Source organism: Camelus ferus, chromosome 9 (genome assembly GCF_009834535.1).
Source record: "Camelus ferus isolate YT-003-E chromosome 9, BCGSAC_Cfer_1.0, whole genome shotgun sequence".
In the NCBI taxonomy this organism is placed as follows: domain Eukaryota; kingdom Metazoa; phylum Chordata; class Mammalia; order Artiodactyla; family Camelidae; genus Camelus; species Camelus ferus.
Genome location: NC_045704.1, coordinates 61,921,283 through 62,065,461, shown reverse-complemented (window position 1 = coordinate 62,065,461; position 144,179 = coordinate 61,921,283). Strand labels below are relative to the sequence as shown.

The window sequence follows — 144,179 nt, the reverse complement described above, 5'->3', positions numbered from 1 at the left end:
GACTTCTTTGAGCACCAGGAGCCTCCACAGGTCAAGATGGGCCAGGCCTTACCCCAAAGAGACCCCTCCCCTCCTGCACCCAGGGGATTCAGCTTGCAGGAGGGACTGCAGCTCTGCCTGCAGCTCAGAAGTCACCCATCCTGCAGGAGGGATGGGCGGCCACATCCTCCCTGTGATGGCCTCCCACCAGCGCCATAGCCCACCCTGGACATCGGGTGAGCAACCATAGGAGAGGAGGCCCCAGCGGGACATAGGACTTCCTGCCCACCCCACCCCACAACACTTTCTTCCCTCTCCTCTTGCTTCTTCCAAACTCCCTCTCAAGGCATACAGGGACTTTAAGAACAGACATCTGAGTGTGAAGGGATCATAGGTTTAATCTGTTTAGCAAACGCTTTTACTACTGCTGGAACAAAGAGAACTTATGCCTTGATAATCAGAGATTATTGCACGTTTTAAATTATTAGGACCGAACTAGTAAGTTCTCCCTGTATTTATAAACACAGGGCCCCATTATAAACACATCAACAGACAGAAACCTAACTGCCAGTTTATCTTGATGGAGAATCACGGTGGGAAAAGTTGGAAACGCAGATCTGTGCAGTTGTTCTGCATTCAGTGTGATTTCCATTGGTTCTGTAAACACAGACGTGCTCTTTCTCTTAAACCTCTTAATCATTTGAAGGATAGTATTAAAATGCTTTCTAGGTCTCAATGGTTCTGTCAGGAATTTTCATTTGGATATTTTGTCAACTTTCGTGTCTGTCCTGCATCCACTTTGTGTATTTCCTCTCAAAATACATTTTGCAGATAAATAGGCAGCCAGCTGAGTCAAGTTTTATGCCATATGAAAGTTTTATGCCATATTAAAGCCATTTTAGAAAACCTATCAATTCTATCCTAAAAATGACATCGTTCTAATAATAAAGCTCGGATCGCAACAACAAAATTGCCTAACTGCGTGTACCTGGTAACTGTCCTAACGTGTGCCCTCACTTGGCTCCCGCAGTCCGGCCCATCCGCAGCGCCCCTAGCGGCCTCCCAGCCGCTGCGCCTCGGGGCCCTGCACTGTTTCTCTCAGCAGTGTCCACCAGAGGGCGCCAGTGCTCTTCAGAAGAGGGACGCCGACGCCAGTCTTCGAGGAGACAGCCCGGGGTTGTAATGAGGATTGAAAAGGCCACGACAGCCACCTTGCTTCAAGATCATACACTTACCTGAACATGCAGCCCAGGGATTTTTAGATTGAAACCATTTTACATCCCTAGTGGCAGTTCCTCCCAGATAATAATGAAAATGGTGATGATAATAGTGGTGTTGTGATGATCCCTTGCCCAGACAACTTCCTGGCCCAGAAGAATCTTGGCTGCTCCTGATAAAGGATTACCTTGAGGGGGGGTCTAAACTATTACTTCTCCCTCAGCTATTTTCAAAATTTTAGTTAATAATATCTTGTATTTTCCTGTCTGACTAGGTTGTAAAGTATTCTTCAAAAACATCTCATTTTGACTTCACAAAAATCTTGTTTCCCTCTTTAAAGATGAGCAAACATTTGCAGAGGGCATCATTACTGCTGCTGGAAAGACACGCCCAGCTAGTGAACGGCACCTGAATTCGGGCTCTCTGTCTCCAATGCCTGGGCCTTTGCCTCCCTAAATCCTTTGCTTACCCACTTCTGTCCTTTTCAGCCCTTTCCTCAGACACTTTCAGTCACAGACATTGGCACCTGGGTGAGTGCGGGTGCGAGTACCAAACCCTTTCCCCGCAGCCGCTGGGGCGGAGCAGGTGCAGAGATGGGGCGGTGTAGTGACAAGCTCTGGAGACTGGTGGCTGGATATGCAGGTTCTGGTCCTCGTCCCGCCCCCACCTGGGTGACCTGGGCAGCACACCAACCCGGGTGCAGCTCCTGAGCTGTAAACCGGGGAGCTGGACTAGCTAATCTCCGAGGAGGCCGCATGAAGCTCTGTTGTTCTGGGTGGTGATTGTTAGGAAAGCAAGAGCCACTGCCCACTGTTTTTTGTTGTTGTTTTTTTTTATTCTTTTGGTGAGGGAAGGTAATTAGGTCTACTTATGTATTTACTCTTAGAGGAGGTACTGGGGGTTGAACCCAGGACCTCATGCATGCTAAACATGCACTCTACCACTTGAGCTATACCCTCCCCTCCACTGCCCACTGTTTTGGGATAAACAGTGAGTGTTTTTCTTACCAAGGCTGTCGCCCCAGAAATTGTACCCCTACCCCTCCCTCAAATAGCAAGGTGGTGGAAGATTTGACTTCCAGTGGACCTCGAGCCTCATTATATGCTCATTGTAATGCACTAGCTGCCAAGTGGCACACCCACAGAGGCCATGACAGTTGACAGTTGCCATGACAACAACCAGGCAAGCCCATACAAGGACTAAAAGGAGGGGTGCATCAGCTCCGGGCCCAAACCACACCCCTGATCTCCAATAACTCACAAATATTCCTTCCACTCTTTCCAATTCCCCCTTTTACCTTGACCCTCCTATGTATTTGGTGTCTCCGCCCAAAGTGGGCGGAGAAGTTGATTTCAGGAAGACCGAGTTCAGGTCCCTGCAGTTATCCATGTCTGCAGTGGCCACGGTGAACTGGTTTTCGGGGATAGAGACAGACAGAGATCTGGTCTTGGTCTATCTGCAAGAGTCCTCGTCGACCTTGTGTGACTCTGGCTGAGTTCTGATCGCAGTTCTGAGTACTCTGATTTGCGAGCTAGGTTCCCACTTTTCCGTTCTTTGGCCATTGAACAAAACTTGTGCTGGTCCAGTCTTAGCATGGGCTTCATTACTGGCTGCATGAATTCGATCAGGAAAAAACCCTCACTGGCCAAGACAAGGGGTCTCTGCCCTGGCCAGCTCTGAGCTCTGCCCCTCCCTCTCCTCATGAACAACTAACCCCTTCTCAGGAGCCAGATTTTCCATGCCCAAAACCGGGCAGTCTGACCTGAGAGTTACTTATGAGAACTAGTATTTGAGTGGTCAGACCTGCTGGAAGGCGTCCCTGGGCAGCATGAGTGGTGGCCATGGCTACACTCCGGGTGCTGCCCCATCTCTGCCACTTACGACATGAATCCCCACCTCCCGTCTCACAATCCTCATTTCCTGCGGGGGAGCCCCTAGATTCCTTTATTTTCTTTCCCCCAGGATGTCACACCTAGGGCTTTGAAATACAATAAATAAATCCACTGTAATGATCAGATTAATTACAAAAATTGTCATTTTATTTCAGGGAGTGGAAAGACTGGAGGTTCTGGGAAGCCTTACATAATAAGTCTCACAAGTACAGGGAAGCGCACAGATTCTAAGAACTGATGCTTTTTGCATTTTGCTGGTGCCTGTGAGTGGTTCAAAGACTTAAATCAGGTGGCTTTCAAAAACATTTTGCCCGTTTGTGTTTCTCTGACAAGTGTAATTGCTCTAATGTGCTGCATTTACATAACGCCTTGCATCAGGCACCGTCTCAGTTTTTCCCTCGGCTTCGGAAGTGCTCTTTGTCAAAGCTGCTTTGGTTCTTTCTGTCCTCAAGAGAGGGTTCCCCTGCACCTGTATCTGACTAGTGTCCTAAACTCTGGAAGGTGGGAGGCTTTGAGGAGGAAGCTGGGAGCCTAGGGGCCAGGGGCCAGTCCTCAAGGTGTCAGGCCCCCAGGCAAGGTTCCCAGGGGCTCTTGAGGGGCACCTTCTGTGTCCCCCCAGGCCATGCCTGACTGACTGCCCTGAGGGGGTGGCCCATCTCGTGGGCTGGGCACAGAGTGTCCCCTCCAGGCTGAGCCAGGACAGGCTGAGCAGGGATTTGTGATGGCCCCTTGCCTGGCTGCATTCCTGAGGTGCTCTGGACCACAGGGGCATCCCTGCTCTCAGCCCTGGGGCCCAGCTCTCCTGAAGCAGCCAGGTGCTAACTTGTTGCAGCACCCCTGGCCTCCCCTGGAGGAAGTCTTCCTCTGTGGGGCAGATGCTTTAGCCCCCAGGCTCATTCCACCTTTTCCAGGAAGCTATCTTGGGCTGGTCCTCCCAGCCCTCAGGAGTCCATGGTCTGCAGGAGCTCAGAGCATCCTCCCAGCCTCCCGCTTCATCCCGAGGTTTCTGCGCATCAGAGTCCCCGCTCACAGCCCGACCCCTCCTGGGAGCCCAGGCAGCCAGGGAAGCCAGCAGGGCTGCAAGGCCACAGCTGAGATTACACCACGCTGACCCTTTAATCTCTGGTCTCAGTGCTCATGTAGTTTTCCCTCTTTGTCCTCAGGACCTTCCTGTGAAGTAGGTAAGACTGCGTCCACTGTGTTCTTTACACAGAACGAACCTCCGGCTTGCGGGGTGACGCAGGTCTCACGTTACACAGATCTCCTTCCTCACTCGAACTTCAGGAAGCCTGTGGATGCTGCCTGTCTCCTCCCCTTGTAACCAAGCAGGACCCTAGGGGGCCTTCCTGTGACAGACCCCTCCCCAGATCCTGTGCTGTGGCTTCTCTTTGAAGGACCTGGATGACACTGACCGATGCACAGATGCTAAAGCTACTTGATGACCATGAGCACGTGGCCCCCAGACTAAGGCGCATGAGGATTGACCATGTTAAGCCCCGTGACACCACCCTGTTACCTCACCAACAACCAGTCAGAACTGTGAGCGGGCTGATCATACACCCCTCACCTTGCCTTTAGAAGTGCTTCCCTGAAACCCATCGGGGAGCTCAGGTGTTTTGAGCTCTAGCTGCCCTGCACTCCTTGCTGGGCGCCCTGCAATAAATGCTGCACTTTCCTTCACCACGACCCGGTGTCAATAGATGGGCTTCACTGCGTGCGGGCAAGCGGTCCCAAGTTCGGTTCGGTAACACTCTCCCAGGCCCGTCCCTCAGAGGGACCCTGAGTGCCACCCTCGGTCAGGATGGCCTGAGTGACCCACCGGGTGGGGCTGGCTGAGCCGGTTCAGTCTGGAGGGCGACCACAGCCCCAGGGCAGGTGGGGCTTACACATCGCTGAGAAACTCCCAACAGCACAATCCCTTAGCCCCCTGGTTATTATAATATGTGCTTTATTTAAAAAGAAGTAGCTTTTAGGACATCTCTATGACTGAGGGTACACAAAATGAGTACAATTTATCTAAGAATGGCACAAAACGTTTGCTGAGTGACTCCTATGTACCAGCCACTATTTTTACTCATGAAATTCTCATCTGGACCCTATGAAGCACGTACTATTACCATTATTCCTGTTTTACAGAGGGGGATGCTGAAGCATGAAACAGCAGGACCCTGTGGGACCCTCCTGGATACAAAAGCCCCTCCTTGGCCCCTGTTTCTCTTTTGTAGAAAAAGCCTTTAGTCTCCTAGGCCTGAGTTCCAAAGAGCAGACTTAAGCAGATACTAATTAGGAAAGTGAGGGAATGCAGAAACAAAAGAAAAGCAGTCAAACAATAGTTCAGTGATGAAAAACAGCCCTAGGGGTATACGTAACGATCAGATTCAGATCTTTGGGTTGTTCTGTAGGAACGTAGGCCCCCACCCGGTGGAGGTCAAACTGAGCATGAGCGTGTGGACCCCAGGTTGGAGTCAGAAGGCTGAGGCTGAGCTTTTTGGAACACCACCCTGTCACCTCACCTCCAGCTAATCCTGCATGCTCCTGCAACCCTCACCCCAGGTGTTGCCTTTAAATCCCTTCCCTGAAAACCATCAGGGAGCTTTGAGCACAAGCCACCCACTCTCCTTGCTCAGCCCTGAGAGAGACCTTCCTCTGCTCCAAACTCTGCTTTGGTTTGTTCAGCCTCACTGTGTGCCAGACACATGAACTTGGGTTCAGCAACAGGCAGAGAAATAAGTGACTTGCCGCATGCTCAACAGAGCTAGGCTTCAACCCCTGTCATCTGGCTCTGAGCCCACGCTCTTAATTACTAGGTTACACTTCTGAAGATGTGTCACCAAAAAAGGAAAATATGAGAGTCAGAATGAGTTAGGAGCTACATAGTGCCCAGAGAACCTATGTGTAGTGCTATTAAAAAAGAACCATTCACAGGGGAAAGGGACACAGGAGGGGGTGAGTGGGGCCCACGGGGAGTCCAGGCAGCCCCAGGGCATGTCCCCTACATCTGCTTGTGCTGACTCCCCAGAGCTGCCCGGGGACTTGCTCCTTTTCTCATCTCCTCCCTGTCTCTCCTGACTTCCTAGAGGCCATGATGCTCTCTGTGCAGGACCACAGGCCTCGGCACATTGTTTATGTTCAGTGTGCTGTGGATTGAGTGCAGGTAAAGGTCCCGTCACACTTGGGTCAAAACCAATGAGGTCACCTGCAAGCTGCCTGGGATGTTCCAAGTGAGCAATCAGTGCTCTTCCTGAGCCTTGAGGGTGACCTTGGGTTCACCTCTGGGTGGGGATTGAGCCAAAAGACACAACCAAGCCCAAGACGGGAAGAAGGAAGGATTTATCATTACTTGCAGCAAGGAAGCAGAACACCGGGGATCCTTCCCAAAGCAGTGTCTCCCCAGCAAATCTGGGCAAGTTTAAGCTAAGAGTACAAGCATTCTCATGAAGGTGCTGCCTGAAGATTGGCCCCCATTCCTGACAAGCCAAATTGAAACTCAGAGACATGGTCTTAGAGCTTAGAAGAAAAGAGACAGCTTTCTAACTTTGCCAGGCACAAGGGACTCTCAGCAAGCCAGTGGCTTCAAAACTGAACTCACCTTGGGGATGCGGCGGGGTGATATGTAGCCATAACTCAAACAATAAAACATCGATAACAATGAACAGAATCATTTTCTTGTCATAAGACTTAGAGTCGTGTCATGGTGTCTCCAGTTGACCAGTTCTACAGAGGCTAGTGGCTGTCACTTTTTCGATCTGATCTCTATCCCATGAGCGCCCATGGTGTGATCTTCTTGGTAATTCAGGATATTTTGTAAGGTTACAGTTCCATGACCTTCTCCCTGGAGAACAACTCAGAAACCAAGTATGATTATTATTTTTGATTATTGGAATAAAGCAGAAACAGTAAAATTAATAGCTTTATTTTAACAGTGGGCCTGGAGCTGTGAGAAGCAACCGGTCAGTCAGATCAGTTGACTGGTTTAAGGGCAGGCATTAAGAATAAGCAATCTGGGGGGTCGAGGTATAGCTTAGTGGTAGAGTGCTTGCCTCGCAAGCACGAGGTCCTGGGTTCAATCCCCATTACCTCCACTAGATAAATAAATAAACCTAATTACCTCTCCCCCAAAAAACAAAAAGCAAAAAAAAAAAAAAAAGAATAAGCAATCTGTTAGCCTAAACGCGACCATTTTATTAATTCTCCTTCAACGGGGCTTGAGCAGAGAGATTTAGCATAGAATTGGGGCAAAGGTTGAGAGTCCAAGCTTTAGTTGATTGATATCACAAGGGTCAGAAAAGGTCAAAATCGTCATCCTTAGGTTCTGACCAGTCTGGGGTCTCAGCACTAGTTACCATCCTCCGCCTGGCTGGGGGCCTGAGTTCCTGCAGAACAGCTCAAAGATCCGTATCCGAGTGTTAAATGTGTCCCTTGAGGAGGAACTGGGACTCTGTTTTGTCACTGAACTATTGTTTCTTAACTGCTTTCCTTTGTTCCTACTTTCCTTTGTTCCCTGAAGACGGTTCATCACTGAGCCCTGTTCAAGGGCAAGCACTGTGGCCAGGCTTAGATTACAAAACGACTTTTCCTGTGTCGAAAAAGCCATGCCTGGGTCTTTCTCCAGGGATGCCCTACCCTGTCTGCTGACACTGGGGCTTCCCTCCTTTCTACCTCCAGTTTCTACCTTCCTGGACACCTCACCTTGCTGGGCCTTCTCTTCCCTTTCCCTGAGTTCCTTAATTTAACGTCTGTGTCTGGTTTTCAGTAGAACCATTCCTGGCAGTGAAGGTACCGGCTGATAAACCAATTTTTCTCAAATGGTGCAAGTATTTTGAAATGTCTGTGCTAAGAAACCTTTTATCTAGGATACTATTTAATGCACAGATTGAATGAATGAATGGGGCCTTCCAGAAAGAGCTTTGGGCAAGATTGTGTGAGGACCCAGCCTTGCCCCTGTTTGGAATCTGGCCTGCCTCACATCTTGAGTTTTGCTAGCATGGGAGAGGTGACAGGCTTCAGCTAAGCTATTTGGGTCATAAGAGCCTCACAGACAACCTGGGTCCACAACACTGGGAGCCCTGGGCTGGACCAGGTTGAGCAGCACGCGGGGCCAGCCGAGCACCCACCTCTCCCGTGGGCGGGAGCGCATCTCTGCATGTCTGCTCTGTTCTTCAAACTCAGACTCACTGCTGCTACTGTTTCTCTCTTCTCTCTCCAGTAGCTCCTGCCTCTTTGTAGTTTGTTTCCTCATCACTTCAGCCTGGCAAGACTCCTCAAGGCCCTGACTCGACTTCTTGGTCTCGCCCCACCACATGAACCTTGATTCTACCCACATTCCCAAGGTCAGATGCCTGTCTTAGACCAACCAGCCTAAGACCACCAGGGACAAACCTGGGTCTGACCTGACAACGGCAGGTTTGTTGGCCTGTGGCAGCGAGAGAGCTCACACCAGAGGAGCTGGGAGGCACGTTACCAAATGCAGGAGAAATGAGTTATTAGAGAACGCCGGGGAAAGGTGGAGTGTAGGTGACACTCAAATGAGCAGTGTTCTCACAGCAAAGCCAAGCTGAGCAGGAAGGGATCAAATCAGGTCTGGGCTGCAAAGCGAACCAGGGCCTCTTTCCTCAGAATCAGCAAAGCCAGGACAGCTGTGGATGGTTGTGTCCAGAAAGCCCTTAACTGCAGCTCTGCACCTGGGCTGTAAAACCCAGGCTGCCTCCCTGTGTCAAAGTGACTTAGAACCTCCAGGCAAGAGGGGATGTTTCATTCACACTGATAGAATTTCAAACGGTGAAATTGCTGGTAATCTATGATTTTAGAGGAAAAGTTTCTCAGTGAGTGAAAGCGCAGTACTCAAGGAAGGGAGTTACGCTTTACAGCTGCAGCATGTCTTTGGGAGACACATTGTGTCGTGGCAACGTTGCAGCTTGCTTTATCTGTGTCTGCTCCAGCATAACTGGCCAGGCGGACTGTTACTTTGTCGGTCCAAGAGGGAGGATCAGATTGGCTTAGCCTAGCTCTGCAAGCTGGGTCCAGCTCAGGCACTGGACGTCAGGTGGGGACCCGAGTCCCCTGAGTTGGAGCCGGGAGGAGGGAGCTGCGGGCCCTCCTTCAGGCTGCCCTCCTGCAGGGGCCTTGAGCGCGGCCAACATCACGTTTGTATGCCTGGCGCAGGGCGAGTAAGTCTTGCCCGTGAAAATGAGGATTCCAGCTCCAGAGTTGAGGCAAGGCCCTCGTACAGACAGCCTGGCTCAGGTTCAAAGCATCAGACCGTCCCTACCAACTGCCCCTGCTCCACGCCCCCATTCCAAGAGGAAGACCACGTCTTAGGGTGTAGGGTAAACTGCTGTAACACAGATCTGAAAACCCGAGGGCTTAAACAAGACAGAAGTTTCTTGTCTCTCAGGTAACAGTCCAGAAGCAGACAGGTGACCCAGGTGGGCAGCTCTGCCATCCGCAGCACGTGGTTTCCACTTGGACATCCAGGTGGCGAATGTGGTTCTTGCCAATGTCCCAGCAAACAGGGAGGGGAGAAGCAGGGAGCACACACTTAGTCCTTTCAAGTGCAAGACTCGGAGACAGGGTAGGTTATTTCAGCTCACATCTTGTTTGCAGAACTTGGCTTCAAGTGAGGGAGTCTGGGGCCGTATGACCAGGTGAGCCTCTCTTACTGGGGAAAGCGGAGAGCAGACACGGAGGGACAGCTCCCAGCACGCAGAGACACAGACCTTGTCAGGCTAGCCTCTTCACCCCCAGGCAAGAGCTTCCTTCCCTCTTTGTCCTGTCTTGGTCTCTGAGGGAACCAGGGACTCAACACCAGAGCCTCCCGGCAGACCCTCCCCCGAGGATCCTGGCAGGGGTCTCGCTGCCAGTGGTGATGAGGGTTTGCTTCACCATATCCTCCTGCGGTGTCCTTCACCACTCAGCCCCCTTGCCCACCCCTATCCCTGTCACTCGGTCTCAGGTGCCTGCCCACCCCCTCTTCCCTCCCAAGGGCTTTGGTAGGCAAAGCAGGCATGGCCCCTGGGAGCACTGGAGCATCCTGAGACTGGGTGCTGCCTCCAGGGCTTTTCCCAGCCTTCTCCAAACAGCTTGTTCTCTTCTCCCTCCCACAGGCCCAAAAGGTGTGGGCTCAGGTGGGGACAGAAGGCACCAAGGTTATGCACAGCCCTGGGCAGCTCTCTTGGCCCAGGGACTGACCACACTGGGGAGGCAGCTTTCTTGAGTGTCCAGAGCAAGCAGCAGGAGACAGGTGGCATCCCAGGCACTGCAAGCGCACGCCCACGTCCCCGAGCCAACCCAGATGCAGTCCTCCACAGCTGGCACCCACACCGTCAGCCCTGGTAGACCTTTGGGCACTGACCCCAAGCCCAGGCAGATGCCGCATCCCTGATGTGGTGGATGCTGCTCTGACTCATGTCCGACCCAGAGGACACCAAGGACCACACACACGATTATTACAGACAGACCCCTCCCACCCCAACACTAGCTCTTAAGTTCACATGGAAGAATGCCCCAGAGAAACAAATTCATACTAAAGCGATAGTGACTTCAGGTGCTGAGGGGCATGGTGGCACCGCGGTTAAGTGCATAGACCTGAAGCCAGGTTAACTGAATTAAATCTAAGGTCTGCCACTGACTAGCTCTGGGGCCTTGAAAAACATTACTTAGCCCCTCTTAACCTCAGTTCCTTCATTTATAAAATAGGATTAATAATGGGAACCCAATTCACAGTCATCACACAAGATGAAAAGAATTGCCACATTAAAAGTGTCTAAAACAGTGCCTAGCTCAAAGCATTCAGTAAATGTTGGCTATCGTTACCTTTCTAGAGGCCTTTGGGTTTTAATAATGGATGATGATAATACATGACCCTGTGGAAAGACAGCCACACATTTCCATGAGGGGCTGAAACCCTGGCACTTTCTTCCTCTCCATTCCACTTCTGGCCACCATGATCCTGGGGGACTCCACTGTCCAGGTGGATGAGCCATCCAATCACTGACTTCCTGCCACCTTGACCTCTTCTCCCTTTCTACCTTCTCCTATGTTCATACTGGGGACATTATCATTCCCTGACTTACTTCACCTTGAAAAATAACTTGAGTGTCCTATTATCTACTGACTACAACTTTCTATCCTCCCACCTTGTCTATTCAACTACCCCAGCTATAACAGATCTTCAATGTCATTGCATATATGTGGAGGGAACTCTAATTTGAAAAGATACATGCACCCCAATGTTCATAGCAGCACTATTTACAATAGCCAAGACATGGAAACAAGCTAAATGTCCATTGACAGATGACTGGATAAAGAAGTTATGGTATATTTATACAATGGAATACTACTCAGTCATAAAAAAGAATAAAATGCCACTTGCAGCAACATAGATGGACCTGGAGAATGTCATCCTATGTGAAGTAAGCCAGAAAGAGATATAATATCACTTATATGTATAATCTAAAGAAAAAGGAAAAAAACACAAATGAACTTATTTACAAAACAGAGACAGACTCACAAATATAGAAAACAAACTTATGGTTACCAGACGGGGAAGGAGGTGGGAAGAAATATTTGGGATTTGCAGATACTATTATCTATAAAATAGATAAACAAGTTTCTACTGTATAGCACAGGAAACTATATATAATATCTTATAGTAACCTATAATGGAAAAGAATATGAAAAGGAATATATATATATGACTAAAACATTAGGCTGTATGCCAGAAACTGACACCACATTGTAAACTGACTATACTTCCATTTAAAAAATATTTTTAAAAATATCCTGCCCATCCAGGTAGTAGTCTCCTTATCCATCACCTCTTCCTCTCATTACTTCCCTCTGGATTTATGGTTCATCTTAATCTATGGTTCATCACATTCATTTCAGTCAATGTTCTAAACTCCTTTGCCTTCTGTCCTTTAATGCACCAGTCAGGCAAAATCCTAACCCTGGGTAATTCCCCTATCCCTCTGCCTGCCCTCAGCCAGTTGCACAATGTTGGAGAAAATAAAGACCTAAAACGAACATCTGTTAATGACTTACTACATATCAGGCACTTTTCTAAGTGCTTCTCATTCACTTCTTCCAATAGTCCTATGGGAAAAGGATGACTATTCTAATAGTCCAGGCGAGGCTCAGAGACTTTAAGTGACCTGCACAAATCACACAGTCTAGGTTTCTCTGGCTCAAAAGCCTGAACTCTAATCATTACATTAAATTACCTCTTACACAAAGTCTCACAGAAAGTCAGATTGCTACCAACTTACAAATTCACGGTCACCAAACTTCATTAGTGCCTCATCCATCCTATCTTTCTCAGATCAACTCACTTGTTCCTCTCACCACTATAGCTATTTCAAACTTTCATTTTTCTTGAATTTCTGATCTGCTGCCTCAACCCTCTCCATAACCCCTCACTCCCAGCTGATGGCCTCCAACACAACGCAGAGAAAAAGGGAAGCCAGCAAACATGATGCCCTCAGCTTCCCACCATCAAATCCACAAGCACCATGCTCTGCCGTCCTCTCCTAAGTCCATTCTGTGAGGAGAGGGGATGTCCTTCCTCTGAGTAATGGCCAATCCTACCATGCTCTCCGGATCACCTCCCAGCTCCTTTGCCTTGGGATGTGTTCTCTGTATTGATTATCCCAGTTCTCTTCAGTCTTGAACTTCTCCTGCACTGGGTTTTTCAGAGCAGCTTTGAACTTGCTCGCGTGTCTCTCATTAAAAAGCCAACCATCCCCATCTTTGCTTCCCTCTTCTGACTCTTCCTCATTGTGGCCAAATATCTCTAAAATATGGTCTACACTGTCTGCCTTGGAGTCAATTCTTCTCATGCTTCATTCATGCTGAAGAATGGGAGCATAAGATGCAGGTTCTGGATGACCACAAGGAAGAGGGGTTAATTACTGTGGCATCACCACAGAAAGCCTTGCCTTTCTCTGTACCTACCAGCCAGGGATCACAGAATTCAGTAGTACCAGTACCTTTAAGGTTTTATGCCAGAATAATTCCAATTTTTTAAGTCCCTGAAAGGATTATAAATTCTACACCATTAGCAGTGGGCTTGGTTAACCAGATTTGAGGACCAGTGTTGACTCACAACCAGGTGTTACCACTAAAGGCTTTTCTGATTGCCTAAGGATGCTGTCTTCACCTCTCAGATTTGGAGGAGGATGAAGAGTAGGGTACCATTTTTTTAGGTTCCTCTTCAGGTGGAACAGAACCCTTCAATATCAAAGCAGTACCCAGGATCCTGCTACTACCCATACTTCAGCATGTGGGCTGGCTACTGTTCAGCCTCAAACCCAGGAAAGTGCCTGCCATCCACAAACTGAATATTCACCCTCACTACCTATATAGGATATTGCACCTCTCTGAAATCACTCAGGCCCCCTTTAGAATTCCAGGAGAAGCGATGACAGTTCCCTGAGCACTATTATGGATTCTCCTGCCAGGTATAGATTCAGCCTTGGAGAATCCATCACCAACTAACCAGATTCTACGATAACCCTCAGTAGCATCATAGGGGTGGCCAAACTCCTACAATAGTGAGGCATCTTCTGTTCAGCACATCATGCCTGGTTTGGAGGACCCTCTCCTCTTGCCTCTACAAAGCCTCTGGCAATTACTTGTATCCCTGGCCCTCACCAAATCCAGCCCCTCACTCACCTTGCCTTCTCCTTTGCCCTGCAAGCCGCAAGCACATCTCTCTGAAAAAAAAAAAATTTGGCCTCCTGATCAACTGAAACATTTCTCCAGGAAATTTATGGCTTAAGATCTTCATGAAATCCTCCTGATGGGGGCCAGTTAAGAGTTTAGTGAACAGGCTGAAGAGATTAGATAGCCAGAGTAATAAAGACTACTGATGCTCGGGAATGGAAGATGCCAAGAGGCAGAAGTTCATCTTCAAAGAACAGACTCTGCTGTTTATTTAAATACAGGTAGTAGTTCATAGGGTTTAATGAAAAAGAATTAGTCATCCAGTCATGACAGGCAGTTTTGGAACTCCACTTTGTGCATCCCTGCCCCAAACGGGTAGCAAGTAGGACAACTGAGGCTCAGCAATTAGCTGACCTCTTACACAAATTAACATGGGAATGGTCACGAATGACCCAAGAAAGGGAATATACACATGGAAAGTAAAGGAGTGGAAACAGCTGCGATGAGGCACAGGATGAGGTCTGCTACATGGATAATGTTTATGAAATACGGAGACAACAAAGAAAGAAAATGTGTGTTGAAAGAAACGTGTTATGTTAACACACTCCTTCAGTTAGATCTTCTTCTCTTGGAAAAAGTGAATAGAAAATGTGTTGGTGATTAATCCGTTTCTTACTGTTCTTTGGAAGGAACTGGGTAAAATAAGCATTATTTCTTTCTCATACAATTAGAATTAGTTTACAAAGTAACTTGTCCTTAGAATTTTCTTTAATGAAAGATTTTAAATTGTAGACCCAATTTCTTTAAAACTTGTAAAAATTTCTTTAAAAGTTGTAAGAAAAAATGTTTTTTCAAAACATTAAAAAAATTTTTTATTGAAGTGTAGTTGATTTACAATGTTAGTTTCAGGTATACAGCAAAGCGATTCAGTTACACATAAACATACATAAGTATTTTCAGTTTCTTTTCCATTACAGCTCATTATAAGAAATTGAATATAGTTCCCTGTGCTATACAGTAGGTCCTTGTTGTTTATCTATTACATATAATAATGTGTATCTGTTAATACTAAGCTCCTAATCTATTCCTACCTCACCTTTACCCCCCGGTAACCATAGGTTTTCTATGTCCGTGAGTCTATTTCTGGTTTCTAAATAAAATTTTTATTTTTTTTAGATTCCACATATAAGCAACATCATATGATATTTGTCTGTCTGACTGACTTCACTTAATATGATAATCTCTAGGTCCATCCATGTTGCTGCTAATGGCATTATGTCATTCTTTTTTTATGGCTAATATTCCATTAGAAATATAAATATTTAACATAAATATACCACAACTTCTTTATCCAGTCATCTGTTGATGGACATTTAGGCTGTTTCCATGTCTTGGCTGTTGTGAATAGCGCTGCTGTGAACACTGGGGTGCATGTGTCTTTTCGAATTACAGTTTTCTCTGGGTATGTGCCCAGGAGTGGGACTGCTGGGTCATATGGTAAATCTTTTAGTTTTTAAAAGAACCTCCATACTGTCCTCCATAGTGCATCAGTTTTTATATTTCTAGAAATTTGTTAGTTTTATCTAACTTGTCTTATTGGCAGAAAATTGTCCATAATATCTATTTATAAAATTCTTTTTAACTTTCTAATTATAAAATAAAACACAGAAATAGAAAAACCACACAAAGGTATAGTTTAGTGCATTTTGATAAGGTCAGCACCCTTGTGACGACTACTTGGAACAATGAATAGAACTCTGGTAGCTTCCCTGGAAGTCCCTCCTCCTGCCTTGTTACTATCGCAGCCCACTTCCTCCCTCCAAAAGTAACCACCCTCCTAGGTTACAGGAATCATTTGAATTTTTAATGACCGAAGAATGCATCCCGAAAGAATGTAATTTAGCCTCACCATTTACAAAAAAAAAACTGGTATGTCTTTAACCCCCTTTTAATGCACAAGTTTCAGTTTCCAACCCTTTCTTTTCCTCACAACATACCTCTGAAGAGCAAGGGCATTTCAGCCAGAGAGTTCCACGCGATCTGGATTTCGCTGACTGCATAATCATGGTGCAGTTCAACACGTTATTCTGTGCTCTGCAATTTCTACAAACTGGCAGTTGGATGCAGAGGCCTTAGCATTTTCAGGTTAGACTCCTTTGGCACAACTGTAGGTTGGATTTTGTTCTTGCATCAGAGGGCATATTACTGCTTTTTCCCCCACCGTGGATTGCTCATTGCTTAGATTCATTAATTCACTGAGGACTGCAAAATGATATGTTGATTCTATAATTTGATTTTCACTCATTAGCTGAAATAATTTTATAAAGGAATGCTTCCCTCATCTGCTACTTGGTTACTCCGTGACAGTTCATATAGGAAAGACAGGATATAGGATTTGAGTCTTTTGATATATTTACCATTTTTCAAAGTAATGAATTGGTTTCCATCATCTTCTAAAGGTTCCCAATTTTTATATCATTATGAACTCACAGATGATATAGTTTATGGGCTTCAATCAACTGTGATTATTATCCTTTTTGAAATTCAAATTATACCATTTTGGAAAGTGGAACTCTTCCCTTTGGCTCCTGAGTCCTTACGATATGACAGTAGTAGTGGTTAGCTTCCTTTAGTCTCTTGTGTGACAAGATGCTCCAGGCTTATGTATTTCCTACACCAAAATTTGAATCAGTCATTTAACAGAAAATCTGATTAATTTTATTGTAGAATAGTATTTGAAGACCACATCATGAGCTAGCTTGGATATAATGACTTCTTCTGTGGAACACTTAGGAAAGCAAAATAAACTAAAAAATACTCTTTTAAAATGAGATATAATTTACATAAAATAAAAAGCATCTACTTAAAGTCTATAGTTAAATGAATTTTTACAAATGTATACATTTTTGTAACCACCACCCCAATCAAGATATAAAACATTTTCATTATCAAAAACGTTACAGCCTTTTTCAGTAAATCTACCTACCGAACCAGAGGCAACCACTAATCTAAGTTCCATTAACGTACATTAGTTTAACCTATTCAAAAGAGATGTATACTTTCCAATTATTAGATACTGTGTTCTATAAATCCCCATTGAACTTTATATTTCTGTATGCTTGTTTTAGGTATGCCCCTTGTAAAGAACAAGTATGTGAATTTTTAAAATTAAAGTATAGTTGATTTACAATGCGTTAGCTTCTGGTGTACAGCATAGTGATTCAGTTATACATATATACATATTCTTTGTCACATTCTTTATTATAGACTATTATAAGATATTGAATATAGTTCCCTGTGCTAAACAGTAAGACCTTGTTTTTTTATTTTATATAAGCAAGTGTGTAAATTTTTAAATGTAGTTTGACAAAGTCCCTTTTTACTAGGCAGTTTGGTTTGCTTATATTTACTGATTATTGATTTTTAAATTTCTGGAATATTTTGTGCTTTCTATTCATCCTATTTATTTCCTCCCTTTCTTCTTTTAGATTTCCCTTTTCTTTTTCCTTGTATGCATATTACACATTGTAGTTCTATTATTTTTAAAAGGTTATTAGTATGTATATTTAACTTGAGGTCTAACAGTGACCAATGTCTTGATCCTAGTGTCAAACAACTCAAGGCCCTTAAAATGCTTTGATTTTGAGTTTCCCTTTCCTGCTATTTTTGTTCAGTATTTCAGTGCTCTTGTTTACAAAGGGGCTTTTTATCTTTTCCAATATTAAGGTATTTCAAATACCACAAAATTCATCCATTTAAAGTATACAATTCAATGGTTTTTAGTATATTCCTGGATATGTATGATCATTACTACAATTTCAGATTTTCATCACCCTCCAAAAGAGACTCCAAACCCTTTAGCTATCAAGCCCTACCCCTAAGCAACCACTAATCTATTTTCTGTCTCTATAGGCTTCCCTGTATTCCACTTACTGTGTATACAGTAGTCATTGATGGACGTTTGGATTACTTCCACCTTTTGGCTACTAGGAATAATACTGCCATAAACATTTGTGCACAGGTTTTTGTGTGGGACTATGTTTCATTTCTGTTGGTTATACAGTAGGAGTGAAATTGGTGGGTCATACGGTAACTCAATGCTTAATAGTTTGAACAAGTGCTGTGCTGTTTTTGAAGGCAGCTGTCCCACGTTGCAGCCCCCCCTGGCAGTGTGTGAGGGTTCTGATTTCTCCACATGCTCACTCACATTTATCTGACTTTTTACTTCTACCCATCCCAGTGGGTATGAAGTGAGATCTTCTTAGGGGTTTTGCTCTGCACGTCCCTGGTGAATGACGATGATGGGCCTCTTTTCACGTGCTTATTGAACATTTGTGTATCTTCTTTGGAGAAATGTCTGTTCAGATCCTTTACCCATTTCTTAATTGGGTTATTTGTCTTTTTATTATTGAATTGTAAGAGCTTTTAATATATTCTGGGTACTAGTCGCTTATCAGATGTATGATGGCAAATATTTTCTCCCATTCTGTGGGTTTTTTTCATTTTCTTGATGGTGTCCATTGAACAAAAGTTTTGATTTTCAAATTAAAGTTAAGTCAAATGTATCTTTTTGTTGTTGTTGCCATGCTTTTGGTGTCACATCTATGAATTCCTTGCCAAACAGAAAGTAATGAAGATTTCCCCCATGTTTTCTAAAATTTTTATAGTTTAGCTTGTATATTTACCTCTTTGATATATTTTTTTGTATATATTACGAGACAAGGATCCAACTTCATTCTTTTGCATGTCCTGTATGGTTGACTCACTGACATTTTTTGAAAAGACTCTTCTTTATTCATCGAATGGTCTTGGCACTCTTGTTAACAAATCAGTACAAGAGATTTATGGGTTTATTTCTGGACTCTCAGTTCTGTTCTGTTGATCTAGTTCTGTCCTCGCGCCCATACTACAATATCTTGATTATCATTGCTTTGTAATAAGTTTTGAAACGGGAAAACTATTGCTTTATTCTTTTTCAAGATGGTTTTAGCCATTCTGGTCGGTCCCTTGCAATACCATATGAACTTTATAATCAGCTTGTCAACTTCCACAGAGAAGTCAGTTGGGATTTTGATTAGAGATTACACTAAATCTATATATCAGTTTGAGTATTGCCATATTAACAATGTTAAGTCTTTCTGATCCATGAACATTGATGATTTTCTAAGTACTTTGATCTTCTTTAGTTTCTTCCATGTTTTATAATCTTCAGAATATAAGTTTTACACTTACTTTGTTAAATTTAATTCCTAAGTATTTTATTTGTTTCCATGTTACCACAAATGGAACTGTTCTCTTAATTTAGTATTTTCAGATTGTTTATTGAAAGTGTGTAGAAACACAATGCATTTTTATATATTGATCTTTCATCCTACAACCTTGCTGAACATGATTTTTAGTTCTAATAGACTTTCAGTGGATTCCTTAAGATATTCTATATATAAAATCATGACATCTGTCAACGGAGATACTTTTACTTCAGCTTTTCCAATTTGGATGCCTTTTGTTTCTTTTCCTTGCGTAACTGCCCTGTTTGCCTCCAGTACAATGCTAGATAGTAATAAGGGCAGATGTCAGTCTTTTTTCCTAATGTTTGAGAGAAAGCATTTAGTTTTTTAGCATTATGATGTTAGGGGTGGATTTTTCATAGATGATGTTAATCCGACTGAGTAGTTTGTGTCTTTATTGGTTGGAATGTATCCTTTTCATCTAGGTTATCTAATTTGTCATATAATCATTTTTCGTATTCTTAATTCTTTTATTTCTATAAGATCATTGGTAATGTCCCATCTTTCATATGATTCTAGTAATTAGAATCTTCTCCTTCCTTTTCTTTTTTTGGTTACTCTAGCTAAAGATTTGTTAATTCTGCTGATCTTTCTAAAGAATCAGCTTTTGGTTTTCCTTGATTTTCTGTTTTTGTATCATGTATTTTATTAATTTCAGCTGTGATCTTTATTTCCTTCTGCTTTCTTTAGGTTTAGTTTGCTTTTTTCAGTGTCTTAAGGTGAAAAGTTAAGTTATTGATTTGAAAATTTTTTCTTAACATGCATTTATAACTATAAATTTCCCTCTAAGCAATGTTAGCTGAATTTCATGTTGTTTTATTGTGCCATTTTATTCATCTCAAATATTTCCTGATTTCCTTTGACTTCTTTGATCCACTGGTTATTTGGGAGTTTAATTAAATTAGGAGTGTAAGTAATCCCACTTATTTGTGATTTTCTTACTTTTTCTGCTATTGACCACTAATTTTATTCCCTTGTTGACAAAGAACATATTTTGCATTATTTCTATCCTCTTAAACCTACTGAGGTTTCTTTTATGGCTTAGCACATGATCTCTCCTGAGAATGTTCCATATACACTTGAGAAAAATGCATATCCTGTTTTCCGTAAAGAACAGTGTTTTACAGACGTCTGTTAGATCAGCTGGTTTATAATGCTGTTTGTCTTCTAGTTGCTCTACCCATTATTGAAAGCGGGATATTGAAATCCCCAACCATTATTGTATTGTCTATTTCTCTCTTCATGTTTCTCAGTTTTTTGCTTTCGTACGTTTTACTGCTGTTAGTAAGTGTGTATAAGTTTAGAATTGCTTAATCTCCCTGATGTGGATTGAAACTTTTATTATTTTATAAAATGTCCCTCATACTATTTTCTGTTTAAAAGCCTTTTTTCTCAAAGTATAGCTTTCATGTTGTTGCTGTTTGCAGGACACATTTTATTTCCTCCTCTTACTTATTTTATTTCCTCCTCTTACTTCAATCTGTTCTTATTTTTGAATCGAAAGTGTCCTCCAGTAACAATATATAGTTGAGTCAGGTCTTTTTTTCCAGCCTGACAATCTCTGCCACTTTATTGGATTGTTTAATCTAATTTAATGTTACTCAATGTTAATATTAACGTAATTGAATTAATCCCTGCAATTTTACTTTCTGCTTTCTAGATCTCAAGTCTTCTTTGTACTATTCCTCCTTTAATACTTTCTTTTGCTTTAAGTAAATATTTTCTAAAGTATTTTAATGTCTTTAATTAATTTTCATTGTATTTTTTGAGGATTTTTAAAGTTGTTCTAGCCTTTACCATATACACTTTATCAGAATCAGCTACAGATTCATACTAGGCTAACTCCATGTAGGAACATTTCTCTTATATAGCTCTATTTGTGTTTCCTTCTTGTAGTATTATTATATACAAAATCCCATTAATTCTACAATCCCCAACAATACACTATTATAATTATTACTTTAACCAAGTATAGTTGACTCTTGAACATGGGTTTGAACTGCATGGATCTACTTACAGTGGATTTTCTTTCAATACGTACATGATCGTGTGCTACAGTGCCACACGATCCACAGTTGGTTGAATCCTCAGATGCTGAACTGCAGATAAAGTGGGCTGACTATAAATTGTACATGGATTTTTCGAATGTGTAGAGAATCAGTGCCCCTAACCGTTGTTCAGGGGTCAACTGTATAGTAATTTCCTTATGCTAAAACAACTCCTCCCCACCTCCTTTACGCTGTAACTAGCAAATACAAAATACCTTACATTTCAGTATGGGCCCAATGATATATCCATATACATATTATTTTATATAGTTGCTTTTTACAGCAATTAAGAGAAGGGAAATACGCATTTATGCTGTCTTATATAATTACATAATTACCTTTACTGATGTGGATTCAAAGTATCAAAAGGTGTCATTTGCTTTCAGCCTTAAATCCTCTTTAGGTATTTCTTGTAAGGCAGGTCTGCTAGCGACAAAATTCTCCAATTTGTCTATCTGAGAAAGTTCTAATTTCACCTTCATTTTTGAAACACACGTTTGCTGGATATAGCATTCTTGGTTGACATCTTTTCCCTTTGAGCATTTTGAATGTTATCTATAAGCTTCTGGCCTCCACTGTTACTGCTGAGAAGTCAATTGTTAATCTCCTTCCCTTGAAAGGAGTTGTCTTCCTCTTGCTGCTTTCAAGATACTGTCTTTGAGCATTTTTTTACTTTGAGGTATATTTGAGGATTTCTTTATTTTTATCATACCTGGGGTTCGCTGAAGTCCCTGGATGTATAGTTATTGTTTTGCAATACTTAGGGAGAAATTTCAGCCATTATTTCCTTGAATATTTTTACTCCTTTCTCTCTTCTCCTTCTGGTGTTACCATTCTGCATATGTTGGTGTGCTTTAATGGTGTCCCACATTTCTCTGACGCTGTATTCATTTTTCTTCATTTTAATCCATTGATTCATCTTCAAGTTCCTTTATTCTTTCTCCCAGTTCAAGTACACTGTGAAGCCTCTCTAGTGAATTTTAAAATACTTGTTATGTACTTTTCAACTCCAGAATTCCTATTTGGTTCTTTTTAATATCTAGCTCTCTATTGATAGTCTCCATTTGATGTGACATGGTCATCACACTTTCATTTGCTTTTTAACTATGGTTTTCTTTAGTTCCACTTTCAAATTTTTCTTACGAATTGCAACATCTTGTCACTCTCATAGGCAGTTTCTGTTGCCTGCTTTGTTTCCAGTATATGAGTTGTATTTTCCTATTTCTTTGCGTGATTATTATGTGTCAGGGACTGGAGATTTTAGAGAATATGTTGTGGCAATGGGTCTTCCCCCTCCCCACTCTGAGCTTGTTATTTTGTTTAGTGACTGGCCGAATTAGTTCAGTGAAAAGTACTCCCTTGCCTCTCTCAGTATTAAGCTTCTGATGTAGCTCCTCAAGGCCCAGCTTTGGGTATAATCATATTTTCCTTGTGATGACTGAGTTTGGTAGGACTTCCTTACTTCTATGAAGATGCCCAGCTGTTAAACTCCCACAACTGCCAGCTGCTGTATTTCCAACAATGCTGTGGGGCGTAAGTTGCTCTACAAAGGAATCCAATCATATCCTGGCTTCCTTAAAGGCACCGATGACCATTTAGATTTGAAAACAATGAACATCTAGACATGAAAATGATAAAAACAAAAGGACCAAGACAAAATTATACAGAATGCAGTACATTGCAGAGATAGACTGTATGAAGAAGTTAAAGGACAGGATGGCTCCTTTGAGCTGTCTTAGTCCCTGGTTCTCTCCTGCAAACTAGTTAACCTACAGTTTAGACTGTATCTTAAATTTCTTCTCAGTTGTCTTTTGCCACAACATGCAGTGTTGTGCCGTCACGTTTGAAGTTATCCATGCCCTGTCGCAAGTGAAGTCGGTTCTTCAAGGGATTAGGCGCTATTGGTTTCATAAACTGCTTCTCCCTCAAGGCAAAATCACTATGCCTGGGCTTAGCTGGGACAATGTCAAACTTCTGAGTGACACCTCTAATCTACGAGCTCAGTGGAGGTGGGAAAGCAGCCCAAGGCCTTCTCTGCTCCTCTTCTAGCAGGGAACCACCACTTCATACCGATATCAGTGTCCCTGTATTCTGAACGAGCCACACCCAACGGGGAGCCTCTGCTCTGAGTGGGGGCTGAGTAGAAGTGAGCTCCCACTTCTCAGCCACGTCACTCAAGACTTAAACTCAGCAACAGGCAGCTGGGGGCAGGATGAGAAAGACTGATATTCTGCTTTTCCCAGGAGGAGAGCCTTCCAGCTGGGAACTGAGGAAGAGGAGGAGAGTCTTGGTTCAAATATTACACACTCTCACCATTCAGAATTTTCACAGGTTCTTTTGAAGAGATGTTTCATCATCTGTTTGCACAGAGAACCATGTTCAGAGACTTTATGTTTTGTTACTAACTTTCACCAGTTTCTGGGGAAGCAAGGAAGTGCAGCTCCTCATGCTATCATGCTGGAAAGCATTCAGTTTTCTTTTTAACTTGCAAAAATCGACATCATTATTGTTTTATAGTCTACTTATCCCCATTAACTATTTTCTTTGATCACCATTCCTTCTTAGATCTGTTTTTTCTTGGAGTAAACCTTCAGAAATTCAATTAGGATATAATAGTAGTAAGTTCTTTGTAGCCAAAATGTCCTTGCCTTTTTTCTTGATAGTTTTTGTTGGGTACAGAATTCTAGATTAACAGCTCCCTCTTGGTATCTAAAATATTACTCCACTATTTTCTGGTTTCCATTGTTCTTAAGCAGCTATAACACTAGTAACTGTTACTTATGGGGAAGGTCTTCTCTTGCTCTTTCAAAGACCCTCTGTTTTTAATTGCTTCATAAGGGTGTCACTAAGACTTCCCACTTTTGTAGGTCCTTCAGAACTTAGCTCAGTAGGCCTAGAATATTAACTTATTCCCCAGCCTTCATAAATGTCAGGATCTATGACTTTAATAAAATTTGGCAAATTCTCAGTCAAAATACCCTCAAATATTATCCCTAACTATTCTATCATCTCCTAGCACACTATTATGTTCATCAACCTTCTCCACATGTCCTTAATGTCCTTTAACTTCTTCTTCATACAGTCTATCTCTCTGTCATGTACTGCATTCTGTATAATTTCATCTTGGTCTTTTTGTTTTCATCATTTTCATGTCTAGATGTTCATTGTTTTCAAATCTAAACGGTCATTTTTCTCCCCATGCACTCTTGTTATCCCCACCTCCACCACCATTAAGCCTCTTGTTCCTTCTCAAATTTTTGATGTTTTCTTCTATTCTCTGTATTGTATGCCAGTGAATCATTAAGCCATTAAGTATAAAGGGCACACTTTTTTTTTTTTGTAGCCAACATACACAATACCATCCCAATTTTAGAGATGTCAATCTTTTAAAATGTCTTTGTACACAATCATCCAGTAATTTCAATATCTGCAGTCATTGCAGGTCAAAAATCTTTCTCCTGATTTTTAGAAAATGGTTTGTTTCTCATTTTTGTGACCTTGAATGAATCCAAGATTATTGGAACATTACCTATGAAAACTACTTGAGATTGAGTTTCAAGTGCTTTTCTTAAGAAATTAATATTCTGTTGAGTGCCTGGAATTACTTCTAACCTGAAACAACTTTGAATTCTTAAGTTTCCTGACTGCATAAATAGTATGAGTCTGTATCAGCTTATAGATACAAATTCTCGGATGATTTTTTTCCTTTCCTCCACCCAGTTTCCTTTCTCTGAGGCAGGCTATTCTGGTTCATTCTTTACTGAGTGTATCATATTTTGAGGTCCCAGGTTTTGGAGGAGTATCTCACTCTGACCTGATATTTATGTCAGTCCTATGCTTTGTTTTTAAAGTTTAGCAAATTCCATAGTCTTTAGAACACAAGGATTGTCAGAGTCCTCTTTAACAGTTACTTCCCTGGATTCATGCTTTTTGTCCCACAATCTCCTCTTCCCACTCCATTAAACTTTATTTTGAAATTTTTCAAGTCTGCAGAAGTTTGAAGGAACATTATCGCTGCACCCATATATCTTTTTCACTATTTGCTATTGTCACATTTGCATCATATACACACACACACACTTTACCTAAACATTTAAAATAAAATACTTCATCCTAGATATTTCAGTATGCCGTCTCCTAAGAAACAGATGTCCTGTATAAGCACGACCCATTATTACACCTAAGAAAATACACACTCCGGATCATTTAAGAGTTCATATACAAATTTCCACAGGTGTGCCTAAAATGTCCTTAATGGCTAGAATTGTTTAATTCAAGATCAAATGTAAACTCATACACTGCTTGCTGTTTCATCTAGGATAGTCTCCCCACAGTTACTTAAACAGTTAGTTTAAGAATTTATATCAGAAATCTCTGTAATGCCCTATATTCCACTTCTAATTATTCCACATAAGATTCAGGTCAAACACTTCTGGCAAAAATGCTACCAGTGATAGGGTGGAGCTCTGAGCATCCTTCTTCCTTCCTAGCTCAGCAACACATTTAAAGGGTTTGTTTGTTAGTCAATCTTATCCAGCATTTCAGATGTTTTATGTTATCAGCGTTCCTCAGGGCATGCAGTCTGCCATATTGTCAAAAACTGATGCCCCCTCTATGCTGCCTTTCCAAATCACCAACAGTAACATATTTATAAGTGAAAGAATAGTGATATATTTATCACTACCTGAGGCCAGGTAATAGGAAAAGAGGACACTTGAGACAAAACCTGGCATTAGGTATTGTAGCCTACTGGTTCATGTTTGCATTTATTATCTCCTAAAAATCTATAGCAAAATATGGGTATTTGCTGGAATCTTTAGAAGTCTATATATTTAAGAGTTGAGGATAGGTTTAAACATCTTGGGATCTTGTATTAAAGTCTCTTCTCATCCCATCAATAAAAAGGGAGAAATTACATTTCTAACCTCCCCCTTTTCATGGCAATAGCAGGAAGATATAGGAAAAAGGAAACTGAGAACTTACTATGGGCTGTATATGACTATCCTCGTTTCACAAATAATCAAAAGTAAAACTCAGAGTCCACATAACCAGTAAACCTAAGTTTGGTTTGAACCTTTTAGTCTGAAATGTTGAAGTCTGCCCAGTAGACAAAATTCATGCTTTTTTCCACTGTACAAAATGCATATAGAATGGTAACAATTTGGAACATTCATTCTGATGTTTTACTTTATTAACATAAGCTCTGTATAACCTAAAGAAAAAACAAAGTCAAATTTCTTGAAAGAACGGTCTACACTCAATCATCTAACCTACTGCACTCTTGCTGCTGCTCAAACTGGAACAGCTCTTACCAGCGTCATCTATGGCTTCTAAATAGTTAACTTCATCATTACTTCATCTCTTGTTCTAGGACTTGTTGTCACTGGTACTTCACACTGTGGCTCTCCTGGCTTTCCTCCATGACTAATCCATAGTGCCCTTGTGGAGTCTTTTCCCCTAGTTTCCTCTATTATTAAGTATTCTACTCTTATTCTATACATTTCCTAGGCAACATCATACTCTTACATTGTTTTAGTTATCAACTATTATGCAAGTGGCTCAGTGACAGTTGTTTACTGAACGCCTACCGTGTGCTAGGCATATTCATGATGAATAAAACATTTCTGTTGGATCTTACAGCCCAGGGATTTCTCATGAGCACCAGAACTATGGACCTGCACCTTAATTTTCCATAGGTACCTTCAACTCAGCAAATCCCCAAACTAAACTCATTCTCCTCTACTCGTAATCTTTTCTCCCCTGATTATTTTAGTAGATACCATATAAAATATACCTAAGGCAAGTACATGGCCCCAGTTATTGGTCTATTTTACTTTTTAAATCTAAAATTTGACTATTTTCCATTTCCACTGCTAGATAGCCTAGTTTAGGGCTAACCTGGATTACAGCCTACAACTGCCTCTCCACTTCCAGTCTTCTCCATAACTCATTCTTCATAATTAAAACGATCTTTCAAAAAGGCAAGTCTGATTATGTCAACTCTCCAAGCCCCATCCTGCTTAAAATTCTTTTCAGAGACTCCTTGTTGCCCGCAGTGTAAGGCCCAAGCCCTTTAATGTTGAGTTTCAAGACACCCTGCATGAAAAGGACTCTGCTCATTTCTTTAGGTTAGTATTTTAATACTCCAACTTACACTCTACTCCAGCCAAACTGAATTTTTGGGGTCCTGGAATACACAGATGTTCTTTTAATTTTCAGGCTTTTGTAATACTTCTTTTTCATTCTCTCTTTACCTGGTCCACTGTCCTATCTTTCATGAATGAAAGAGAATGCTTCCCTGACCAGCAAAATTGGGGGTCAGATCCTTCCCATGCGTTACTATCTACATTCTGTGTTAACCCTATCATAGCACTCATCATTCTCAAATACAGTCTAAAGACTTGTGAGGGCAGGAAGGTATTTTATCTTGTTCATGACTGTATCTCCAGTGCCTGGCACATAGTATATATTTTAAAAATAAGTTTAAATGATTAAGTCCCAACTCAAAAAGGAAGGAAAAAAAATTCATTTGAAAATGTTTTCAATTTTCTAATTTAATAGAAATAACCAAAACAATGTGGCTTTCAAACAAGGCTTTAAACTGATCTAATACAACTTCTACAACACGTTCCAGAGCATTGTAACAAGAAATATTTACAGGCAGCGAATGCATTAAATAACCAGGAAAGGAAAAGCTTGCTTTTATTACACACCAGCAAAAAACACAGGAAGGGAACAATTAGAAACTGTAACTTTGTTTAAAAAATTAAATATGATTATTTAGAGAATACAATACCACAGAAACAGCACTTTTTCTTTCAGAATCATACTGAAGGATAGTTAACTATGTGCAAAAATAATAGTATTTGTAGTAATGGTAATAATGAGGGGAGGAGACGAGCTGAAATACTGGAAGCAAGGAACTAGTAAGGCTGTGAATTTAACCCTTTCGTGTGTAGGTATGTCTACATAGAAAATTAACAGGCTTTCAGATTGCACAAAATTTTTTATAGGCGTATTTACATATTTCACTGTGATTTAAAACATAGTTAATGCCTACATCTCTCAAACCAGGAGCAGACATGCATTTCGTTCTTAAGACCGAAATTTAGGCCACACTTGAAAGGGAATATTGCAGTGGCACTTACAAAATCATTTCAGTGCCTTCCCACACACAAATTTGGTGAATTTAAAAGTCAAAATTAAAAATGCTGTTCTTTTAAGATCACTTGCTAGAAAAGGGCTAAATGTAATTTTGCACATTTTGTAGTTTGATTATAATAAATGTATCCAAATTGACTAATTTTTGAAGATAATTTTGTTTCTCAGACACAATAAAAAAATATATAAAAGACCACAAAGGCAAACACAAGAAACTAAGATGGAAGAAATGCTATACATGCATTTGACCAAGTAAAAGAAACCATTATATCCAAGAGTACGTGTTGAAATCTGAAATGTCTACATAAACTGTGGCATATAAATTTTTTCTTAAAAAAGTACCTTCAATTTTTTTTACTCAAATGCCTACTTTTAAAAAAATATGCAACTTTCCCCAATTTTTAAAATAAAATGCCACAATATAGTCATTAGCTCCAGCATACATTTAAATTTCTTAATTTTTAAAAGATAGACTGGGTGATATGCATACAAACTTTCCTATAAAATCACCATCCAGGAGGATTATGACATGCTATTAGGCAACAGACTTAAAGCAGTGTTATTGCTTTATCGAGGAGGAGATAACCATGGGAAATAAAGCATCCAGGTCTGGTATGTGATCACACTGTGATATACCTTAAGCTTTGGATCACCTCCAGCAGACTATTAATATAGACGGGATGAATTAAGAATTCATGGGATGAATTAAGAACTTGATTGTTTTAATCAGAGAAGTTGGGGTGGATGGATTTTATAAAACTACTCACTGATCCAATGTTAAATACACAAATAAGCAGTGCTGACTTCAAGAAATGAGATTTTTATACTTCATGTGTTGTATGTGAGTGGGTAAGGGACTTAAAAGGCCAAGGGAGAGCAGCTACTCCCATTTTGAATACTAAGAGACTGTTTAACATATGGTAGGCTACAGCCCAAGGGCTGAGTCAGAAACCCTAAATCTACTGGCTAATTAAAACTAATCACTAATAGTTACATGGCAGGATACCTGCTGAGGTAATTAATAAATCTATAATTTCCACACTATAAACCCTTTGCTTGTATTTAAAAGCATTATTTCTTTGGATTAACTGAAAATCTCAAAACTGTTACAACAAAAAATCAGAGTTTAAAATTCCCTTATAAGAAATGGAAGTCAGAAGGTACCTTGTTGATTCCAAAAAAGAATAACTTCAACAGTGGATACAATGCCTTAACCTTTCTCCGTGGTAATGAGTTGATGTTTCTATATAGAACATGACCTACAATTTAACCATACTTTGGAACACACACACTTCACCTTGCAAAGCAATCCGAAGCAATTCCTTCACTCAGTGAATCAGCTGAGCCAACTGCTAAAAAATAAAAATTTAGGCCAATGGAACACGCTGAGGGACACTTTGTTCTTAGTGTTCTGAGGGGAAATGAAAGCAATAAAGTATGGTGAAAACTTTGTAAGCCTTTAAGGAAATATTTAATATCTCCAAATCTAAAACACTGCCTTTAAACCAAACTGCTTTTCAGGGATTGATACTCGATTCTTGTCTTTTTTAAACAAATTAACAGGAAAACATGCTAAGATTATCTGAATATCAATTTAAGTTTTTGTATTTTTTTAGTTACTGCTAAACAAATTGGCTTATAAACACAATGATTAATGTGCAAGAAAAATCTTAATGAACTCTAAGGTGAACATCTTCATTTAATGGTGGTTTGTTGACAGTTATACAATTTAATAGTAATTCTTCAGCAGTATAAATTATCTTCTGTTAACAGAAATGGAGCCTAGTAAATGCTGACAATAAGTGGCTTTTAAAGAACCAATTTTAAATTAAAAGAAAAAACCCGAAAAACTCCATCTAACATGGAAATGTTTTGAAGGGAACATCTTACCTTTTAAGGCCTCAGATACCAAAGAAATAAATATTTACTTAGAATTTTGTTTTTCCAACCCTGTTGGTATTACTTATTATCTAAGAAGCATAAAAAGGATTCATATGAAGAGCAAACATGAAGTATTAGAACTTGATGGCTTGGCAAAGTGAAGTTATACTGTTACGCATCTCTTTCCAAAAATGTGCCCTTATGTAAGTCTCCTGATAAACTGAAATCATGATGTGCTGGGGAAGAGGAAACACGCTCTGATAAAAAAAAACGTTTTAAAACAATTTTCTCCTTCTTGTAAGAAAACTTAAGATTTTGAAATTTGAGAAAAATGATGAACTTTAAAACATATACCAAACTGTTTTAACTTATAACAAAACTAAAAAAGAAGCTAAAAGAGAGTCACAGAATGAAATAAGTCAACAGCAATAATAAAACCAACACACCATCAAAAGGCTTGACTCATATTCATGTTTACCCCCACCATTTGTTAAAAGAAAAACCCAAAGAAATTTGTATAATAATTTCTTTATAGCACTTTATTTGATTCAATACGCACTAAAAAATATTTACCTCTTAGACAATTATGTCAACTTTTTTCTGAGTAGTCTACTGTCTGAGCTGTTTATGCTGAATTTTTAAAAAGGCAAAAATGATTTGCCACAAATCTGCTGACATCTGAAAAATATCTAATGGCAAGTCTTCTATTTTGGTCACTTTACATTCTAACATGTCCATACAAAAGTAGGACTAAAATTTTTAACCCAACAAAAGAGAAGCCTGTACACAGTCTAGAACACACATCTTGGATCTGAGCATCACAAATGAAGAGAAGGAAAATGAAACAGAGCCAAGGTGGTTTATCTGCCTCGGGTGCTGAAATCAGAGTAGTAAAGGTGGGTTTACTCCAGTAACCATTCAAGTGGGGATTGATTGGCTCATTTTCAGGATATACTTACAGGTCTCTTCTAAGTCCTTTAAGCCCCTAGTCCATGCAAATGTCCCACTTGGTGGACGGATGAGTTATCTAACCCCACCGGGTTTATTTCAATATTTTGATATTTTAATATAAGCTGCTTCTTGAAGATTTTCTGAGAAGTCTGTTCTCTATTAAAATAAGATAGAACCTCAAAATATGAATGTGAACATTAGAAATAGACAGCATATATTACAAATCCATTCTTGATAGGAACATTAGTAAGAATACATATTAGCTTAAAAAACAGGCTCAGCAAATGTTGCTGATCTGCCAGAAGTTTTAGTTCACTATTTACAAATAAGACAAAGTGAAATACAGAAAATTTTACACATTTGGTAGTTGACAGATTACTGTTTGCCAATAGTGGTCTATCAGAAAACTGATATGAGGGAAGACTGGATAAGAGCCAGTTGTCACCTTCTCAAACAAATGTTAAATGTACAGAAAACTGCATTATTTTCAATTTTCAAACATTCTGCCTTTCATGGGAATAACTGTATGATCCGATGATTTGATTGCGAAGTGCAATTCTGTGAAGTGTCTTCTGGAAATGACTACTGTAATTACATGATCTGCTACTGAAAAGTTACTATATTTATTTCAGTGGACCATTAAAGGTGATTAAATGACGATCAATGGTTGTGTTTCCTAGACTCTTAACTATGAATAGAAAATTAAACTACTGTTGAGTTCTTTAAACCAATATAAAAACTAAGGCCCAACAGCATCAAAATCAGAAAAAAAAATATATAATGGCATGATGTAGGGCACATCTGCACTGACATCAAAGTGGAATCTGAACAACTTGATTTTTAAGTAGAAAATAAGCCAGTATGTGTGTGGAGGGGGAGGCATAAAGTTGTTTTAATAACTGCACTTTAGTCCAAAGAGATAATTTAATAAGCAACATGATCCTCAAGTACTCGAACACTCAGTATCCTACACCAGTCAACACCAAATGATCGTCAATGTCTGCCCATTCTAACAATGAGTCCTCTTTAGTAACAGAAATCTTCAAATCACTTCACTTTTGCTTTTGTTTTTACTTTTAAAGTTGCAAATAGAGTCCTCTCCCCTTTTCTTGACAAGAATGTGTTTTCTGTCCATTATTTCAATCTAACACTGTGTAAAAGCTATCAGTTTCTTCAAGGAGGTGCCCACTGTAGGCAGGATATTCCAGCAACACTTAAATAAAAGTTTTTCTTTTCTTTCTTTCTTTTTAAACAATTGATTTAAGTTCATATCATTTTACTTTATATGTACTGGTCTCTCATCTGACTTTAGGCGTTTTCTGCGGGGCTGTATAAAGTCTTCGTCAGAGTCCTCAGTTACCTCACCATCATCCTCTTCCTGCTCAAACTCTGGCAAAGGTGCGAAGGTCCTGTCTGAGTAGATCTCTGTGAGTTTATCTTCAAAGTACAATGCAACTGCTTTCCCTGCCTGAGCTACTTCTGAATCAGCCTGCAAGCAAAAGATAGGAATATTCACCTATTGGTAATGCATATTCCTTCACCAAGTTTGCATGGTCTGAAAAGCTTACCTTCAAATTAATCTCTTGTGTTTCTGCATAAACTTGAACAACTTTCATCATCTAAAAAGGATACCAGAGTCAAAAAAAAAAGGGAAATTATAATCCTTTCTAAAGTTATAAGACTGCATAGGATTGGTGACGAAAGTCAGCCATACTAGGAGGAACAAATTGCTATTACCAGATCAAGTGCTTTCTAAAATTATACAGAATACGGACCCACTTTCTTTACAAAGCTACTACTAAAGCTACTGTGAAATTCTCTCAAATTCTGAATTAGTGGCGTCAACCTGAATAGGAGTTGGTCTGACTACATCAATCTACTTAAGTGGTTGTTGAAAGTTTGGCCGTTTTTAAAAGAACACTTACATTTGTTTTACAAATTTTTCACTTAATCAGAATTCTATCTGTATGGCAACTGGTTAATCATAAATTATTTAACTACTATTAAAGCAGTTAAAAGGGGTCTTCTTCCCAGCAAGTGCTAACTATGGTTCATCAAAGCATATTTATTTGAAAATAATCTAACTGGATTGAAAAATAAGACAAAACTTGGGACTGTATTAATTTAACTTTGAGCGAGTGAGGTTTTACTATATTCTTTGTGGCATATTACTATAAAGGTGACTAAACTTTTCACCTAGTAAGAAACTTTTTGTTTAAATTTTTAAAAGTCACCTAGATGCTTCCAGAGGCAACTCTGAGTACATGTTAAATGATTCAATGTGATTTTTTTAGTTAATATTCACATGGCACCCAAATTTCATCAGTAATAAAGATTTTAGTTATTAATCTTTTTGAAGATTTTGTGGATCCTCATCCAATTCCATTTTTTTCTCCTATAATAATGAAAACATTCCTTAACAATAAGAGACTTGACCTTTCACAAAGAAAACAAAAATTTCCTTGAAGGAGGTATATATCTACCACATTTCTTCTGAAAGTATGGAGAGCTCATCTTTAGTCTCAAAAAAATACATAACCAAAGTTAATGAAAGTCACATTGCTGAGATCAGAACTCAGCATTATATACTCAGAGCTACTATTCAGGTGAGCCACCTGAGTTTATAATTTTAAGGCTCTATTATTTATATGGTCAATAATGAAATCAAAGGACACTAGTACAAATACCTTTCCTAAATGTACTCAAAATCATTTTAATCATTGTAATCATTTCCCACAAAATATACTTAACTACAGATTACTTTCTATACTTATCTGAAGCCTCAACATGTTCAGGAAGGGGTATTCAATAATATTCCTAATTTATTATATTATATTTAAGTATATACTTCAAAATACATGCAGTAAGCTTTCTTCTTTGGAGCTGTGGATGCAATCAAATTTCACTTCTGACAGAACTGAAGCAGAATAAATTTTTAAAATCAACTTTGAAAATTTCTTGGCAGAAAAAACAAAAAACAAAATAAGCAAACAAAAACTAGCAATCCAAGACTCTATAGTTTGGAAGCTAACATACTTCATTAAACCTTTCACAGTTCTTGAAGATCAAACGAACATCAGCCACAAAGTCATCTGGGATTTGGTAGTGTTGGGAATGTTTTTTTTGCAGCTTCTTTTTCACGGTGGATAAATCCATTGGTTTCTTTATAATTTTATAGTAGTTTGGTATCTAAAGAAACAAATAAGAATATATAAGGATTCTCCAAAAATGCCAAAGTGTTTAATTTGAATTTGGAAATGCATGGCACATTAATTTTAGAGAGAAACATGTGTTGATTATTGAGCCAGCTGCATGCAAATTCTGAGTAGAGAGAATTGTACTTTAAATCTTCTGCCTCAATCACATCATGAAAATCAAATCATATTCAGAATGTATGGCGGTCTATGGTTAGTGAGGGACCCACAGTTCTATCTTTAATAAGTAAATCTGGAAAGAAAGCAGTCAGCAAGGGCAGCCAGCCACTAGTGTTAAGGACACCAGCCCATCCAAATTGTATGACTCCTATTAAAAAAAGAAAAAAACAGATTCCAAAATGTATTATTATTATTATTATAATACGGTATCTTTTAAAAGAGAGAACCTTGTAACATAAAGAACTTCGGACACAGCAATAGAAGGAAAAAGACTGTAGTAACACAATTCAAGTTTTATTAACCATTTAGTGATCATGCCGGGGAGTTCTGACCCCAACTCTTGGCCAAAACTTTGTAACCTTGGGTAATAACTGAACACAGAGAAACTATTTAAACAGTTATGAAAATGAAATATTGAAAAGTCATTTTCTACTGAAAAGCCCCTTAACTTGAAGACCAGGCTTCCTGGTATCAGATGATTACTATTCAAACAAAACATCTTCCTTGTATCTTTTTGTACTTTAAAATCCATTTCTGAGCCTAGCTAGTAAACAGATTACTATTTCAATGCTCTGTAACAGGCCTGGTATTCAGTAACATCTTAATTCAACAAGTGATGGCAAGTAAATAAAATACATGCAGCATATTTTCATCCCATTTATGAGGCCCCGAGCATCCCTGATATTCCTTTTATTATGGGACTTTGAAGCCTTTATTCCTTACAAAAGGTTCATTTAAGATAAACAAAGGGTGTTGGCTTGCAAAATTTCCCCATAGTCTTTTCTTAATCTTGACTATTCATAAAAGAGGATTTATGAAGGCAGAACCAGTGTGAAAGAGTCAACTTTACACTTTTATTCAAATTAATACTTACATAGAAATTATTTTCTCCCCAAAGTACATATACTAGAATCTTAGAAATAATTTAGTCCAATATCCCCACTGTAAGTTTAAAAAGTAGAGGCAGAAAATTTTGTAATTTCCCCACAGTTATAAAGCTGGTTAATGGCAGAACTAGGAGAAGTAGTTAAGTCTTCTAATTCCTAGTTCAAGACTCTTTCCATTATATTTGTATCCTTTGTGTCCATCTTAAAAATAAAAGAGAACACTAAATTCATTGTCTTCATCATAGCAACAAAAATCTTTAAAAACAAACTCCAGTTTTAACAAGTGAATCTCCATTTAGTCCTAATAACATCAAAAGTACTTATTAATAAGAAATTTATCAGCTTTTATTATGCTAAAAAATTTTACATAGGCTACTGAATCCTAAAAATAATCCAACAAGGGAAGAAACAGTTAAAAAAAAAATTAAAAAAAAAAAAATTGTGGGGGGGGGGGATTAGGTTTATTATTATTAATTTAATGGAGGTACTGGGGATCGAACCCATGGCCTTGTGCTTGCCAAGCATGTGCTCTACCACTGAGCTACACCCTCCACCCAGTAGAAAAGAGAACTTGAGCACCTTGGTTGAGGTCAAGAAGCCTGAGTTTTAACAAAAGAGTTTGGGCTCTGGCCTTAGACTGTTTAAGTATTATACTCAACTTCTTTATCAGGAAGGTACTAAGGTAAACAACTCACCGAAGCAGGAACTGGTTCCTGGAATTCAATACTTAATTCATGGCAATAGAGGTAAAGCAGAAGACGTTCACATTTCTGGCCCAAGAAAAGAAAGGAAAACCCATGAAATGTTTCCTCCTCTAGTAAGATATTCTTGAGAATGAAAACTTTATCAGTACAAAGTATTATTACAACAAACTGAACATAAGCCTCCCACATTACTACCTATCCAAGTAAATATATACACCCAGAGAAAGATACCTTGCTTCCCGTTTAGTTTTGAGACTGTAAGTTCATTTAAAATAGGTCAGAAGATAGTCAACGATAGAGTGCCTTTGTTCTTATCTGATAACTCAAGTAATTCATCTACTATTACCTCAACTATTTATGCAAATGGATAGGAGTCATAAAAGCAACATACAGCATTTTGTACAACAATTTATCACTGTTGCTACTCATTATAATTCCCCAAGGAAGGCAAGATACATGCTACTCCCTTTCTTGAAGGGATTCTTCTGAGGTTCAAAATTAAATAAAACCTGTCCGTGTCTTCTTAATACATTTCTAGAATTTAAAAAATAAAACCAGAAGTAAATTGAAATGCATTTTACATTTATAGTTTCTATTTGCTTATACTTCTTTTAATATAAGTTTGTATACTCTAAACACATACCTTCTCCTCAAAGACAGTGGAGGGCAGATTTTGCAAGTTTATACATCAGATCAAAGCCAAACATAACTGTAATGACCACAGAATTATGTGAAAGATATTTTGTCATTAGAGATCAGACTACAGACCAGATCAGCAGAAATCTGAGTGAAATGAGGAGAGGAATTTGTATTTCATTCTTCATACGATGGGAAGCTATTAGAGGATTTTAAGTAAGGAAGTGATAGTTTTTAATATGTAAACAAGTCTATGCACTGCATAGAAAATGGACTGTAAGTGGGCAAAAGTACAAACAAGGAGTTCAGTGAAGAGATTATTACAATAGTAGTGCAGATGAAAAACTATGATGACTGCCTAAGAAGAATAGTCAGGGGGGAAAAAACAGTATTATAGTCATTCCTGATTCTTCTATTTCTAATACATTTCTGGCTTGAGCAACAGAGATGACTGGTGGTACCATATGATAATGGGGATTATTGAGGGAGGAATGCAAGTTTTTTATGTTGTTATTAGCTTGTTTTTACTGCCTTTGCTTTCTGAAGGAGAGGATTAAAAATCAAGATTTTGGTTAGGAAATGCTAAGTGTGACAAAGCCAGACATAAGAGCCTGGAGCTGAGGGCTAGAGATAAAGATTTCAGAAGTCATGAATACACCATCAGATGCTGAGCTTAAAAAGTGAAAATTTATCAGGTTACATGTATATTACACTGAAGGAAAAAAAAAAAGACATATAGCCAGACAACTACAGAATCCCTAATAATAATCAACTTTTTTGACACTTACCCTTTGGTCCACGGGACTTAACCCCTGTGCAGTTTTCCCCTTCTTAGTATGTTGCAAGTTATCACAATCATATTCAACTTCTGGTTTCCCAATATCCCTGCAAAATGTGCATATCCAGTCTCCACTAAAGAAGGAAATAGGCAATTAGTCCATGTAATCATGATAAAACCCTAGGGAAGCTGATTTCCTAAAGGTAAGTCTACAGTTTCTTTCCAGTTCTGTGGAAAAGAGAAGTTCTGTTTTTGCCAAATCTCATAAAGTGAAGTTGGATGATAAAAACCTCCCAAAACATTTCCATTCTTCAATTGATTACTTTCTGGAAAGCAATATAAAGCCAGTATCTCTGTATTCAAAGGGAGTCTCTTCATAGCACAAAGCTCAAGATCAGAACTTGCAGCACAGGATCAATTCTCAAGACCCTGGTTTTACCATCACAATGACTCCATATGCATGAAGAAGACAAGAGCACAGGATATGGAGTTCTTCAGGTACCTTGTACTGTTTTGGCATGTATTAAACATGCCAAAAAAACAATTCTTTTTTCATGACCAGTCTTTTAAATCTGCTCAGTCAATGGTTTTTTTATATCAGGATTTCTATTAAATCATAAATTCCAATATGATGACTTCAAAAGCATTCTCCCCTTTCCCTCCCCATATATATTTATGTGTGTGTCTAGGGATTATACTAAAACTATGTCAACCATTTCAGTTCCTTCCAAAGCACCTGCCTTTGAGAGAAAGCTTTCAGTGGCAAAATTCTAACATTCCAGATGTTACTATCCAAAGAAGCAAAAAATCTGAAGTCTTAGTTTCAAGACCAAAATGCCAGTGCTTTTCTTTTCTAGAAAAGTTAAAAAAAAAAAAGGCCCTTCTTACATCTATGGCAAATGACTGTATCTTCTAAGATTTAAGTAAGAATTGCTAATTCTTCAGAAAAAATATTCTGGCACTCTTCATACATTCACTACTTTTCTAATCCTAAAGGCTGAATTTTGAAAAAGGGGAGCATTATTCAACTAAAATTATTGCTCCTCAGGAATCTGAGAAGAAATGTGAATTTTCTATCTATAGGTAGAAAAGAAGCTGAGTTTTCCCAAGGACACTGGTTTACTTTCTTTCACGTAAAGAATTTGGGGTAAGGACTGGTGAAGAAGGAAGGCTAAAAGAAGTAAGTATGATTCTACTATTTTTGATCTCTGAAATCAACTGGAGATGAAATTGCAAGAACATAAAATATGTTAAATGTAAGAAAAGAAAGAGTCTTCTAATCCAAACTCTGCCACCTGAAGATGCAGAAATTAATGTCTGAAAATTAGTGAACTGTCCAAACTAATTAAGTTAGTTCACTACAGAATTACAACCAGACTACAGGTATCTAACCCAGATTTGTTCTACTCTATTAGCTAGTATCATCAGCTAGTCTTGGGTGCCCACCAATCAATGTTTTAATGCTTGAAATCAGACTTGGATGCCATGGGGTCATACAGCCTGAGGACAATGCTCATACTTTGCCCCAGTCTTTATCTTTACTCCAAGTTCTTCTCTTCTAACTAAGGAATTCAGTTAACTGTCCATTCCAAAGTTAATGTCTAAAAGACATTCCAACTAGAGGATCAAAGAAAAAGTCTGAGAAATCTACACACAGTGCTTCAGCCAGGAACTACCAATTAACTGCTCCCAGTGGTCAAGAGGAAGCTATTCCTAAAAGAACTCAAGACATTCAAGGTGTTTTTACAAAGTACTTGTTTTTTCTTTAAAATGCCTTTTGAGAGCTTTCAAACATGAGAAAAATAAGTCTTTGGCAAGATCCAAATAGAGTTGCCTCAAACTGAATAGCATTCACAAATAAAGCCATTATTATAGACCCTATGAAGATTGATGGCAATAAATAAAAAAATTATCTTCAAGAGGAAATCAACTAAGTTTCTCAACACCCTAATCCTTTGCCCCTCATAATTTAGTTTTATCTCATTTGCCCAAATTAAGTATAAACTGGAGGCCAGGAAATAGTCTATTTTTTATCATTAAAGCACAACTTAGACCTTGGACATTTCATCGTTCAGCTGCTTGTTTCTCTAGAAAGTAATGGAATAATAGGCTCCCTGTTTTATAGAAGTATTATGCACTGGCTAAGAAGACTATCTGTCCTGATTAACTTTGTTTGGGGGGGGGGTTGGCTTATAAAAATAAACAACAACGAAAAATCAGTTATTTCACTGGTACCTTGGAAAGCTAAGAAGTGTTGGAACATGACAAGTTAGATGAAAGACCTTTGGACACTTTTCACAGCACAAGAGATCCCCTCCATTTTGGCAGACAGCACACCAGTCTTCATTTGGGTCATCATCTTTGCTGTTGCCATCTCCTCCAATCCTTGTGGACCTGTGCATGAGGCTTCGAATTGGGGACTTTCCATTGACGAGGCTATTGAGCCCTGACTGTTTGCAGCTTTCATTCGTGTCTGTAGGTTCAGTTTTCACGTGGTTTTCCAGGCTTGCTAATGCATCCAACTCACTCTCCAGATGCAGGTTGGTAGAGAGAGGTGGTGTCAAGCTACTCTCAGGACTACTCAACTAAAACAAAGCAAGGACAAATTCTTGAAGAATCATTTAATCCTTATTGTAGGCAGTATGTGTTTAGTTTTGTCAACATGTATATACAACATGATATACTGACATGATTATTTTGAAATTTATTATTAATTATAAAATTTGACATCCTATTAGTAACGTAAAAGAATAAAAATAACCTCAAAATTATTTAGGCATGTTAATGTATGATTTCAGCAAGCAGTATAGTATTAGTTCACTTGAATAAAGGAATTAATTAAACTGTTAGACAGACTAACTGGGAATAAGTACAGGGTTATACTTTTCCTGCCAAGAGCTGACTGTGATGCACTATTTTTCACTCAATAATCTGTCGCATAGCTTTGTAGAATTTTGAAATATTCTTCTGCCCACTTATTTTAACATACTAAGATTACGACAGTGTAAACTCTTCCATCATCCTTTTGCATCCAGTTTTTTGGAGGTACTTTCCAAACCAAGTTCTGAATGAAGAGGTAACACTGCTCTCTAAATCTACATAAATTGCATTCAATATACTGATACCCTGAGCTGAAACTTCTATGTGCCAACCATGTGGGAAATGAGACATATGCCTGGGTAGGAAGGAAAAAACCAAGATTAAAATTTCTAAACAAAGAGACAAAGAGGGACTTGGGCCTTCTTTCATATAAATTTTATAAAATGTTCCATCTGAGGAACTCTAAAGTCATTAATAATTCATAAGCCAAAGGCAATCTTCCCATCACAAAACTCTTTGATCGTTAAACTTCTTTCATGTCAGCAGTCTTAATCCTGAGCTCATAGGTCTAGGAAAATAGCCAAGGATCTTTTTGTAGCCTGAGACTCAGTGTAACTACTGAAATGATTAATAAATTTAGAACAAGAACCCAAACTAAAAGATAATTTGAAATGAGTCCTTAATACAAGGACTTAAAACAAGTAAGTCTTTTCTGACCAATTACAGCTGACACTTAGATGAAAAAGATCAGTTAGAAAAAGAGAGATTTGGCTTGTACCAGGCATAAAAATAAAAAAAAAATGAATAAATGCCCAAACGACCACTATTCAGATTAATACACCCCAAAATGGAAGAACTAGTGAAATGATCTCCTTAAATCCCTGACAGACTCCAGGGGGAACTTACCATGCAGGCACTCCTCCTGCCATCCTCTGTCTTTTCTTGTTTCACGGCTCCTGAAAAGCTGCATATTTCATCTTCAGTGCCAGGTTCTTGCTTGACCTTCACTTGATCAGACTTGAAACTAAGACTTGTTTTTTCAGCAGTTCTTCCTGACGACCCACAGCTAATAAAAACAACAAATAAAGATCACATATTTGTAATTGTTTTTATATACACTATACAGTCAAACTTGATGAAATTCCTTAAGTTATATGAAATGTTCATTAAAGTGAAAACAATTTATTAGCTTTATAGCAGATAAGGATATTTCATAACACAGTTAAGAGGAGTATGGTATAAACATAGCTTCAAAATTTTAAAAACGTAGATCGAACTTTCAGAAGACCTTAGAAACACATTTTATGGTCTGAGGCACTTATTGTAACTCATTCACAGAATCTAGGAACAATCATTTTCCCAGGCTTAGTAGTACAGAATATCAGTAATTGCTCCTCTCTCTATGAAAGTTCAAATTCTTCTCTACCCTCAAATATCTGAAGGAAACAAAATCAAAAATGGTGATTCATGAAATGTTCTCAAAGGAATCACTGTTTTAGCCTCTGAGTCTTTACCTGAATTGATGTGATGATAAGCTAAGAAGACAGGTACATGACTAATCAGTTCTATCTAGACCACAAAGCAAAACAACCGGCAAGGGAAGTGAGTAACTAAGACTGCAATACTGCCGAGAACAAAAACATCTTTCACTCAATTTGTACTTTTAGAAGAAATGTACTGATTATTTAAAGTGTAATTCAAAGCCAAGAAAGTATATAATTTAGGACCAGTCTTCAAAATGCATATAACACATATATACAAATAAAAAATTCATGTATCTTAAATAAAGTCTTTATTACATTGCACTAAATTATTCAAACTAAAGAGTAAAAATCAGTCAACATTTATCTTTAACACAACACACACACACACACACACACACACACTCTCTCTCTCTCTCTCTCTCTCTCTCTCCCTACCCCACCATTTCTTAGCTCTCTGTCCACCAAAAAGACATAAGAAACCATGAATAACCAGTAGCAGTATGTGTCCCTAGTACCCAGGAGACTGTCTCAGAGCACCATTTCCCCATTAACATGACCAGGATTTTAGAGAAATGGCTTGATTTCAGGCCTATGGCAAGAAATGTACAAGATGAATCTGGAACATCTAAGAGAAAACAAGAATGCTTTCAAAGACTATTGGGGTTAGAGCAAAAGAACTAAGAAGCTAACTTGAAAAAGCTCTGACAGGCCAAATATGGAACAATTTAAGCACCAATAAAAATAACATCTATAATTTTAGAACATAAAATATGTTTAAATGTATGAGCTCATAAAGTTGATAATACTCATTGGTCACTGTTGGAGGGTACTGGGAATCAACTCATTATTATAAAAATAGGTAAATAAGGAGACAAAATCAATGTATTCTGCCTTTAAAATTTATTTATTTATTTATTTATTTATTTATTTATTTATTTATTTATTTATTTATATATTGGAGGGAGGAATTTATTTCATTCGTCTATTTAATGGAAGTACTGGGGATTGACCTCATGCATGCTAGGCATGCATACTACCACGGAGCTATACTCCCCCCATTCTGCCTTTTTTATAATCAAAGAGTTGACAGAAAAAAGTTTCTGCTTACAGAAGTATTCTAAACTAATAATTATTAAAGCATACCTTCTTTGTTTAGCATTTGTAAACCAGTAAAAAGAAAAGAGCTAAGGCAATGATCATTACTGGCTGTTACCACAAAAAACAAACAAAAAAACCAACCAGACATTTTGTGATCCTGATAGAAGCACACATCACTACAACAAAATATTCTTCCCACCTAGTTCCCTCGAATCAAACCTGAAACTAATCAACCTCCCTGATCTAAATACCAATACAGAGAAAAAAAGAACAGGCAAGTGTATTTAATGACAAGATGGGGAAATGAGGAAAACTCTGTAAGAGAAACAATACATTTCCTCAACAAATATATTGAGTTTGACCTCAACACATGTGTTGATGGTAATGATGGAGTTTACCTGAATCTGATTCAAAGAAACCATTAAAAAAAAAAAAAAAAAGCATTTGTGAGAAAAACTGGGAAATCTGAACATTAACTAGAGCTCTATTGATGTGAGAGAGCAAGCAATTAAATTTTTTTAGGTGTGATAATAGTTGCATGGTTATAAAATTTCTAAATCCTTATCTTTAAGTGATAAATACTAAAACAGTCACAAGTAAAATGATAAAATCCCTGAGATTTATTTCAGAATAATTCAGACCAGGGCGGAATGGGTGCGAGTATAGAAGAAATAAGACTGGTCATAACTTGATCATTGTTGAAGATAAGTGAAAAAGTATATGGGATTTCATTATAATAGTCTACTTTTTAAAATATGTATTTGAAATTTTTCTTAAGAAAAATAAAGCTATTAATAATTTAATACTCACCTGCCTCGACTACCAGTACTAGAAGTACTAGGGGGTCTCACAGGTGTGTGAGAATTGGATAAACCTGAAAAACAGAAAGTCAAATGGGTATGTATGAGGGTAAGAAAATTCAGAATTCTACCTACTAGTTACAGAATTCAACATTATTATAATGCAATTTAGCAATTCTTGGAAATCAGACCTAGTCTTAGTCTGTAAGTTAAGAATGTCATGTATAATTGTAGGCAGCGATCAATCCAGTTTCTCTCAGCTGAGCCCAGACACCATTCTCAGAATCCTCTCAGAGCAACACTATTTAATCCATGAGAACTACTAGATCAAGAGAAAGCTATTTGCCGTCTCACCCCGTCATTAGGTAAATATCCTACTTATATTCCTATTAATTATTCATTCCTTTAAAAACCCTGGCATACGTATACTAAACCTAAAATATAATGATTCCAAAAAATGTATTAATGATACATCTCATGAAAAACTCTTATTTTAAACCTGAACTGTTCTTACTCTAGAAATAATGAAGTGGTTATATTTCAGTAAGAAAGGAATAATCAATTGACACCAAAAAAATATATCCCATAACGACTTCTGCACTGTCAATTTGTTTAGAGTTGCTTTAATCATTCATTCATGTAAAAGGGTCAATAAAACTGGGATTCTGGAAGAGAGCAATATCTCATGGACTTGATTAACCACACTTTAATAGTTTTCAGTAAATTTTGATGGTTTTTTTTTAACTGCTAATTGAAAATTTACTTGCCCTTCCTCAGTTTTTGCCTTCTAAACAATTTTTCAATTTTTTTCATTATTTAACAACATGTTTTAAACTTGGGTTGAAACCAAAGAATTCTTCAACTGACAACCTGTACTGTAAAATATAAGACATGGAAAGTAAATGCATCTATAAATCCAGCAAAGAACAGGAAAACAGTTAAGGGTTGGGGGAGGGGTACATTAGAGTTCTGAATAGTATACACTACAGATATATATTAATATTATTATTTCAGTTCACTGAAGCCTGCCCACATTATTTGAAGAGAGATAATAGAGCAATTAGGGAAAAAAAAGTTACTATAATAGTTATGTCTCAACTTGGCAGCTGTTTGGTCAAACATCAGTCCAGATTCTGCTGTGAAGATATTTTTTAGATGTGACTAACATTTAAATCAGTAGAATTTGAGTAAAACATAATGACACAGGCCTCATCCAATCAGCTGAAGACTTTAAGAGAAAAGAATGAGGTCCCCAGAGCAAGAAGGAATTTTGCCTGGATTCAAGACTGTAACATCAACTTTCCCCTGGGTCTCCACCCCACCTATCTGCCCTGCAGATTTTGGACTTGTCAGCCCCAACAATCACATGAGCCAATTAATTCCTTAACTTCTCTCTCTACACACACACACTCCCACGTACACCCCCTTTCCTATTGATTCTGTTTCTCTGGAGAATCCTGACTAATACACATACTGAAAGATACTTTTTTAAGGTGTTGAAGAAATGAGGCAGTACCTCAGCTGACTTTACCTGATGATCCTGGAGACAGGGCAGAGGGTCCTGGGGAAGGATTCATGGTGCTTGTGGGCTGTGGGGGTAGGTGACTGCCTGAGATGTATCTACTTAGTAGATTATCTAAACTACTTGAACCAGCATCTTCCAACTAAAGAAAAAGAACAAAGATAAATTTGCTTTGATTGAAGCAGAGGAGAAGTTATTAATTTCATTATCATAATCAACTTATGCACACAGTTTACTAACATATTATCCTATATCAAGCTCAGCTTAATTGTTGTTTCCTTAGGCTTCCCTGAGGACCCACACAGTATAAAGGTGAATTAAGCTGTAATTAATATTATTCAATAAATACCTGGCTGCTCAAGACAAAACCCAATAATCCACCAAATCCTTTATGATTTACTATGAAAATAGTTCTTACACAAATTGACACTTTAGCCTTTTCTCAGAGTTGATGCAGGATCCTGTTTTCAACATCCTCATCCCCTAGCTCGCTACCTTTATTTCAATAACCATAGTCCTGCCAACATCACTCGACCAAGTATGTATCAACATGATTAAACATCTAACTTAAAAGCTTTAAAAAGTCTTTATACTCAACAAAAAATCCTTAGCCTGAGATACAAGGTCCTTTATTACACACACAAAAAGGGCGCAGTCAACAGAAGAACTAAGCCCTTTCCGCACTTATAGGCAGTAGGTTAAAACCAGAGGATCTGGCGTGGTGACTGCAGGCTGGTTCCCAATTTGAACCTCAGTTCCCTAGCTTTAAAACATCCCACCTACAATGAAGAACTGTGATGATGAAATAAAAAAAAATTTATTTAAGAAACAGTAAATAATATTTAATCATGAAAATTACCTTAAGAAAAATTTTACACTATTCCATTATAAGAGATGACCAAATTATTCTATCTTAAATAACTGCTAATCTTCTTGCTTACTGGTCTATTTTTACCCACAGTTGCCACTTTTAATCTTCTCTTCTACTAGAGGCCAGATTACTTTTAAGGCAAATCTAATTCTCATTCAAAACAGAAAACTGAACGTATTAATTTGCTTCTTGCTCTCCTTTCCTCTCAAAATCACTATTTTCAAGGTTATAAGAAAGGAAAGAATGCCTCAAAGTAGAAATTTTGAAGAAAACTATAAATATAAACCAAGATAGAACTGGATTAATAGAAAAAATGATCAGAATAAAGCAGCTCACAACATATTACAGGCAAGGGTGGACTCTGCTAAAGTAAACTGTTTTCATCATAAATGTATGTTGAACCTATCAACAATGTGGGTATAGAGGGAACATACCTCAATATAATGAGGGCCATTTATGATAAGCCAACAGCTAACATCATACCTAACAGTGAAAAGCTGAAGAAGTGAAATCCTCTCCTGTAAGATCAGGAACAAAACAAAGATGCCCACTCTCACCACTTTTATTCAACATAGCATTAGAAGTCTTGAAGCAATTTGGCAAAATAATAAAATAAAATAAAAAGGCATCCAAATTGGAATAGAAGAAGTAAAACTGTCACTATGTGCAGATGACATATTATATATAGAAAACCCTAAAGACTGCATCAAAAAAACTAAATAAATGAATTCAGTAAAGATGCAAGACACAAAATAAAAATACAAATATCTGTTGCATTTCTATACACTAACAATGGACTATAATAAGAAATAGAAATTAAGAAAACAATCCTACTTACAATCACATGAAAAAGAATAAATTTAAGCAAGGAGGTGAAAATATTTCTACACTGAAATCTGTAAGACACTGATGAAAGAAACTGAAGAATACATAAATGGAAAGATGCTCTGGGCTCGCAGACCGTAAGAGTTAATATTGTTAAAATGTCCATAATACCCAAAACAATCCATAGATTCAATGCAATCCCCATCAAAATTCCAATGGCATTTTTCACAGAAATAGAACAAACAACCCTACAATTTCTATGGAACCACAGAAAAACCCCAATTAGCCAAAGCAATCTGGAGAAAGAAGAAAGTTGGAGGCATCATGGGCCCTGATTTCAAACTACATTACAAAGCTATAGTAATCAAAACAGTATTGTATTAGCATAAAAAAAGACCTACAGATCAATGAAACAGAATAAAGAGTCCAGAAATAAACCCACATATATATGGTCAATTAATTTACAACAAAGGAGCCAATACACAAAAGAGAAAGAACAATCTCTTTAAGAAGCAGTGTTGGGAAAACTGGACAGCCACATGCAAAAGAATGAGACTAGACTATTATCTTGCATCACACAGAGCAATCAACTCAAAATGAATTAAAGACTTGAATGTAACACCTGAAACCATAAAACTCCCAGAAGAAAACATAGGCAGTAAACTCTCTGATGCTGGTCTTGGCAATGAATTTTTGCATCTGATTCCAAAAGCAAAGTAAACAAGTGGCACTACATCAAACTAAAAAGCTTCTGCACAGCTTCTGCACAGAAACCATAAAATGAAAAGGAAACCTAATGAATGAGAGAAAATATTCACAAATCATATATCTGGTAAAGGGTTAATATCCAAAATACATACAGAACTCATATAACTCAACAGCAAAAAAACCAAACAATCCAATTAAAAAATGGGCAGAGGATCTAAATAGAGATATTTTCCAAAGACATACAGATGGCCAATGGGTACATGGAAAGATGCTCAACATCACTAATCATCAGGGAAATGCAAATCAAAACCACAATGAGATGTCATCTCACCCCAGGTTAGAATGGCTATTATCAAAAAGAGAAGATATAACAAGTGTTGGAAATGATGTAAAGAAAAGGGAACCCTTGTACACTGTGCTGGGAATGTAAATTGGTGTATCCACTATGGAAAATAGTACAGAGGTTCCTTAAAACATTAAAAGTAGACTATCATATGATCCAGCAATTCCACTTCTAGGTGTTTATCTGAAAACAACTAAAATACTAATTTGAAAAGATATATGTTCACTGAAGCATTATTTATAATAACCAAGATACGGAAGCAACCTAAGTGTCCACTGATAAATGAATGGACAAAGCTATAGATGAATGAATGAAGAAGATGTAAAATATCCACATACACAATGTAATATTAGCCATAAAAAAGGAAATCTTGTCATTTGTGATAATGTGGATGGACCTGAAAGCATTATGCTAAGTGAAATAAGTCAGACAGAAAGACAAATGCCATATGATCTCAGTTATATGTGGAATTCGAAAACAAACCAACAGACAAAAACAGAATCAAACTCATAAACGCAGAGAATAGATTTGTGGTCACCAGAGGTGGTGGGTGGGTGAATGGGTGAAAGGGATCAAAAGGCACACACTTCCAGTTATAAAATAAATAAATCACAGGGAGGTCACATACAGCACGGTGACTATAATTAATACTCTACTGCATATCTGAAAGATATGCTAAGATATGCTAAGAGAGTAAATCTTCAAAGTCCTCATCTCAGACACAAATTTTTAAATTATGTATGGTGACTTATGGTAACTAGACTTATTGTGGTAATCATTTTGAAATGTATACAAACATTGAATTACTGTGTAGTACAACTGAAATGAATGTTATATGTCAATTAATTGAGGTAATTAAAAAAAGCAGGGTAGAGTGCATGTTTAGGATGCATGAGATCTTGGATTCAATCCCCAGTACCTCCAATTAAAAAAAAAAAAACTAAACTACACAGGTCTTTCCCATAAAAGCCCTTAAAAAACCCTCATGTCAGAGACATAAAGGGCTAAAGATGAGTGTGCTGTGGGCTAGCTAGAGGGATGATTAAGGGATATTAGTAGCTGTGCCTGCCCGGTGGTCATAGCTACTGGCTAAGGATTCACTGGTAAGCTATAACTAAAGCCAACTAGAGGATTTATGAAGAGGGGCAGTTCCTAATATGGGCCACAGGTAGAAACTGAGCTATGTCTCACCTAAACACAAAGGAGGAGGGGATGATTCAAAACGGATATGAAAGTCCCATGTTACCTACCTCTACTCCTACTCCTTTTATATTCTCCCACCTGCAATCTATATATCTGGCCAGAGGAAACCCTAAGGCTAAAAGAGTGGAAAGATTAGGAAGAGGCAAACCACACGTACATAAAAGGGCTTCCTTGATGCCACTACACCACCCATCAGGGAAATGCTAGCTGAAGTATTTACCTCAAGGTTTTACCAGATATGGATGAAGGGTCATTATAAATAAAGTTATACATCTAATTGAAAAAACATTCATTCATTTATTCATTAAACCAGTGTTTTTCGAGCACCACTGAATACCTGCATAGAATAGGTAAGTGTTACGTAATTTCTCCAAATTCAAAGGAAAAAGACAATCCACAAAGGAACTCAAATAATCAATGAAACTAAGGATACCTAACCACAGGAATAAAAGAAATCTAAATGAAATCAACAAATCATTTTTACCTACCATCCTGGTAAAGATGGAAGACAGCCAGTGTTGGGAACTACAGTACAAAAATGGGTATTCTATAACATTTAAATGTAAATGTGAGTGTCAGAAAGACACACATGGTTTTCCCAGGACTTCATAATATCCAGTATAGTATCCAGATAAATTAAATTACTAAGTATGCCAAATATGGAAAATTGATTACAAAGATTTTAATAAAATAAAAAATTAGAATACTATATTAAATATAACCTAATCTGAACAGAATCTAATATTCATTTAGCTATTCAAAAAGTATTGAGGTTCATCATGTACCCCTTCCAATCTGCTGGAGATGGATAGTAGAGTGAAGTAAAAAATAAGTCAGGTTGAGAGAATTCTATTTAAATCAACACCTACTCTATACTGGATGGCTGTAATGACCAGTATTAAGACTTATCAACAAACACCTGAAATAGCCTTGTATTTATTTCCTGTTGGCATTGCACAGTTAATGCTACCTTGTCTGCTTCCTGTGTAACCTCCCTCCACTATACCATGGAAACTACAGTATAGGAAGAAAAGTTACTGATTCTTCAAGAGATGATAGGTTTGCTTCCCCTTCTATTTTTGGTTCATATGGTTAACTACTTACTGTGGCTGTACGTTAGTGGTAACCACCTCTAATTGCTTTTAACAGTGGGTGACAATAACAAGTGTTAGCAAGGATGTGGAAAAACTGAAATCCTCACACACTAACACTGCTAGTGGGAATGTAAAATGGTGCAGCCACTGTGGAAAATAGTTCGGCAGTCCCTCAAAAAATTAAACACATTCACAACATGACCCTAAAATTCCACTCCTAGAAATTTACACAGAGAACTGATAACTTATGTTCACAAAAACCTGCTTACAAATGTTCACAGCAGCATTATTCCTAACAGCCAAGAAGCAGAAACCCAAATGTCCATCAACTGATGAATGGATGAACAAATGTGGTAATTCCATAGAATAGAATATTCAGCCATAAAAAGGAATTCGGTACTGGTATATGCTACAACGTGGATGGACCTGGTAAACATGCTAAGTGGAAGCCAGACACAAAAGGCCTGATATTGCATAATTCCATTCATACAAAATGTACAGGAAAGGCAAATCCATAAAAAAACAAAGTAAATTAGTGATTTCTAGGGGCTGCGAAAGAGAGAAATGGAGAGTGACTACTAATGAGGACATGAGTTTCTTTTGGGGTGATAAAGAGATTCTGAAAGTGGATAGTGGAGATGGTTGCATCATCTTGTGAATATACTACAGACCACTGAATTGTACATTTTTTAAAGTTAGAATTTAGGGTATGAATTATATCTCAATTTTTAAAAGTAGACAATACTTTAATAAATAAGTAAATAAAAATAAGGCCAGGCAGCTATCTGCAAGGAAGAGTAAGTTCATAAAAAGAGGCATGGAAAACTAAAGATGGGGGGGATACATTCCAGAGATTCTTGTTTTGATTTCAAAGCTCTTTTGAGCAAGATAACAAGGGAAGTCTAATAAAGACCCATTTCCTTTTGATGCTCAGCTTTTCAAAGATGTGGAACATCTACTCTTCCTCCATTTGCTCTCTATAAGAAAGAACTAAACCAAGGTCAGAGTGGCCCTAGCAAATTAGGTTAAGTTTGACATTAGCAACCTTCCTTCTCCCTTTGAAGGTTTCTCAAGAATTGGAACCAAGTCTTGTTTCTTTTTATTCTCAACACCCAAGCACTTTACATGCACTGAGTGCTTAGTAAAACTTGAATGACTCCTTTAACATCGTACCTATCTCTCTCTGGTTGCCCAAAGCCTCTCAGTACGCTCTCTGTCCATGCCCACAAACCCAAACTATCTCCCTGTTATTTCTACAAATAGTGGGGAGAGAACGAGATTTGTAATTAGAAGCTGGACTTTGAATTTCAAATTATCCATTTACTGGGTAACTCTGAGAAAATCACTAACCTCTCTTACTCTCATCCATAAAATAGGGGTATTATATATCATATGAGATGATTTCAAGCATTAAGCTGAAAGTTTGTAAATTATAAGCTTACATTTAAAAATTTTATTTTTTATTAATATATTTCAAATTTTTCCATTCTATATAGTCCAGTACTCTCAGCACCATTCACTTAACCAAAAAAAAAGAACTTTCCTATTACCAGGGAAGCAATCAAATTAAGAGAATTCACGAGTTAGTGATTTTGAAACAATTCTGAAGTTATAGAAACATCCTTTAAAACTAACTCTTTAAAAATCCACTAAATACATAAAAATATTAAATTGTAGCCACAAAGAGAGTCATAGGTCACAGTGTCTTAGTTTCACTGCTCGTTGCTCCCATGGTGACCCTTGACCCTAAGTAACTCATACAACGCATGAGATGACTCAGTATAACCTTCAAATTTTATATTTACATTTAGAAAAAAGATTATTTACATGAATTTATGAAATTTCAGAAGGCACTGAATGGTATTTTTCTTCAGGAAAATGCTACAGGTGAAAGGGACAGGACAACTCAGAGGTCCTTCACGCTCTATCTTCTAGTCCTCACAACTACCTTCTCTCTCAGTATACCCTACAACATGCCAGGTATCTAGACCTTCCAGCCTCTTCCTTTCTCAGTCCAACCTGTATGCACAAGGGTTGGCTATCCCTTCTGTACCTAACAAAAGACTGACAAAAATTTGACTGTATTTCAGCACTAGGCCTCCTTTATGGATCTAAATGTATACCAGAAGTGCTTCATTCAACACACAGTCTGCCTGTCGGCAGATAATACAAAGATCAGCAAAGCTGACACCTTGTAACTTTAAAATATTGAGGAGTGCTAGTTTTTAGCATGTGTAACTTTTAAAAATTTAAATATTCATATTCTACTCTTTGGAAATTTCCCAAAAAAATGTTGCTCCTGAATTTAAAAAGAAAAACCACCAAAAATATATACTCTAACTCCCTAATTAACACAAGTTTTTTAATCTTTCATTCAACTTAAATACAAACCTGTATGGGTGGAATATCTGGCAGCGATGGAAGGTTTTCTGGATTGGTAACTGAGGGAATTAGTTCTATTGCTGTAACAGATGGGCTGGTGGGACCTCGATTTGCATTTGCCATTGTAGCTGTAGTAGGGCTGGTTGGATTGACTGGGTTGTTGTGCACTGACACAACAGGAAAGGGTCCAGCATGCCCTGGGTTTGAGTGCTGTTAGGAAAGAAGATGTTATCATTACTTGATCTGCCAGGATATTCTAATATGAACTAAACCCTGACAACAATTTTTAGTTTTGGAAGGATACACAAGTTTAGTGTTTGATACCTATGGCTGAGACAAAGAAGTAAGCACTCTAAAACTTAGGCAAGGAAAAAAGAAGTCAAACTTAGCCTTTTCATTTTTCTACTCATTTTTGTGTAGCACTTAGGAAAAAAAATAGACTTGCTAAAAATTGTATCCTGTCAGCCTAGTGATACCATTTTACTTCAGAACAAAGATATATATAATAGATAGTCTGGAAGCCCCTAAAGTTTTCAGATGTCAGACCAGGAAAGCCACTGTTCTGTCTATATTTCACTTGGACTTTTTGTCTTTTTTAAAATAAAAATTAATTGTATAATTGTGTATTATGTAACTGATATAGCAGAAAGAACAACAAATTTACAAATAGAAACATGACATCAATTCCTGACTCAAATACTACGTGACTTCAGACCAAATCATAATCTCGGTAATTCAGAAATGTGGATAATGATTAATGAAAATGGATGTCTGTCTTTAAGAGGGCTGTTATGAGGGTCATTTAAGATACTATATAGATGAAAATCTTTGGGAAATAAATTACTATATACATAAATCATTCAAAATATTTAAAAGCTTAACATTCTAACGTTCAGTGATTTCTGTAGGGGCCCAAATGTCTAAGGACAATGTTCTGTGATAGTTGGTCAGTATGACTCTGTAGCTTCTGCACCCTTCCAAAGGGTTTACCTGCTCCCTCGTGATACTTGAAGGCTTTCCATGTACTAAGAGGTACGTGGGTATGTGGGTATGTGAACACTTTTAAGGAAATTAAAGTCCAGATAGTCAACCTTCCTATGTCTCTTTTCTGAAGAAAACTCAATTTGCCTAAGAATGGGCCATGGTCTGTAAGTTCTTTTTTTTCAACTACTTCTTTCACAACTACCCTTCTCCCAAAACAAAATACAAAACAGCACATCTCTAACCCACTCCTAATCTTATCCAGCATACTGCCCCAGGGTTTAAAAAAAAAAAATCCTCCTGGAGAGACAAGCAAAGGTACAGTTAGAAAGGAAGGTGTCAAGCTGTTGACAAAGTACCTGGCTCCAAAACCTGGGTAACAAATCTCTAAGTGGGTTCTGGTAATCAACAAAAATGAAGAAAGATCTGAAGATGCTGTTAACTGATAAAAAATATTTTTTAAATAGTTTTGAATTCCCAGATACATATTTCTGTGAACAAGATTCCCAAGTACCACATGAAAACAAAACAAAACAAAACAATAAAAACTGATGATGAATTCTGACTTACTCTAACAAGGTAACAGACATACAAACATGCATAAATGAATAGGAAGAGGCTCAATCTCTCTCTCATAAAGAAATGTGTATCTAAAAGAATTTTATTTTTTGTTTCCTAAAATTCTTAAACAAGGTAAATATATTTACCTTGTTTAAAAAACTGTATAGGAATAACTGTAATGAAAATGTGGTCTAAAGAAAAAGTTTTATTAAAGCTTAATAACAGCATTATCAACTGGAAATTTAAGAATTTTAAAGCTGAGAACATCTTTCCAGTGGAAATTGCAACAAACTGATTCATATATCAAACATAAACATACTAAGATGAAATTCTGTAAAAGCAGATGGGAAATTCAAGCCCAAGGAGAAAAGGGAGTATAAAATTTAGACTTTCAAAAAGAACTTGCTACAGTATTTGGGACAATAGTGGATCCATTTACAAGAATATTATAATGTCAATATTTACAATATGCTAGACAGAACGTCCTTTGCAACTATTTAAATTTAAAGTTGCAACGGAAGCTTTAAATGTCAACTTTCAAATATGACGGAATGTGTATTTTTCAAAAGTCTTTCCAGAGATAACTGGACCAAAAGTTGGACGACCACTGCTCTAGGACAGCACTTGTCCAACTTCAGTATGCAGATCGATCTGTCAGTAAAAGTTCACACATTTCTGAGTACTCCCCTCCTAGAAATTGATTCAGTGGTTATGACTTAGAATCTATATCTGACAAGGTCCCCCAGTCATTCTGATGGTCTTTAAAGCATGCTTTGAGAAACATCACTTGAACAATTATAAAATGACCTTTTTTTTATATATAACTAGAAATCCTATGTAAAAGTAGCCTCATTTTTATAATTATACCTCTTATACAAATATAATCTACTATTCAAGCAAAGATTAAAAAACAAGTCTCTAAACACACTTATTTTTAAGAGTAGGCATATCTATCCTAAAAGAAGCAATACTGAGTAAAGAGAAGAAAAAAATTACATATAACATAGCTCTACTGTTTTTAAAGTCCTTTTTATGTATTAGGTTCAAAATGTCACATTGAAAGATCAGAGGAACAATTTCAGGAAACAAATTCTAATCTAGATTTTACAATTCTCTCTTGTGACTACAGACAAAAAACAAGTTCCTTTGTTTCTCACTCTGTAAAATGAATTGGTTAGACTAGATCATGGGTTCTCACCCCAAAGTATACAATGGGTTTAATGATATCAAAGAAGTTCTTTAAAATTTAATACAAATGTTATGTGTATTTTTCTGGGACAAGAAGATACACAGCATTAATCAAATTCTCAAAGGTATCAAAGAGCCGTCCTCCCCAACCCACAACTGATTAAGAAAACTGTTGTCTTTTAGTTTTAAAATTATATGATTCTTACAAATGTAACTCTAGGCATACTTGTCTTTGGAGGTGTGGCTGCATCATGGAATACTGAGGGCCGCTGTGCCTGGGTATCCCTGGTATTCGGGCAGCATTCTGAGCCAATCTCATCTGATGGGCTTGGAAAGCTCCACAGTTCATGTTGCCTCTTTGCATTGCTTGCACACTGATCAATCTTGGAGGCTACAAGAGGTAGAAATTGCACTTATGTAATAATATTTATAAAACTATCTTTCAATTATAAAATGTTATTGTAAAAATAATTTAGTGAGGATAGAAGAGCATAAACTAAAAAATGTAAGTCATTCTCATCTCTAGCCTCAATCTCCTCTCAGTATAGGTATGTGTTTTAAAGCCTACCTGCATTAACTTAATCAACACTGCATTAATAATTTTAATGGGAGAGGGGAGAACAGGAGAGGTACAGGGATGGGAATAATTTGAACAAATGCCTAAAGAATCAGACCTTAGGCAGAAACAACATGGGTCTTTGGCCCAAAGCCACATGTGCAAAACAAAAAAGATGTGGCATGGAGGATAAAAATATATATATCTCCACAGTACTAGAGTTAATTTTGTTTCCTATCATACGTATTTACTTTTTGTCCTCCCTCATAACTCCCCACATCCCTGCCACACCCAAGGCAAATATTTAAACTGACCTCTGGGCGCTGTCCCTGCTAGTGACTCTGAAATGTGTAACTCCTCTATATGAGACCGAGTGTAGCCCTGAGGTCTTCATAATGGTATCAATAACGCAGTGACATAGCTCTCACCTGCTGCTGTAACATCTGAGGGGCGGCCTGCCTGGGGAGCTGCTGTGTGGCTGCTGTTGTCGTTGGAACAGGTGCAGGCGGCTGCTGCATCCTCATCTGCTGCAGCTGCTGGTGTTTCTGTGCGTACACTTGCTGTTGCATGTGCTGAAGTCGAAGCTGTGCTAAGTTAATCTGTCCAGGGGTTTTACTAATGTGGTTTGTCCCTGGAGGAACTTGCCCAACTACAACGTTAGGAGTATAACCAGGAGCTGGTTTACTCTCTATTACTAGATTACCTGAAGGATTTAAAAAATGAGAATAATTTGCATAGAATCAACTAACATCTACTTTGTGGATTAATCATTATATTTTCCTCTTTCCTTTGACAACTATCAGCACTCAAAGCTTCCAACAGCACAGAAAGGATGGGAGCTAGGTTTAAAGGTGATGAAAATCAGAAACCTAACATAGTCCAAAGCCAAATAACTGGCTTTTGATTTTTCAGAATATATTATCTATCCTTATTTTCTATTTGTACAGATGTACAGAAAATTAAAGAGACCTGAAAGACAGATATTACTAGAGGAGGCCCATCTAGTCAGTCTAAATCAATTCTCCGCTGACAAGATTTAAGGATACTCAAGATAACTAATACTGATTCCGTCTGCCTTTGGATTGTCAAAATGTGCAGGGCAGAGTACTAGACTGCTACAAAAAAACTTTTCTGGAAAAATATTGAATGTTTTAAAGCATTTATATCCTTGGAAGTAACAAATTTTCCTTGCTTCTTACAGAGTCAAGTGCTTTCTAGGAACAGAAGGCAAATTTTAGGAAGGTTTGATCTTAAATAGAGTTGGCAAACCTTTTTCCTGTAACAGGCCAGATCCTTTAGGCTTTGCAGGCAACAAAAGATCTGTTGTATACTCCTTGCTCTTTACTTGTTTTTACAAGTCTTTACAACGTAAAAACCAAACTTAGCTACCGTGTTGCACAAAAACAGTTTACCGATGCCTAATCTAAGGGTATAGCCAAACTTGAATATACACAAAGATTACTTTTCTTTTTTAAACAAAAGGCCATTCACCTCTGCTTTTACACTTTCAATGGTGAGGACTTGACTACTTTGAAAAATGAGTTTAACCAATCTGTAGACAGCTCTACTTGTTGGTTAGCTTGGGGGGTTTTGTTTTACTATATTGAGTTGTTTGTCTAGCTGCAACTTTCACCTATGGTCCTTAGGTCCACACTGTGGAGTAACAAAAGCAAAGTCCATTTCTTTTCCATGTGAAAAGAGCTACCCTTATCTTTCAAACATGCCTCAGAACAATGGCATGTGGACACATCAGCATCCTGGAGGTCCTCCTCAAGTGGGTAATTTGGTACAATTACTAAGCATCTAAAAAATTATTCCAGAAAACAAAGACTCATTTGCTAAGTTTTTGATACGAAACAGTCAATATCAATTTTAAGAAATGTGGGGGGAAAGTTAGAAATGAGATACACATTTTTAAAAACTACATAGGAGACTCTCAACATTCTTAATGATGTAATAAGCACTGCTGAAATGAGTTTCCAATGAAGAACATATTTTCCAAAAAGTTTACATGTTAGAATGAAGTTTAGAAACTTTAAGTATCTGTAATTTGTTTTAGATGCTTTCTCCTCCTAATCAGTGTTCCAAGTTATAGCCATAAAACTAATTATTTCTCACCTAAATTGACTACATTCTTTGCCCAGAAGGTGGGATCACAATGGAAACGTATTGCTCCATTAGCAGCAGGGACAGGATCACACCGTGCTTTCAAAATATGGCGCAATTGAAAAGTAATCTTAAAGGGAAAAAATTCACATTAGTTTTAAAATTAAATATCACTTAAGAAAACATACAAGATAAAGACATGAAAGCTCATGTAGCCCCACAGTGTCTGTCTCAGATGAGACAGTATCAGTGTTTAAAAGACTATCTATATGAACAATCAAATGCACATGCTTGAATTTCTGCCATTTCTGGCAATAAACTACATTATACTACTAGGTAACTTCAAAACCTATGATTGACTTAAAACCTACTGTATGATTCCGTTTATATGAAATTCTAGAAAATGATAGAAATCAGACTAATGGTTGCCTAGGACCAGGGATAGAGGGGAACAAGAAATCTTCTGTTAGTGATGGAAATTTTCTGTACTTTGATGTGACTGTGATTACATATGATTACACTTTAAATGGGTGCAGTTCACTGAATGTAAATAATATCTTAATAAAGGCAGTTTAAAGAAAATAAGATACTATGTATGTGTCTCACCAGTCGCTTGCTGTACAGCAGTGCTGTGCTGCTGCCACTCGCAATTGCCCAGTTTGTGAAGTTCATTACATGCTTCACCTGCCGGGAAAGGCCTGTGATGTCGTTCTGCTGCTGTAGCAACTTCATCTGTCTCTCTTTTGTAACATTCTGAAACAGAACAAGAGGTTCACTGAAGAATCCTATATGAAAAAAAATCAACTCATATTTTCTATTGCAAATGAAAACAATACCTGTATTTTTTTAAATGGGATCACTTAATAAGCTCCTCATTATTTAATGAGTCTATGATCAAGGAAAAAGTCACTAACAAAAGTGGGACTAAAAGAGTTCTCTAGGCTAAAACAGACATTCCACATATAGAAATTAATACTAATGATGTCTCCCTTTTCCTTCAGAAGATCAAAGTATCTGTTAAAAAGTGTCTACTAGGCTAATCCAACATACAGAGCCTTCACGCGACATCTGAGCTTACTTTTAGAAACAATTTTATATAATCAGTACACTTCTCAGGCCAAAGAAAATTCTGTGTTACCAGTGCCACCTACTGATGTGGAATGAGGCTGAAGTTAAAATCTTTTTTAAAATATTTAAGACAAAAGGAGAAAGATGAATTCCAGAGTTCTAAGAGGAGAGTTAGAGAAACTTCTCATTTGACAAAAATTCATAAAGAACAAGGGAATAAGTGAAGATTGAAGGAAAGACCAATTTGGCGAATTTGCTGCAAAGGAAAAACAAACTGCTTTCTGGGAATTAAAATTTCCAGAAGGGAGAGGTGATGCCCTATGTCCTTTGACAGTCAGCATGCTAAACTACTTGCCTCTTTGTTCTTAACCACTTTCTTACAAAAATGACTCAATTTGTTTACTTAACAATTTTTTCCCTAAGGAAACAAGTTGCTCATTTCAAAATGTAAATCAATGGATAAAAATATTCAACTGACAAAAATTTCATTTACAACTTTCCTGGAAATCATCCCTTAAAACTTAGGAAAACCTCTAGTTTACAAAGTTTAGAAACATATTACACTAGGAAACATCTATTGCTTAAATTATTAGCATGTTAGGAATATGTGGCAGATTTATCATTAGGTATTTGTGTATATATTAGCATTTATTTATTATTCATCTTTTTATTCAAAAGTTCTTGAAACGGTTTCAGAACATTACTTTGGACCTAGAGTTAAAATGTATTTACAGTAAATTAAAAGGTATCAAAAAAAATTGCTTGCTCATGTTCTCCATTTACAAGATTCTTTTGAAAACAAAAATCTTATATGGTGAAATGCAACTTGACTGGACATACAACAGTTGCAGGAGACCTCAAAATTTAATGGTATGTGTGAGAGTATTTTTAACCTCACAATTGTGTCTCAGTGACAAGATGTATTTCAAAAGACAGAAATTCAGAAATAGTACTCTGCTGCCATAATTTCTTTTATTTGTATGTGACTGTATCTAATATTTCCACAATATTTTATGATGGGGTGGAATAGAAAAAAATCTATGAAAAATGTGAGATTAATAAAGGGAAGGGTTATAGCTCAGTAGTAGAGCATATGCTTAGTATGGACGAGGTCCTGGGTTCAATCCCCAGTACCTCCATTAAATAAATACATACATACGTACATACATACATACATACCTAATTACATACTCCCCCCCAAATTGAGGTTAACAGTAATTAAAAGTTAAATAATCAAATATTCACATAATTTAAATTGTTACTATTCAATGTTGCTTTAAACATAACCCCGTATCATCTAAGCCTACTTAAAAGCACAAAATTTGAAAACTCATCAACTATGGTCAGTAAAGCCTTTGATTAAAACTTAATTTGCATTTCACAAATTGACTGGATTCTCATCTAGAAATTTACATCCACAAATTAATCTCGAAACACACAACACAAAGACTTAATACAACAAAACTATCAGTAAGTTTATAAATTTCAACATGAGCAGCATTTTTAGCAAACTATGGAACACCTAAAAAAATAAAGTGAAGCACACACATGAGTCAGTAAGACACCCAATTCACATGTAAAAGTTAAACCGAGGACCCAACTTGTGGGGAGAAGAGAGGATGTGGTGGGTCAGCTTTGTCTTCATTTACATCACATTTTTAGTAATAATTCTTTCACTCCTAAGAGGACAATACTATCTCCTAATTTATACAGCTAAAATCAGTGTTATTAATTAAATTGGGCTGCAAAGTAACTAACTTGAAAAAGGTCAATTTTCCAATAAAAAACAAACAAAAAAATTTTCAATTTACTTTATTTCCATACTCCCCCCAACCAATCGAAAAGAGCTTTCAATAAACATTAAAAACAGCTAAAGAGCAAGAGAAGCAAGTTTTTGTTTTATTTTGGCTTTGAACCATACCTCTAGCTGCTGTAAGAGAGATTTTCCTTTCTTATTAATTTCATTGATAAGGGTGAAAATGGCCACTTTAATTTCCTGTTCTACTCGTTTGTTAGTCTCATTTACTTCTTTTATCCTGAATAAGAGAAATGCATCATTAGGTTATCGACTTATCCTATGTCTCTGAATCATCAACTGTTACAGAAATTCATCCAACTGGGCACTTAACCGAATAATTAAAATTAAACCTTTGTCAAAATGTACAATTTATGTTTTGGCAGACCTAACCACTCAATTTGGTCCAAACAAGTTAAGTATGTAGATAAAGAATGGATTTAGTGACTTTAAATTAAGTTCATAAAGGACAGTTTATTAATCTGGATGGCAATCTCCTTTAGTTCCTATGAATGTGATATACAAACATCTGACATCAACGACTGCTGGTTAGTGCCAAGTGTGGCACATTGGTTCTATTTAATAGTAATGCTTTCTAAGAGCAATGTGCAAAAAACCAATGCTGTAACCGATACTATTATCTTTTGAAACAGTAGGAAGCTTAGAAGTATTTAGTCTCGCTTATAATTTAACCACTTCAAATGTGAATTCAGATACACCCCTTTCATAGGTTCTTCTCAAAATGGTTTCCTATTATATACAGTTAAGGGAATAAACATTTTCAATTCTTTTTTAAAAATACGTTAGATGTTTTAGAAATAGGTATAAGTTCCCATGAGGTTACAAAAGTTTCGGTTGCAAATATGAAATAGCTGCTATCTTGCTATTTATAAAGTAGGAAGAGAAGACTCTCACTGATAAATATATAAAATGTTAACAATCATGAGATGGCAATCTTCAACTTCTATACATTCTACTTCTGTACGAACTATAACCGACACTTTCAATTCCTAAAATTGCCTTTCATTTGCCAAATTCAAATTTGAATAACTTTAATACTCTGTCAAAAATGTAGTATTCCTTCCTTTGTACATCAGTGCTGTTGAGGCACTTTTTGAAAATTTTATTCAGTTGTGTCCTTATCTTAATTGAGTGAACACATTTTTTTAAATGAGAGTGCTGATAACTAGTGATGAGAAATATATGACTCAAACTTAAAATGATTCGGCCAAAAGTTGGAATCATTAAGCATGCTGAAAGCAGAGAATAGTTAGCCACAGTCAAACTCTCCTGGATTTAAGCACAGATACTGTATGTTCCATTGTGAAGGAAGGAAAAAAACAAATGTACATTACAAAGTGGAGAAAGGTCACTGAAGAATCTATCTAAAAAGAAGAAGTATCATTAGAGATTTTAATACTTTTTAAAAGCTTTCTGGAGATGAAATAATCTCCCCAACCCTTTGCAATCTTGTAACACATAAACCTCACGTCTCTACACAGCTTCAGGAACATATATACAAAATATGTACAAAATATATATATATAAAAATATGGGACTGCCATATGAATTGTCTCACTATCCTTTCTCTGAGAAGGACATGTATCTGTAATTTATGAGAAGACAGTTATCTTCTCCAATATCACCTACAATATATGAGCAATATGAAAAACCATTCTGAGATAGCCATAAGAACTAACCATGACTAGTGCATATGTGTGTATTTACACATTATCTACAGCCTCTGAGGAGCCTTTATTTTCCTTTGGTATCACTTTTTAAGATGAAAGTTGTAACACCTTACTAATGTCTAATGTACTATTTTCTAATATAATGTACTATTCATTCATTCATCTTCAATATTTTTGAGTTTTATGTGCCATTTTAAATAGTCATAAATTAATTTTAATATTCTAGAGAATCTAGAAGTCTCAATTTTTGTGAATCTAAAGAATAAACACATACCAACCTTATTCATACCTTTAGGAACATAAGAGTTTTAATTACGCCAGCTCCAAGTGCTTGTCTTTAAGGACTCCCTAAGAGTCTTAATCTTCTCATTTAAGGAACTTAGTCCCACTTGTTTTATCAATAAATTTAGTTTATTTAGAAATGAACCAAAATGGAATTTTCAAAAAACAGGTGGTATTACTGATAAAAATAATAACAACAGCCAAAATCTGAAGGTTTACTATGTGCCAGAAACCGTGCTATATATGCGTCTTATAATAATACCACTAAGTACGGTTTTACAGATGGAAAATTAATTTGTCCACTACTCTTCATACTCTCTCTTCTTCCACAGTCTCTAGTAAATTTTGTAAGTCAACTCTCTACATCTTAATTGTGTTTTCTACATTTAAGGCTTACAAACACTAGAGTCATATTAATTATAAAACAGTCAAAGATGTATCCTAAGACTATTCAAAATTTTAGTCAATTAAATTTTCCTTAATTAACAAATACTATAATTCAAAACTCAAGCATACCATTTACCCCTCCAAAAAGTTTTCTATATATGCTTAATATAATATAGAAGGAAAACAAATTTAAACTGGACGCACTGTGTTTAATGATCCTTTAAGTGATATTACAGTTTTAAGGAAACACACTTACCTATTCTGCACCTGAGTCGCTGCAAAATGAACGTAATTCTTCTTCTCAAGAAGCTTAGCCAGTAGATTCTCAATTGCACCTTTCTGGTTTTGAAAAGCTTCTTCCAAAAACTGATATCTTTAAAAACAAAACAAAAATTACATTTAAAACAAAATTTATGATTATGGTTTGGAAATAAAGAACTGCTGCATTGAGTCAATCTTGGAATCTTACTTAAATGACCAACATTCTGTGCTGGCCACACACCCCTTTGTCATCAGCAATTTTTAACCACCAATTCCTTCCCTCTTAATCCGACCCTGAGAAGCCACTGTAAGACAAAAAGAATCACTCAAAACTGAGTACTCTTACATTAGAGTTTTGATTCAGGATTACATTTTTTTTAACTCCAAATAGTGGCATAAGTTGTATACATTTTAAGTCATAAAATACAACCACATTATATAAAATACCTTTAAAGGTGAGAAAATCACCTACAGTTTCAACATCATAAAACCACTGCTACTACTGTAATATATAGTTCCTTAGTCTTTTTATTACGCATTTTTAAATGCAAGTGTAATCATAACATACATACAACTTTGCATGTGACTTTCATTTTTTAGCTTGTCTTTACAATCACCACCTGAAATAATTTTTTAGTTCTAGATTGTAAATACTGTCAAACTTTTCCAAAAGGGTTCTATCAATTAAAAATATGACCAATACCAGTTTTACTGTAACTTTGTCAACATAGTGGTGTATGTTAAGATTTTCTAATACTATAATAGAGAAAATTAGACTTAATAGTAAAGACTACAGTTCTTCGGTTGCTAGGAAGGCAAAATGGTTTTCTTTGCTAGTTTTATTATCTTTGTGTAAATTATTCATTAAGTCAATAAATACTTTTGGGCTTCTTCTATATGCTACGAATACACAGGTTAAAAAAAATCTATTATAAGGGGGCAGGGAATAGCTCAGAAGTAGACAGTATGCTTAGCATGCAGGAGGTCCTAGGTTCAATTCCTCAATACCTCCATTAAAAAAAAATCCATTATTGTACATATTTTTATAATAAATAGGAACAAATATGAAATGATACCACACTGTGAAAAGAGCTATACTGGAGGCATACACAGTCTGCACAACAACGCAGTATCTAAATCTGACTCAACACCAAGGAATGCTTCACAGAGAAGTCACAACAGTATTATCCTATGCTAAGTACAGAGGCATATCTGGGGAACTACACATATGTTAATATACCTAAAGAAAGCCAAGCAAAGGTCATAATATGAGACAATAACCAATAAAATCCAGAACCAGACTGTGAAGAGCAGGGTATACTATGCTAATTTTTGGATTTTAGTTTTTCAGTAATGGGAAACCCTTGACAAATTCCAAACAAGATGTAATAATCAGATTTACATCCTAGGAAAATTATCAAACAGAAATATAAAATATAGAACTGAAGAACAGAGAAAGGGAAGACCAGCTAGAATTCTAAGACAATAGCTCAGATGAGGTATCAGGGTATGGTACTAACTGGTATAGCTGAACAAACAAGTTTGAACAGTGGAGTCTGTCACAGAGATCGGCACTTTTGGTGACATGGGAGTTTAACTAGAACCATATAAAGTAAGGCCTGTGGTATGACCAAAAACTGAATGCCAAGCTAAGGTCGAGTCAAGAAAAGATCACTGGAAATGAGAAGTTCAAGGTACTACAAAGTTATAATTGTCCACATGGACACTAAAATCATTAAAGGCCAAAACTGAGACAAAGAGGAAGACTATGAGCATCTAGACGTTTGCGCCTTCAGTGAAGGTCTCAGTTAAGGTGAAAAGGCTATGTATTTGTTAACAAAAGGAAAGTTTGCTAAGTGGTGGGGTCCAAGAGGTCAAGAAAAAAATGGAGAGCATTAGATGAGAAAGTTTAGAGCAACAGGGGGATCGATCGGTGTTACTGAGAACAGCTGGCAAATGAGATTTTTATTTTGTGCATTAAGAAATTTTTATTGTATGCACAGGGAACTATATTCAACACTCTGTGGTAACCTATAATAAAAAAGAACATGAAAATGAATATATGTCTATTCATGTATGACTGAAACATTGTGCTGTACACCAGAAATCGACACATTGTAAAATGACTATACCTCAATTAAAAAAAATTTTTTTATTGTAGTAAAATACACACAACAAAAAGCACTGTTTTATGATTTTTAAGAATGTTTTTTCAAGCAAAAGAAACTCTGTCTAAAATTTAAAGTTTAGCACATTATAACACATAGATATCAAATAGCAGAAAAGCATGTGAGTTATTTTAATTTAAAAGGCTTTTAAAAGAGGCTCTACTCTTAACACAGGTGATCTAAAGATTGTTCCTTCATTGAAGGAACACTTTATTTCCTAAACCATAATCTCTGTGGTATGTCCAAAATAAAATTTTACTTTGTTTAATCTGTACAAATAGAACAGGAATATGAGATTATAATGCTAACCCTTTTGACTTAAGCTTTACATTGTGAGGAAGGATCTTTGGACCCAGAATTTAATTTATGTCAGCAAATGAGAAGGCATTTGGTAGAAAAGTCAACTAGTATCATAACACACAAAGTTTCAATTCATAAAATTTAACCCTGTATGTCTCTTCTCGGCCTTTTGGCTAGGATCAAATGTAAAATTTAACGCTGTACAAATTTATTTCTTTTCTCACTTCAAAATAAATGTTTTAGAATTCTGTTTCTAGAAACCTCTTGCTGCATTCATGTGAACATGCAGCAAGCAGACATACCATGACACACCGAGGTGAAAGTATGTGTCCTTCCCTTCCCTCATACAGAAGCTGACATCTGCGCCGGATGTTAAAGAGTGAGTAAGAGCTTTCTAGGTAAACAAACTTAGGAGGGAGGCAAGAGCTTTCACTGGGGGAAAAAAATCTCAACGTACAGAAAAGCACACAGTTCTAAAGCCTCTGTCATTTTCAGGGCTAAGGAAAAGAACACAAAGCTAGAAGCGTAGTGAGGTACCAGATGCTAAAGAGCACTGTACATTTGAAGTTGGATTCAGATAAATAATAGTGAACCATCAAGGGACTGACTGAACACTGATAATCAAAATTCTCTCTGTTCACCTGAGTCAATTTCAACTGTATTAGGAGAAAAATACTACTTGAAGCTTGGAAAACAAAGAAACAATATAGAAGTAGTTTTGGCTACAAGCTACTTCTGATTCTCTTAGCTAACAAAATTAACTAACACTGGATGTTCTTTTTGAACTTATTAAAAGTTACAGTTGAAATACTGCAGGAACGGGGGGAAAGATGAACAACCAATAAATGAACTAAGCATAATTTTGTTAATATGTAAATACATGACAGCAATTAGATTTTGTTTGTTTGTTTAGGGTCGGGGGGATTAGGTTTACTTACTTATTTTTTTAGAGGAGGTACTGGGGATTGAACCCAGGACCTTCTGCATGCTAAGCATGCACTCTATCACTTGAACTATACCCTCCCCCAGCAATTTCTTAGATTTTAACCTTGCATATGAAGCAGTGATTCTTAACATGGGATTCTTAGTCACAGTGAGCTAATTTCAGTATTTCAAAATGTCTTGGTAAAAATTATGCTTTTCTATGATTTAGGCCTTATAAGTAAGACCTTCTGTGATTTTGGCTAGAATTATAAAACTCAGTTTAACACGTATTACCCAATAATAATATTATGAACCATTGATTATTATGTTTTGGACAGAATTATCATGCTTATATATACTTTATTATTAAAAAATAAATTATTATTTAATGTAGTTTTCTAAGAAAAGAAGCTTTTGAAAATATGGTTCTCATAAGTAATGTGAGAATCACTTAGCTAGTAACTGCAAACTGTAACTTTTGAATGCACATGTAGAGTCTGATTAGGTCCTGAGTTATACAAGGATGCTACTCTATTTGCCAAATAATTACAGTATTATCCTTAGTAATTGTCAGAGTGTTTAACAATAAGATTTTACTCTGGCACTTCCAGAGAAACATATCATCTTAGTTTGTATCCAAACTGAAAATGAGGGAAACATTTTTAAAAATTGATATATGTAGTAATTCTGATTCTGTTTCTTTCTTAATTCAGCTACTCCGTAAAACTTAATAAATATGAATCACATAAAATTACATAAATTTCCATGCACATATTAAACTACAGGTTTAATCTCACTGAAACTACCATCCAATAGCAAAAAGTATCCATGTAGAGCCAATTTTGTTAATGTAGCACTCACTCTATCCTCAAGATTACTCTGAAAAAAATCCCAAGCATCTTATTTTATCCAGGCATTTATCAACCTAGATATAGAAAATTTTTAGGCACTGCTAAGTATCTTACATGGATTCTCTCACTTAATCTTAGAAAGACTTAATGACTAGATAATATTACTGTCTTCACAGTAATAGATGATTTGGACAATCTACTGTGTCTCAGTTCTTCAGAAAAATATGTAACAATCATCTTTATCTTACAGGACTATTCCAAGAATTGATCAAAACCACATAAAGCAATAAACATAATATTTTGTTTACTAAAGCACAGTAAGGGCTTAAAACTAGGTACCATTGCTACTTTAGCAGTTAAGAGACATGGAGAATGGTACAAAGGAGTCTAACATACAGATGTCAGAGTTTCAGAAGGAAAGACAAGAACGCAACAGGTGCATTATTTGGAGAGATTATTAATTGAAAGACATAATCCAAAGGTTAAGAAAATCAAATCAAAAGAGGTAATCCTAAAAGGCAATGAGAAAACAAAGACAAGTTACCTGAAAAGAATAACAGGTAGAAAAGTTTGCTGACCCCTTAAGGGCAAAAATGCAATGTACAGATATAACCAATGTGCTGACTACAAAAAAACCCTGAAACCTACATAAAATACTATGCCCAGCAAAAATATCTTTCAAAAATGAAAGCAAAATGCAGATATTTTTAGACAAACTAGAACAACATTCACTACAAGTGAACTTTCGGCAGAGTTGGTGGTTAATCAGCAAAGGGTGTCAGGACGCTTGGGGAAGGGTACAAAATGCAGAACACTTCATGAATTTGCGTGTCATCCTTGCACAGGCTCCATGCTAATCTCCTTTGTATAGTTCCAATCTTATTATGTGTGTTGCCAAAGTGAGCACTACCAGTGGACTTTTACTGAAAGATTCTAAAAATAATAAACTTCAGGCAAGGAAGATGAACCAAGGCAAAAGGTCTGGGAAGTAAGAAGGAAAAAAAAAAAAAAAAAAAGAAAGTGAGGTAAAGAAGTGAGAAAAATCTTAAACATTATATAAAAATCAATAATAGAATTTTCAGCAAGGGTTAGAAAACAGAAAGAATATAATACATGATAATTACAAGGAGAGCAAAGGAGAGAGAAGAATAAAGTTTTATTTTTAAATTAAGGTATAGTTGATGCACAGTATTATATGTTTCAGGTGTACAACATAGTGATTCACAATTTTCAAAGATCATATTCCATTTATAGTTATTATCAAATATTGGCTATATGCCCTGTGCTGAACATTATCTCCTTGAAGCTTATTTATTTTATATATAGCAGTTTGTACTTAATCCTCTGAGTCCAAAATGCCCCTCCTCCCTTCCCTCTCCTGACTAATAATGTAGTTTGTTCTCTATACCTGTGAGTCTGTTTCTTTTAATTCACTAGTTTGTTGTATTCTTTAGATTCCACATATAAGTGATATCATACAGTACTTGTCTTTCTGTTTGACCTATTTCACTTAGCATAATACCCTCCAAGTCTATCCATGTTGTTGCAAATAGCAAAATTTCATTTTTTATGGCTGATTAGTATTCCTCTATGTGTGTGTGCGTGCGTGTGTGTGTATATGTTTAGACACCCCACATCTTCTTTATCCATTCATCTGCTGATGAACATTTGGGCTGCTTCCATATCTTGGCAATTGTAAATAATGCTATTATAAACACTGGGATGAACGTGTATTTTCAAATTAATGTTTTTGGTTTTTATAGATATATGCCCAGGAGTGGAATTGCTGGGTCATATGGTAGCTCTGTTGTTGGTTTTTTGAGGAACCTCCATACTGTTTTCCACAGTGGCTATACCAATTAACACTCCCACTGACAGTGTATGAGGAGGGTCCCCTTTTCTCCACATCCTCGCCAGCATTTGTTTAATCTGTGGGTCTTTTTGTTTATAGTCATTCTGACAGGTGTGAGGTGGTATCTCACTGTGGTTTTGATTTGCATTTCTCTGATGATTAACAACAATGAGCATCTTTTTATGTGCCTGCTGGCCATCTGTATGTCCTCTTTAGAAAAATGTCTATTCAGGTCCTCTGCCCATTTCTAAATCAGATTGCTTGTTTTTCTGATGCTGAGTTGTATGAGCTGTTTATATATTTTGGACATTAACCTCTAATCAGTCCTAACATTTTTAAATATTTTCTCCCAGTCAGTAGGTTCCCTTTTTATTGATGGTTTCCTTTGCTGTGTGCAAAAGCTTTTAAGTTTAATTAGGTCCCATTTGTATATTTTTGCTTTGTTTCCTTTGCCTCAGGAGCAGGTTCAAAGAAATACTGCTACAATTTATGTCAAAGAGTGTCCTGCCTATGTTTTGTTCTAGGAGTTTTATGGTGTCCAGTCTTAAAGTTAGGTCTGTAACTCACTTTGAGTTTATTTTTGTATTATGGTGTTAGAGAATGTTCTAATTCCATTCTTTTACATGTAGCTGTCCAGTTTTCCCAGCACCATTTATTGAATAGACTGCCTTTTTCTCTGTTGCATATTCTTGCCTCCTTTGTCACAGATTAATTGACCATAACTCTGTGGGCTTATTTCTGGGCTTGCCATTCTGTTCTACTGATCTGTGTCTGTTTTTGTGACAGTACCACACTATTTTGATTATTGTAGCTTTGTAGTAGAGTCTGCAGTTAAGAAATGTGATGCCTCCAGCTCTGTTCTTTTTCAAGATTCTTTTGGCTATTTGGGGTCTTTTGTGTTTCCTACAATTTTTTAAATTATTTGAATTCTGTGAAAAATGCCTTTGATATTTTGCTAGGGGTTGCTCAGAATGTCTAGAGTACCCTGAGTAGGATGGTCATTTTAACAATATTAATTCTTCCAATACATGAACATGATATACCCTTCCAAGTACAGGTCTTTTACCTCCTTAGCAGGCTTATTTGTAGTATTTTATTCTTTTTGATGTGACTGTAAAAGCAATTATTTCCTTAATTTCTCTATGTGGTAGTTCATTGTTAGTGTATAGAAATGCAACAGATTTCTGTATCCTGCAACTTTGCCTAATACATCGATGAGCTCTAGAAGTTTTCTAGTAGGGAATGAAGTTTTAAAGTGGTCTAAAATTATTAGGCAGTGGGTGATCATATTAAGCTTATACTTTGATAAGTGTACATATTGTAGTTTCTAGAGTAACAACTAAGAGAAAAAACAGTACAAATAACTTTGAAACTAGTAAAATGTAAGAAATGGAATTATGAAAAATATTAGCCAATCCAAAAGAATAAAAAGGGGGAATGTAAACTAAAATGGGAAGGAAAATAAGAAATGATGAAATGAGATGGTAGATTTAAATGAAAGTAAGCAACTGGAACCTTGAATAATGCAAGAGTTAATCTGCATATAACTCACTGCTAACCCTCTGAATTCATGGTCCCTCTGCATCCAGGGATTCAACTAACCACAGACCACGTAGTACTGTAGTATTCACTACTGAAAATATCCACACGTAAGTGAACCCATGCACTTCAAACCTGTTATTCAAGTCAACTGTTGAACATTAAGTCAACTAAGGGCTCCACTAAAGGATAAAGATTCTTAGACTGAATTTTGAAATAATCCCACCGTATTTGTTCATAAGCAACAAAGAGATCATAAGGAAAACAGCAAAGTAGAAAGAAAAAATGAAATGAAAAAGGTATACCATGCAGTACTAGCCAAAAGAAAGCTGGCAACCAAAACAAAATTCAAGGCTAACATGACAAGAGATAGAGGTTGACTCAAACGGTTCAAGTCACCAGTGAGATCATTTTAAGTATGTATGTTACTGACAACATAGCTTGAATATATAGAAAGCAAACAGTGATAAAACAAGAAGAATTTAAGAAATTCAAAATCATAACTGGAGATTTTAACACATCTCTCTTAGTAAAAGAACAAACAGAAGACCTGAGGATACAGACAGAACACAACATACCTGAAGACTACTATACTTGAGTGTGGAACACTATAGCCTAAAGTGCAATATACATTTTTTTCAAATTCACACAGAACCTTTAAAGAAATTAATTTTATACTAGGCCAAAGGTCAGCAAACGTTTTGTGTAAAGGTCCAGACACAGTACATATTTTTAAGTTTATAGGTCCTAATGACTCCATCACAACTATTCAATTGTTCTTCTCCCTTCATAGTGAAGAGAGAGACCATGGTAGCATGGTTGGACTTGGCCTACAGGTCATAGTTTACCAATGAATACACTAGGCCATAGAGTGTTAACAAATTTCAAAGGACTGAAATCATGCAAGCCACACAGTCTAACCACAATGCAAATAAATTAAAACCCATCCCTCCTCCAAAAACAGGTAAGTTTTCCACGTGTTTGGAAGTTAAACAAAAAACAAAAAGCTAATCTATAACCTAATCATTGTTCAAGGAAAACATTATAGTAGAAATTAGAAAATATTTTGATTTGAACTGTTAAAATATCACATATCAAAATGTGAGATAGGGCTATGGCAGTACTTAATAGGAAATTAACATTTATTAGGGGAAAAAAAGATGAAATTTAATAAGCCAAGCATTCATCTCAAGAAGGCAGAAAAAAGAAAAGTAAAATAAACCCAAAGGAAGTAGAACAAATGAATCAGGATGAAAATTGAAAATAATGAGGAAGAAAATACAACTTACTAGAGATCAACAAGCCAAAAGTTGGTTCTTTGAAAAGACTAATAATATTGACAAACCAATGAAAAGACTGATCAAGAAAAACAGATAAGGCATAAATAATCTCAGGGGTTAAAAAAGGGGTCACTATCACTACAGATCTGGAGGCATTAAAAGGATAGTAATAAAACCTTTTATCAAGATATTTAAAATTTAAGATAAAATTTGGACAAATTTATAGAAATTTAGAAAAAAATGGACAAATTTATAGAAAAAATATAATTTTACAGAACCGATATAAGAAGAAATAGAAAACCTGAACCACAAAGAATCTAAATCTATATTAAAAAATAAATATAACCACAAAATTCCTATCCAAAATACAGATCCTAGAGAAACACATGAACCACATGCACATGTATCCCAGGAGACATGAAAGAATGTTCTTATTTTGTATACCAGTCAAAACTAGAAACAATCCAAATTACTATCAATAAAAGAATGGATTAACTATAGCCAAGAGGTTCTGAAACTTTCTCAGATCATGACGACTTTTAGCGTCTCAGCAATTTTTTTCAGAGAACTAAAAAGAAATACCTAGTAGTTTCCATTTATCAAGTAGTTAGGTAAAACAAAAAACAAAAGTCCAGATTTTTAAGGACACTTTATTTAATCCTTAAAATTGTTTTTTTTAAGAGAACTCTGGGACAACATGAAGCACACTAATACTCCCATAATAGGGGTCTCAGAAAGAGGAGAGAGAGATAAAGATCCTGAGAAAATTTTTGGAGAGATAATAACTGAAAACTTGCCCAACTTGGCAAAGGAGAGTCACCCAAGCCCAGGAAGTGCAGAGATTTTCACACAGGATCAACCCAAAGAGGAATACACCAAGGTACATAGTAATCAAATTGAAAAAAAAATTAAGGATAAGGAGAAAATATTTAAATCACCAAGAGAAAAGCAACAGATAACATGAAAGGGAATTCCCATAAGGTTATCAGCTGATTTTTCAGCAGCAACTCTACAAGTCAAAAGGGAATGGCACAATATATTTAAAGTGATGAAAGGGAAAAATTTACAACCAAGAATACTCTATCCAGCAAGGCTCTCGTTCAGATTTGATGGAGAAATCAAAAGCTTCACAGATAAACAAAAGCTAAAAGAGTTCAGCACACCCAAACGAGCTTTACAATATACATTAAAGGAACTTCTTTAGTCATCAAACCATAAGAGAACAAAAAGAAGAAAGGAAAAAAAAAAAAGACCTACAAAAGACTGCTTTGGCAATTCAGGTTCTTTTATGGTTCTCCTGAGTTAAGTTCAATAAACAAGCTTCTTATTCTCTAACAATAAATGTACCTCATGAAAACAGTATGTTTGGATAGGAAATCCTGATTTGTTGCCACAGCCATTCCTAAGAAGACTGATGGTAGATAGGAATTTATATGTCATTTCTACCAGCTATTTGGATCACATCTGAAAGGCTTTAGAAGAACTTACAGAAAAACTAAAAATCGAGTTTGGCAAAAGTTCTTCTAAAGTAGTTGTTCTCAATCTTCACTGAATAACAAAAACCACCTGAGGTGATTTATCAGTATTCTTAATATACTGTAAAAAATGTTTGATACCCAGGGTGCAATTTAAGATTCCTATTTAACAGTCTAGAGTAGGACTTAGGCATCAGTATTCTTTTTTAAAGCTCTCTAGGTAGTTCTAACATACATATAGGATTGAGAATATCAGCTCTAAATCTTACATATCCTTCTGTTTTTTTTAAATTTAAAAAAGCCTAATTCCTAGAAAAGCTATTTCTTTAGGAAAATATTTTAAGAGAAATTTCACTTATATAGTTCCACTCAAATGACCACCACTATACTATCTTACTCTTTAACAAAAATATCTGATATTAGATTTTAAGCAACTACTCTCTCATAAACTATACCGATCATCAAAAAAAAAAAAAAAATCCACAAACACCCTTCTCTATAGGAACCTGAAATCAGGGATAAAAAAATTTTAAGGTGGAACAAAGGTGACTTTCACTCAACCATGACAGAGTAACTGGTACCAGACTAGCTCTGCCACCAAGAACTATAAAATAAGACAGAAATACATGACACAACTGTATTCAATCATTGGACTATAGGCAGAGAAATCATGTAATTCTTTAGAGCATCTATCTGTCTGTAGACAATTACATGATGGCAGCAAGGAGGCTGGAGATCAAGCAGAGCACAGAAGTATCTCTGAACTGAGGAAGCAGAAATCAGGGTTAGAGACTACTTAAGCTGTCGGAATCCATGGAGCAAGGCACTGGAATGGAAGAAACTGTGCAGGGTGAGGCTGGGGAGTGGCGGTGAAGGGCGAAGAATAAGTGAATTCCTCAAGTCCTTAGCCAATGTCTGGGCTTTACATACAGAGGATGAGCTCATGCAAGGCTTAACAGAGAGCAGCTGCTATGAATTCCACGTTGTAACAGAGAAACTAGAGGTCAAGCAGTTTTGGAAGGCAGAATTCCAGCTGAGCCAGTGGGGGAAGAGATTTTGTTCACCTCCCCAGGCACCTGAGAAAAGCAGAAAGGCCACACCTTACACAAAAGGACTATACTTGGAATAATTTACTCCCTAGGCCTATGCGTCCTAACAAAGCCTAAAATCAAGCCTTGGTAAGATCTTACAAGAAATAGAGTTTAGAAGTTGAGAGAGGCTTGGGAAATACCTTGGCTTGCCACAGATCCTTCCTAACAAAGGGTAAAACCAAGCTTACACACAATCAGTGTGATCAGACAGTAATTTAAGTGTCTACTAGAACAACAATCAACAGTCTGCAGAGGAAGATAAAAGAATAGAGTTTCTATATCATCCACAATGTCCAAATCTCAATTAAAAATCACTAGGTATTCAAAGAAACAGTAAAGTATGACTCAAAGTAAAGACAATAATACTGAATAGGAAATGGCACTTAGATGGTCCAAGTGCTGTATTTAGCAAAGACTTCAAATGGAATACTACATATGCATTAAAAATTTAAATGAAAACAGGTTCTTAATGAGTGAACTGATAGGAAATCTCAACAGAGAAATGGAAACTATTTTTCAGAAAAAGGAAACTCTAGGAAAGTACAATAACTGAAATGAAATAATTCACTGAATGGGTCTGATAGCAAATGGGAGATGGCTGAAGAAAAGTTGAGTGAAAATGAACACATGAAAAGTTAGGAAGTCTGAAGAAGTGAGAGAAGAGACTGAAGGAAAATGAACAAAGCCTTAGGGACCTGTGTGACAAATCAAATGTCTAACACATGTGTAACTGGAGTCCCAGAAGACAGAATGCGGAGAGAAATTTTTTTTAAATGGCCAACTTTCCAAATTTGATGAAAACCGTAAACTTACAGATACAAGAAGTTCAGTGAACTACACACGGGATAAACAGAATGAAATAGATACCTTAAAACATCATGGTCAAATGGCGAAGACCAAAGAATCAGAGAAAATCCTGAAAGCAGCCAGAAAACTGCCAGACAACATTCAGGCAAAAACAGTATGAATGATGTAATTAAAAACAAAGGCAGCCAGAATACAAAGTAATGACAGCTTTTAAATGTTCAAAGAAGAAACTGTCAATCCAGAATTCTATAAATAGTGCAAACATCCCTCCAATGAACAGAAGCTGAGAGTATTCACTGCCAGCAGACCTGCAAAACAAGAAATGCTGAAAGAATATTCTTCAGGACAAAGGAACAGTAGAGATGTAGAGAGATGAAGAAAAACAGTAATGGTAATAAATGGGTAAATATGTAAGACTGAGCTTTTACTTTCTCTTCTCCAAATTTCCCTACAAGACTAAACACTAAAAAAAAATTATAAGGTAAGATTTACAATGCATTTATGAATAAATGATATGGCATTAGTGCAAAGGATGAAGACTTGATAAACCGAATTATTCTTTTGTAAGCTTACTATATTTGTGAAGTGCAAAATTGTACAATACTTTAAGTAGGCTTAAGTTAAAGCTGTGCATCATTAGCCCTAGAGCAATAATTGAAAATAACAGAGGTATACCAAAAAAGCCAAAAGTGGATATAAAATAAAATACCAAAAAACAGTTTTAACTTAAAAGATGGCAGGATATAAACAACAGAACAAGACATAAGAGAAAAAATAAAAACAAAGAGTAAATGGTAAACTTAAACCTATCAGTATCACTAAATACATTAAATGTAACAGGATTAAATATTCCAATTAAAAGAGGAAGAGCCTCCAATTAAGAGAAGGGGCCCTCAACTATTTATGCAATGAAAATATACACATATAATTGATAATTCTTATATTCAAGGAGCTCTACTAGCTTTTTTTCCAGTATCTAAATTAACAAATATTTGTTCAATAGAGGAAATGACTAAATTTGTGTCAAGTACTGTTCTAGGCTCTTGGGACTCAGTGAATAAAACAAAGACACCTACCCTTATGAAACTAATATCTAATGAGAATTACAAAAAAAAAAGCTGTAAATTACAGAATATGTTTAGAAGGTGATAAGCGCCACATAAAAAAGAAAAACAGCAGGAAATGGAGGATTAGGAGTAAAGGGGAAACCTCCAATTTTAAATACAGTGATCAGAGTTGGTCTCACTGGCAAAGGTACATTTAAACAGAGACTTGATGGATATATGAAAGTTAGCTATGCAAACAAGTGGAGCAAGAAAGGTCTAGTTAGAGAAAACAGGAAGGCAGCAGCACCCCTAGCACGTTTTAGAAACAGCAAGAAAGCTGGTGTAGCTGTAGCAGAGTGAGAAGAATAGTAATATGTGAAATGCATGTGTATAGGGCTCTGTAAGGAATCTGACTTTTAGTCTGATTGAACAGGAGAACCACTGCTAGGTTTTGAGCAGGGGAGTGACACAGTCTGAGTTGAGAGTCACTCAAGTCGTTTTGTTAAGAATAAACTGAAGGGCAATAGCAGAAGCATGGGGACGATTTAGGGGACTACTGTAGTAATCCACACAAGAACTGATGGTGGCTGAGACCATGAGGTAGTAGAATTTGCGGGATTTGGGGATATATTTTGAAGGTGGAGCCAAAAAGATGTTCTGATAAGTTTGGGTTTGGGTATGAGAAAACAGTGAGGTTGAGGATGATGCCAAGATTTCTGGCCCATGCAATGGAAATGCAAGTGCCACAAACTGAGATGGGGCAAGGCTAGCAGTAAAAAAGGTTTAAAGAAGTTATCAGTTCAACTTTGGATATACAGTTGACCGTTGAACAAACAGAAGTTAGGGATGTCAAATGACTCTGCAGTTAAAAATCCTAGTACAACTTTACAGTTGGCCTACTGCATACACGATTCCCCATCTGTGGATTCAACTCAGATCGTGTATACTACAATTACATATTTATTGAAAAAAATCAACATATCAATGGACCCATGCAGTTCAAACCTGTGTTGTTAAAGAGCTTCCTGCATTATAGTTGAGAAAGCAGACAATCAAGTAGAATAGACAAATCTGAATGAAAGCTCAGGAGAGTGCTGAGGTAGAAATAGAAATTTGGACATCACTGGCATATGGATGGTATTTAAACCCATAAGACTGTAGTTGCAGATCAGAGTAAAAGGCCTGGCACATCCTATATTAGGAATCCAGAAAAAGAGCAAATGAGACAGAGAAAAAATAATCAGTGTGGTAAAAGGAAAACTAAAAGAATGTGGTCTCCTGGTAGCCAAGTAAATAAAATGTATTAAGGGAGTGATCAACCACGTCAAATGTTGCTGATATACAAGGTATTAAGATGATGACCTGAAAAGTGATGTCTAAGTTTAGTAATGCAGTGGTTACTGGGTGACCTTAGAAAGAACAATGTTGGTAGAATGCTGACAGTCAAATGTGTAACATATTTAAGAGAGAATGGGACAGGAGAAAATGGAAGCTATGATTATAAGCAATCCTTTCAAAAATTCTTGCTGCACAGAAGGAACAGGGACAGTTGCTGGCAGGCAAAGTGGGTTAAACAGAAAGTTCTGCGTTTTCTTTCATTTTTAAAGTTGAAAGAAAAAAACAAATATTGAAAACTGATGGGAATAACTGCTAGAGATTGAAAAAACTGAAATCGGCAGAGTAGGCCAAACTGCTAAAGCAATATCCCTGACTAAATAAAATGTATATTCATTGGAGCAACTGGCTATAGAGTTCAATTAAGATAATAGAAATATGGAAACATTGGTGCAAGTACTTGGTAGATAAGTAGACATGGTAGAGGGACTGTAGAAGTGCTCTTTTGATTGCTTCATTTTTTTCAGTGAAGTAGGAAGCAATACAAATACCTGGGAGTGAAGATAGAGGATGAAATGTTGGACATTTAAGACAGAAAAGATATGAATGTACAGTATGATTGACAGGCAACATTAGGATCCACCTGAGGTTAAGTGATTGTGAATTAAGAATGAGACCAGTCAATCTTATCATCTGTTTTTTTCTCCTGTGATGTTCAGCTGCCATAAGCAAAGCATGATAGAAGGGAAGTAGCATTTAATCAGGATGGTGGTTTTGCCAAGGGAGTTTAACCAAGTGGAATATGAGACTCAAGGCTAAATGCAAGGGAGTGAAAATGATTAGCCACGAAATTAAACTGAAAACAGGTTAAGTGAGAACATAAAGAAATGAGGTAAAGTGAAAGGGTAGTACAATATCAAAATAAGTCACTGTATGTTGAGTAACTGTTGAAGTCTGGTACTAAGCAGAATAAGCCAGAATGATGGGAGATGTGCTCACGAAGAGGAATGCTTGAAATTGAACAAAATTACTGGAAATGCCAAAAGTCTAGTATATGAGCATGGGTGTGAATAGCAATGTAGAGGACATAAACCTTAGAAAGGAGTTCAAAAACACAAAGACCAGAGTGTCAGAAAGATCAAAATTATGTACATTAAAATTACCAGGAATTAAGACAATAGTAGCTTACCACTGAGTTTAGGAACTTAAATCTGTAAGAGATAAAAGAGGAATGACCCAAGAGTTTTTATGTGACAGTACCAATGAGGGATATGAATGATGACATGAGATTAAAATCTGGAGATTTTCAAAGAGGAAGAATAGTCTAAAAAATAAGCAAAGAGAAGACCTACCTCACACCTCAAGGCCCAGTCATACACGAGATATCAAAGAAAAAAACCACCATCCATTAAGGGAAAGCAGTGTCCTAGGGTCCTGTTTCCATTATAGCAAAGGAAGTACAGAAAGGGATCAAAGAGGCTGAGGATATAGATCTTGCTGATGACAAACCATGAATCTCATAGAATAAAGTGGCAGAGATACAGAACTATCACATGGAAAGCCTAGGGGAATTAAAGTATGGTAGATGAGGGGAAACCTGGGAGTGTGGGGCTTTTCTTGAGTGACAAATAGGAATAAAGAATATAATAACATTAGTCCTAGCAGATTTAAAGCATGTAATATCGCAGAGGGTGCAAATATTGGTGGTAAAGAGGGGTGGGGCCTGGGGCTTTCTCTTTTAATCTGTTAATGGAGAAGAGATTCTAGTTCCAGCAAGTCAACCAATTATCTTCACTCCAGATGAGGATAGAAGAGTCAGAATCATGTGGTCTTAGAATGTGAAGGTTTAGCCATGATTTTCATTTTAGGAGAAGCAAACTCACTCTAAATGTATATGTTACATCCTTCCTCATGCTGATAGAGTTAAGGCAACTGAGAAGTTCTGAGAAGATACACTGAATGTGAGTAAACTCTCCACCTGTGATGATGGGGGCAGAAGGTCTATAAGATGCCTTCCAAAATAATAGGTCTTCTTAGAGTTAAAATTCAACACTTAATAACACCATCCACCCTACTTCTATCGTGCTCAATCTAATTTTATCATAAAATAGTGTTTACATTATCACAAAATCTCAGATTTAATATGGTCAAAACTTAACTACCAACTCCCTAAATGCACCTACCAAACCATGTCTTCTCACAGTCTTCCCAACCTCTTTTAAGTTGAAAGCCCAAAGTCTTGGTGTTATTGATATCTATCTCATACAACCCATAGAGCAGCAAATCCACACACCCATTTCAGGCATCAAATCCAAATTCAAAAAATATATAGAATTTGATTACACTTTGCTAACTCCAATGTTAGTACTCTAGTCTAAACCACCATTATTTCTTGACTTAATTACTGAAAACCAGCCTCCTAATGAATCTGATTCTGTTCTTTCTCTTCCTTTAATCGTTCCTCACTACAGGTAGTGTGATCCTTTTAAGACAATAATCAGTCAAACCATTCCACTGCACAAAAGCTTGAGCATTTAACTCAGAGTAAAAGGCAACATTCTTACAACAACCTAGAAAGCACTAAATAATTTGGCCCTTTCTGCCCCTCTGACTTCATCTGATAGAAATCTTTCTCTTGTTCACTGCACTCAGACCATACAGTTCCTCAAAGATGTCAAGTAAGCTATCTCTGGCCCTCTGCACTTGCTTCCTCTCTACCTGAAACATGCTCTTCCTTGCCAAATTTAAGCAAGGCTGGCTCCCATTCTTCCTTCAGTGTCTACTCAAATCTCACCTCCCCCTTGAAGCCTTTTGAAATCACCCTATTTAAAATAAAAACTTACAAGCGCAGAGAGTTCCACAGAGGATGAACCCAAGAAGAACACACCAAGGTACACAGTAATCAAACTGATAAAAATAAAGATAGGGAGAAAATATTAAAGTCAGCAAGAGAAAAGCAACAAATAACATTCAAAGGAACTCTGATAAGCTTATCAGCTGATTCTTCAGCAGAAACTCTACAGGCCAGAAGGGAGTGGCACAATATGTTTTAAGTGATTAAAGGGAAAAACTTACAACCAAGAATACTCTATCCAGCAAGATGGCGCAATCAAAAGCTTCACAGATAAACAAAAGCTAAAATAATTCAGCACCACCAAACCAGCTTCACAACAAATGTTAAAGGAACTTTAGTCATCAAACCACAAGAAAAGAGAGAAAAAAAAACAGAGAGAGAGAAAGAGAAAAAAAAAGACCTACAAAACAAACCCAAAACAACTAACAAAATGGCAATAAGAACATATGCACCGATAATTACCTTAAATGTAAATGGATTAAAGCTCCAACCAAAAGACAGAGACTGGCTGAATGGATATGAAATCAAGACCTGTATATATGCTGTCTACAAGAGACCCACTCAAGAGCGAGAGACACATGTAGGCTGAAAGTGAGGGGATGAGAAAAAATATTCCATGCAAACAGAAACCAAAAGAAAACTGGAGTAACAAGACTTATATCAGACAAAATGGATGTTAAAATAAAGACTATTACAAGAGGCAAAGAAGGACACTACCTAATGCTCAAGGGATCAATCCAAGAATAAAATGTAACAGTTGTAAATATATATGCACCCAACACAGGAGCATCTCAATATTAAAGGCTATTGTTAAGAGACATAAAAGGAGAAATAAACAACAACACAATAATAGTGAGTGGGGGACCTTAACATCCCACTTATATCAATGGACAGATCATCCAGAAAGAAAATCAATAAAGAAATACAGGCACTAAATGACACATTAGACCAGATGGACTTAACTGATATCTATAGAAACCAACAGAATAAACATTGTTCTCAAGTGCACATGGAATATTCTTCAGAATCGATTACATGTTGGCCCACAAAGCAAGCCTGAATAAATTTAAGAAAACTGAAATCATATCAAGCATCTTTTCTACTCAAATGCTATGAGGTTAGAAATCAACTACAAGAAAAAAAACAAAAACTGCAAACATGTGGAGGCTGAACAATATGCTACTAAACAACCAATTGATCACTGAAGAAATCAAAGAGGAAATCAAAAGAATACTCTGAGACAAATGAAAATGAAAACACTACAATTCAAAACCTCTGGGACACAGCAAAAGCAGTTCAAAGACAGAAGTTTATAGAGATAAAAGCCTACCTCAGGAAACAAGAAAAATCTCAAGTAAACAACCTACCCTTACACATAAAGCAGCTAGAAAGTAGAACAAAGAAAACCCAAAGTTAGTACAGGAAAATAAATCATAAAGATTAGAGGAGAAATAAATGAAATTGGGGCCCCCCAAAACAATATTAAAGATCAATGAAACTAAAGGCTGGTTCTTTGAAAAGATAAACAAAATTGATAAACCTTTAGTAACATCCATCAAGAAAAAAAGGGAGAGGGTCCCAAAATAATAAAATCAGAAATGAAAAGGGAGAAGCTACAACTGACACCACAAGAAATACAAGGGATCATAAGAGGCTACTATGAGCAACTATACACCAACAAAAAGGACAACCTAGAAAAAAATGGACAATTTCTTAGAAAGGTACAATTTGCCAAGACTGAATCAGGAAGAAATAGAAAATATGAATAGGCCAATTACCAGTACTGAAATTGAATCAGTAATTAAAAAATTCCCAACAAAAAGTAGTCCAGGACCAGATGGCTTCACAGGTGCATTCTACCAAACACTTAGAGAAGAGTTAACATCTATCCTTCTGAAACTATTCCAAAAATTGCACAGACAGGAACACTTCCAAACTCATACTATGAGGCCACTATCACCCTGATACCAAAACCAAACATACCACAAAAAAAAAAAACAAAAAAAAAAAACAGGCCAGTATCACTTATAAATATAGATGCAAAACTCCTCAACAAAATACTAATAAGTCAACTCCAACAATGCATTAAAAAGATCATACATTATGATGAAGTGGGATTTATCCCAGGGATGCACATCAATATCCACAAATCAATCAATGTCAACACCACATTAACAAACTGAAGAATAAAAACCTGATCTGAATCTCAACAGATTCAGAAAAATTTTCGATAAAATTCAACATCCATTTATGATAAAAAAAAAAACTTTGCAGAAAGTGGGCATAGACAGAACATACCTCAAACTAACAAAGGCCATATATGACAAACCCACAACTAACATCATACTTACTGGGGAGAAGCTGAAAGTATTTCCTCTAAGATCAGGAATAAGACAAGGATGCCCACTCTTGCCACTTTTATTCAATATAGTTTTGGAAGTCCCAGCCATAGCAATCAGAGAAGATAAAGAAATAAAGGGAATCCAAAATTTTCCGAATTGGATAGAAAGGTATACTGTGCTCTTAGATTGAAAGAATCAATGTTGCTAAAATGGCCATACTACCCAAGGCAATATACAGATTCAATGCAACCCCTATCAAATTACCAACGACATTTTTCACAGAGCTGGAATAAAAAAATTGTTAAAATTTGTATGGAAACACAAAAGATCCTGAATAGCGAAAACAGTCTTGAAAAAGAACAGAGCTGGGGGGAATCATGCTCCCTGACTTCAGATTATACTACAAAGTTACAGTAATCAAAACAGTATGGTACTGGCACAAAAACAGACACATAGATCTATGCAACAGGATAGAAAGTCCAGAAATAAACCCAGGCACTTATGTATCAATTAATCTGTGGCAAAGGAGGCAAGAATATGCAATGAAGAAAAAGGCAGTCTATTCAATAAATGGTGCTGGGAAAACTGGACAGCTAACTGTGAAAGACTGAAATTAGAACATTCTCTAACACCACATACAAAAATAAATTCAAAATTGGGGGGAGGGTATAGCCCAGGGGTAGAGTGCATGCCTGGCATGCACAAGGTCCTGGGTTCAATCCCTAGTACCTCCACTGAAAAAACAAAAACAAAAAACTGTCAAAATGGCCAGATACTATAAAACTCTTAGAGGAAAACATAGGCAGAACACTCTTGGACATAAATTACAGCAATCTTTTTTGCAAATTAGCTCCTAGAGTAATGGACATAAAAGCAAAAATAAACAAATGGGATATAATAAAACTTAAAAGCTTTTGCATAGCTAAGGATACCATCAACAAAACAAAAAGACAACCTACAGAATAGGAGAAAATATTTGCAAATGATGCACCTGACAAGGGACTAATTTCCAAAATATATAAACAGCTCATATAGCTTAATAACAAAAAAAACAAGCAACGCAATCAAAAAATGGGCAGAAGACCTAAATCGACATCTCTCCAAAGAAGACATTCAGATAGCCAACAAGCACATGAAAAGATGCTCAATATCACTAATTGTTAGAGAAATGCAAATCAAAACTACAATGAGATATATCACTTCACACCAGTCAGAATGGCCATCATTAAAAAGTCCACAAATGATAAATGCTGGAGAGGATGCGGAGAAAAAGAAACCTTCCTACACTGTTGGTGGGAATGTAAATTGTTGCAGTCTCTACTGTTGTAGAGAACAGTACGTAGATTCCTCAAAAAAAAAAAAAAAATTTGACTTATCATATGATCCAGCAATCCCACTTCTGGGCATAAATCCAGAAGAGAACAGAATTTGAAAAGACGTGCACCCCAATGTTCACAGCAGCACTATTTACAATAGCCAAGACATGGAAACAACCTAAATGTGGACATCCACAGAGGATTAGATAAAGATCTGGAACACACATACAATGGAATACTTTTGTAGATTCTGTCTTTAATTTGTGACCAATAGCTTGTCATATTTTTTAGAACATCATAATTTTGACTTTATATTTCCTTTTGTTCCTATATAATCTTATGTCCTTTCATGCCCTTTCATATGGGTGGCTGTGTCAATCAGAAACATGCACAGCTGTAGTGACTAACAGTGGCTCTGTAGGCAGTTGATGGTGTTAGTTCAACAACATCAAATTAAGAGTACCTGAGATGATCTCAGCTTTACCCTCATGAGCAGATAATGGTGTCAGAGTTCTAGGCATCAAATACAAATTCAATGAAGGAAAAAAGGAAGAAAAAGGCTGACCTGAGCAACATTTGTCCTGTTTATCATGAACGTAAAAACTTTCTGAAAATCACCTACTAAGCAGAATTCTAACTTATATTTTTGGGGCATAAACTGTGGATCAAAGCTACCATAATGCCAGGAATGCTGAGAAAGGAAATAGCTTTTCTAGTTTCTATATTTGAAACTAGACAAGAGAGGTATAAGTTGAGTATTCTCAACTATCCCACAATGTATGGCATATGGCATATGGCATATGACAGTGGCTCTCCTCAGAATGTCAGATGATACTTCCATTCATTCATATTTCAATGTACTTTAAAACTGCTTAGAATCATGTGAGAGCGAGCAGAACTTATGAACTGATGGGCTTCACTGTAAGGCAATCTTTTTAAATCGAAATGAACCTCAAATGGCAACATTAAGAGGCCTCTTCTAATTATTCACTTTCTCTAGAGCATGAAAAGGCCTCTAATTCCAGGAAACAGGGTAGTGAAGAACAGTGAAACAGAAAAGTGTCATTACAGGCAATCTGGAAGCAAGCTGGGAGAAGTGAAGGTCCCACAGTTTAGAGTGTAGATTTACGTTTAATCTCCCTAATTTCAGTAAAGTACCTTATACTCACCCTCCATCTGGGCCTAATTTCTCCAAGAGTCTCTGATCTTACTTAGAGAATAAGCCCTACTTTTGTCATACTTATCACCTCTAGATCCTGAACCACATAGGTGTCTGGGAAATAAAGAAAATGGCTTCATTTACACCTCATTTGCATGCCCTTGGGTTGTAGCTCATTCAACTCTAGTAGGTCAATTATCAGGTCCAACAAATATTCAATCAATTTCCCTGGTTTTGAAAAACTAACAAATCTCTATTGACGTCTCTTCCTTAATTAAGTCTATACTTTTTAAATTTATTTACTAGAGGGAGGGGGGATAACCCTATGGTTTAGCTAGAAACTATGTAGTGTTCTGAGGTACAAAATTTTACAAAGTTCTATAGATGCTTTCCTTTTTTGAAAACTTCCAAGGCCATAAAGAAAACCAAGACCTCAATAAAGTTTTTTTTTTAAAAGAGAAAAATGTGTAAGTCACAATGTTAGTAACAACAGTTAGACTGTTACAGAGTACTTACTGTGCTAAGCATTTTATAGGGACAATTCTCCACTTAACCCTCACAGCCACCTTATAAGGTTGGTACTGCGTTTTCCCCATTTGTAAGATATACAAGCACGCTCACCACAGTTCATCATCTGTATCACTATACTATGCAGCAATCGTCTTAACAGGGGTGCAGGGGGATGCAAAACTATAATTATAGAGTGTATAAGTCAATAATAATTATGGAATAAGGTTACATTTTAACCAAAGGAAAATTCACATGTTTTTAATGAAATCAAGATTCAACATAAGAATCTTGAAAAAAAAAAAAAAAGATAAAAGAGAACTGTGAGAATTAGAATACTTCAAAAAAATAAACAACTTCAAAAACTAGATCACTAAAATGAAAGACAAAAGACTCAAATCTATGGCTTGGCTAATAAAGAATAAGGAAATAACTCAGCTATTCAACATTATAAACAAGACAGAGATATAACCACAAATTTTTATAAAATCTTAACAGTCTGCTTATTTCTAAGTAATATATTTTTAAAATCTCTATTAAATAGACGATTTTCTAAGAAAATATAAATTATCACAATTGCATGAGTAAGAAGTTTATACTGTATAGCACAGGGAACTATATTCAATATCTTGTAGTAACTTATGGTTAAAAAGAATATGTATGTTACTATATGACTGATATTGTGCTGTACACCTACAAATTGCTACAACATTGTAAACCGACTATACTTCAATTAAAAAAATTAAAATAAAAAAAAAAAAGAAAGACCTGCAGCTGCTGCAGAAATAACCAGAACCCAAAGTCAAATGCCTCCAGAAAAACAAACAAACAAAAAAAACAATTGCATGAGTGACTCAAGAGGTGGGAAATTCAACTTGATCAATAAGCATGTGAGAATCTGAGCCCCTTAAAGAACTAGCCCTAAAAAGCCATAAGTCCAGACAGGGAAATGGGATGGGTAAGATGGAACAAAGGTATTAGGAAAGAAAACACACAGAAATGAACTGGCTTTAAGGTTAAATAGTTCTCTTGACAGTGTTCCGTAAGTTAAGAAACAGCATTTGTAAAGGCAGAGAAGTTTAAAACAGAAGGTTTCCTACTGTAAGAGTGCAAATAGGAGATAACAGATTGTGTAGTTAAGAATTTAGCCTTGCCCAAAGAGAAGTGTGGCCTTTACCCTCAGCTGCTGGGAACGCATCTATAAGCCCTTGAAATGTTCTGCCTGATAAAAATGTTTTTGTTTCCTTGGGGCCTTAGGCCACAGGCTAATGATATGATTTACAGTAGGGTCTTTGGGTCACAGAGTATTAGCTCAACCTCAGGAGAGTCTGGAGACAGGTCAGTCAACTGGACAGTGAACTGTATCTACAATGCAGAGCTCCAATAAAAATTCTGGACACCAAGGCTCATGCAGGACGCCTTGGCTGGCAATATTCTGTTCATGCTGTCACACATCACTGCCAGGAGGATTCAGCTACATCCAGAATTACACTGAGAAAAGACAACTGGAAGCTCCACATTTAGAACTCTCCTAGACTCTGCCACATGCATTGTTCCCTTGGATGATTTTAATCCATATCCTTTCACTGTAATAAGCATTAACTGTCAGTATACAGCTTTCAGTGAGTTCTAGCAAATTACTGTATCTAAGGGTAGTCTTGGGAAATCCTGAACTTTCAAGTGAACTGTGAGAAGTGAGTATGGTTTTGGGGATCACCATATTCTGCAGTTGGTATCAGAAGTGAGAGGAGACCTGTGAATTGTTCCCTAACAAGCAGTTGGCATCAAAAATGGGATTCACTAAAATGACCCTGACTCACTGAAACATGTGGTTGAGAAGAGGAAGGAAAAAATGACAGAGGTTATGAATCTTTGATTCCTGGATGACTACCTATCTAGCCACTCATGGTATGTAACTGCAAATGCAATTACTAGAGGTAAAACTTACCAACAGAATTTAGAAATGGTAGACCCAACACCATAGGAGTTGAGTCATTGGATAAACAAGGAAATACAAACTAATTAAGAAACAAGTTCATTAAACAATTCCTTGGTTATTGTTATCTGTAGTAGCTAAAATGAAGAAGGTGTTGGGACAGATCCTGACACTGGGCAAAGCTCAGTTTCAGCCAGTCTGAGCTATGGCCACTAGCCTCAGGGCCATTCCAAGGCAGAAAACTGTGCTGAGATAGAAGACAGCACCTCAAAAACTTCCACTTACAATGTAGTTCAGGTTGAGGAAAGACAAAATCAAGAAACTGATAAAACCAGGAAGTACAATGCAAAGGAACTGTCTCACTGTATGGACTGACATTATATGCTTCCTGAAAAAAAAACCTCTACTAAAATACTGTGAGACTGACTAATTATGTAGAAGCAGTATCTTTTTAATATTATAACAGCTTTATTGAGGTATAATTTATGTACCCCACAATTCACCTATTAAAAATTACAATTCAGTGGTTTTGAGAATATTCCCAGTAGTATAACCATTACTACGATCAATTTTAGAACATTTTAATCCTCCGCAAGAGAAACCCTGTATACATTTGCAGTCATTCCTCATTTTCCCAACTCCACCCCAGGTCTAAGCAACCACTAATCTACTTTCTGTCTCTGTGGATTTGCCTATTCTGGAACCTGCATATGGAATCATACAATATATGGTCTTCGTTGACTGGCTTTTTTCACTTAGCATACAATGTTTTCCAGGTTTACTATGTTGTACCATGTATCAGTAATTACTCCTTTTTATTGCCAAATACTATTCTATTATATGTTTAGACCACTTTTATTTACCCAACAGTTGATGGACATTTGAATTGTTTCCACTTTTTGGATATTATATCATTGTGAATGCTGCAGAATAGAAGAGCAATGTTTGAGTTGATGCAGGATCCGCAGCTCACTACCACTGTACATAATCCATATATAATCTAGACACACAGCAGGTCATTCCCAAGGGGACAGCCAGCCTGGTGAACTAGATAAAAGCCCCTGTAAAGATTGTTTACCATCAGACAGGTGATTATCCATCTCATATAGGTGCTAAATGGAACTCCCCAGAAGAACTGGCTGATATACTTCTCACACAAGCCATGCCAGATTAGCATTATGAAGATCAGGATATTCATCTACTGAGCATGCCTTTTACCAAGGTCAAGGTAAACAGTATGATTAAGGAGAACCCTTTTACATGGGCACCTCCAAGTAATTTTACTTCTGCAAAATCTAGCAACAATCTGAGAAGCCTTATCAGATTTACTGTCTCAGCTTTATGGGCCTTACAGATGCTAAGAAAATTAGAGTAATTCATGAGAAAATAGGAAAAGATAAAGGGGAGAGTCAAAGGTTTTATACCAGCAGGAAGAGAATCTTTAGATGGCTGTTTTTTTAAAAAAAAAAAACAGAGAGGATGAATAAAGCAGACATTGATGGGGTTTAAACAAAGATCTTAATGCAGTGCTCCTGGAGGTTGGGTGGACCAAAGGAAGTCAATGTTGGTCCTCAACATTAAAGGGCACTAAACAACTCTGCTGTATTTACCCCTGGACCAAGAAGTTGTAAAAGCTGGAGGGCAAAGATGATAATGAGAAACCTGACCTTGTATTGCCTGGAGAGACTGTTTCATGGATTAATCAAACTGAAGACTGAAGGAGAGGCCAGGGTCTTCTGGCTCAAACCTCAGCTGAAGAAGCCAAGGCAATATGCACTTGTGTAGGTAAAACAGCCGGGGTGGTGGGGATGTGATAAGAGACACTTCCGGGACTCCTTGGCATGGGAGCCCAATACTCTAAGACCCTAAAACCTACTGAAGGTCTAATGGGGGCTAAGGTTAGACTGGGACGAGAGGGATAGTTGATAGGATTAAGGTTAAAGTTTGGATGAAAGTTGGAACAGCTCATACAACTTAATAACAAAAAAACAAACAAACAAGCCAAAAATAAGCAGCAGACCTAAACAAGCAATTTTCCAATGAAGGCATACAAATGGCCAATAGGCACATGAAAAAAATGCTCAATATCACTAATTCAGAGAAATGCAAATTAAAAACTACAATGAGGTATCATCTCACACCAGTCAGAAGGGCCATCATTAAAAAGTCCACAAATGATAAATGCTGGAGGTGTGGAGAAAAGGGAACACTCCTACTCTGCTGGTGGGAATGTAGTTTGGTGCAGCCATTATGGAAAACAGTATGGAGATTCCTCAAAAAACTAAAAGTAGACCACATGATCCAGCAATCCCACTCCGGGCCTAATTTCTGGAGGGAACCCTAATTTGAAAAGATATATAAACCCCAATGTTCATAGCAGCACTATTTACAATAGTCAGGACATGGAAACACGCTAAATGTCCACTGAGAGAAAACTGGATAAAGAAGTTGTGGTATATTTATACAATGGAATACTATTCAGCTATATATATATATACATAAAAGAATAATTCCATTTGCAGCAACAAAGATGAACCTGGAGACTGTCATTCTAAGTGAAGCAGGCCAGAAAGAGAAAGAAAAATACCATATGATATCGCTTATATGTGGAATCTAAAAAAAAAGACACAAATGAACTTACAAAACAGAAACAGATTCACAGAGAACAAATTTATGGTTACCACTGGGGGAAGCGGGGTGGGAAGGGAAAAAACCGGTAGTTTGAGATTTGCAGATACTAACTACTACATATAAAATCAATAAACAACAGATTTATACTGCATAGCACAGGGAACTATATTCAGTATCTTGTAGTAACTTATAATGAAAAAGAATACCAAAACGAATATATGTATATGTATGACTAAGACATGCTGTACACCAGAGATTGACACAACACTGTAAACTGACTATACTTCAGTAAAAAAAGAGGGGGGAGAAAGTTCAAATATATGAACAGACTTTATGAAATAGTTATATCTCTCCTTTATGTGAATATATTATTGAAATGGATATTAGGTCTGACTGGTATTATAAAAGAGAAGACATAAGTTCACCCTAAGGCTAGTCTTGATTAGACATGCTAAATAAGAACCACTAAAACTGTCCAAGTCCACTGAAGTTAATTTGAGACAGTATAGGATACCTGAATGACCAAGAGATTTTGACTTTAATGACGAATTAAAGCTGGAGTGCCAGCACCAATGAATTCTCTGTACAATAACCATGTGTACCCTGTGAAAAAAGTAAATGGCTCATTAAGAATAACTGCAGACTATTAAAGTTTGAATAAAGTTGTGCCACCATAGCATCAGCAGTCTTTGATATGCGTTCCACAGTACAAAAAATATATATACAGCAGGTTAAAAGAGTGGGACTCAGTGACTGAACCTGCAATTTTTTTTTCTTTAACACTGAAAAGGAGCCAACAATATTTTTCCTTCATGTGGAAGGATCCTAATTTATGTTTATTATACTGCCACAGGGTTATTTCAATTTACCAGCTTACTGGTATAATCTGGTTAGAAGGGATTCAGACTTAACGCAGGTCCTGAGTATAATCAAACACTATACTGATTTCATATCAATAGCAGAAACTAAAGACAAAGGTAGGACTGACTTAACTGCAATGGTGACACACGTGACCAACAGAGGCTATTGCTAAATACAGCAAAGGTTGAAGGACCTACCCAAACTGGTGAAATTCTTAGGAGTGATACAGGCAGGTGTTATCCTTGACATTCAACATGTGAAAAAAAAAAAAAAAAAAAAACTGCTTTTGCCACCTACCCCAAGAACTAAACCAGAAGCCTAACATTTGGTTGGTATATCTGAATTTTAAAGAACACATATTCCACATCTAGGAATATTACCAGCACCGATCAATACAACTACCCAAAAGAAGGTTGCATTTGAATGGGGGCCTGAACAAAACCAGGCCATGTTTGAAATGTAAAAAGCAGTATCTCTCTTGACGCTTTTGGGTCCCTGTGATCCACACTCAGACACGATTTTATAGTATTGGCAGCACATTCTTATGCAGACTGAAACTTACGGCAAAAACCTCTGAGTGTCACTTAGAAAAGACCCACCAGAATTTTGGACCAGAACATTTCTGGATGCCGCAATAAAATTTATATCATTTAAGAGAAAATTATTAACTTGCCACTGGGCATTAAGACAGACTCTGTAACTGAAGGACATAAAATAACCCTAAAACCTGGCTCGTAATGTTTTGGGTGATAGAGGAATACTCTAATAAGAAGAGTTATACAGCCATGTAAACAGAGATGGTTTGTACAGGAACATGCAACCAGGAAGATGCAAAGAGGTATCTATTTATTTTATGTATAAGCAAGTAGCTGGCCTCTTTTCTCCTAAATCTGACATTGAAACCACCTGAGGAGCTGCTGAATGCTATGATCACATAAGTGGTGCCCTATAAACAGCTTGGTTTACAGATGGTAGTTCTAAGGTGAACAGACAGCATTCTGTTTAGAAAACCATCACTCTAACGGAAGAAGGTAATAACAAATCGTATCAATGAGCTGGACTGTATGCTGTTATCCCCTATGTTCAGGTTTTTACTGAACTCTGCACTTGATGTTGAAGAGAGGGTAATCATATGGACTGTTTCTTAACTTCACACAGATGATAAAGAGAAAGAGTTTGGTAAGATTCAATAATGTATGCTATACTGAACACTTTAAACTCTGACTACAGGGTATCACTGAAGAGTGCTTTTAAAGGGGGTGAGGTAGGGCACAACTATACATTAGCCAAATGATACTGGCAGCAATGTAAACAGAATGAATTTGACAAGGGAAAACTCAAAGCACGGAGACTAGTTGTAAATGTGTTTTAGTAATAGGAACTTAGGCTTTTAGGTCCAATGACACTGGTTCTGCAGTAGCCTATTCAGAAAAAATTTAAAGTGTGAACTAAAGAAAAGGGAGGAACATTCAAGAGATAATTAGTACTTCAATATAAGTGGTAAAGGAAAGAGATGAAGGAAAGGGAAGGAATGAATCACGGCTAAACTTTGAGAGAGGGGTGGTTGAACCTATTCTTTCACAGGAAAGAGGATGCCATGTTCCTATTCTTTTTGCTTCACAACATCAATTTAAAGGGCCATAAGAAATCTAAATCCTCAAAGATCCAACTGCAGCTGTGAGAAAGTAATTTAATGTCTTACTGAGATTTATTACAACACAAGGGTAAGATCTGGCCCTGAGCTGAAGGCATCCACAAGATTAGTCACTTCAAGTAAAACATTAGCCAATTTGCAAGTAAGATGAACATTTTGTAACAAAGGTACAAAAGTTTAAAGTAGGACTTCTACACAAATGTTCTGTAAACAGTGAGAGGTGCCTAGAAAAAGAAAAAAGCATTAACTTTATGTGGTCAAGTGTGAGCAATTCCATACACCGTATTCTATATTCTGAATACCACATGGGAGAAAACAAGCACACGGGCGAAAACAGATCTGGAGTCCAACTGCCTATGTTCAAATCCTGGATCTACCACTTATGGTGACACCTTGTACAGCTTGCTAAAAAGCTTTCTGTGAGTAGGCTGGCTCACCTTTAAAACAGTCAGGATACCAGTACCAACACTTCATGGGTGGTTGGTGTGAATTAAATGAGCAAGCAGCATTCAGAAAAGTGCCTAACACAAACTACAGATGCAATAATTGTTAGCAGATAGGATTCATGTACCCTTTTCTTAAAGAGGATTCTAATGAATTCCAATGACTCTAACAAACTAAAAGCTCTAAGACATCCTTTAGTTAATAGGTTTAGGTGTGGTTAATCCAACTTAACACCTGACTAGAAATTTCAGTAGTTTTCAGAACAGTTCAGATGTAACAGGCTGGTGATAAGTGAATACTATTGCATTCTGAGGGTAAAGAGGGTTGAAATACAAAACTATGTAGCAATGAATTAGCAACTATGCTTATTCAGATGCTTATAAATCCTTAGTTTTTCTATAAACTGTGTATCTAACGTGATCGGTATATTTATGTTTTGATGTTAAAATGGGTATCAGTTAGCCATACCCATGGAAATACTACCTTTTAAGATGACAGCCCACAGTCTAAATCCCACAGTATACTTGAAAAAAGTGTATTTGAACCAGAGGCATTGAATACAAAGAAATAATACAATTCCATTCTTGCAACCCAAATCCATGTACTGATATATTTTCAAAAAATATTCATAAGACAATTAGACACAAATATAGAAACCATTAAATAACTTATCAAAAACATATCTTGCATTAGTAAATAAAATATACAAAACTGAAAATTTTTAAATGCTAAAAAAAATTATGAGATAAATATCTGCTTTAGGGAAAATACTTAATTTTACAAGAACTTTTAATAATACTTAATAAGCAATTATGATTTCTGTACCTATGTTCTTTGTGTTCCAACAGCTGACAGTCTCTACACGTCAGTCTATCACATGTTTCACAGAAAAGTTTCAACTGTTCTTGTTTGTGTACAGGGCAGAAAACAGGGCGCTGACCAGATGCTCCAACAGACTCTGCAGTAAAATAAAACATACATTTTTAAACCAAACCAAATTTCTGTCTAACCTTCTAAATTCTTACTGGTATCAAAAGCTTATAAAGATAAGTAGGAATGTTATACAGGCAAAAAGGGGAGATTAACAGTAATCATTAAAACTGCTTCTGTCTTACCTGAGACATCTTCTTTCTTCCTGATCAGGTGATCTTTAGTGAATTTTACTCTCTGATGTGCTTCAATACATGTCTTACATAGCCACTCTCCACATTCCACACAAAATCCAACTGCACTTGCATTGTCTTCACAACTAGTACATACCTAAAGGAGGAAATAAATACTAATCTACATTAAATTTACAAAATATAGATCCACAAAATTAAAAGGTGAAAATATCCCAAGTTGCTCTCAAATATACCAATGCCTTGTACCTAGAATAAAATTATTTTGTTATCCATTTATCTTCAACAAAATCCTTTCCCCTTCAGATCAAACATTCAGGTGGGCAAGAATCTAAGTCTCAGAACACAAAATCCACGTAAGATTTGAATTTTTAGGTAATGACTTTTTGTCTCATTTAACCAGGTCTGAGGGTGTAGAATAAAGATATCCTTCATTTTCAATTTGAAAGATGAAACTAAGGCAGAACTACCCTAAATTATGTAACAATCCAAACATATTTTTCTTCTAATTCACATTTTGATATCAAGATAGGAATATAAAGAAAAATTGAGAAACATACCTGTTCTGATTTCTCGTCAGAACTGCTAGGAGCTTCAGATGTATCTTTCACAAAATAATTATCCACAAGGTCTATCTGTCTGCATTCTTGGCGGCATACTGGGCACCGTATTACACCAACTACAACACAAAACAACATTAAGAAATATCCTTCAAGGAAAAATAAGGAAACTGTACATGATGCCTGTATGTAACCTATCCACTCAAATGTTATAGGCAAGAACAAAGAAATAAGCATTAAGAGCTGAGTAAAATAAGTTATTCCACTGAGGTATATTCCTTTGGGGAAAAATGATAGCCTATTTAGGAAAAGAAAACAGTATTAATATGCAAAAAATTTTTAAGGTGCTTCTTTATTACAATATGTAGTTGGTTGGCTGAATAATGGCCCCCAACGATATCCAGGTCCTAATCCTTAAAAAACCTGATTCACTCTATATGGCAAAGAGGATTCTGCAGATGTGATCAAATTAAGGATCCTGAGATGAGAATGCTGTCCTGGATTATTTCATAGGCCCTAAATGTCATCACAAGTGGTCCAGTAAGAGGGAGGGAAATGAAAATTTGACTACAGAAGAAGAGGCAATTGATAAGGAAAGACAAGGTTAGAGTAATATGCTCTGGAGACGGAGACAAGTCAAGGAATACAGGTGGCTGCAATAAGCTGAAAAAGACAAGAAAATGGATTTTCTCCTCAGAGCCTCCAGAAGGAACCAGACCTGCCAACACTTTGACTCTAGCCAGTAAAACTGGTTTCAGAAACCTGAACCTCCAAGAACAGCAAAAGAATAAAATGTGTGTTGTTTTAAGATTCTTAAATGTATGGCAATTTTGTTACAGCACCAAAAGAAAAACACAATCTCTCATCTTATAAATTCTAACTTGGTTTAGAACTGCTTAAATTTAAGTTAATGTGAGAAGAAAGAACATCTGTGACTTAACCTGCTAGTGTTCTACCATCTATCAGGACAGATAAACATGCTGAGGTAACATATGGAAGTTACAGTTAAGAACTAGAAAATAGCACCATAGTCGACACAACAAACTGACTACTATTGTCAACCATAAAGTTGAGGATATAACTTAAATGATACAGCTCTTGCTTTTAAGAAAGTGTTCAAGACTAGTATGTAATTTTTACAGTTATTCCATGCACAACGATAGGACGCACTATACAAAGACAAGGATATAAACAGAGTTCCAAAGAGTTGTACGTATACAAACTACAGAACCTTGTATAAAACTGTAATGGAAAAAAAAAAAAAAAGTCATGGCTAAAAGTAGGAATATCACTCAACAGACATATATACAATGTTAAAACAAATTCAAATTTACAATTATATATTTGAAAGCAAAATAGTTTTTATAATACAAAATGCATCTTGCTCAAAGGAAATGCACAAAAACAATTTTTCAAATTAAAGGAAGAAACAGTATGGTCAGGAGAAAGAGGAAAATGATTATATATATTTTTGTATCTGAGATGGCATGAGTTACACCTGTTCAAGAAACAAAAGTATAACTACAAAGGAGATAAGTAATTTAGGGGCAAAAATACATGAGTAACTAACTTCTTATCGTGAATAAGGTAAGTTTTCACTGAAGAGGTGGCACTTACACATGGTCTTGAAGAATCAACATGCATTTACTAGTGTACAAGAAAGAGTTTACTTGGTTGGCCTGGGTTCCCTAAACCCTACAAATTCCTAAAGAATGCCTGTCTTCAATATCGGCCCTTGACTGGCTCATGGGAGATGATCTCTGAACCCATGGAATATTATGCCTGATAAAAGTGTTTTTGTTTGCCTAAGGCCTTGGGTCATCTGTATTCAGTTTGACTTTTGGGGTCAGCTGGAGTCCAAGTAGGTGGTATCAGTTCTGTGGAGGCTGCATCCCTATGTGACTGATTCCCCAATAAAAACCCCAGACACAGAGGCTCAGGTACACGTCCCTGCTTGGCAATACTCCTGCATGTTGTCAGACACTGTAACTGGGAGACTGAAATATCTCCCTGTGCAACTCCACCGCAAGGAGATACCTGGGAGCTTGCATCTGCTTTCTCCTGGACTTTACACCATGCACTTTTTCTCTCTGCTAATTTTAATCTGCATCCTTTCACTGTAATAAAATGCAACTATGAGCATAACAGTTTTTCTTAATTCTGTGAGTCCTTCCAGCAAATCACTGAATCTGAGGGTGGTCATAGGGACCCCTCAACAAAACAAGGAAAGGAAGAAAGAGCATGCAAATGAAGAATAGCAGGTACAATGTTCAAAAATGGAAGAGAAGAAAAGTAGTCTACAGACAGAAAAATATCTGTATGCATACATAATTATATATATGTAAAATGTTGAAAAAGTTAATTTGCAACATCTAAATGAAGGAATATCTCTGAAGAGACATTCTGTTCTGAGCAAGAAACATTCAATATTATGAAAAATTACCATTATACCCGTGTAAATAAATGATTTGATTCAAGTCATACCAAGTGTTTTGTTTCTTTGAACTCAATAAGCTGATTCTCAGATTCTTAAAATTTCTACTTCAGTCTGGCAAGCTGACATCACTGTTCATAAAAACATAAATTCACCTTTTCCTCATTCCAAACTCCCCCTTAAAATAAAATTAAGGGATTTAAAAGATAAGTTACATAAGGAATGGGGGAATACATTTGAGAAAGACTCTTATTTGCCATAAGGATTTTCAGAGAAGCTTGGAATAAAGAAATTTGAAGCATGAAAGAATTCCCAATGAGACACAAGGAAAATTCAAGACTGCAGCTGTCAGCGAGTGTCATTCCTATGCTGACTACTTACTTCTGTCAGAATACCCAGAAGTCAAGGTGCCTTATCACCAAGACAAAAAGAGCTGAAGCTTCTTTAGAGAACTTTTTTTTCTATCTGCATCTATATTTATAAATAAATTTAAAAATTGTATAAATTTTTGTGTTGAAAATGAGAGTCATTCTCCACTTGAGTTTATGAGTAAGTATTCCCTTGTAATTAGTGTAGATCAGATGAGTGTGCTCCTGACTCAATCACTCAGTACTAGTTGTCATGGTGAGTTTTGATTATTATACAACTGAAACCCAAACTTCAAAGCCAAAGCTACTGACCAGTTTTATACATAATGTCCTTAGAACTGATTTCATTACCTCAAAGCTCAAGTTCTGAGAGTCTCATTCATACCTATTAATTTCTTTTAAATGCCAATTTACTAAAATGTGTAATTACTGACAGGGGGCTGGTGTTAAAGGCCCGAACAGACAAGCCTACGAACTAGTTTATCTCCACAGTGTTATTTTGTTAAGTGGAATTCAGTTTCAGTAAATTGGTGGACTTCCATTCAAGATGGATCACTAAACAGATGTGCAAAGACCACCTGACCCCGACCTGAAACACAGAAATGACTAACCTACAACAAGTTTATGTGTAGATCCAAAAATATACAACTGTGTCTACAACCAAGAAGGCAACGTTTTGAAGTGCCGGAAACAAAAAGGGCACTCAAAGCCCAAGTGGTAAGGCACTGATGCAAGTGGGCCACAGGGGTTATCGGTCCAGCCATTGGAAACATGAAGTGACGCAAAGGTTGAAGGTGAAACTGAGCTCCCTCCATAAAGCCGTGGGGCAGGCTCTAAGTACTCTATAACCTAAAATCCTTGCCAGCCCTGGAGTCAACCACAAGAAGTCAGAACACCAAATCAGCTTCACACACAGATGTGTAATCAAAGTGTGTACGGTCTGCACAGTACACAGAAAAGCCTAGTCAAGAAACTAAGAAGCTTGTCTAGTAGAGCTTTCCAGGTTGCTGAACTTGTGGAGATTCGGGGAGAATGACATATTCAACGAGCCTAGAAGTTCCACACCTCTTCCCACATACCTTGGCCCATGCATATCCTTTTTCTGGCTGTTCCTGAGTCATATTCTTTGATAATAAACTGGTAACCTATCCAATGTCAGAGGACTTAAGGGAAGTTCAGGTAGTGATGCAACGTCCAGCCCTGCACCTTCATGTCCTGGCACAAGTTTTCCTGGGACTTCAGAAATGCTGAGTGGAAAATTGGGAGTGAATCTATTATAAACCAGAGGAACCCAAGGAATCCAGTCCATCATACTAGTCATCTTCCCCAAGGCTGAAGTCAATGTTTCTCTTCTATTCTCTAACCTAAGTTCAATATCTTACTTAAAATCTCCTCTTCAATCAATCCAAACAAAATGTCCACAATGCAGAAGTCATTATTTTTGCCAAATATCCACTTCTCTTCCTGGGATTCCTATTTAGGTGAATTCACATATTCATTTAACAACAATAGCAAAAAGAAGCTTGTCTGGGACGCTTACAAACATGAAACCATCTCATTAGAACACCTCCCAACCCAAGGCACAAGAGGAACTTCCACTGAAGATAAGCTCATAAGTAAAACTACAGTACACATGAAGAAACCCAATACTATTAAAGTGAGTCAACAAACACAATAAACCAAGAAGTAAAAACCTAAACCACAGAAAACAAAACAGCCTGAAAAAGACTTCAAATATGTGTAAATTGTTCAGAGACATAAAGTGACAAACAGAATCTATGAAAATGGGCAGATCTGAAAAGAATCAAAGAAAATAAAATATTATTGAATAAACTCAAAACACAAGTAAGAGATAACTGTAAAGAAAATTATTAATGTATAAGATAAATATGAAGAAATCACATAGAATTCAACACAGGGATAAACAGAGACAAATTACAAAAGCAGTAAGCTAAAGAACTGAATGAGGAACTCCAGCATGTGCCAAAAGTTCTAAAAGTTCATGAAGGAAATGAGGTAGAGATACTACAGAGATAATGGCTGGAAATTTCAGAACTGAAGAAATGAGACCTCAGATTGCAATCCAAGTCTTGAGTAGGCTAAATAAAAAATAAATCTGCACCTAAACATAGCAAAGATGGAAAAAAAAAAAAAACACTCTTAACAACTACTAGTAACAGAAGAAAATCAGACTTAACAGATGACCTCATCAGTAAAAACAAACTGCCAAAAGAAACAGGAATATCTTCAAAGCTGTTAGAGAAAATAACAGTCAACCAGCAATCTGTATCCTGATAAAGATATTATTCAACAATAAGAGCTAATTAAATTATCGTACATATAACAATACTGCTATATGAACTGCTAATTCACTGCTATAAGAATAAAGCATTAAACTGAACCATGTAAAACTGCCAATAGTAGACCACTTATAACCTGCAAGTATAGCAATTTTACAAAGTTCACCCTGATATTTACTTTAGGAACATCAAAAAAATATTTAGAAGTGAGATATAAAAACTAATAAACAAAGGTATAAAACACATTGGGGGGAGGGTACAACTGAGCAGTACATGTCTAGCATGCACAAGGTCTTGGGTTCAATCCCCAGTATCTCCATTAAATAAATAAACAGACCTAATTACCACCCCTCCAAAAACATACTGATATCTACATATCCATGGGCTAAAAGTAAATATTATATAAATATTAGAGGTTACAAAATAAGAAATTAAAATATCAAAATACGGTAATCTGTTCTAATTAAACTACAGCTTTAAAAAAATCATCCTATATTGGTGTGATATGTATGTACACCCAGCCAAATTTAAAAAAATTAAAGAATGACATCTTAATGAAATTGAAAAAAAATCATTCTAATTACAGTATGAAGGGAAAACAGACATTAAAATTATGCCAATTAAAATAAGGTAAAGCCTTGCATTAACAAAATAAGCAAGGTCCTTAAAACTCAATCACACAAAATAGAGAGTCAAGTTTCAGAAATTCCAAGAATCTCTATTAGTTGGCACCTGTTTCTCAGTATGATTCACAAAAACTGGCTCATGAGACTACTAGGGACACAGGGGCTCTCTCCTAGTCCAACCACGCTCTACCTTGTTCTTCCCCCCTCATCCCACCAAGAATTTTAACCCTGCCCATTTGAAAATGAGAACTGTGCTGGGGACAGGGGATAATCATGATCAAATTATATCTATATTTGCATTAGTAGAAGGTTTCACTGTAGTATTTATTGAGAAATTTATATTAGTTCATTTAAACTCTGTAAAGTAGGTTCAATTACTATCTCTACTTCAAAGATGAGGAAATTAAGGTTCAGAGACATTAGACAATGTTCTCAAGTCATATGACAATGTAAATTGAGGGGAGGGAAGACCTAGACCTGAAACCACAATGTCTGAACCTATAGCTCATGCTCTTAAAGCCTATGCTAAACTAGCTTTCTAAATAAAAGGCTTGTCTATTAGTAAAAAAATGAGAGACTAAACCAAGGCAGTCACAATAGAAATGTAGAGGATAAATTATTACTAAGGCAGAATTGACTGACTTAATGAATAAATGTGTGATGATGGAGATGTAACAGTTACAGCAAGGGAAGAAATTAGACATTCTAGAATTGCAAGTTCCTGGTATAGATAATTCATGGATAATTACATAATTACTCAAAGTGAGGGGAAAGTAATTTTAGTCAGAATGTAATGAGTAAGTTTTGGACAGACTGTTTAGCAGAGTTCTAGAGCTAGAGTGAACTACCAGCATGTAAGTAGTAGTGCAAATGTGAAGCACAGTTATGATTAGTGAGGGAGAATAGGATCAAGGACAGTATCCCTTGGTATACTAATATTTGTAAGTCAAGCAAAAGAAAAGGAGTCTTGAGATTTAGGAGACAGATTTCAAACATTTTCAACTGCAAATCACAGTAAGTACATTTTACAGCAAAAGCCAGTGCACAAACACATATGTGTCAGAAATAAATGAGAACCAAAAAGGGGTCAACTACTTTTTCCATGAACAATTCATGATCTTGTCACCACTGTACCAATTTACTTTTAGAATTACGTACTATCCTTAAATGTCGACTGACTCTTGGTGTGACCTAACAATCTTTTTATTCAGCTCTAGCTTCTCTTTCCCATACCTTGGAGCAGTTAGTCCAAATCTTCAATCATCAACTCCCCTCCTTTCCCTTAGAAAATAATGCTGAATGAAAAAATATAAACAGGTTTCAGGTGGAGAAAGGGGTGGAAGGGAATTTACACCTATGGCCTCCAATTACTTAAGTGGGAGGCCAGATCAAGTGATGAGAGTGAGAGTCTTGTGAGCTGAGTGTTGAAAGTTTGAATTGAGTAATTCAGGGAACAAGAGACTGGAGAGAATAATGAGATTACCAGGTAGTACCAAGAGCCTCAAGTTTGAAAGGTACAACCATTCCCAACGCTAATTCCTCCCTCCACTTTGCACCTATCTCTTGTTCATCTCTGATTCTTTCCTGTGTGCACACGGTAACAGGCACTGATGAAGAAGTACGTATTTTCTCAGAGGGAGGAAGGCAAAAAATAACTAGATTCTGAAGCAACAAGTCACTGATCTTTTCTACAGAAATTTTAGAACAATGAAGGTAGCAGCAGAAAGATCTTAGTATGAGTATGGGGGAGTTGGAAATGTGGAATGTTAAGTATGTTACCCATTCTTACAAAAAAAAGTTGACAATCAAGAGGGAGAAAGAGACAACGTACTGAGAGGAGAGGCAAAATAAAAAATACTGCATTACAGGAAAACAATGGACATATAATATAGAAAATAACTAAAATAATTGATTTATAATCAAATTAGCTTATCTCTACAAAATAATACCATAAATTTTCACAAGTCAGTTTTACCACTGTGGTCATCATTTTGTAATGTATAAAAATACCAAATCACTATGTTGTACACCTGAAAATAATACTGTAAGTCAACTATACTTTAATTTTAAAAATCGAATATTTTATGTGTACATAATATTTATAACATATATGCAGCCTGAACATAATAAAACAAAAACTCAAAAAGCCAAAGACAAAAATTTTTTTTACCACTAAATATAAAATTGGCTTAAGCTGAAGTCACAGTTATATATGGCCACTTATGTGCACAAATGATCATATAAGACCTGACACTGACTATGAAACATAACAAAATACATTTAGGAAATACATTAATAATCATGGATGTTATCATAAAGCCTCTTGGTATTCTTTAAACTTCCTAATTCTTAAAGATGTATCAATCTTTAAATTAAAATTTAGAAACCTCACATACTCAGAAAATTATACGTTCATTACCAAATATAGCAATCTAATTCCAATACTCAGCATTATCTGAAATAGGGTTCCTGTAGTTTTTTCAATATTGACAGAAACTTGTGTAAAAATAACATACTTTTAAAATCGGTAATGTGGACAAGTTATCGTCTGCTATTTTTTAAATGCAGTTTAAAAAACAACAAACAGTTTAACCAATAATTTATTAAGAATGATTTTTATATTTTTATAAGAAAAGAAGGAAAAGGCTACAGGGATAGTATTTGGACTACACAGCATAAATTATTACTATTTGATCCTTTACAGAAAAAGTACTGAATATCTAATTTGAATGAATGATTTTTCACTAACTCAGAAACAATGCCATACAACCAAAAACTTCAAGATAGTTCTTGAATTCAAGTACTCAACTCCAAAACTATAGGAATTCTGTCTTCTTAGTGGGCACATCTCACAGAATAGAGGGCTTCAATTTGTGTATATGTGAGTATATGTGCTTATGTGAGTAAACTTCCATGCACTGAAGTTTTCTCTACTCCCTTTTTGTGGGGGAAGGAGGTATGGAACAGAAAAGGCCCAGTGGAACCTGGGGTCTTGACCATGAAGAGCCAGAATTCCATGGCTGCCTGGTCCACTACATCTGTTTATTCACTGCCTCCTTTAGAAGACCATCTGAATTCTGCACGGACAGGCTCAATTGTTCAGTTTCTGGATTGTGTGAGGACTGCTCCAACCCACGCTGTACAAACTGAGCAGGGTAATAGTAAGGCTCTGCTACTCTTGGGACAAGGTATTTAATTTGAAAATACATTCAGTACTGGGCAGCTGAAACAGTTTATCATGTCTTCCATGGTCTACTCATTCACCATGACCAATAAACACCACCTCCCATAAACTTGACCCTATAAAGAGAGCCATACTAATGAATAGGCAAAGAACAAGTATATTCCATTTGAGGAGGTTCAGTAACTTGAGGGAGACCGAGGTGAACAATCAGAACCAGCTGACTGGCTCCTACTGAGGCAAAACTAATGGAAGAAATAAGAGAACTTGAGTAGGGGGGAAAAAAGGTACTAAGAACTCTCAGAGAAATGCAGTTAAGAGTATACATCACAAGTATAAAGACAAGAGCTCTGCTGGAATTAAGTAAACATGATTATCACACTTCTTTTAAATTTTAAAGAGATTAATAAAAGGTAATTCCTAAAAAGCAAATTGATCAAATTAAAAAACACAGCTAACAAAAGAAAGGTTTAAAGAGAAAAGAATAAACAAATATATACTAGCAAATGAGGGTGGGTGGAAGGAGGTAGAACAAACAAAACAGGGAAAACAATAACAGCCTTAAATAAATGTAATTTGACTTCAAAAAGCATTAAATAGGACAAGGAGGAATTTTATTGAGCAATAAAGGAATAAAAAAGGATACAATTCATAAACTGTCATAAACTTTAATGCAACAAACACGATGGCAGCCACAAACAAAACGTAAAAATATACAAAAATGTACAAACATTAACAGTAAAAGATAAAATTTAGCAGCTCTTGAACTTATTATTTCCTTATCTAAATTCTAAAATCCAGAAAATTTTGATAAAAAGTTTAGCTTTAAAACAAACTTAGTGTGGGTGGGAAGAGACAGACTGGGAGTCTGAGATTGCTAAATACTGACAGGTATATATAGAACAGATAGACAAGTTTATATTGTATTGCACAGGGAAATATATACAAGATCTTGTGGTGGTAGCTCATGGGGAAAATGAATATGAAAGTGAATATATGTATATTCACGTATGACTGAAAAATTGTGCTGTACACCAGAAACTGACACAACATTGTAAACTGACTATAACTCAAAACACACACACACACATACATACACACACACTCTTAATGAAAAAGACCCGATCTGAACTGGCATGAAACTGTATCTGTAGTTACCCTACTTAATGCAAATATCACTGCAAAAATACTACAGTAATTGATTGCAAGGATCCTGCCACAGCCCAGCTGAGAGGTTAAGAACTGTCTTGCCTCTCTAAAATGTGAAAATTTGTGCATCCCAAAATGCATTTGACACCAATTTGAATCCTGAATAGAGTTGTTTAACTTAAAAATAATAAAATATTTTTGTTTTCCTATGTCTATAAAACTTTAATCATATAACTTGGTCATGACAGAAGAAAGTAGAAGGTTTTACTGACCACACGTATGGACATAATCCAATCCAATAACCCTAAAAATACACATTGTAATTGACTGTACTTCAACTAAAATAAAAAATAAATAAATAATGTAGACTCTGGAACCAGACTAATTAGGTTTAAATTCTAGCCCCATCCCCTTCTGTGTTGTGTGACTTTGGGTTAGTTCCTTAACCTTGGAGTCTTGTAAAATAGAGATGGTAATAGTACAAAAAAAAAGTACCTATCGCAAGAGGTGCTGGAAGATTGTATGTGCTAATAAACATAAAATCCAACACAGAGTTAAGTACTCAGAAAATGGCAGCTATTATAATTAGCTACTATTTGTCTCAAAGATTTTAGAACATCACTGTGTAACAGAATTTTCTGTAATAATGGAAATGTGCTATATCTGCACTGTCCAGTGCGGCAGCCAATACAACAGGTGGCCACCAAGCACTTTGAAAGAAGCTTGGTGCAACTGACAAAATGAAATTTTAAATTTAATTTTAGTTAACTAAAATTTAAACAGTCACAAATGACTAGTGGCAATGGTACAGGGCAAATCAGATCTAGAAAATATAACATATGAGATGTTACTTTTTAAAATACTAAACATTTTTTAATTTTTTGACAAAATGAAATTACAAAAGGAAAAATCAACAGCTAGCCAACTTCCACTAATGGAAGAATAAAAAGCAAATCCTCCCCTCAAAATACAGGTATAAAACACAGAAAAAATTGTCACACATAAGCACAAAACCCCCATCTACTTCAAATCACTGGGAAATAACTATTAGACAAAATGAGAAGTGCTTATTCTACAAAAAATGCTAGAGTTTCTGGTAAAACCAGTGGAAGGCACTGGCCTTCTTGCCTGAGGATGATTCTATTCTATGATCCCCACTTCAACTCCAAGTCTGGTCTGCAAGATCAGTAGTTTAACTAGAGTGACATTGGTCATAAAAACAGCAGCTTTGTTCTCATACATACCATATATAAAAATAAATTCAAAATGAATTTTAGACCTAAATGTAAGCCCAGAAACCATAAAACTCCTAGAAGAAAACATAGGCAGAACACTATTTGACATAAATGGTAGCAATGTTTTTTTGGATCGGTCTCCTAAGGCAAAGGAAACAAAAGCAAAAATAAACAAATGGGGCCTAATTAAACGTAAAGGTTTTGTACAGCAAAAGAGACCATTAACAAAATGAAAAAACAACTTACTGAATGGGAGAAAATATTTGCAAATGGTATGACTGAGAAAGGGTTAATATTCAAAATATATAACAGCTCATATAACTCAGTATCAAAAAAAAAAACCAATTAAAAAATGGGCAGAAGACCTGAACAGACATTTTTCCAAAGAAGATACAGATGACCAACAAGCACATAAAAAGATGCTCAACATCGCTAATCATAAGAGAAAGGCTTATCAAAACCACAATGAGGTATCACCTTAAACCTGTCAGAATGACTATTATCAAAAAGACCACACGTAACAAACGTTAGCGAGGATGTGGAGAAAAGAGAACCCTTGTACACTGTTGGTGGGAATGTAAATTGATGCAGACACTTTGGAGAGCAGTACTGGAGGTTCCTCAAAAAACTAAAAATATAACTACCATATATGATCTAGCAATTCTACTCCTGGGTATATAGCTGGAAAAAATGAAAGAACTAATTTGAAAAGACACATGCACCCCAATGTCTGTAGCAGCATTATTTACAATTGCCAAGATATGGAAGCAACGTTAAGTGTCCATCAACAGATCAATGGGTAAAGAAGTGTTTGTGTGTGTGTGTGTGTAAACCATGGAATACAACTCATTAAAAAATGAAATTTTGCCAAGAACATGTGTGGACCTGGAATGTATTATGCTTAGTGAAATAAGTTAGACAGAGATAGACAAATACTGTATGTTGCCACTTACATGCAGAATCTAAAAAATAAAAGAAATGAATGGATATAACAAAACAAACAGACTCACAGATATAGAAAACAGAATAGTGCTTACCACTAGGGAGAGGGAAGGGGGAGGGACAAGACAAAGGTAGAGGATTAGGAGGCACAAACTACTATGTATAAAATAAATAAGCTACTAGGATATATTACACAGCACAGAGAATACAGACAATATTTCATAATAACTTTAAATGAAGTATAATCTATAAAAATACTGAATCACTATGTTGTACAGCTGAAACCAACGTAACTCTGTAAATCAACTATAATTTTTAAAAATAAAATTAAAAAATTAAAAAAACAGCAGCTTTGCTGCTATATGAGGCTGGGGCAGGAGGGCAAGTGTGAAAACAGAATTGTCAGCTAAAAATAGGTATCCAAATTAGGAAAGAACAGTTTTGCTATACTGAGGTTAGGATCACAGCTAAAGCAAGCAGTGACCCAAACACAAATTAATGTAAGATACTTAAAATGAGAGAGTCACGGAACAACTGAAATAAATTCTCACACATACCTGGCTAACTAAAAGGGAGACCCAAGAAAAGCCCAGTAAAAACAAAAGGTGAAGTGAGACTAAAAACTGGCTGCAATTTTTAATGTGTTTCCCAAACCACAGAGATGAATCACTAGTGGTGTGAGGCTGATAGGCTCAAGGTATTTGATCACAACTTCCACCCAAAGCACTGGCTGACCACCAAGCTTTGTAGATACAGGAGCAAACCACAGGAAGCCAGGCTAAACAATAAAAATAAAAATACTGAAAAGAGGTATCAGTGGCTACACTGTACAGTTTCCATTACTTTAAAACCAAGTAAGTTATTGAAAAATGCTAACAACCCACAGAAAAATAAAGAGAATTTAGAGTTGCTAAAATATATATTATAATCTAATTGAAGAAACATTTAAAGAAACAGAAAAGTGTGACAATCTCAGTGGGGAGGAAAGTCAGTCACCTAATCAACTGAGTCCAGACATTGAAGTTAGCAGACAAAGATTTCAAAGCAGCTATTATAAACATTTCCAAGAATAAAGTAAAATATGACAGTCGTGCCTCAACATACAGGAAGTCTCAAGAGAGAATTACATATTATAATGACAATCCATAAGATGAAAAGCAAAATATCCAAAATAAAAATTTCATTATATATCTTGGCTCAATAGCAGACTTGAGTGAAACTGTAGATAGATAAGAGGGGAAAAGATCAAAAGGAAACAGGTTCTCAGAGACTAGGAAGACAACATCAAGAATCCCAACATAAATGTAATGAGAAGTTCCAGAAGATCAGAGTAAAGAATAGGAAAAATGCTTGAGGAAATAATGACCAAAAATGTCCCAAACTCAAAATACATTAATCTGCAGGTCCAAAAAGTTGGAAGAACTCTAAATATAATAAAACGAAGAGAATCAAACCTTGATTTACCATACTCCAACCGTTGAAGGGCAAAGATTTTCTAAGAAAATTTTCAAAGCAGGAAAAGAAAATTCATCCCACATAGGGGAACAACAGTAACATTAACATCTGACTTTTCATCAGAAACAATGGAGGCCAGAAAGCAATGAAATGGCATACTTAAAGTAACTAAAAGACTATAAAACAAAGAATTATATATAAAGCGAAAATATTCTTCAATATGAAAGCAAACTAAAGAAATTCCCAGATAAAATTAAAACTTAGGAGAATGTCACTGGCATATGTATATCACAAAAAAATAATAAAGTCCATTCAGGCTGATAAGAACTGAAATCAGACTGTAACTTGGATCGACACATGGAAATGAGAAGCACTAGAAATGGTAAACATGGAAAACATAAAAGACTATTTTTCCATCTTGATTTCTTTTTTAAAAAACCCACAAGCTTGTTTAAACCAATAATCATAATAATGTGCTGATGGTTTTTAAACATATAAATTGAATAATATGACAACAGTTACAAAAGAGAGGAATGGATCTATAGTAGAACAAAATTGCTACATTTTAACAAAATTAATACAGTTGTACCTTGAAGGGGCTTGTACTAAATTAGACATATAACTGCTAGAGCAACAACTAAAACAAAAACAAAGTAAAAATTCAATGAGAAAATTTTAAAGAACGTTAAAAATACTGGTGAACACAAAAGGTTTAGTAAAGGAAAGGAACCAAGAAATGACATGACAAAGATAGAAAATAAACACCCTAAATCCAACCATATCATTACTTAAATATGAATGCACTTGGCATACCAATGAAAAGGCAGAGATTAAGCACAAAATCCAACTACGTGGTATCTAAAATAAACAATTTTTGACTCAAAGACACAACAGACTGAAAGTAAAAGAAGGGGAAAAGATACACCATGAAAATACTAACCAGAAGAGAGATGGAGTGGTTAACATTAGGAAAAAGAGTCTCAGCTAAAAAGTATTACTAGACACAAAAATACACATTTTATATGCCAAAGGGCCAATACATCAGAAATATATAAAAATTATAAATGCATATGCACCTAAAAAATACCCAAAGCAAAACTAACTGAATGAAAGGAGAAATAGACAACTCAACAATTTCAGCTGGAGATTTCAATACTCATTTTTTCAGGAATTGATAAAACAATTACGTTAATAAAATATAAAAGCCTTGAACATAGTAACCAACTTGATGTAACTGATATGCATAGAACACTCTATGCAAAGATAGTACAATACAAATTCTACCACAGCACAAATGAAACATTCTCAAGGACAGATCATGTATTAGTCCAAAGATGGGCACTAGTACTAAGGCCCATGGGCCAAATCAAGCCTGGTCTGTTTCTGTATGACTCACAACCTAAGAAATGGTTTACATTTTTCAAAGAGTTCTGAAAGGTTTTTTCCTCCTGACACCAAATACCTGTTGTCTTTTCTAACACCACTTCTCCAACTCTCTGACATCAAGTGAGTGTCTTACAATTCAATTCAGTTCTGATCCTACCTACCCAGAGTTAGCATTATACTCTATCTCAGTCTCTCCACTCTCCCCAGAGGTCCAGGAACATTCAAGCCCCACCCTCTTATCACACGGTTGGTTTCTCCTAACAGCACACATCCTGAAGCTATCTAGTAGACCCACTAAGTCACTTATTTAGCATAACCTCAGGTATGGTTAAAAGGGAACTTTCATGAATAATGAAAGATGCACCTACCACCCCTATCATTCAGTCTTATAAGTTTGTTTCAGGAACAAGGGACAAAGACCAAACACGTAACTCAAATTGTATGGGGGGAAGAGGAAGTGGGACACAACAGAGATCTTGTGTGGTGTATAAAGCCTAAAATATATATTATCCGGCCCTTTAAAGAAATAATTTGCCAAGCCTTTGCTAGTTAATAAGAGAAATCTCAATAAGCTGAAAAAGTCTGAAATCATACATAGTATGTTCTCCTACCACAACTGAATTTAATTAGAAAGTAACAACAGAAAGAAATACTGAAAGCCCAGATTTTTGAAAGTTTAAAAACTAAATTCTAAATAACCCATGGGTAAAAGAAGAAATCACAAGGACAATTAGAAAATATCTTGAACTGAAAAATGAAAACTAATATATATAAATTCACAGAATGCAGCCGAAGTAATACTTAAGAGTCCAACAGAAATTCTGCCATAAAATGTTCTGTATCTGCAACATCCAATGGGGTAACCACTAGACACATGAGGTAAGTAAACACATACTAGAGTGACTGAGGAACTCAATCTTCAATTTTATTTAATATTTACTAATAGCCATATATCAGAATTAGCTAACACATTTGACAGCACAGGCTTAGAGAAATTTATAGTTTAAAAACATGCTAAAAAGGAAAAAAAATTTTTTTAAATTGAGGCATAGTTTACAATGTGTCAATTTCTGATGTATAGCACAATTCTTCAGTCATACATGGACATACATACATTCATTTTCATATTCTTTTTCACTGTAAGCTACTACAAGATATTGAATATATTTCCCTGTGCTGAAAAAAATTTCTAATCAATAATCTGAACATGTCCCTCAAGAAGATCAAATCAAACCCAAACTAAACAGAATGAAATAAAGGTGAGTAGGTATCAGTGGAAGGAGAGGGGATGAAACTCAAAGATGGTTCTTTGAAAAGACCAACAAAACTGATGAACAATTAGCTGGATGGGGGACAAGGTGCAGGTAAGGAAGGGAAGGGGGAAAAAGAAGAGGGGTAGATGGGGGACAGAGACACACACTGAGATAGACTGATATAGAGGTTAAAAAAAAAAAAAAAGAACAAAGATTACCAAACTTAAGAGTGAAATAGAGGACTTCAGAACAAACTCTACAGAAATCAAAAGAATTAAGGGAATATTATGAAAGTTTTTATACCAACAAGTTAGACAATTTAAATGAGCCAAATTCCTAGACAAATACAAAGTACCAAAACTGGCTTAAGGAAACAGAGAAACTGAATATACTTATATCAAGTAAAGAAACTGGATTAAGTAATTAAAGCTTGCAAAATATAAAGTCCAGGCCCAGTTGGTTGTTTCAATGGTAAATTCTCAAGGAAGAAATAATATGAACTTTATACAAACTCTTTAAACTTCTAAAGATGTGTCTTTAAAAAATACAAAAGGAAAGAAAAATTCACAAGTCATTTTAAGAGGCCAATATTACCCACAGACAAAATATCACCAGAAAATTACAGAGTGGGAACAAAGATATAATCTATCAGAAGAGGAGACAAGGATCATTCCCAAGTTTCTTGCTTAGGGAAGTGGAGTGATTACTCAATAAGAAAGGGCTTACAAGAGGAGATTTGGAAAATTCTGAGACAAGTTCATTTTAAGACATCTGAGATGCATCTGGGTCATTCAAGAAGAGACATTAAAGAGGCAGCTGTGTTAAACAAAACTGTACTTAAGTGAGATTGCATAAGGATAATATAATGTTTTATTCTGAAGTAATGGCCTACCTGACAAGATTGCATGTACTCTCAATAGCTTTCTAGCTGAAATGTTGTTTTAAAATTTCTGGTAAAAAACAATACAATCAGCATTTCATACCTTACAGATTTGTAGGTTTAAATGAGTGATCATTATATAACCATTTATATTGTTCAAAATTTCAACCTCCATGTTTTTATACTTTCAAAATAATTACAAAAGTTGAAATGGTGAAAAAGCATCTTAGCTAAATAATCTTGATCAAGACTCTCTGACTTGCAAATTTTCTCACTTGAAAAAATAAATTATATTGATCATTCCTTCAATTGTTAAAATTAAGTGCTTATTTAAGTCTCTCAAACTCCAACATGATATCCTGAGAACCAAAATCATCTAACACTGCCCTATACAAAATGGGAATTTAAGAATTCAATGAGTCATGATTCTATAATTTCACACCTATAAACTGTAAAATGTCAGAAATCCTCAATATATCCACTTCAATAAATGGTGTTGGGAAAACTGGATAGCCACATGCACCCTAAAAAGAATGAAAAGAATGAAAGAATAAAAGAAGGAAACTGGCACCCTATCTTACACCATACACAAAAATCAACCCAAAGTGGATTAAAGATTCAAATTTAAGACTAGAAACTATAAAACTCCTAGAAGAAAACACGATTGGTAAGCTACTTGACATCAGTCTTGGCAAAAGTTTTTTTTTAATTTGATTCCAAAAGTAAAAGCAACTAAACAAAAATGAAAAAGTGGGACTACATCAAACTAAAAATCTTCTGCACAGTAAAGGAAAATATCAACAAAATGAAAAGGTAACCTACAAAATAGGAGAAAGTATTTGCAAATTATATCTGATAAGAGGTTAATGTCCAAAATATATTTAAAAAAATTCACAAAACTCAATAGCAAAACACAAGAATCCAATTTAAAAATGAGCAAAGTAACTTGAATAGATATTTTTCAAGAAAGACATACAAATGGCCAACAGGTACCTAGCAAAGATACTCAACATCACTAACCATCAAGCAAATGGAAGTCAAAACCACAATGAGATATCACCTCAAATCTGTAAGAATGGCTTTCATCAAAAAAACAAGAGAGAACAAGAGTTGGTGAGGTTGTGAAGAAAAGGGAAACCTTGTACACTAATGGTTGGAATGTAAATGATATAGCCATTGTGGAAAACAATATGCAGGTTTTTCAAGAAATTAAAAACAGAACTACAATACAATCCAGCAATTCCATTTCTGGGTATATATCCAAAAACAATGAAAAGAGGGTATCAAAGAGATGCCTGTACTCCCATGTTCATGACAGCATTACAATAGTCAAGATACGGAAACCACCTAAGTGTCCACCTAAGAAGATGTGGTGTGTATGTGTATACATATATACATACACATTCACACACACACAAAGTGGAATAGTATTCAGCCATGAGAAAAAAGGAAGGGAAATTCTGTCATTTGTGAGAACACAGGTGGACCTAAGTAAAATAAGCCAAAGACAAATATCACATAGTATCACTTATATGTGGAAGCTTAAAAAAAATGTTTGTTTTAAGGTCAAACTCATAGAAACAGTAGAAAAGTGGCTGGGGAGACTAGGGGGAGGAATAGAGGGATAGAGAGAGTTTAGTGAAAGGATACAAATTTTCTGCTATGAGATGAATAAGGACTGAGGATCTAATGTATAAGATGGTGACTAATGTTGATAACACTGTATTATATAACCGAAATTTACTCAGGGAGTAGAACTTAAATGTTCTTACCTATATAAATATAACGTGATAGATGTGTTAACTGAATAGACGGTGAGGAACCATTTCACGAGGTGTATGCATATCACATTACAATGTACATTCTAAATATCTCACAATTCTGTCAACTATTCCCCAATAAAGATGGAAAAAAAAATCCTCAGTATTTCTACTATCATCATCTTTTGGGGGGGTGGATTAATTTATTTTTTAATGGAGGTATCAGGAATTGAACCCAGGATTTCATGCATGCTAAGCACATGCCTTACCACTGAGCTATATACTCCCCCCTCCATGGTCATGATCTTAAATAAAGGACCTTTTAATTGAAGCCAACAATTTTTTCTTACCTAACCTACTGAGAAAAATCTCCATGTCAGAGGGTAGTAACAGGGAGCTGAACTTCTATCTCTACCTGGCAATAACAAGAAAGAATAAGGTGGTGTAAAGTAAGGCAAGTCATCACTCTATTTCCTCTCTCTGGTATGCTAAGGTCCCAGGAGTAACTAAAATTCTACTTTTTACCTTGCAGCAAAAAGGTAATGTGAGTTAGCCCTACGCTTCCTCCTTCTCTAGCATCACTGAGGCTCAGCGGAATTGAGTATACATGGCAATAAAGTTGTATGAGTTGGTATCCCACTTTTGTTAGGAAGAAGCAAGTGGGAACTGAAATTCCAAGTCATCAATTTGCAACAAGGCAGTGAGAGTCAGCACTCCACTTTTGCTAGCACAGTGACAATGGGGCCCAGCAAAGAGCGAACATACACACCCACGTGGCCATCACGTCTTCCACAGGAAGACTGCTTGCTAAAAAGATTAAATATGAACTCAAGTATCAGAATATGATATCCAAAATATCGCAACACACTCAAAAATAAGTCAAACTAAAAAAAAGACAACTAATATATGGTCAACAGAATCAGATGTTAGAACTATCTGACAAAGTATTTAAAGGAATCAGCATATAAGTGCTTCAACAAGCAATTACAAATTCTCTTGAAACAAATTTTAAAATAGATCAAAGAGAAATTACAACCAATACCATAGAAATACAAAATTTCATATGAGAATACCATGAACAACTATATGGAAACAAAATGGATAACCTAGAAGAAATGGACAAGTTTCTGGAAACATACAGTCCACCAAGACTGAATCAATAAGAAACTGGCCACTTGAGCAAACCGATTACTAGGAATGAAATTGAATTAGCAATTTAAAAACCTCCCTACAAACAAAAGTCCAGGACCAGATGGCTTCACTGGGGAATTCTACCAAACACACAAAGAAGAACTCACACCAGTCTTTCTCAAACTCTTCCAGAAGACTGAAAAGGAGGAAGTACTCCCAAACTCATTCTATGAAGCCACCATCACCTTGACACCAAAACCAGACAAAGACACTACCAAAAGGAAAATTACAAATCAGTATCACTGATGAACACAGATGCAAAAATCCTCAAAAAATATTAGCAAACAGAATCCAACAGCACATAAAAAAGATCACACACCATGATCAAGCCGGGTTCATCCCAGGAACACAAGGATGGTTCAACATACGCAAATCAATGTGATACACCACATCAACAAGAGAAAGGACAAAAACCACATGATCATCTCAATAGATGCAGAAAAAGCATTTGATAAAATTCAACACCCATTTATGATAAAAACCTTTACCAAAGTGGGTATACAGAGAACATATTTCAACATAATAAAAGCTATTTATGACAAACCTACAGCCAGCATAGTACTCAATGGTGAAAAACTGAAAATCTTCCCACTAAAATCTGGGACAAGAGAAGGTTGTCCATTCTCACTACTTCTATTCAATATAGTCTTGGAAGTCCTAGCCACAGCAATCAGGCAAGAAAAAGAAATAAAAGGGATCCAAATTGGAAAAGAAGAGGTAAAACTGTTACTATATGCAGACAACATGATACTATATACAGAAAACCCTAAAAACTCCACACAAAAACTACTAGAACTAATAAAAGAATTCAGCAAGATAGCAGGATACAAGATTAATGTACAAAAGTCAGTTGCATTTCTTTATACTAACAAAGAATCAACAAGAAAAGAAAGTAAAACAAACAATCCCTTTTAAAATAGCACCCAAAGTAATAAAATACCTAGGAATAAATTTAACCAAAGAGATGAAGACTTATACATGGAGAACTACAAAACACTGTTTAAGGAAATTAAAGACTTAAAAAAATGGAAAGATATCCCATGCTCCTGGATTGGAAGAATCAATATTGTTAAAATGGCCATAATGCCCAAGGCAATCTACAGATTTAATGAAATCCCTATCAAATTACCCAGGACATATTTCACAGAACTAGAACAAATCATATTAAAATTTATATGGAACCACAAAAGACCCAGAACTGTCGAAGCATTACTGAAAAAGAAGAATGAGGCTGGAGGAATAACCCTCCCAGACTTCAGACAATACTACAGAGCTACAGTAATCAAAACAGCATGGTATTGGTAGTAGAACAGACATACGGATCAATGGAACAGAACAGAGTGCCCAGAAATGAACCCACAAGTTTTTGTCAATTAATCTTCAACAAAGGAGGCAAGAACATACAATGGAATAAAGACAGTCTTTTAATCAAATGATGTTGGGAAACCTGGACAGCAGCATGTAAATGAATGAAGTTAGAATACTTCCTTACACCATACACAAAAATATACTCAAATGGATTAAAGACTAAAACATAAGATAAGACAAGACACAGTAAGTCTCCTAGAAAACATAGGCAAAACATCTCACATAGATCTCAGCAATGTTCTCCTAGAGCAGTCTACCCAAGTAATAGAAATAAAAGCAAAAATAAACAAATGGGACCTAATTAAATTTACAAGCTTTTGCCCAGTGAAGGAAACCATAAGCAAAACAAAACAACCACCTAACTGAATGGGAGAAAATATTTGCAAAAGATGAAACTGACAAGGGCTTGATTTCCAGAATATGTAAACAGTTCATATGACTTAAGAAAAAAACAAACAACCCAATCCAAAAATGGGCAGAAGACCTAGACAAGCAATTCTCCGATGAAGACATATGAATGACAAATAGGCACATGAAATAATGCTCAATATCACTAATTATCAGAGAAATGCAAATCAAAACTACAATGAGGTTATCACCTCACACCAGTCAAAACAGCCATGATTCAAAAGTCCACAAATGATAAATGCTGGAGGTGTGGAGAAAAGGGACCCTCCTACACTGTTGGTGGGAATGGAGTTTGGTGCAGCCATTGTGGAAAAACAGTATGGAGATTCCTCAAAAGACTAAAAACAGACATACCATATGACCCAGCAATCTCACTCCTGGGCATATATCCAGAGGGAACCCTAATTCAAAAAGACACCTGCACCCCAATGTTAATAGCAGCACTATTTACAATAGCCAAGACATGGAAACAACCTAAATGTCCATTGACAGATGACTGGATAAATAAGCAGTTGTATATTTATACAATGGAATACCACTCAGCCATACAAATGATAAAGAAATGCCATTTGCAGCAACATGGACGGCCTTAGAGAATGTCATTCTAAGTGAAGTAAGCCAGAAAGAGAAAAAAAAATACCATATGATATCACTCATATGTGGAATCCAAAAGAATAAAAAGACAAATGAACTTACATATAAAACAGAAGGAGACTCACAGACATAAAATACAGACCTGTGGTTGCCAGGGAAGAGGGGGGGTGGGAAGGGATAAACTGGGAGTATGAGACCTGCAGATACTGACTGGTATATATAAAATAGATAAACAAGTTTATACTGTATAGCACAGGGAAATATATTTAATATCTTGTAGTAGCTTACAGTGAAAAAGAATATGAAAATGAATATATGTATATTCATGCATGACTGAAGAATTATGCTGTATACCAGAAATTGACACAACATTGAACTGACTAAATCTCAATTAAAAAAAAAAATCAAAGAAACAGAAGTTACAGAAATTCCAAATGGAAATGATGGACCTAAAAAAATGTAACAATCAAACTAAAAATCTTGATAAATGGCCTCAACAGTAAAGTGAAAATGACAGAGAAGAGAAGTCATTAACTTCAGAACAAATCAACAGAACTTACCCAAAATTTTTTCGGTGGGGAAAAAAAAAACAGTCTCAAGGACCTGTGAGACAATAGGAAAACAGCTAAAATTCATATCATTGGCATCCCAGGAGAGAAATGAGTGGAACTTAAAAAGTATTTCAACAAATAATGGATAAAAAAATATCCCAAATTTGCCAAGACACAGACCTGCAGAGATCCTTAAAAATTCAAAATAAGATAAATCCAAAGAAATCCACACCAAGAATCATTAAGTTCTGAAAGCTTGCAGGCAAAGAAAAAATCTTGAAAACAGCCAATAACTGCATTACAAGGGAATATCAATTCAAATGACAGTGGATTTCTCAAGCAAACCAAAGGCTAAAAGAAAAGAACTCAAACACAAATCTTATATGCAACAAGAAATATCCTTCAGGAATGGAGAACTAAAAAGATATTCTCATGAAGCAAACTACAAAAATTTGTCACTGGCAAACCTACCCTTAGTGTATGATTAAAAGAAGTCTGCTAAACAGAAAAGGCTTATTAAAAGAAGGAACATCAACTTTCAGAAAAGAACACTGAAAAGGCTAAGAATGAGGGTAAACATACTTCTTCTCACAGGTCCCTTTCTCCACACAGCCCCAATATATAAGGCACAACTCTATTCCAGGCACAGTAGGATAAAAATACTGGGGCAATTTGCTCACTTGCTTGTAGCGCAGAGGTTCCATGCCAAAGAAGAGGCAAGCCAATAAGACCAGAGGCAACTGTACTCCATCTAGCACCCTGCTCATACAGCAGAGAAGTCACTCCAAGAAGTGAGCCACTAGACCCACCTACAACTCCAGAGTAGTGGCTCAGAGAATTTACCCAGGGAGGCAGACTATATAAGAAGAGAAAGGTCTGAAGTCCTCCCCAAAAGAACAGACTTAACCTGGAACAGAGTATGCAAAAGTTGAACTCTAAGAGCACTTGGAAACAAATTTTTGATGGCAAACAATTAAGAGAAAGCTGATACTTTCATGAGAACAATAAGCTAAACCACAAGCCAGCTGGTTTATCAGAGACCCAGGGAACCTAAAATGGAGCTCGCCTGGAGTCATAAAAAACCTCAAAGACAAACCTCAAAAACTACCTTGAAAAGGGATCTGAATTTCATTACAAGAGACCATCATAAAAGTTATGTCTCAGGGCATTGTCAAAAACAACAGAGCAACTAGACCACAATTAGTGGAGTCTAACAGCTTAGTGTAATACCAAAAGAGGTAGAGAGCTTAAAAGATCAAGAAAATTAAGAGTCCTCCTAATATCATGACATCCCAGGGTGACTACACATGCCCAAGATGATGCCCTCTGAGAAGAGATCTCAGAGGCTTCATATTGTAGTGAAAAATAAACTTGACTTAACTAAAATGACCTAGTCAAGTCATCAAACAAACAACTGGCAGCCCTGGGGCAGGGGTGGGGGAAGTGGGGAGGTACAGTACCGCAAAAGAAGGCAACAACAGAAAAGTGGAACAAAGGATATAAGACAAACAGAAAGGAAAATGCAAAATGGCAGGCAAAAATCCAACTATATCAACAGTAACATTAAGTGTAAATAGATTAAACAATCAACCAAAAGACAGAGATTGTTAGGCTGTATTAAAACCAAAACCAAAACCAAAACTAAAACCCAACTACACACTGTCTACAAAAGATACAATTTAGATTCAAATACACAAATAGGTTCAAATTAGAAGGGTGGGAAAAGATATCACCCAAACAGCAGACATAAGGAAGGTAGTGGCTATACTAATTACAGTACTTCTAATCCCCAGAATCTATTGAAGAATGAAAGATCAATGTACAAAACTCAATTGTATTTTTATGCAGTGAGTGAAAAATGAATATGAACTAACAATCTCCAAGAAATGAAATTAAGAAGACAATTTCAATTACAATAGCATTAGAAAGAACACAATACAGTTGACCTTGAACAGCATAGGTTTGAACTGCACGGGTCTACTTACACGCAGATTTTTTTCAATACTAAATACTACAGTACCACACAATTCACAGTTGGTTGAATCTGCAGATGTGGAACCATGGATATGGAGGAAATAAACCATGTATACAGAGGGTGCACTATTAAGTTATGCACTTTCACCTGCATGGAGGATTGGCACTCAACCCTCACATTGTTTAAGGGTCAGCTGTACTTAGACACAAATTTCTTAAAGCATAAAACCTATACTCTGAAAACTATAAAATACTGTTGAAGGAAATTATAGAAGATCTAAATACAGGTATACCTTGAAGACACTGTGGGTTTGGTTCCAGACCATCACAATAAGCAAGTATCACAATAAAGCAAGTCACATAAATTTTTTGGTTTCACACTACATATAAAAGTTACGTTTATGCTGTACTGTAGTCTATTAAGTGTATAACAGCATTATATGTTAAAAAAAAAGTACATACCTTAATTTAAAAATACTTTATTGCTAAAAAATACTAACCACCATCTGAGCCTTCAGCAAGTCATAATCTTACTGCTGGTGAAGGGTTTGAAATATTGTGAAAATTACCAAAATGTGACACAGAGACATGAAGTGAGCAAATGCTGTTGGAAAAATGGTGCTTACTGTCTTGCTTGATGCAGAGTTACCACAAACTTCAATTTGCAAAAACCACAGTATCTGCAAAGCACAACAAAGCAAAGTGTGCTGGTAAATGTAAAGATCTCCTAGGTTCATGGATCAGAAGACTTAATATTGTTAAGATGGCAATACTTATCAAAACTGACTTACAACTTCAACATATAATCTCTATCAAAATCTTGGTTGGCTTCTTTGCAGAAATTGACAGGTCAATGCTAAAATTTATATGGAAAGTCAAGGGACCTAGAATAGCTACAATAAACTTCAAAAAGAACGAAGTTGGGGATTTACTACCAAATTCAAATCTTACTACAAACCTACAGTAGGCAAGACAATTTGCTACAAGTACAAGGATGCACATAAATAGTTGTACCCTGCTATTCATGGGAGGATTGGTTCCAGGACCCCCATGGATATCAAAATCTGTAGATGCTCAAGTCCCTTACATAAAATGAAATAGTATTTGTATATAACCTACACACATCATTCTATATACTTTAAATCATCTTTAGATTACTTATAATACCTAATACAACATATATGCTACGTACATAGGTGCAAATACAACACAAATGCTATATGTAAATAGTTGCCCGGGTGTTTTTGCTCTTCATAACTTTCTGAAAATTTTTTTCTGAATATTATCATCTACAGTTCGTTGAATCCACAAATGTGAAACCTGTGGATATGGAGGGCCAACTGTAGATGAATGGAATGGAAAAGTCCAGAAATAAAAATTCACTTTTATGGATGTTAAGACAATTCAATACAGAAAGAAGAATCTTTTCAATAAATGGTGCTAGGACAATAAATATCCATATGCAAAATACTGAAGCTGGATCTTTACCTCACATACAAATTTTACATACGAAAATTATTTCAACTGCATCATGGATCCAAATGTAAGAGCTAAAACTGTAAACCTCTTAGAAAACATAAGTGTGCATCTTTATGACCTTGGGTTAAGAAATGCTATTTTAGATATGACATCAAACACAAGAGCACAGAAGAAAAAAATTAATTGGACTTCATCAAAGTTCGGTATTAGCATAAAACCTTTTGTGCTGCCAACACTGAATGTAACTCACGTCGATGAGTTGTATGTTTAATAATGGGTAAAGTGGCAAAAATTTTGTTACATATTTTTCCACAAAAAAGTTTTTTAAAAAATCAAATGTTTAAAAATACTTATGTGTAGCAAATGATATCATCAAAAAAATGAATGACAGAAGATACATGCAAATCAGATCTAAGTTTACTATCCGGAATATACAAAGTAATATGACAACTTGATGTCAAATAATCCAACTAAAAAATGGGCAAAAATTTGAACAGACATTTCCTCAAAGAAGATATAAAAATACAATAAGCACTTGAGGAGATGCTCAACATCATCAGCCATTAGGAAAATGCAAATCAAAACCACAATGAAATACTACTTCACAACCACCCGGAGAGCTCTAATAAAAAAGACATAATAACAACTGTTAGCAAGATTATGAAAAAAATGGACCCTCATACACAGTGCTGATGGAATGTATAATATTATAGCCACACTGGAAAACATTCTGGCAGTTCCTCAAAAGATTAAATATAGAGTTATAATACAATCCAAAGATTCTACTCCTAAATACATATACAAGAAAAATTAAAACATACGTTCATGCAAAAACTTGAACAAAAATTGTTCACAGCAACATGATGCATAACAGTCCAAAAAGGGAAAGCAAATCAAATGTTCGTTAACTGATGAATAAACAAAAAGAGGAATAGCCATAAAATGGAGTATTATTTAAAAAGAATAATGTACTGACACTGCTACAGCATGTATGAACCATGAAAGTTTTGTGCTAAGTAAGACAGTCACAAGAGACCACATACTCCATAATCCCATTTACATGAAATGTACAGAACAGGCAATCTACAGAGACAAAAAGGTAAATCAGTGGTTGTCTAGATCTGGGAGTGGGTACTGTGGGTTAATGGGGAGTGACCATTAATGGGTATAGTGTTTCTTTTTGGGGTGATGAAAATGTTCTAAAATTGACTGAGGTGATAGTTACACAATTCTGTGAATACACTAAAAATCACACTTTAAATGCATGAATTACAATGGGCACTCTGTATCAGTGGGTTCCACATCTCCAGATTCAACCAACCACAGATTAAAAAACATTCAAAAAAGAAAACACCTCCAGAAAATTCCAGAAAGCAAAATTTTAATTTGCCACATGTTGGCAACTATTTACATAGCATTTACATTGTGTTAGATTTTATAAGTAATCTAGAGATGATTTAAAGTATAGATTATATGCAAATACTACACCATTTTATAAGGACTTGAGCATCCTCGGATTTTGGTCTGGGGTCCTGGAACCAATATCCTGAGGATACTGAGGAGTAATGTATATGGTTTGTACATTTTATCTCAATGAAGCCCTTATATATATTTTGATACATTTTTAAAGCCTTATCTTAATATCAGATCAAATAGATTCCAGGTCAAAAAATATCTCCGAGATATATTTTTAAGTGAAAAAATTAAATAATGTTATTTATATAAAAGAGAAAAATGGTTTTTATTTGTATTTACATAGTGTCAAGTCTTTAAAAAAAAAAAGGCATAAAAATGAGGAAAACATGTCACAAAATAAACCACAAGGACAGCAGTCTCCAGCATGAAAGTTGAAAAAAGGCAGACAACTACCTTATTCTCCCTGAGCAGGGAACACATGCATTGGACAACTTGAATTTTCTGCCATTTTGCACAATGTCACAAATGAGAAAGTGCCGCAATGATTGACTTTGGGGTTACAGATAAATTTCAGTGAGTAGGAAAATTCTAAAACCCAGAATTCACAAATACTGAGAACTGATTCTAAATAGTTTTATAATCTCTGGAAGGAAAACCAAGTATTTTTTAAACTTCTTTTTTTTTTGTTTGTGGTAAGATATATATACACAAAATTCACTATTTTAACCATTTTTGTGTATCCAATTCTGTAGCATTAATTACATTCACAATGTTATGCAACCATCCAACCATCACCAGCTATCTGTTTTCCACAGTGGCAACACCATCTTACATCCCTACCAGCAACGTACAGGGTTCTAATTTCTCCATATCTTTGCCAACACTTTCTGATTTCTTTATTAGAAACATCCTAGTAGATGTGAAGCAGCATCTCATGGTTTTGATTTACATCTTTAATGACTAATGACCTTGAGAATCTTTTCACGTACTTATTCACCACATGTATATCTTCTTTGGAGAATTGTCTGTTCAGATCTTTTGCTCATTATTTAATTGGATTCTGTATTTATTCTTATGTTGTAAGCATTCTTTATATATTCCAGGTACTAGATTCTTATCTGAGTCTCTCATTCTGTAGGTTGTTTTTTTACCTCCTTGACAATATCCTTTGGTGTACAAAATTTTTAATTTTTGATAAAGTCCAGTTTATTGATTTTTTTCTTTTGTTGCTCACACTTCCGGTGTCATATCAAGAATCCATTACCAAATCCAAAGTCATGAAGATTTACCCCATGTTTTCTTTTAAAATTTTTATGGGTTTACATGTCCTTGGATTGGAAGAATTAATATTGTTAAAATGGGCCATACTACCCAAAGTAATCTACAAATTTAATGCGATCCCTATCAAATTACCCAGGATATTTTTCACAGAACTAGAACAAATAATCCTAAAATTTATATGGAAATCACAAAAGACCCAGAATTGCTGAAGCAATACTGAAGAAAAAGTATGAAGCTGGAGGAATAACACTTTCAGACTTCAGACAATACTGCAGAGCTACAGTAATCAAAACAACATGGTATTGGTACAAAAACAGACATATGGATCAATGGAACATAACAGAAAGCCTAGAAATAAACCCACAGACCTTGAGTCAATTAATCTCTGACAAAGGAGGCAAGAATATACAATGGAGTAAAGAGAGTCTCTTCAGCAAATCGTGTTGGGAAAACTGGACAGTTGCATATAAGTCAATGAAGTTAGAATACTTCCTCACACCATACAGAAAAATAAACTCAAAACAGCTTAAAGACTTAAACATAAGGCAAGACACTATAAATCTCTCAGAAGAAAACATAAGTAAAACATTCTCTTGACATAAATCTTAGCAATGTTCTCCTAGGGCAGTCTACCCAGGCAATAAAAATAAAAGCAAAAAGAAAACCAAATGGGACCTAATTAAACTTATTATAACTTATAGCTTATTTTGCCCAGTGAAGGAAACCATAAGCAAAACAAAACCACCACCTACAGAATGGGAGAAAACATTTGCAAAAGATGAGACTGACAAGGGCTTAATTTCCAGAATACATAAACAGCTCATACAACTCAATAAAAAAATTTTTAAAAACCCCAATCCAAAAATTGGCAGAAGACCTAAACAAGCAATTCTCCAATGAAGGCATACAAATGGCCAATAGGCACATGAAAAAATGCTCATTATCATTAATTTTATGAGAAATGCAAATCAAACTACAATGAGGTATCAATCACCTCAAAACAGTCAGAATGGCCATCATTCAGAAGTCCACAAATGATAAATACTGCAGGAAGTGTGGAGCAAAGGAGACCCTCCTACAGGAGGGTAGTTTGGTATAGCCATTATGGAAAACAGTATGGACAGTCCTCAAAAAACTAAAAGTAGACTTACCATATGATACAGAAATCCTACTCCTGGATATATCAAGAGGGAACTTTAATTCGAAAAGATAAATTTACCCCAAGGTTCACAGCAGCACCATTTACAATAGTCAAGACATGGAAACAAGCTAAATGTCCATCAACAGATGACTGGATAAATAAGTTTTCGTATATTTATACAATTCAGCCATAAAAAATAAAATAATGCCATTTGCAGCAACATGGATGAACCTAGAGATTGTCATTCTAAGTGAAATAAGCCAGAAAGAGAAAGAAAAATACCACATGGTATCACTTATATGTGAATCTAAAAAAAAGACAAACTTATTTACGAAACAGAAACAGACTCATATAGAAAACAAATTTATGGTTATCGGTGGAGGAAAGTAGGAAGTGATAAATTGGGAGTTTGAGATTTGCAGATACTAACTACTATACATAAAATAAACAAGTTTATACTGTATAGCACAGGGAACTATATTCAATATCTTGTAGTAATAATCTATAGTGAAAAAGAATATGAAAATAAATGTATGTACGTATGTATATAAACGACTGAACTATTATGCTGTACACCTGAAATTGACACAACACTGTAAACTGACTATACTTCAATTTTAAAAAATGGGGCAGAGAAATAGAACAGGCAAAATGGAATTTAAAGTCAAAAGCATTAATAAAGACAAAGAGATGCATTACTTAATGAACAACAAATAGCCATTCACTAAAAGGACTCTATGTATCTAAAAATACAGCTCCAAATATATAAACTGAATGTTGACAGAATTAAAATGAGAACCTAATCCATAATCATAGTGAGAGATTTTAACACATCTCATTCAGGAACTGATAAAGTAGACAAATTGACTAGGGATACAAAAGATTTGTATCAAATGAATAAAATAATAAAATTGAGCTAATATATACATATATAAAAAACACAAACCAATTTGATAAGGCTAAATACTGTATGAATCCAACTATATGACATTCTGGAAAAGGCAAAACTATGGAAACAATAAAGGGATCAGTAGTTGCCAGTGGCTGAAGAAAGGGAGGGATGAATCAATGGAATGCAATATTTTTAATGCAGTGAAACTAGTCTGTAAAATACTATAATGGTAAGTCCATGTCATTATACATTTGTCCAAACCTATAGAACATAAAATACAAAGCAAACCTTAATGTAAACTATGGACTTTGGGTGATAATGAAGTTTCAGTTTAGGGTCACTGCTTGTAATAAATGTATCATCATGGTGGAAGATGTTGATAGTGGGAGAGGCTCGGTATGTGGGGGGGAAGGGGGTGTATGGGAACTCTCTGTAATTTAACTTTGCTGTGACCTAAAACTAGTCTAAAAAATAAAGCCTACTTGTGAATTTTTTTAAAAAGTTTCATAGGTTTAGCTCTTATATTTAGGTTGTTGATCCATTTTGAGTTAATTTTTTTTAATATGTTGGGAGGTAGGGGTCCAAATTCATTCTTCTGCTTGTGGAATCCAGTTGTCCCAACATTATTTGCTGAAGAAATGATTCTTACCCCGACTAAATGGATTTGGCATCCTTGCCGAAAACCATCTAAGTGCACTGAGAGGATAAATAAACTATTAATACATGCTATACGTTAGAGAAGATAGGAACTGAATGAGGACAAGGGGTGGGAAGAAGACTTTTCACTATTTAGCTTTGTATAATTTTAAAACTTTTGAGCCCAAGTGAAAGTACTACTTATTCAAAAGCTAAAAAAAAATTCAACTTTTTAAAATACAATTAAATAGGCTAGCCAAAGAATAGGATGTATATCTGACAAAAGACTCATGCTTGGAATATATAAAGAATTCCACAAAAGCATTTGGGAAAACACAAACAATCCATAGGAAAAATATATGGGCACCACTTGAACAGGCATATCACAATAAAAGATATCCAAAGGCCAATAAACATACAAAAAGGTACTCAATTTTACAATTTATCAGGGAAACACAAGTTGAACTACAGAGTTATACTACTACATATCCATCAGAATAGCTAAAATGCCAAAAAGACAAAAAATATCAAGTATTAGCAAGAATATGAAGCAATTAAAAATCACAAACATTACTAGCAGTATTATAAATTGATACAACTTGACACAACATTGTAAAATGATTATAAATCAATAAAAAATGTTAAAAAAAATAAATTGATATAACCACTTAAGAAAACTGGCAATATCCAGTAAAGCTGAATGCACGTGCAACTAATGACTCGGAAAGTCCACCCTAAGATACATCATCAACAGAATGTGTGCATATGTTCCCCAAGAGACATGTTAAACATATTCATAATAGGAAAAAAAAATGAGTAGTAAATAGTAAAAAAAAAAAAAACAACAAAAAATAATATCCACCAACATTTGAATGGATGAATAAATTTTAGTATATTTATAAAACGAATGCTGTGAAGACAATGAACAAACTACAATCATAAGCAATGTGAATAATCTTACAATGCTGAGCAGAAGCAGTCAGTCAAACGAGTACACATTGTTTTGTTCTATTTTTAAAAGTTTTAAAACCAGCAAATTAACCCATGTTGTTAGAAGTCAGGATCATAGGTAGTAACTGGAAGGGGACACAAAGGGCATAGACTTATAGGGTGCTAATAGTGTACTTTCTCACTGTGGTTGCTGGATTTACAAATGTTCTTACTTTACGTATATTTACTGGACTACATATTTAAGATTTTTACACTTTTATTTATGTATATTTCAATAGGATATTTACTTTAAAAATTATACATATCATTAAAAATAAACCAATACTTTAGACTCCCATCACAAAACTATTCTGTATGAGTAAATCTGTTTACTACCATGCTCTCTACTATAAAAGGAAAGTTTTCATACAACTTTTCTTTGGCATAAGAATTGCCTTTTTCCAAGCTTCTGCAAAGATAAGCAAGTTCCATTATGTCTTATGCCATATTAAATGATCCACTGGACTCAGCAGTGTATCAAACAGACATCAAATGTGCAATTGTAACAAAAATTAATTTCACACTGTTCAAAATTTGGCAGTAGACCCATAGGTCTACTTATGAAATGCTCAAGTGTAACATGCTGCTATGACATACCACTGAGAACCTCTGATCTAACTCCATTTTGAACATGTAAAAACCCGAGTGTTTCTAAAAGTGAAACACGTAGTTAAATTTCAGAAGTATATCATAACATGGTTTGGTACAGAATTAGTAAAATTATGAAGGCACCTATATTATAGGTTAAATAGGCTTTTGTGATCTTGCTAATCACCATTTTCTAGCATTTCAATCCACTTACCAAATTTGAGTACACAATTCATACTTTGAAAATTCTCTGCGTTTTTTTCTTCTCTAACTAGATGGTAAAAACAATACTGATCATTCTAATGATGCTTAATTCTTATTAACAAAATACTACAATAGCATTTACTGAAATACTCTAAAGGAAAAGTCTACATAAGTACTTCAACTTTTAAAACTACGGTATCAGTCAAACTAATTATAAATTAATTATATTCAACTCAAATAAAAGTGACTAACCAGATTCTGAATAAGGACAAAGGTAGAAAAGTGGTAGTCTGCCTGGTATTATCTGGCCAGGAAAGAGCCTTTTTTTTTTTTTTTTTTTTTTTTTTTTTTATAAAGCTCAAATTTTACTGCTCTTAGGCTACGCAAGCTTTTATACTCTGTAAGCCTTATACTAGTTAACCTGCCTGGCCCCTGAAGGTATCTATCTGAAGCTGGTCTATTATCTCCACATGGGAAAGCCACGTTTAGGTAAAATTCTACCTCTGCCTCAGTGGGTTCGTTTGTTTAAAAAAAAATTTTTTTTTGAGGATACCATAACCTGAAAGAATTTTTATAAGTAAATACAATAACATGAAAAAATTTTAACTTGGAGCCGATCTTATTTTACAGATAAGGAAAGAGAAGTCTAGTCAGATTCAAACAAACCTGCCCATATCTAATTCTGTCCTGCTGGTACTAATTCAGATATCCTACCTTGAAACCATACAACAAAACTGGGGGTGGAAAACAGAGAAAGAGAAAACTGGATCAATGTTAAAACAGCCTGGATTGCAGCCAAAAGCATGAGCCAAAATCAGTCACATATCATGCACATGAGATCCTCAGCTCCCAGGCATCTTTAAGAGTAAAAGCAATGAATTTCAGCCACGACAAATTTCTACTTCTGAACCATATTTCAAAGTAAAAAATCTTGGTTTCATTTTTTAAGAAATCCTGCTATGATGAGATATTCCATTTTAAATTTTCTGATTTCTCTGTCCATTGCTTTCCTGTGAATTGGGAATACTATGTCTGGTACTTAGTCTGGAATTGTCCACATATGTTGTACTCTTTCAGCAAAGCTATAGTAAAAGTGTATAATAGACACTTTGCCATGTAATTCAAAACAAAATAACCCACATTCCACTGTGCTTTAAAAGTGTGACGTTTGAAATCCACTTTTCTCTTCTCTCATTTGAAAAGATAGGTATGCACCAGTAATAGAAGTATTTTTGTAAATGTTCTGCTACAGCCATACATATACCTATCGAGTTATAATTGCATCACTGCAATTTGTAGTGCCCCAAAAGCAGTACAAAGCAATGAGTACCAGATAGTCTGTCACAACTACTCATGCTGCCATCGTAGTATGAAAGCAATCATATACAATACATAAATAAATGGGTATAACTGTGTTCCAAAATTTTACTTTATGAACACAAACATGAATTTCATAACATTTTCACATAGGACAAAAGACTCTTGATTTTTTTCAACAATTTGAAATGTAAAAATCATCGTTAGCTCACAAGTCATATAAAACCAGGCAGCAAGCTAGATTTGACCCATGGGTCATATTTTGCCAACCCCTGATCTAAAGTAAGGTCCAACAATTAACAAGTACAGAACTTCCAATTAGAATTTTAGTGCCTTACTCAAATAGGAGAATGAAGGATTATCCACTGCTTGAGGAAGTCTCAAGACAAAAAGAGATCAAGATAAAAAGAAAAAAAAGATTAGAAAATAAAGTTAAGGAGATCTTTCAGAACATCAGTTGAACAAGAAAACAAAGAGAAGGAAAGCATAAGAGAAAAAGTAAGAGAGAGCATGAACCTAGAAGTGCTATCATTCAAACAGTAGCAGTTCCAAAAAGAACGGGGGTGTGGGGATCGAGCGGGAAGAGTATGAAGGGAGGGGGTCCAAATGAAAAAAATTTTAAGTTTAAATTTTTTTTTACCATAAATGAAAATGATAAGACTAAGTGAAAAAGCACAGTGCATTTTTAAAAATGATGAAAGGAAAAAAAAAAAAAAACAAACAGACACATCACTGTATTTCAGAACAAGGATAGATATTAAAAGGTTCCAAGAGGTAAATTAAACAAACAAAACCCAACTGGGGTTGTACAAAGGAGCAAAAATCAGACTAGCATCAGCCATCCTGATTACTTTAAGACACTGAAAGAGATATTTTCAAAGTTCTGAGGGAAAAAAAAATTTAACCTAGAATTTCATATCCAGTCAAACTACCATTTAAATGCAAGAATAAAATAAAGAGAAGATCAAAAATGCAAAGGCTCAGAAATTTTACTCTTAGCAATTCTTTTTTAGGATGTACAAACATGGGAGTAAACAAAGAATGGAGAAGCCTGTGTAAAGTAATTAGAACCAAGAGTCTCTTCAGAAAGTGGGCTTGAAAGATTATACTCTCAGTTATAAGGGTGCATAAGCAAATAATGATCGTAAAACTTAAAAAAAATTAATAAATCTGACCAATAGCATAGGAAAAAAATGTTACTGTCTGGTTTCAGAGTGAAACAAAAAATTTCTCCTGAGAAGTTCCAAATTCAAGTTAGCCTATAAAGTAAACTCCAAACCAACATCTGCCAGTTCCAAGCAACACCAAACTAAAAACTTCAGTGATTTTGCACTGGTGGCACCTGAAAGAAGCAAAAACTCTTTGGAGGCTCGCTCCCAAACACCAGGTCAAGCAGGATTTATAGTTAAACCCCTAGTAAACATGCTCACAATCCAAAACTATAAAAACACTGGAAGACACCATCTACTATAATCAGAAGCAAGTAGACAGAAGCAAGTAATAGTAAAATGAGATCTCAAGAACTTCAGATAATGGAATTATAAAATATAAATATGAAATCAGTATACTTCAGATATTTAAAAATAAAAAGGAAAAGGAAAAACAAGAAAACAAAGCAAACACAGCTAAATGTAATTTAAGGGAAACCATTTATAGTAAAAATAAAATATAAAGTATATAGGAATAACTCATAAAAGATATGCAAGATTTTTCTAGAGAAAAAAACTGTATGATATTCAAAACTAAAAGATTTAACCAAATGGAAAGGCATACAATATTTATGAACAGGCAGTCACCGTATTGTAAAGATAGCACTTTCTCCCAAATTAATCTATATATTTAAAATACTAACAAGTTTTTCTAAGTGAACTTTTCACAAAATGATTCTAAAATGTATAAAAGCAAAAAAAATCAAGATCTGTCAAGATAATCTTTAAGATGAACAAAGTATATGTGAAGGGGAATTAAATTACCTTAATGAATAACAAAAGTTTATGATAGCTTTACAATAAGAAATAAAGGCAGAAAAATGAGGGAAAAACTGATTTTTAAAAAAACTCTCCTACATCAAAATACAGCATTCTAAAGAGTAAAAGAAAAAGTCAGGTGTATTAGTTACCTATTGCTGTGGAACAAATTACCCAAAAACTTAATGGGGTAAAACATTACAATAAATCATTATCTCTCACAGTTTCTTTGAGTCAGGAATTTGGGAATGATATGGCAAGTGGTTCTGGCTCTGAGCCTCTAATGAGGTTCAGTCAGATGTCAGCCAGGACTGCAGACATCTGAAAGACGACTGACCATGCTGGAAGATCTACCTCCAAAGAGGCTCATTCACATGGCTGGCAAGTTGGTGCTGGATGTTGGCAGAAGGCCTCAGCTCTTTACAGAACTGCTAGAGAGGCAGCTCTTTTCACCCAGAATGAGGAACCTAGAAAGTAAGGAAAAAGCTGTATACCTTTAGTGAAGCCTCAGAGATAACAGTTAATTTTGCCATATTCTCCTGGTCACTCAAAGAAGGCCTGAGTCACTGAGCAGAGACTATAGGAGGGTGTGAATACCAGGAGAGAAGAACACAGAGGCCATCTTAGAGGCTGGCTACCACGCCAAGCCACAGTGAGTTCGGAATAAATTTTCAACTTAAACAGCCAACCAAGGATCAGTATACAGAACATACCAAGAATTCTTGCAAATCAAAACCAAAAAAAGTAAGCAAACTAAAGAAAAACAGAAGACATGTGGACAAGTAAGTCAGAGGCAGCAACATAAATCACACATAATGAGCATTTAAAAAGTATTAGTCATTAGTACCACATAATTCACACTATTTACACATCATTAACGCATAAACTTTAAATATTTTTCTAAAAATGATGCATTTATGGTCATCATCCTTGTTTTTTCCCACTTCCCCTTGGGACCAATGTTCATTCTAGACACTGGCTAGGGATGAAGGTACAGTTTGTGGCCACAGAAGAGATATAGGTTAATGTATCCAACACTGTGAGCCCAACCTTAGAACTTGTCCTCAGAAAAATAGTGATAGAACTCAGTCAACCACTCACAAATATTGGGGGGGGGGGTGTCAATACATCTACAGTGAGCTATTTACAAATGGTCAACTTTAGTTACTTAGCACTTTTTTCATCTTTACATTGTTTTGGGGCAAGCTCTTTATGAACTGTGATGGGTACTCCAAAATGAAGGACTATAAATGTATGAAACTGCCACCTTCTACTATTCAATGTTCTGACATTTTTTCCAGTGGCTCTACATTATCACTTTCTTATTGTCCCTTTAAAGAAGCAGGTCTCAAACTTTTTAGTCTCAGAATCCTTCTTACACTCTTAAACATTGAAGACCTCAGAAACCTAGTTTAGATGGGCTTTATCCATCAATATGTACAGCATTAGAAATAAAAATGAGAATTTTAAAATATTTAATATTGTAACAAATAATTGTTAATAACTAATGTTTCATTAAAAATATTTTATTAATTCATTTAAAAAGAAACTTATTGAATGTTTAACATCTTTATCAGAAATAACTATAATTTCCAAAACAAAATCTTTTTTAAAGAGTGGCACTGATTTCACACTTTTTAAATTTCATTTAGTGTCTAGTTTAACAGAAGTCTGAATACATGCTTTTGCATTTAATCTGTTGTGATCAGTTGTTTTGAGAATATAAAGAAAACTTGGCCTATTACAGCTATGTACTTAAGAAAGATGAAGATTATTTTAATAGCCTTTCAGACAATTTGTGGATATTCTGATATAATTCAAAAATTTTTAAGTGTATTTATTTATTTCTAAAATGTCAGTTGCAATGTGAAATTTCAAACTATACTGATGAATTTTACTACTCCCTTACATTAAAATCTATTGGTCTATTTTTCACTTTGAATGTTTCCTATGCATGATTTTGTAACATCATGCATTGGTCATTTGGAAAATATTGGTTCACTATGTAGATCTTCCAAATGTTGACATTTCATTGCACAATACCAAAAAAAAAGTGTTTAATATCACTACCAATCTCATTAGAAAAGCCTTTAAATAATGAGAAGCTATCAAATCCATGGTAGCAGATACAAGTTTCCAAAATCCTAATTTTCATTTAAAAGCTCAATTTTCATCATTGGCAATATATGTCAGCTGTTTTCCTTGAAGTGACAAGGCTCAAATAAATCATTTCTAAGAAAATGGCTGTCAAATATCTATGCCTGAAAACCACAGTTTGTTAATCATTCCTTCAAGTAAAGATTATTTTCCAAGAAAAAAAGCAGCTAATTCAGCTTGGAATTCAAACAACTGCACAAGTACTTCTCTTATTGCACTTCAGTCTGCAGCAGAAGCACTTTACGCATTATCCCATTTCATCATACAGAATATTAAGGAGCAAGATTTTAAAAATGTTTACTGCTTCATCAAGGACATAAAACTAACATGATTTTTTACTGTTTTTGGTAGTTTTACTCTAAGTGTGTGGTGGTAAAGATACAATGGCTTTTAGAATAGTTTGGAGGTACTATCTTAATTCCTGTTAAGGTGCCTAGCAGTTTTACCCATCACTGTTTTTTGTATCATTAATATAAATGTCAGAACAGTGAATAAGGCAAATGAATCAGTGTTACAATGAAAACAGTTTCAACTGTGCCAGCACCTGAAAGGGTATAAGAAACAATCTCCTTCCAGGGTTCCGTGGACCAACTTCGAGAATCACTACTTTAAGGTATTATTCTCATTTAGTGTCTGCTAAGAGGTGTATACATGAGGAAATGAAAGCAATCAGATTCTCCTAAACTAAAATTTTTGATGTACAGATACCAGACCTTGTACACACTTAGGATTTACAGCAATAGTTCACAAGTTTTTACATTATTTAGGTAGCTGAAGACGTTTGGAATGCAAATGACTTTGTCAGATGTGCTGTACTTCATTAGATGTCAGAAAAACCTAGAAAAAATACCAACAATTTAACTTCTTGCCTCTTCTTTCTGCTTACTATGAGATAATCACAAAGACAATGAGGGACAACTGGAAGTCAACAAAAATAACAGTAGCACAATTTATTGGGCACTTACCAGGTGCCAGGCAATGTACTAAGCAACTTACAATGTACTAACTCACTTAATCCTCAAAATAATACTATGAAATACGTATAATTATTCTTCTTAATTTATGGATGTTCAGTAATATATTCACAATCATTCAAGTAGTAAATAGTGGAGCTCAAATTCAGGTAGTCTGACTTTTTTTTTTGATGCTGAAGCGTCATTTTTTTTTCAGGTAGTCTGACTCTTGAATTGCACGTGTCTAACCAACCACAATGCTAGAAGTTGTTAGAAGTGTTTTTCTTTGACACATCTTTAGTAACTAATTGCTGATAACTATATTATCATTCAAAAACTCAAGTCTGTTTATGTCAAATAGGGCATTAAAGAAAGCAAGGCCTAAAAAAAATCCCCTGAACAGATAAGCCACATTCAGAACTAGCAAACTGCCATATATTACACATACTCATGGAGCAAGAACTTCCAAAAGCTCAAACAGAAGACTCCGCAGAGTGGCTCACCATGCTCAGTGGTAGAACAGAACCACAGTGAGCAGGTACTCACTACATCCAGAGGTGCTCCCTCCCACTTCCCACGTGACTGTTGCCATCTTATTAGACTTTTCACAAAAAGTTGAAGATTCATAAATAGAATCATTTTCCCATGTTGATTCTTCCATTATTCCCCACAAAAGGTAAGAATATTAAACTTAAATAGATGTAAAAAGTTAGCACAAAAGGCAATAATAGAATCACATAAGTTTACTAGACAGGAATTAAACTTTACACTGCAGACCTGGAGAGGCTATCTAGGTGACATAAATTAATAGCAGAACCCAATGCAAGTTACTCTCAATCCAGATCTTCATCCACATCACCATGCTGTCTCAGAAATGCCCTACTGCAAAAGTCTCATCTCCTTCAAGAGTTCATTTGAGTTTGCTCAGATGCATCAATACATATTTGTATTTTTATACTGCATTATACATTATAGATTTGTACATACCCACTACAGATAGCTATTCTGACTCAATCTGAAGTAAACCTAAAACAAGTCACAAAAACACTTTAAAAAGTTCACTACTGACACTCAACAAATTTTAACTAGTTCTTCTATTTTGATTTTTTGAATACTCCAACAGCACATAGATCAGCCTTTCTCAAAATATTTAAATTCATGTTTCTCAAAAGTATGGTAGGTTCCAGAATCAGAATTACATGATACTTGTTAAAAATTCAGATTTCTAGAGTCATCCCCAAATCAACTGAAACTGTCTCTGAAACTCCCAAAATTGTATTTTAAAAAGCTTTCCAAACAGCAAAGGAAACCATAAACGAAACAGAGACAACCTACAGACTCAGAGAAAATATGTGCAAACGATCCAACTGACAAGGGCTTAACTTCCAGAATATACAAACAGCTCATACAACTCAATAACAACAGCAACAACAACAACAACAAAAACAAGCAACCCAGTCAAAAAATGGGTGGAAGAGCTAAACAGACATTTCTCCAGTGAAGACATCACAGATAGCCAACAGGCACATGAAACGATGCTCAATATTGCTAATTATCAGAGAAATGCTAATCAAAACTACAATGAGGTATCACCTCACACCAGTCAGAATGGCCATCAAAGAAGTCCACAACTGATAAATGCTGGAGAGGATGCGGAGAAAAGGGGACCGTTCCACACTGTTGACAGGAATTTAAGTTGGTGCAGCCACTAGGAAAAACAGCATGGAGATTCCTTTAAAAACTAAAAACATACTTACCCTATAACCCAGCAATCCCACTCCTAGGCATATATCCGGAGGAAACTCTAATTTGAAAAGATACATGCACCCCAATGTTCATAGCAGCACTATTTACAATAGCCAAGACATGGAAGCAATCTAAATGTCCACTGATAGATGACTGGATAAAGAAGCTGTGGTGTGTATATATACACAATGGAATACTACTCAGCAATTAAAAAAGAAAAATGCCATTTGCAGCAACAACATGGATGATCATCATACTAAGTGAAGTCAGTCAGAGAAAGACAAATACCTAGGATATCACTTCTATGTGGAATTTTTTTAAAAATGGCACAAATGAACTTATTTATAAAACAGAAAGAGACTCACAGACAGAAAACAAACTTATGGTTACCAAAGGGGAAGGGTAGGGAGGATAAATTAGGAATTTGTTATTAGAAGATACAAACTATTACATAAAGTAGATCAACAACAAGGTCCTACTGTATAGCAAAGAGAATTATATTTAGTAGCTTGTAATAACCTATAATGAAAAAAGCATATATGTATGTACAACTGCATCACTATGCTGTACACCAGAAACTAACACAACATTTTAAATCAACTATACTTCAATTAAAAAAAGAAAGGGGGGGGGGACTCTCCAGATGATTCTTATTCATTCAAAGGCTATTTATTAAACATTCACTCTACAGTATTCTAGTGGGAAACACAGAACAAATGAGTACACAAAAACAAGTAAACATTTTGGATTTTAACTGTGCTATGAAGGAAGAAAGGTACTATATCTAAGAGTGACCTGGAGGACCACAGCTGTCCCCAATAACCTCAGGAGATTGGTTCCAAAACACCCATCAGGTACAGAGAGCCAAGTGTACTTTAAAAAGAGCAGCCAGAAACAGAATTTTAAGGGCAGTTAAAATACTCTGTATTATAATGATGGATACAGGTCATTATACATTTGTCCGAACCCACAGAATGTACACCACTAAGCGTGAACCCTAACATAAACTGTGGACTTTGGGTGATTGTGACGTAGGGCCATTAACTCTAAAAAATGTACCACTCTGGTGGGGGATATTGATAATGGGGGAAGCTATGTAGGTCTTGGAGTATATAAGAAATCTCCATACGTTCCACTTAATTTTGCTGTAAACCTGAAACTGCTCTTAAAAAATAAAGCCTTAAAAAAATTAAAATTAAAAAAAAAAAAAGCAGTCAAAGGAAGGTCTTTCTGCAGAGGCAACATCTGAATCCAGGAGTCCTTCATTCAAGAGCAATGGTTCTCAAACTTGGTGTGCATCAAAATCACCTGGAGGATTTGCTAAAAAAGACTTCTGGTTAGAAGGTCTGGAGTGGGGTCCAAGAATATGCATTCCAAACAAGACCACAGGTGATGCTGATGCTGCCAGTCCAGAAATTACACTTGGAGAATCACAGATCTAGAGCTAACAGCTAAAGGGTTTGAATAACACTGGTGTGTTAAAAGAACAGAAAAAAGGCCATTAGGAGGGAAGGTAATGTCACTGTTTCAGAACCACTTAAGTGGTGAGTTAAACTACCAGCTATGGCTACCCAGACCAGAGACGGAATCACAGGTTGTTCAATAATACCTTATACTTGCAAAGAATTTCACAGTTTATAAAAGCACTTTCATATTCATTATTTAATCTGACTCAGTGAAATATAAGTGAAGGACTATTAGCTATATTTCAGAGATAAAGAAACAAGTACAGAAACATTATGAACCTGGGGGAACCAGAAAACAATTAAGTGGCAAAACTATGTCCCTTGACTCTAAATCCAGTGTTCCTTCCAGAACATTATGTTCGATTTTTTTTAAAGAGTAAAGCAAAGGATACATACAGGAGTTAATACTAACAAGTTATTTTCTAGACTAGCTGCCTAAAAACATGGTGGCTTCCAGACTTAATTTGTTTCATATACTGGTTAGAAAGCCACATTACCTTAAGATTGACAATATAAGTCCCATCTATTTATTTCTCTTAGTTTAAAAACAAAGGATGGAGAAATGGAGAGGGAAATTCAGACTATTCTTCTCTCTCCTGCATAAATAACAGAGAGACAATTTCATAAACTCAGTCCCTCAGCCACATCAACCAAGCACAATTTTCATCTTGTGTTCCCTCTAAATCTCTCACCTAACCCAGGGTCCCACAAGAACACTGAATCCCAAATGTCTTACTATACTCATGAGGCCACAAGCAGTTAGTTATATACCCATTATCCACCCTCTATATACCCATTATCGTTTAGTATCTTCTCCGTCAATCAAATCCTTACTCTTAACCTAACAATCTTACCTGTAGGTCTCAATAATACTCCAAACCCAAAACTGAAATTATATCCTCCCTCCACCACATACAACATACATACACACACATACATACACATACACACACACACACACACACACACACACCTGCTTCTGTGCCTGTTTCTTTTATATGCATTAATAGCACTGCCATCTACCAAACAATAAACCTGGAACTCAGCCTAGACACGTGTCTCTCTCATACCAATCTCAATTGGCCCCTTATCTCCATTCCCATAGCTACTTACAATTAGCTACCACTAATAATAAACTAGCAGCCATTTCTTAATAACTACCATGTACTAGTGACTTTACACACTTCATTCTATCAGTAACCCTAGGAGGTCAGTATTTTGTCCTTGTTTCACAAATGAAAAAACTAATGCGTCCAAGTCACAAGTAGAAAGTAACAAAGTAGGCATCCAAACGCAAATGTTTCTCCCAAAGCCTGTACCTTTCCCCCATACCAAAATGCTTCTTTCTTTAATACCTGATATCAGTCCCTTTACTACTTTCTCCAAATGCTAATTTCTCCCCTAGATTACTGCCACGATTGTCCTAACTGGTCCTCCTTGGTTCTTTTCTTCCTTCCCTTCAATATGCGAAGTAGTCTTTCTAGATCACAAATGTGATCCTTTTATCCTACTGATATAAAAATCTGCTGAGGGCTCTCTTAAGTCTAACTACACTGTATACACTCTACAGGATGAATCACAAACCTTTTAGTACAGGTCCACAATCCCCTACCTGCAGTCCCAAAATTCAAAAGCGTCGAAATTTTATATTTTTTTCCTGTTTGCAATAAAACCCACTCTGAATTGCAGAAGATTATCTATCACATTAGAGTGATAATTCACATGGTTCACTGCAGAAACATTAATGTTTGATAATAAGTTGTTAACCCAGACCCCTCTGGAGTGTTAGAGACTTTACCAGAAAAAAAGAAAATTTCCAAACTATTCTGAAGTCTAAAACACACCTGGTCCCGAGGGTTTGGATAAGGGATTGCAGACCCCTTACCTATTCAGCTTATCAGGCCAACCTAATTTCCACCAATCACTTTACACATTCCTTAGCTCCAGGGATGTGTAAGGTGTCCTGTGTCCTGAATACTCTCCAACCCAGTAAGCTACTCACCCTTCAAGAAACCTGCTCAAGGGTTTCCTTTTAAGTGAAGTCTCCCTGACCTTCTCTTGACTGTGCCACAACCACTGTACCAAGTACCCACCTCCACCGCTACACCTTATATGTTTGTTTCCCCTATGCTGGACTGTGAATGAGCTCCTCATTGAGTATTTTATTCAATCCTAGCACAGTATCCGGAACACTGAGGGTTCATTAATGTCCAAGGAACTGAAATTCACGCCCAGCTCTCCCTAATTCCCCATTCCCTTCAAAGTTCATTTTCCCCTAACATGCAAGCCCCTCACAGCTATTTTGTTTCCAGAGTTCCTCCTTCCCAATGTCATCTTGAAACTACTTTCTACCAGACGTCTTCTCTTAGCCCCAAATTCTCCAATGCCTTTAACCTCTATTTAATCCCTAGTCCTTCTCTCCCCTAGCTTTTAACAAGTCAAGTCCTCTCCCGCTAAGGTAATTCATCCTCACAGCCCTTATCTCTTACCCACTCCCTCAATACCACTCCGTGCTGGGCCTTCCCTCCAAAACGCTTCTCACAAGCGGTTTCCCAGAGCCCCTCTTCTATCACAGTCCGGTCCACCCGCTCCCGAACCTGCGCTCGGCCCGAGTCCACGCCTTCCCAGCCCGCATCCGCACATCGCAAACCTCCCCTGCAGCCGGTGTCCCCTCCCCCCGTCTCCTGCAGCCGGCACCCCTCCCTTCACCATTCCCCGAATCTCTGGAGGGCCAGCTTCTCTGGAAACTGTCCCAGGAGCAGTGTCGTTCACCTCTCAGACCCCTCAGGACCACGCCGGTCCGAGAGGCCCCGGGCCTGAGCACCTCCTTCCCCAGAGCCTCCTCGGCCCCGCAAATCCCCTTGGGCCCAGACTGCGGGCAGGGCCTCACGCTCACCTTGCTGGATGTCGCCGTTGCTGCCCCCCGGAATGGGCACGTTGAGCTGGCGCTCGGGCTCGGGCAGGCAGCGCAGGCAGAAGGAGTGAAGACAGGGCAGCAGCTTGGGCTCCGCCTCACGCCGGCTCTGCAGGCTCTGCTGACACACCGCGCAGGTGTCCAGGAGCGAGGCTGGCGGTCCAGGCGGCGGCCCCGCCGAGGGACCCGGAGCTGGAGCCGAGGCTGGAGCTGGGGCCGGCGTCGATACCGCCCCTCCGGGAACTCCAGGGCCCACCGAGGTTGCAGGGGCTGTAGCAGCCGGGGCCGAGACCGAGGAGGCCGCGGCCACCCCCCCGTCGTCGGGCCCGGCCGCGCCGCTCTCCGCGCCGGCCCTGCCGCCTTCCTCCTCCTCCTCCTCCACCAGAACCGCGGCGAGAGGCGGCTCCGCCTCCTGCGCCGCGGGCCCAGCGACCCCGGCAGTTACCGGCGCGCTGCCGCTGCCCCCGCCGCCGCTCTCAGCCTCGCCGCCGCCTTTGTTTTCCGCCATGTTTTCCTCTTTGAACCCGCCGGACCGCCCCGCGCCGCCCGCCGCCGCCGCCGCCGCCGCCGCCGCCGCCCCCAGCCCCAGCCGCAGCCGCAGCAAGAGCGGCCGCCGAGAGCGAGCAAGCAAACGAACGAGCGAGAGCGCGCGCGCACGCGGCGCCCCCACCCTCGCGTCGCGCAGTTGCAGGAGGGCGGGCGCGGCGCGCGCACGTACGCACGGACGTCTTCCGGAGGGAGGCGGGAACTCAGGGCGCGGGCGCGCAGCCGTCCTCACCGCCCATCCCGCCCTCGAGGGCCGGCGAGTCGAGTCCGTACCCCGGCGCTTCAACCCTCAGTGAGCCTTAAAAGCCAAAGGCAGTTGACGCTGAACTACCTGGCCGGGGGTGGTTATGAGCTCGGACGCAGCGGTGGTGCGGGAAGAAGAGCGGGAAAGGATGGAAGGCCGGGGCTGGTTCCTGCCGAGCCAGCGTCTCCCGGGCGGCTCGGTCCCCAGAGGCAGGCGTGTCTCCGCGGAAACCTCCCTCGGCGCACGGTCAGACGCCCCCGCCTTCTGGCTCCAAGGTGCCGACCTCCTGGGTGTCTCTGCTTTAACTGGCTGCGTTCCTGTTGGTGCTTGTACCTCGGAGGAGCAGTAAAGCGAAGCTTTTTTTTTTTCTTTTTTTTGACTGGTGGCGTACCAGAAATAGGCCGAAAAGATCTAGTGAGGACGAAACTCTTTAACAGCTATTTTTAGCTTCTTAAGGTGATTGATTCTCTGACGTTGCTACATATCAGAAAACCAATCAACTGAGCAGCTTTTTCAAAGCAGAGATGTGCCAGGACCACACCCCAGACCTGCATCAGGAAGTGGGGGAGAGCTGATGAATGCTGAAAGTCGCTTTTGCTGAATCTGATGTGCGTCAGCTTGGGGAGTCACCGATCTAACCAATATTAATGTCTCGAGAGTCCCACTTAGTGTCCTGGTGAGACTGCAGTTACAAATGCCCTCACAGTGTCGGTAATGGAAGCTTCCAGGAAGGGTTGTCTTTATTTGAGAAACAAGTACGACGGCTTTTTAAATATTAGGATCATGAAGTAGGCTTTATTTCCTCTTCTGATAGTGTTTTCCCAGGAAACTGTTACTCTTGAGCTGGTGTAAGTCCTTAAAATAAGCCACCTCAAAATGTTTTTCATTTATTCGTCAAAAAATACTGACCCCTTACTATGTGTCAGGTAGTGTTTTAGAGATGCTAGGATTACAGCAGAGAACAAAGAAGATCCTTACTTTCAAGGCGTTTGCAATCTAATGGAGGAAGATTGACATAAATATATTGCAGAAGTATATATACATAGATAAATGCTATGAAGAAGAAAAAGTAAAAGAGATTAGAGATGATTGGGGAAGTCCTCTGTTGATAGGTGAACAAGCCTTGTGGTCCTCTTGCAACAGAATGTTATAGGCAGTGGGCTAAACAGTACGAAGGGCCTGAGGCAGGCAGAGATTTTTGGCTTGTTAGAGGAACAGCAAAGAGTCAATGTGGCTGCAGTGGTTTGGAGGAGGGAAAGAGCAGTAGAACATAAGAGAATTAAAGGAGCCAGGACATATACAGAAATGGTCTTCAATTTTTTGAACGTTTGTGCCCTTGAAAAGAACTTTGAAAAACTATTTTCTCCCCTCAGACATATGTTGACTCTTAAAATTTTTTGTAATAACTGTAAATATTTGCAAAGAGTGCGATTTCTGACATTTTGCAATACTAACATTTTTCCATTGTCACATTACTTTTTTTCCATTGTCACAAAACTTTTTTCCAAATTCACTTCAAAAAAATAAATTAGTGGGCCAAATTTCTCAAGCAATATCTTTGCTTCCTTGAATTTTTCTTAACCTTTTGATGCCTGCTACCATTGCCTTTATTAAAATCTAATATAATCAAAATGAGTATATGTATATTC

At 36.6% G+C, this 144,179-nt stretch overlaps 1 protein-coding gene and 2 non-coding genes across 5 annotated transcripts; 1 reads left to right on the top strand and 2 right to left on the bottom strand.

Annotated features, from left to right (window-relative positions):
* Nucleotides 1–7,099: 7,099 nt before the first annotated feature.
* TRNAA-CGC lies at nucleotides 7,100–7,171 on the top strand. The gene has a single exon. It is a non-coding gene; the product is annotated as a tRNA-Ala (tRNA).
* A 20,450-nt stretch (nucleotides 7,172–27,621) lies between these two features.
* On the bottom strand, nucleotides 27,622–142,372 carry TRIM33 (tripartite motif containing 33). 3 transcript variants are annotated; one of them, XM_032486985.1, is made up of 20 exons: nucleotides 141,723–142,372; nucleotides 95,539–95,657; nucleotides 94,973–95,117; nucleotides 94,683–94,815; nucleotides 63,481–63,597; nucleotides 60,991–61,105; nucleotides 58,608–58,754; nucleotides 58,014–58,131; nucleotides 56,324–56,598; nucleotides 55,566–55,730; nucleotides 52,619–52,819; nucleotides 45,193–45,325; nucleotides 43,672–43,735; nucleotides 41,186–41,345; nucleotides 39,695–40,044; nucleotides 37,470–37,593; nucleotides 36,037–36,111; nucleotides 34,117–34,269; nucleotides 32,649–32,699; nucleotides 27,622–32,569 (listed from the first exon to the last, which is right to left on the bottom strand). In XM_032486985.1, exons 1-20 carry the CDS (start codon nucleotides 142,246–142,248, stop codon nucleotides 32,357–32,359), a joined length of 3,384 nt encoding a protein of 1,127 aa, XP_032342876.1. In that variant the 5' UTR covers nucleotides 142,249–142,372; the 3' UTR covers nucleotides 27,622–32,356. The 3 variants fall into 3 exon arrangements, with proteins under 3 accessions (XP_032342876.1, XP_032342877.1, XP_032342878.1); XM_032486986.1 differs by lacking the exon at nucleotides 32,649–32,699; XM_032486987.1 differs by lacking the exon at nucleotides 52,619–52,819.
* Nucleotides 68,529–68,635, bottom strand: LOC116666179. Its single transcript, XR_004323023.1, has one exon. It is a non-coding gene; the product is annotated as a U6 spliceosomal RNA (small nuclear RNA).
* Nucleotides 142,373–144,179: the final 1,807 nt, after the last annotated feature.

Excerpts from the sequence above, each read along its gene's own strand:
- TRIM33 (XM_032486985.1), bottom strand. The coding sequence starts at position 142,248 with ATGGCGGAAAACAAAGGCGGCGGCGAGGCTGAGAGCGGCGGCGGGGGC. Across the intron at positions 61,106-63,480 it reads GCGACTCAGGTGCAGAATAG|GATAAAAGAAGTAAATGAGA; the intron begins GTAAGTGTGTTT and ends TCTCTTATTCAG. Across the intron at positions 55,731-56,323 it reads CTCAGATGTTACAGCAGCAG|CCTCCAAGATTGATCAGTGT; the intron begins GTGAGAGCTATG and ends TACCTCTTGTAG.